Source organism: Gadus chalcogrammus, chromosome 22, assembly GCF_026213295.1.
Source record: "Gadus chalcogrammus isolate NIFS_2021 chromosome 22, NIFS_Gcha_1.0, whole genome shotgun sequence".
Lineage (NCBI taxonomy): Eukaryota > Metazoa > Chordata > Actinopteri > Gadiformes > Gadidae > Gadus > Gadus chalcogrammus.
In genome coordinates, this window is record NC_079433.1 from 15,131,054 (window position 1) to 15,273,640 (window position 142,587).

Here is a 142,587-nt window from a genome sequence, read left to right on the forward strand (position 1 = left end):
GGTTCCCTGTAAATCCTGGATGCACCACCTAGGGAGAGACAGAGAAGTGTGAATAAAAGGGTCTCTGATCGTCTCCACTCCTGGAACACTGAAATCATAATCTCTGGACGGTTCGTTCTGCTGACATTCTGGATGCAGCCTATTTCTTGACACTCTCTATACCATCAATTAATGAACATCGGCAATTGATCTGAGAACATTTTGTATTGAATGGAAGGTTAGAATTGAATTAGGTTGTAATTATACTGCATTGTAATGTCGCCATAAGTACATTAAAGATATCTATCTTGCATTCATGAGTTTGCACTGATGATTCTGAGCGTAGTCCACAGAGTGTGCCTAGTTCAGCGACACCCGGTGACTTTCCTGATGTGCAGATGATGGTGTAATACAAACGTATGAGTCACAATCATAAACATAGCGATAAACCATCAGGAAACACGCACATAGGGCAGGGTACACCTTAAGTTCAGTGTAAGGCCTACTGCTTACCCTGGTAGGCACACAACATTACATTCGGTTGTGATCATTTCCGACATGGATTCCAGCAGATAACCCAAAGTCTGCCTACCGGTAACATTGAGCACAGCCTCGTGGCTGAAGCGCGTGTTGGCGATGTTGGAGGCCACACAGCGATAGACACCTGCGTCCTCCGTGGTCACCCCGGTCACCTGCAGAATCCCCATCGGCAGCAGAGTGTACCTGGGAGCCAACGATAGGATTCATCGTCATTTCATCCTTTACTAACGGTGTTTGTGTTTGCTACAGTATTCATTGATACATTATTTGATAGGGTTAGAGTTAAAGGGTTAACCCCCACCCTAACCCACTACTCCTAACCATATCCCCAATGCTAATGCGTAATACTGCATTAATTAATGTTGATTAATGGTTGATTAATGGTTATGGCTAATTGCTGTTGAGGAACCAAGCGTAATATTTTTTCTCTTGTAAACATGCACAATTATATGTAACAAATGTAATTCTGATTCTGATTCTGATTCTGACTGGGAATGTATGTTCCGTCGCATTGCCTTTTGTGGAGCCGTAATGAACGCTCCCACTCCAATCAATGCTACACTGGGCCACTGACGCGTCCCTCTATGAATAAATTGTGTGTTTTCGAAGAAAATACACATGTGTGTGTGTCAATAATTGAGTTATACGAGCCTAGACTTTGTTCATACAAGGAACATTTAAAGATAGACGCCATTTGAAGGACAATCAGTGCTGTCATTGGAGCTTCAACTGAGTTTGGCTGGACGGACAAATGTTACCTTTTCTCTGAAGTGCTGAGCTGAACATGGTTCCTCTCCCAGGTGATGTTGGCCTCTGGGATACTCTGGATCTGACACTGGAACCGGGCGACCCCCCCCTCATCCACTGCCATGGACTCTGGGTGGGTGTGGAACTTGGGAAGGGCTGAGAAAGATGTTGGCAGTCGATATGTTAGCAATTATCAGAACAAGTTCATTTCAAAGAAATTCCAAAACCAATTCGGGCATCAGGCGGTCGAATCTTAATGAGTGTGAAGACAGTGCTGGAAAATCTGTGAGTTAATCTGAACCATCATTCAGTATATATACAGAACATGCTGTTTGAGAGAAAGATGAAACTACGTGCTTCTAGTTGTATAGTTGTATTCTTCATCTTTAGAAACATCGAATAGATCATAGCTCTATACCTATTTGAATTACCGAATAATATTGCTGTGTGTATCGTACGGTTCCGCAATATAAATGAAAAACAACAACTGATAAACATGTTCATGTTAAAGTAACCAGGAGCAGCAGCACATTATAAACTGCAGTAACCACCTCAGTGCATTGGGTCTGGTGCATAAAGCAGGTACACTTACAGGCCAGCTGGACCCGGGCCTTGCGGCTGACCAGCATGCCGTAGCGGTTCCGGGCCGCGCAGTCGTACTCGCCCACGTCCCCGTCGCTCCGCTCCCGTCTCTTCTGGAAGCTCTGGATGAGCAGCGTTCCGTTGGCCAGGACTTGAACCCGCTGGCTGGCTTCTACCGGGGCCCCGTTCCGCCGCCACGTGATCACGATGGGGCCCTCGCCCTGGACCTGGCAGTCCAGCAGGAGCATCTTGTCTCTGACCGCGTTGACGTCGCTGGGCTCCCGCAGGAAGGAGAGCTCCGTGGCGCTGCCTCCACCTGAGGGAGAGAGAGCAAAGGGACTGAGTACACTGGAGAGAGAGAGAGGGCAAAGGGACTGAGTACACTGGAGAGAGAGAGGGCAAAGGGACTGAGTACACTGGAGAGAGAGAGGGCAAAGGGACTGAGTACACTGGAGAGGGAGAGGGCAAAGGGACTGAGTGCACTGGAGAGAGAGAGGGCAAAGGGACTGAGTACACTGGAGAGAGAGAGGGCAAAGGGACTGAGTACACTGGAGAGAGAGAGGGCAAAGGGACTGAGTACACTGGAGAGAGAGAGGGCAAAGGGACTGAGTACACTGGAGAGAGAGAGGGCAAAGGGACTGAGTACACTGGAGAGAGAGAGGGCAAAGGGACTGAGTACACTGGAGAGAGAGAGAGGGCAAAGGGACTGAGTACACTGGAGAGAGAGAGGGCAAAGGGACTGAGTACACTGGAGAGAGAGGGCAAAGGGACTGAGTACACAGGAGAGAGAGAGGGCAAAGGGACTGAGTACACTGGAGAGAGAGAGGGCAAAGGGACTGAGTACACTGGAGAGAGAGAGGGCAAAGGGACTGATTGCACTGGAGAGAGAGAGGGCAAAGGGACTGAGTGCACTGGAGAGAGAGAGGGCAAAGGGACTGAGTGCACTGGAGAGAGAGAGGGCAAAGGGACTGAGTGCACTGGAGAGAGAGAGAGGGCAAAGGGACTGAGTACACTGGAGAGAGAGAGGGCAAATGGACTGAGTACACTGGAGAGAGAGAGGGCAAAGGGACTGAGTACACTGGAGAGAGAGAGGGCAAAGGGACTGAGTACACAGGAGAGAGAGAGGGCAAAGGGACTGAGTACACTGGAGAGAGAGAGGGCAAAGGGACTGAGTACACTGGAGAGAGAGAGGGCAAAGGGACTGAGTACACTGGAGAGAGAGAGGGCAAAGGGACTGAGTACACAGGAGAGAGAGAGGGCAAAGGGACTGAGTACACTGGAGAGAGAGAGGGCAAAGGGACTGAGTACACAGGAGAGAGAGAGGGCAAAGGGACTGAGTACACTGGAGAGAGAGGAGGTGTTACGGTTTGGTGGAAGCATCGTTAGATGCTAGCAAAAAGCTAAAACAGGATCATTTTGAATATTTGCTTTGAATACCATGCTATGCCCATGCTGTGTCATTTGTAATCTCTCAGCAAATTCAGCAGATGGTGGTAAAGTAGCTTAAAAAGTAAGTGAAAATAACCTACTTTTAATTATTGTACAGTGTACCTTAATTGATGCCATCATTTGAACAATATGGTCAATTATCAGGAATCACCATACAGCTGGTAAAACTCAATCAGGTTCATATGATTATAGCCAACCAGGAGACATTGAAATCAGGTACCCCTTGGAATGGCAGATAGAGTCCTTGCTTGGCAACTATCTCGTTGCACGTAACAAAATTCAGGAGGAAATAGAAAGATGGATTTGAATTCTTTGCTTTAGTCTAAGCCAACAATTGAATACATTAACATGATTATGTTGCCCAGACTAATATATCTATTTCTGTTTATATCTTTATTATAACTATGATTATTATTTCGCACCACAGATGACTTAAGACATGCAGGTTTAACCATTTGGATAATGCTCAAGGGAATAATAATTAATTAAAGAAGAAATACATCCCATTCCCCAACAGGTAATCATAGCTGATAATAACTTATAAAGTCGCACAAATTCTAAAACCCCTGGGTGAAATGTACTCTTAAATATGTTAAATTATTATAAAAGAATATCAACTAAAGGTAGATATTGTGCTCTAAAATGGTGCATTTGATTCCAGATTGTCCACCTAATAAAATGGATTCTAGAAGGACTGGACAGTTGAAGGAATAACACTGCTATGCAATTTAAGAAAGATGGAATACTGCTCAGCTTTGAGCAGTGTTTTAATTGGTATCTGCAGATGCAGCATTATGTTAAAATGATGACACAACTGCAAAAGGATAATTACATCTGAAGAGCTCAACTTTAAATACATGGTTGGTGAAGATAGCAGCATCATTTGAACAATTTGCGTTGCATTGGAGAAACTGGGTTTACTTTGTAACGATGAAGTGCCCTATAGACTTGATTTTCACAAATACTGTTATAATACATAGTTGACTAAAATTATATTTGTAATTTATTTTTTTTACTCTTCTGAAACGTACGATTTTGATGCTTGGGAAATTTTAAGAAATGATTTATATTCTAAAAGCGCTTATTATATTCCCCAACAATAGTAATATTGTTTTCTACAGTACTAGATGTAAATACCATACATTTAAAAAAGTGCACGAGTAAGCTAGTGAGGTCTTCCTGGAAGAGGAGAGTCAGAGGAATCCTCTCTTATTCGTGTGAATCTACTCATTTATACTTATGACTGTTGATTACCATCTGGTACGCTGACATTACTGACAACAAGGAAAAACTTTAAAGTTTCTTGGCACATCCAAGGGAAAATGAACAACAAATGTTAAAACACAACTAGATTTGACTTGACCACGGACCGAATTGACATCTGGCTGGATTTCAAATATTCAACAACCCAAAGGATCCTTGGTGCTTCATACACACGGGGTCATATCCTGACACCCTCTATGGAGCCTGCCGTGAAGGATGACAATAGTGTTGGTGCTCTGCTTCCCAGCACCCTGCCCCCAGCAGCGCTACAATGCCCCCCCCCCCTCTGAAGAGAGCCATATGCCCTCTCCTTTGCATACGCTTAGCTCCACTTCTTTCAGTCCTATCTCTGAGGTGACTTTCCCATGCCACTGGCGGGCTCGATGTTTAGTTAATCCCTGTTGACATTGACCTCAGTGACACACGCTGGACCTGCTATTATATTGAGGGGTGACGATCACGCGAATGGGGGTTCCCCCCTTCTGATCCGCTGAACCGGCGACTGTGTCTCTGTAACACTAGGGCGGGTAGATAGTGACCTTGATGGTGAAGTTCCCAAGGTTCAACATCAGCGTGTCCAGCTGCTCTCTTGTCTTCTGCTCTTTGGGCTGTTTCACATGTGGGCAAGTGTGTATGTGTGTGTGCAAACAGGGAATCCAATTTCACAAGAGATATAATTATTTCCTATGCGAGTTGGAAGAACTCCCCATGTGGCTGCAGTTTGGTGGGTTTTTCAGCACACAATCTAACAAACCTTCTTATTTCAATTTGTAGAAGAAAGATGGTAAAAATATGGTCACTTTGAGGCTGTATTATAATATTATGAATCTTCAGCTCTTCCCATTTAATTTTTTTTAATCTGCTCTATGTTATTAATATTTTATTTATATGTCTGCGTTGTAATGAATGAGATTCCCCCGCCCCTATACAGATACAGCAAGCAGGGATCGCTAGTCACTCTGTTCCAGTTATATAATCCCACACCTGCCCCCAGTGTTTTACCTTGGGGAGGTGTTAATCCAATTCAGTGGTAACATATTGGTAATATAAACCTGTAACTTTTAAGGAAAGGTGACTCATGAGGGGCGTGATGTTTGGAGCCATGAGCCCCATCCAGCCTTCTTTCCCTCAGACAATGGATAAGCAGGGCTGGTTCAACATGGTGTTGGCCTACAGAAGCACGCCCTATGGTCCCCACTGTCCAGAATAAGACATGTGTTATCTCATTGGTACCTCTGTCAGCACCTGTGATGCGGGCCCCTAAAACTAATTTTGCTTAGTTGGTCTAGGCCAGTCCATAACAGGGCAATATCATACCATGAACCCATACCCTCTTTCAGTGGTTTGGGCTTTAAGTAATGGTATCACTTAAATCCACATCAGTTGGGAACCTGATTGCGATATGGATATGATAGAGCTATCCATGCTGTGGAGAACATAGGTCCAGCTGAAGTGGACATAGGCCCACTATGGATTAAGCCATCCGGGGTTACTATTGGTGTGTGTGTGTGTGTGTGTGTGTGTGTGTGTGTGTGTGTGTGTGTGTGTGTGTGTGTGTGTGTGTGTGTGTGTGTGTGTGTGTGTGTTTGTGTATGTGTGTATATGTGTGTGTGAGTGTGTGTGTTTGTGCGTATGTGTGCGTGTTTGTGTGTGTGTTTCTGTATGTTTGTGTGTATGTATGGATGTGTGTTTCTGTGTGTGTGTGTGTGTGTGTGTGTGTGTGTGTGTGTGTGTGTGTGTGTGTTTCTGTGTGTATGTATACGTGTGTGAGAGACACTGAGAGGGGAAACCAACGAACATGGAAAAAGCCACGGCTTGAAAGAAGGGGGGCTGGGATGCTCCACATCCACCCACCCACCACACACACACACACACACACACACACACACACACACACACACACACACACACACACACACACACACACACACACACACACACACACACACCAGACACACACACACACACACACACACACACACACACACACACACACACACACACACACACACACACACACACACACACACACACACACACAGGGTGTGAGGGTCGGGTCACCGAAAAGACGGGTGCAGCAAACATTAACGTTCACCACCCGGGTCTCAATGTGTAGCCACATTGGGGGGGGGGGGGGGGTTGGCAATAAGGAATATGGAGATGAGGGTGTGAGGGTCAGGTCACAGACAGAGAGGGGGTACTGCGGACACTATTGACCTGATAGCTTGATCCCTATCCACTGCCAGCTGTGGCAAATACAATGGTGAGGCTGAGATTGTTCCCTCAAAAACACACATCACATCTCAGCCACAAGTTCCCCTTAAAAAGTTCATCCTACAAGCCCTTAACTATGAACTGATTGCTCTGTTTCCTTGACCATATGGAGAAGTCTATCATGTCTCCTTCTCTTCTTATATCCTTAAGCTATTCATCCTTTGACGCAAAGTAGTCCTGCTATATCCAGAAATCTCCTGAATTATAATAACTAATAGAGATAGCCCTCAGGACTAAAAAATCCCTTTTATTTCCATCAGACATTAAGCCTAGTCTATTTGTTGGGCCTATTCAACCATCTGAATAAAACCCCTCGTGAAACACGTAGTATACCTTAATACATCAAACTAATCATTCATGCTTATAGTTAATTCGTTAAATTATAATGAATTAAAATCTATTTTTCTCAGTCAAATCTGACAGTTCAATGAATGTGTAGACCTAGACCTTATTAAGTTAAGTAGTTATATAAATAGACAATACTATTATAATAAGGTTATTATGAGCCGGTTCACTTTTGCCAACAGGCCTATCCTCTGATAAATCAACTTCGCAAAGATGAATGTTCACAGTGTTATTTCTAGGCAACAGATTCGATTATTTCAAACTACTTTAAATCATACTTACACAAGCAGAATATGGCAAAGGAGAGAAGTGCAATTCTTAGTATCATTTTGGACGTCCAAAAATCCTTTTCGTCTTAGGTGTGAAACTTTGTCCCCCAGGTCCAGCAAGCTATTGAAAACAGGCTATATAAATAAGATATATTATTTATGGATTCCTCTTGTTTGAGTTGTTAACAATCCTCTGCTTCGGCAATGCTCGATGCTGGATCTTAATTTAAACGTTGTTATTCGTGATAGTGTCCAGCACGAGTCCGGTAACCTTCAATCTTGACGCCATTTAGTTGTACGATGTCTCACGAGGGATGATGACCGCCTGGGGAGCGCTTGTTAACTGTTCACACTCCTGTCGCCAAGACGATCCGCCCGGTCAGTGCGAGGGTGTGGTCACCGACGCTTCGCTCGGACATTGGCAGCAGGTCGCTTCCGATCAACCAACCACAACCAGGCGGGGAGGGGCGGTGTGGCTTCAATGCCAGATTGGTGTATTGAATTTGCAAATGAACTGTATTTAAATCTCTGATGGCTATCGTATTGGCAATTCTTCTCTCCAAATCTGCCTTGTCAGATAGGCCTATCAGTCACAATATTGCATAGCGGACACAAATATTTTAAACAGCACACTTGAGATAATTTGGATCTTCTGACCCATCTCAGTATATCGTGTCTTCTTGATGATGACAGGCTTTCATTATAGGCTATAGCCTATATGACTCAAACTCTCCAAACTCTATGAACTCTATAGTTCAAATCTGTTCGAATGTTCATATTTCATATTTGTTGGAGTCAAATATTATTGATTTAATATAATGGAATAATAGGATTTTAATTTTTTTATAAAGAAGCTCAAAATATTCATATTTCAATGTTACATTTATATTATCCGAATAAGACAAGTGTAGTTAAAATAAGTAGTGCATTAATTATTATCAAATGGGGGATTGAAACGTTTGCTTCATTTTCAGAGAGGTGACGTGATCGTGTGATCAGATGTTTACACCTGCACATTCCCTGATGAAAACACATTAACAGCATATGTCGTTTCTCCACACACTTGTTCACCTTGGTGCCATGCCCTCAGTAAACCTTCAAAACGTATTGAAAGCACTATATAATATATAATATACAACAAAGTGATAGCTTTAGAGATTTTATTTTTGACTGCTGTTGCCCATCAATGAAAGGACCAATGATTCAGTAAAGTATACCAGTGACTCAGTTTCCTTGTTGAAATGAGAAAGTAATTATATTTGACATCATACTTCCTAGTAATTTTAATGTGATATGATGAAGGAATGTTGTTTATGAAAACAAATCAAATTCCTTTTAAAGATATCACTCACCACCATGCATACTATTGCCATTCTTCCATGCCATTCTTCCATATGATATCAAATCACGCTATTTCATCTGCAAAGTATGGCTAGGATCACGCAATATAGATGGATCAAAAAAACTCACAAGAATACCCTATCCCATCTGCAATAACACCACTGATGCAATCCACTGATCTCATGGTTATTGAGAGGTACAAAAATCAAGAGGTAGACACATCCTAAGATGCTCTGCTCTTTAGGAAAGGACACGAGAAAAGAAGGAACATTTTTCAGTTTTTGAAGTAAGAATACATTCAATATAAATGTGCTCATTGGTGACATAATGCACACACAGACACACACACACACATACACACACACCCCCACGCACACTGGGAAGCATGCAGACATAGATAGATGTCTTTGCCAGCCTTGACAAATTCAATCCCAGCATGCCAGGTCTAGAATACTGGTTGCGTTTGCTAAGGTAGCTAGCCAGAGGCGCCTCTATGTTTTAACACTGGTCACAGCAGTGACTGCAAACTGGACCTTAATACTACACCTACAGATTAATGTGGTGGTGCTCCATACTGTCTCGAGGTGAAAGCCTGCAGGCGAAGGCAGTCGCAAATCTGCAAAAATCTCATTACTATTTCGTCAACTTCCTCTTCCTCAGAGTGGTGACCGACCTCCTTCTGATATTGAAAAATCGGAAAAGCTCAAAATAGGATTCATAAATATCATATCCATGGATACTAAAGCACACTTGGTCCAGGATCTAATCGATGAAAATAAGAAAGATACCCTGGGCCAATGTGAAACCTATTCTGTTGAGTTGTTGGGGATTTCAACATTTGGGTGAATAACTTGTCTAATTACAGATACGTTTGGCTTCAAATAGCTTGCCCAGCACCTCACAATGGTGGCAACATGTTGGATTTAGTCTTGAGCCGTGCAATTTGAATGTTTGACCTCATGTCTTAGCTTTATCTGACCGCTTTCTGCTCACTTCTCAGGTAGTGGTATCCCGCTCCCCCCTACGACAACCACAGCGGCCATCATATCCCCCCTGCCACTACCACAGCCATGGCAGGTGAGTTAGCCCTGTCTCTCGCTCCTCTTTGTCTTTCTCTCCACGGACATTCTCACTGATGACCTCAACACGGCCTCAGCTGCATGTGCCGTTGACGGCGCTGCTGCTCCTCTGATACTTGAAAAGCGAAGCAGGGAAGACCCGCGCCATGGTTCACTGAAGACACTTGCAGTGAAGACAAGTCTATCAATGCTTCAATCCTCAGCTGAAACACCTACTTCGCCAGTGTCATTAATTTAAACAAAAAAAAACCTTGAAATTTTCCTCTTCGATACTGTGAAAAGTCTGAGGATGAATGACATCAGAATGTGGGCTCCTCCCCCTCAGCCAGCAACTTCATGGAATTCTCTGAGAACAAAATGAAATTAATTTGAACGAAACGTGTGCTTCCTCTCTACTCTACATCTTGAACATCCTTTAGCAGAGGGAGCACGTGAACCCTCTGAAACAACCTTCCTGCAGTTCACTATAATCTTCCTTGATGAACTGTCAAAACTAACACAGGCATCGAATCACAAGACCAGTGTGCTGGATCCTCTCCATACCAAACTTGTAAATTAGAAGACTACAGAAATAACCCGGCCATAAACAAACTTTTACAAATTAAGATAAATATATAACTAATTTGAGTTCATTCATTTATGCATTTATTTATTCCTTTCCCTTGCAAGTTTGAGAAAGGTTGAGCGGTAGTAAACAATATCGGCGTAATGACCACATCTCCAAACCAGCAGCGGCGCTGTTTTGGCCTTGAAAAACCAATATCTTGATCCTTAGCCAACGACAGCTGTGGCAAACAGAATGGTGAACTGTAGATAGTCCACTCAAAACAACACACATCTAAGTACCGAGGCTAGTACTCCTTATCTATTCATTGTTTTCTCCAGGTTTCCTTGACCAAAATGGAGAAGCATTGCAATCCACTAATCGCATTGTGGATATGTATCCTTCTAAGCCAAATTGGCCTACTATATCCTGAATCCCCTTAAATAATAATAAATTATAATATGATAGAGATATCCCTCTGAACCAAAATGGAAGGGCCTTCATTGCCATATGCTTGGATATTACTGACTCTATGGTATTTGTTCATGCATGGTAGGCTATCGCCTATTTGTTGTTGTAGAAAATTAGTCAACCATCTGAATGAAAAAAGCTATGGGAACATATAGCAGACGTAAAAACATCAAACTAAACATTCATGCCTTTACAAAGTTTAATTCATTGAATAACAATACAATGAAAATGCCTTAATGTTGTAAAATCCGCTCCTTCACTGAATTGTGTAGGTACACTTATATTAACCACTATTAACTATAATATCTATTATATCGATATTATCAAAAAGTCTGCCGCTGGATGTCTGTGAGTCAAGGGTCTTCACATTGTGGCAATGACAAAGACTAATATATATTGTCATTGTGGCGTAAGGTAAGGGCCCATGGACATATTATAAGGGCCCCGTCTCCAGGGCACTGGGGGCGCTGTTTCGGCCTTGGAGACGTTCTGCGTTTTCCACGTCAGCCTAGACAGGGGATGTAGCGTTGTACGCATGCGTCGGTTTAGTTCTTCTCAGATTTGACTGAAAGGAAGAGCCTTCGTGAACGGTATGTATATCTAAGAGTGGGGTTGAATATAATGTATTTGTCTGTGGTTGAAATGTTAGCAATGTTCGGCATTGGGTGGAAACAACGAGCAGGAATATGCGTGGAAGGTTGTTGTGTATTATCTATTTTGGATTAGAATGAGAGCATTCAGCGTAGGCCAGTCTTGTACACGTAAGCGTAGTGACCAAGCTTGAGTGTGACATGGATCAGAAACAAAAACAATCCTCATAATAGTCGTGCTTTTCTTTAAGAAGTATTCAGTTTGGAAGTCACGCTGCATTTTATTAAAAGTAAAACTTCAGACCAACTGGTTGACTTTAGTCACTTGGTACGTACCGGTATGTATGTACACGTACTCCTCCGAGTTCACGGGTCTACTCAGATTGAAAAACCTTCCACATGATGGTTAATGTTAAGTGTGGTTTGAGTAAGACAAAGTGAAACAAGAATTTAGATACTTATTTTTTGTCGATTATAATGCGATTCGATTGAATCCCGTCTTTTATAAAACGTGTCATCCATATGTCCTACTACAGATGAAGACACTGTGCATCTTTGCCCTGCTGGCCGTGCTCGGCCTCGGGACCGGGGAGGAGGGAGCCCGGCTCCTGGCGTCCAAGTCGCTGCTGAACCGCTACGCTGTGGAGGGCAGAGACCTGACTCTGCAATACAACATCTTCAACGTTGGCACAAGGTAACAGCGTTGGCAAATGGGCCGTTGTCCAGCTCCTTAGTTTAGCAATAAACAAAATATATATTATCAATCTTGACTTGTAACCAATATTACATTCAGTTATTCATGAGTTGCCAATGATCATTGGCCAATATACGCCCAATACACTAGATCGGCTGATCAATTTGAAATGTAACCAGACGATTGCAGCCAAAGTATTTTAATGTCAACACAGTGAAGCAAAGGCTTTCTTGAAATCAAGACTTTATCAAAGTGTTTTCTGCTGTTTATAATCCCAGTAAACAATGAATGCAACCAATATGCTACGTTGATGAATGAACCCAAGATGCTAATATGTTGATTAACAGTTGCATGGGCTGGAGTCGTCTAACTGAAAGCCTTTGACCTAAAATCCTAACGCAAGACCTGCAGACTTTAAAGTGATACCCTATGAGCATTGCGTATGTCTGGTTTATATGCCTACGCCACATCACAGGAGGCAAGAAGTACAAATTTCAGCATCTCCCATGTACACATGTATATTGCCGATCGCACCGTTGTCATAAACAGCCCAGACACGCACTGTAAATTAGTTCAACCATTAAGTTCAGTTCAACCATTAACACATACGATAATGAACATGGGACGGTCCAACTCATTATTTGTTGTTCACAGCTTGGTCACCACAAACACTTCCTCCTGGTAGAGGACCGAGAAAGGCCTAAGGGTCCTTTCCTCCTTTTGTGCCGATTTTTTATCATAGGCAAAACTATTACATTTGATTATTTATTGGATTCAATCGGTGGTGGGAGTGGCTTATCTATACAGTCAATGATATCTGTTTGACCTCTTTCCCTAAGTAAACAGAAATGTATTTATTCAGGGTGCTTTTACGACTTAATTTACTGACACGGTCAGAAAACTGTGGCGCCACTATTTATTAGTCCAAACTAAACTCCTTAGTGCTCGGTGTGTTTACATGGTCTTTTATTTTAAAGGAACAACACAATTTCCTTTTGCTCAACAAATTAACCAAATGTACATAAATCGATGAAATTACGAACCCTTATATAATCGGCACACAATGATACTCCAAATTCCACATTAATAAAAATTTCACCATTAGAAGAAATCGGTGAAGGCTAAGGGCTTATAACAACCGGATGGTTGCAGCCCTACTTTAATCCTGGTGACTTGTGAATACAGGAGATACAGGTCATTGACGTGCAGCCGTGGGATATTTGGGGAACCGACCCAGAACCTTCTGCCCAGAATAATTATTCTATCCAATAGTCCAACCACGCCGCCCTTCTCTGCGGGTGTAAAGTGAGTGTATGTTTAAAGGTTCTCCCAAGGCGTTCGCCTTGGGAGAACCTTTAAACATACACTCACTTTACATCACTCACTCCCATGTCTAGCGATCCAATATGTGTGTCATTTGACTTGGTTTGAACCAATCAGACGTCGGCTGTGTTCTAACTCCGTCCTCCGGCTACATGTCTCACCTGTCCTGTGATTGTGTATCTCCAGTGCTGCCCTGGAGGTGGAGCTCTCCGACGACTCTTTCCCCCCTGAGGACTTCGGGATCGTCTCTGGGATGCTGAATGTCAAATGGGACCGGATTGCTCCGTATCCTTAAAATGACTCAAACGGACATCCCTACAATATTAACAGGATTTATTAGACCGTGGCGGCTAGCCAGCGTTGGCTTGTGCCTGGATTTATAGGACTCTTGTTTTAGTGGAATGTCATTCATGTTTCTAGTGTTTGCCACTGCTGCTTTGTAATGGTAACCTGATCAAAAAAATAGAATCCAGAGGTGTAATTAATTACGGTTTTATATTGACACTTGTCAGGTTATCCGTAATGCTTGAAAGTTATACATCTGGGCCTAAAAGTCAAAGTTCTAGTACATTTTATATGGTAATTAATGATTATTCCATTAAGGGTGTGTGATTAAAAATGCAGTATTTTGTTATGTGGCACATTTTACACATTGACAGTGTTGCGACCTTAACTCTTGGATCCCCAGAGCTAGCAATGTCTCTCACACGGTGGTGCTGCGCCCCTTGAAGGCTGGCTATTTCAACTTCACATCTGCAACCGTGAGCTACCTGGCCCAGGAGGGAGGACAAGTTGTGGTAAGCTCAATGTATTTGAGATGAGTTATTCTGTGGGACCGGACCTACCTCTTTGTGGGACTATTTAGATGGAGACCATCTAACCTCTACTCATCAGGGTATCGCACCGGGTCTGGGGAAACCCCCTGGTCGGTCAATAATGTGTTCAAACAGCGTTCCTGGGATTTTATCTGAACCTTGAATAGGATTGGCTCTCAGCCAATGAGGTTCCTCATGCTTGTTTTGGTGCAGGTTCAGGTGAACTTCAGTAACCTCCCTGCTGTAGCTGCTCCGACAGAAACAAATGGGGACATTCCAGTTCAATATGTTCACTGCTCACAGTTATAGAACGTTTTCTTATTAGGTATTCGAAATTCGCTATGCAGTTAAAGCAACGAGTAGGCTTTTCCCAAGCTCTGAATAACCAAAAGGCCAAATATGCAACACAAGCACGCCTCTCCTCCGCCTCCGGTTCGGGAGCGTTGAGGGCAACGGGTAAACAGAGAGCTCCTTTTGAGGAGAGGAGATCTTTTGGTCGATGGCAGTGGTGACGGTTAGGGGTTTGTGACTGTGGATCACCACCAGTCGGACAATAATTACAAAGCCGGCACAGCCCCACTGCCAAGTTCTGGTGAGCGTCAATTAGAAAATATCAGCGGCACATTAATGAGACTGTTTGATTTTACAGCCACGTTTTCTGTGTTTGCTTTGTCGTTTTGGAAGGCTGGAGAAGTTTGTGGGTAGTAGAATTGGCTTTTTGCCATGCGTGGCTGCAAAGAAAACAAGATTCACTTGTTTTCTATTTCTGTCGGCGGAAACATCTGGTATACCGATAGGAAAGATCATCAAAAGCTGATCATTGGTCAGCATGCTCTTTAGCTGTAGCCAGAACAATGCTTCTGCGATTCCTTTTTCATTTTGGATAGAGCGCTTGCAATGAGCTGTCGCAGTCACTGCGCTATTCACGTGCATTTTATACGGGCGCACAAAATCACGTTACAACATGCCGACGCAGAAAGGCAAACTGGAATTTGGGGATTTCCTATGAAGAAAAAGCTTCTCGTTTTTAAAACTAAGGGTTAAGTCTATATTTTTCACTGATTTGAGTACAGTCTAAAAATACAATATTAAAATCATGCATACATTAACAACGTTACGTCCACCTCTCCAAAACTGATGCCCAGAATCTGTGGGCATTTGAAACGCCTTATTGTGACGTGTTGTCTATTTTGTCTCTCAATAACCTGGCCTTGTTCAGTGACAGACACACTAACATGCAAACTTAATGGGCGATGTGAATAGAGTGTTTGAGCAGAGCCCCTGCTGTGCCTCATGTTTGGGGGTTGGTCTCTAACCCCGTGTCTCCTGGCCCCCCCCCCCTCTCAGGTGGGCTACACCAGCGCCCCGGGGCAGGGAGGCATCCTGGCTCAGAGGGAGTTCGACCGGCGCTTCTCCCCTCACTATGTAAGTGGTGCACTGTAAACGCGTGGTCGTCGGTGTCGCGGCTCCGTGACCCACCTGTTATCACCCAGCTCGGGGTCTGATTCCGGTGTTTGCTCTCCAGGTGGACTGGGCTGCGTTCGGCGTGATGACCCTTCCCTCCATCGGCATCCCGCTGCTCCTCTGGTACTCCAGCAAGAGGAAGTACGACTCCCCAAAGTCCAAGAAGAACTGAGCGCACTGCAGGGGTCGGAATGGGGGGTGGGGGGGTGGAGGGGGTTGGGATTGGGGATACAGATCTTAAGGCGTCAATTTTATTTTTTTTCATTTCTAATTTACCCATATTGGGGTTAAAACAAAAAAGTGATTCAACTTTCAGAGGGCATCAGGGTTTTGACTATGATAGGGAAGTTGTGTATGAGCTTACAAAAGCACACGGAACAAGCACGTTTTACATCTTCACAAGTAGGAAAATTGTTCACTTTTCCTAACTGTTATTGTGGCGACCTCCCCGGAAACCCATCAACATCCAGAAGCCGGGAACCAGAAGCTATCAGGATATTGGGCTGGCCTTCACCTTTGCAATTCACATTTCAACGCTACATTGACATTAGTATACTTTTTGAACTCTGGTTATTTCTTGTACAGGATTTTCTGTGTGAAATGAAACCTCAAAAGAGAATTAAAGTTGTTTTTTTGGAAGAAAAGGTATTCGACTTGTATGTTTCTTGAACCAAACGATTGGCAGTGAGTTGGTGATGGGTACAGAGAACCACTTTTGTTTCAAGGTCAAAGGGGGATTCGGTCAAGTGGGCTTACATTTGATATGGCATAAAATAAATGCATCGAACCGTAATATAATGGCTAAGTAGTAGTAGTATAAGTAGTAGTCCTTAGTTTATTTTCATGCAGACTTGTGAATGGCATTCTGAAACCTACTTTGGTGGCGTTGTGTCCACATTAACTATGAATCAATCGAAAACCGCATTCCATTAGTTACACCATCGTGATAATTCTGTGGTAGGCGTTGAGTGATGGGTTCACAAACAGGTTTGTTCGTGGAGAACCAGTCTACGTCACTGGAGAAGTTAGATGCTGCCTATGAAGGGGAGGTTCCTTTAGAGAAGCGATTGCAGCATGTTATAAACTGGAAGGCTGTTTTCTCGGACCAAATTCTATCCGCATTCCAACTCAGACTTAACATGTGTATATTTTAAGCAACGACGAATCGACCAGGACTAGATCCGAGGTGCGTGTACTGAAGCGTGACGACTTAGTGAGTGGAAGAGGATCTGACACTATCCAGTGAGGACCGCATCACCTGCAGTCATGCATTCCGGCGAGTCGTGTTGTTGGTGAGTACGATCTCTCCCCGTGGACGGTTCTCAGCTGGGGTCACTTCAGGGCAGACTGTTGCGTTCGCCTAATCGCATGGCATGGTGATTTTGCGGTTCTTCAGATAGCGTAAGATCTAAGAACTGGATCGTGCGCCTCCCTAATCTTGGGAAATGTTTCAACGGCGGCGACGCTTTGCAAGTCCAGACGAGTCTGGGGACTTCCTGTACCGCTCACACCTACACTTCTTTACCATGTCTACCTACTTTAGTTGTGTTCACATTACCCACTCTGGCACAACAAGGTTTAAGACTGAAGACACGTTGAGATTAGCCCTTTTTCATCAGCACTCCGTTATGTCACGTCGCAGCTGATCTCTTTCAAAACAGTCTGGCAATTCAGGATATTTGTGATATTCCCCCGATCTGCCTTGATGCCCTTAGTTTAACCTGTATGTTATCCGGGTAGGGCCCTGCCACCAAAATCCTCATGAACACGATTTTTGTACTACATTTTAAACATGTATTTGTACAGTATCTCTTCCTTACGCCACTGTTACTCATCTTAAGATAGTGTAATGACGCTGTGCGCCGCTGGGGGGCGCATAACACAGGCGCCCATGGCATTTTAGATATCCTTTACCTGAGTTTACTATCATTGTGCACGAGAATCCATTCTCTCCATTGCATCTCAAATATTTTTAATAGATCTTTGCATTTATTGACATATATTGCCACATTTTGTATGTGCTCTCTAAAGTCTTTGTCGGTATACGTGCTAAAGAGGATCGACGTACTGTCAGTGTCGTCACTTGTTGGTACATCAAGGGATGTGTTTTAAACGGTCGTGTATACACAAGACGAAAACAAGCTATATTGAGAGTTCCTATAATATATTCATTGTGTAGATTGGCCTTCTGTGTAATTTTTTCTAGCAAGGAGGAGTCACCTCCTGACTGGCTGGCCTTGCTCCTAAATATGCAAGGCAGTCATGCAAAACAGCTTTAGGGTGTTAACTCCAATAGTTATTGTTTGTGTTTATATACACCACAGCATAGTAGCAGGAGTGGGGCCACATCGAGGGACTCTTGGTAGGATCACAGATCATACATTAACTCCAGAGGCATACATACAGGGTATACATGAGAGACCCATCTCCATGTGGCATGGATAAGGTCATGTATGGACAGTTTAAATTAGTTGATTTTGGGCTACAGGACACACCCACTGAAAGGTGGATCAGTACACAAAACGCCCAACGTAGCTCACAACAGAGCCATTGACTTAAGGGCTTAATGGTTTCACAGTCAGCCATGCTCACAACTTTTCATCCTCTACTCTCGCTCTTTGCTTTCCCGGCCTTTCTTCTTTCTTCCTCCCCTCTTTTTTCTCTCCTTTCTAGCTCATCTGAAGGATTGTTTTCAGGAAAAGGATTATAGTTCTGCATACACCCACACACACACTTCAAACGTGTGTGATATGTTTAAGAACATTTGACCTATTTTAGAATGTACTTTACCTTTTGATTTAGGACCCCATAACTAAAGGATTGTTGTGCTGGCACACAACAACGAATGTGTCACACTGTGTAACATTTCAACTCATAGCTTAAAATAACCTGGACATATCGGGAGTCATTGCTTATCGGTAGGGATTTAAATATAAAATCACATTCTATAACTAATACATTGTGCTGGCCAGCCGATATCTTTTTTTTCCTTTTGTTTTCAATAATTTTGCCATTCCCGCTCCCTAAAGCCCTCTCTCACGCCCGCCAGCCAGCTGAGCTAAGGTCGTTTGCTTTACACATTTATTTTAACTATTTCTAGCTAGGAGGGGCTCCATCTTACTTGTTGTGATTTTGAGGTTTGTTTTAAACTTTCACTTTGGGGTTTAGGATGAGGGGGTTTCATAAGTATATTGCCAGTAAAGTGAAATGAATTAAAATAAATAACGTGACTTGCTCAACAAAAATGATGTGTGGTGTGTGCAGTTTCAGTTTCAGTCACGCAAAGCTACACCATACCGCAAACCATTGTTTAAAGGTGTTAGCCATGACAACCTGTGTGTGAAGCTCAAACCGAACAGCAACATGCAGTTCCTCTTAAAATGTTCACGAAGGGGCTTCGTTGAATTCTTGCAATCCAAAGCCATTCATGCTTTCCTTCATTAGGTGAGGATGAGGATCTCAGTCGCTGGTTAGTGGCTCTTCAGATTATGTATTTTCAGAGGTCCTGGTTGACATTATGTTTGCTAAAAAAGTTATCAAAAGTCCCTGCCATTGGTTATATTGCATACCTTATTGAAATAGGAGCATCTCCATAAGCATCAGGGCATAGTATAAACCCTCTAGTTTTAAAAACATCGACGTTTTCTCTCATCTGTAAATGTTAGGGAGGCATAAATCAAATGCTGGATGTGCGTAGACAGGGATGAGCTGAATTTATGCATGGATATTTTTTGTGTGAAATCTCCACACCTTTCACTGCCAAATGTTTACTGGTCAGATTCAATTTGAATCAGCAGCGCCGGCCACGGCTTGACACTGACGTAGTACTGACACACACAGTCCCAAAACAAAAATAAAATGGAAATACATTATAGATAGGAAGTGATTAAAAGGATGTGGCTTAGGGTCCACATGGGGTCAGACGCTGCCCTGGCTGAACACTCACTGTAGGAACCCCGTGGATATGCACTCGCCTTTAGTTCAATCAGTCTAATAAGAAAGGAGTGGTTATGTCAATAGTGGCCGACTAGGAAGATGTGGACATAGTTTCTGTTACTTCACACAACCATTTCAGTGTTTCCCCCAGAAAATGTCTTAGTCAAGGTGGTCAAGGAGCGGGGGGGGGGGGTCTCCGTTTCAATTCCATTCAAAAAGCCTTATGGCACGACCATTGTTGTAACAGTATTACTGATGCATTATTGATCTTTATTTTTTTACGCCTGATGGAAGTATGTTTTCTTTCCCTATGAGAGTTTTCAACTTTGTCAATGCATCATAATTAAAAAATATTTATAAATAAAAAAAAAAGTATGCATATATGTATTATTTTTTTTAATATAGATTGGTCGTCAAGGTGGGTCCCTATTCTTGTTAAGGCGGCCGCCTTAACAACACAGTACTGGGGGAAACACTGCATTTTAATGGTCTACTTTAGCCTTCAACAGAGCTACACCATTGATTGAGGTTTCAGCGCAGTCAAACGCAATTTTGCACATTGAGGATGGGACTTCTACTTCTACTGGGACGTCCATCGCTAGCTATTGCTAAAAAATGTCAGAGTCAATACGATGAGGTTAAATACACATCAATAGGATAGATACAGGTGTCAGGCAGGAATAAAGATCAATAAAAGAATGAGGCTGAATACACATAGATCCACTGAAAGTGGGGGACAGAGACGGGGACTGGCAGGGAGGGGCGGGAGGTCAGGGAAGAGCTGTCCTCAACTTACAGTGGGGCGGAGCCCAGGCCTGTGGCTCTCTGGGGGACATGTTGGGCTGTGAGGGAAGGGCGGCGGGCCATATGATGCTAATACCAAGCCCTCGGGGGTCTGTGAGTGGTTGGTATTGGCATCATATGGCCCTTGCCTTGCCCCACAGCTTTAATCCCAGTTGGAAGTTGGAAGAAGGCCTACTCTCATCCTTTGGAATCTGTGCTTGTTCGGAAACCTTTAGGATGCATGAAGCTCTGCCGTAACCAAGTCGATCTCGGAATGATGAGTGGATCCAAATGCCACTGATGTGTTGTTTAGCAATTTTTTTAATTTTTTTTATTTGTTTTACCAATTTAACCAATTTACAAAAGGATCAGTTGACGAAAACAAAATTTTGCAGCAGTGGTCGCCTGCCACGTTTAAAGGCAGTGAAAGATATCCACTATTGATTGAGCTATATACAGTATATACATACTGTATGTTATTTTTTTCCCAATTGGTGTAAAACATGGACCAAGGCATTGCTAAATCCAAGAATCCAAGCTTTATCCGACCATAATATGACCGGTTTTTTTACTTATTTTGTGAACCTTGACATCACAATGACAATCATTTTGGGGTTACTGTCGATGTCGAAATGAAACACTCTTTATATCAGAGAAACAATGTGTCTTCTCAGTCAACACCTTTTTATTTAATTCCAAATGATAGCTTTGAAATTGATGAGTAGTCCAAATCTGGACTACTTATTTTTCATGTGCTACCTGATCGAATCAAATATGGTAGATATGGTTCTGATATCGGGAGCAAATCTTTGAGCGATGATGATACATATGGCTGTTTGACAAAAACGTGTGCAACAATGTTTAATCATGGAGCATTACCATTTCTAAGCTACTGTTGAGTTTACTCATGCAGTATAAGCGGAACCAAACCAAATGTTCACAAAGATGCTACTACAATGACCTGGCATTCATAGAACACTAAGATTAAAACTTTTAAGGAAGCTACTAAATGTTAGTGCCTCGCCGCCGCCGGTGATAAGAAGTGTCTGCAAACCAACAGTCTGTATCTTTAGCATTATCTTGCACTATCTCTGTTATGTGTGAGAGTTCACTTGCACTATCTGTTCTTACTTGTATACGCCAAAAATTCACACACATGGAAAGTCTTTCTATTTTAAACAATCTATGTGTCTAACACCCATAGCAACGCAAACAGGGCCCAAATACCAAGCCTCAGACAAATTAGACTACAATTTCTGTCGAACAATCACTTATTTGCATTTTGGAAAAAAAAAAAAGCAGGATATAGGGACTTAAATTGGCAATCTGTACGATTTTCCTTTTCATTAATGTTTGTTAAAGGTGAACTAAGACATATCTGTAAATTGCCATTTGTCTGTCTTACCCAGAATCAGACGAGACTTTTTCTTTCCATTAGCCTCATCCATTGACTAGCAGGGAGAGTAGCCTAGCTCGTGTTCGTGTGAGGGGAATACACTGTTCATTTGATTTCCAATGTATTCCGAATACTTGCTTTTTCAAAATGAGTGCCAGTAACTACACAAGATTGTAGTTTCTCTACAAACAAAGATATTGCATCCCTATGTATATCTATAGGTTACAATCCGCAAGGACTACCCAGCAAGAAGCAGCGGATAATATAATTTCGCCTGTGATGCAAGTAATGAAAACTGTATCACCCTTACATGAACAGGAGCTAGCGGCTACTAGCCGTCACTCTGAAGTCAATGGAAGCGGCTAACGGAAGTAAATGCCAACCAAGCCAATTCCCCTTCTGGACTCCAAATGATGAATTGTTCCCCTTTTTATCGGTTATTATAGTGCAAAAAAGTTGTTTGACAGTGATTTGAGTCGATTTTATGGTACAACTGTAGTAGCTGTCTTGCTTCTGTTGATTTGCGTATTATTCTCTCTCTTGCAGAGGTTGGATGTTTGCTGGAATTCAAGAAACCGTAGAGTCTACTTCATCAACACTTATAGCAGAAAAGGTGTGAACTCAAGGTAAAACCAAGTCATCTGCATCTCCATTAGGTTGGCAAGTAAGGCAATAGACAGTATGATATTGTATTGATCTGGTTGGTTAATTAACACATTTGTCCTCCCTGTTAAAATAAAAGCTAAGATATGAGAATTATTATTATAACAAATTAACAAATATATAAGAAAATTAGTCAATTACGGAAAGGAATTGACTAATGGACCAGTTGCTTGTGGTACATTTATGAAGTTCAAGGCAAGGCCTCTATAATTACAATTAGGGCATTTGGCAGACGCTTTTATCCAAAGCGACTTACATCGGTTAATACATACATTGACAGACCGACGGCAGAGTCAACCACATCGACACTTAGCAAGGAGGAGCTGGGGATTGAACTAGCAACCTTTCGGTTACAAGACACCTACCTCCTGAGCTAAGCTGACCTATATGGGATAAAATGATGACCTTGTTATTCAATTAGTAGGAATTTATTTTTCATTACAAAAAAGGAGGAAGCAGAGCAGCATTCTCCTGTAGCGTGCATTTAGGATGCAGCGATTAACCGGTTTCATTATTAACCGGTTTCACTATTAACAGTGCTATGTAAACGTCATGGTTTGTAACCGTTGGAACAAGTTCTGCATTACATCCTGGGACACTCAATCTAATGCTTTAGGAAAAGCTAGATAGCCTACATTTAATCTCTGAACAGGAACATTTCCAAAATTACAGTAACAGTCTGATTTAATTTACCTCACTAGCAATATCCTTTAAAACAGCAACAGAAAATTATTAATCATTACATTTATTTAGCAGAAGCTTTTTGTACAAGGTGACAGTAAGTCTAGCTAACATTGAGGATGCCGATGCATCATAAAAAAAGTGGAAGCGCAACTTCAAGAAATTGGCAAAGCAATTGCCTTTAAGTGCTACGACATAAAAACGCAAGAAAACAAGAGATGGAGATAGAGAGAGATAAGATTTATTTTCATTCACTAAGATGCAGTCTAACCAGATGAGTTTTCAGCCTGCGTGGAAGATGGGGTAGGGTAGGTATTGAGCCGTCCAGGGGTCAGCGGCGAGCTCGTCCCATCATTGTGGCTCAAGGGCCGCATGCTATGGAGATCCAGTGGAGCGTCTGCTGGGGTTCTCGCGTATTGAGGGAGTAGCGAGCCGTTGGGCAGGCATGCAGTTCAAACATGCCAGAAGGGAGTTGCAGCAGCAGTCAAGGTGTGAGAGGACCAGAGCCTGCACCGTACCCTGAGCTGCCTTCTGGGCGAGCAACATCCTCCTGATGTTGAACAGCTTGTAACTTTCGGAACGGGGGGTCGCTGTGAGGTTGGCAGCAAAGGACAGCTGGTCCTCCAGAGTTATCAATACTGATTAAGCGCTTGTGGAAGGGAGATACCTTTCCTTGAGCAGCTCAGTGTGGTCCATATGGAGCTTTAGATGTCCATAGATGTCCGCCAGACACACACAGAGATATGTGCTTCTACCTGGGTTTAAGACCAGGTGAAAGACAGTTAGTTGTGGGGTAGGATGGAGTACTGGAGCCGGAAGGGCATCCATGGTCCAGCTCCTGGGGTGGCCTCCCAGCAAAAATCCAGGGGAACCACAAACTACAGGTGGTGCCATAGATATATATAGAATGTAATCAGTATATAATTAAATATTAATATTAACAATTACATACTCGCACACTCGCACACACACAGTCTTCATGGTCCATTTCCTGTTTTCCCGGGCTTTGGCATGCATTTCCAGATGCTCTGCATATGTCGAAAATGTTTTCTAGGACAATAAAACAATAAAACAATAGAGAACAATAGACACTCAACTGTGTCAGTTGAGTCCCTTAAGAACATACCTTATAAGGTAATAATAATCTTTGCAATACGAAAAAGCTAACCTGATATTCTTGTTAGTTGCCAAGCAATCTCCATGCTCAATGTTTTATTCTTATTTAGTATTTATCCACATTTGTGCTGACATTCAGTCCTCCCCCAGTTAGAAATAGCTCTGCAAACTACAGAATATAGTCCAATCCGTACAGGGCTGTAGCTGTCACACAAAGTCAGAGTCAAGGGATCCATTGCACATATACCTTGCAAAGAAGTGGCCCAAAGGATGTAGAGTCTTGCTGGCAGAATGGTGCCACATGTCTGTCTGGATATATGGCTGACTCTGTTCCTGAGAGCTCTCTAAAATGGAGAAAGAAGTTTAGGTGATAATTAGCTGTTGTTGCATTATCCTCATTGCTATAGAATATTTGAGTAACATCCCTGCATTTTTTTAAATCTTATCTGGTGTCGCACTAAAAAAGGTTCCCTCTATATTGCCCTTGTTTCTTGAAAATAAATAACATTCTGTGATTATTATTATGCTAAAGAAAAACATGTATTCAATTGTGTTATTATTTGCTACAATAACTCTCAACAAGTGTTCTGTGAGGTTTGTCAGATGAGAACATCATAATCCATAGGATCAAACACAAAGAGTCAGTTTAGACAAAGATGATCTTCACTGGGATTCAATATGCAGCACTTTGAAAATGCTTCATTTACTCAATCCCCTGAATGATACATTCCACACCGCTGGCATTAGGAAGTCCAACAGATAAAAAGGTGTTCTGATGCCCTGCTGAGCTTGCCAATCTCCAAGTAGATGCTAGAGGCATTTAAGACCCGCACGCACAAATGATTGTGTTACTTTGGCCAAACGGAAACACTTTAAAATGCACACCCACCTCACTCTCTCCCTCCCTAAAGAGCTTGTATGGCCCCGCCTTGCTCCATAGCACACCCTGTCCCCTCCCCGACCAGATGGCAGCCATTACTGAAATTAGGAAGCCACAGAAGTCCTTTGTTAGGGTCCATTGTAACTGAAGACAAATAGCAAATCTTTTATCATAATAATTCTAAAGATATTTTACTCATTTTTTCACCAGGTTTTTACAAGCTCTTTTCTCAAAATTTCATATTGATGGATATTTGGTCTTCTGAGATGACACAGGCTTGAAGAGGCCCATTGGGGTGGCCCATGGGCTGGGGGAGCGAAGGGAGGGGTTCGGTGGCAGCAGGACGACAGGAGGAGGGAGATGGACGTGGCCTTTCTTCAAGTGTTTGTGATATTTTTTTATGGTTATCACTTTGGCAAGTATTTCTTTGGCCACAATGACCAGGCCATGTAGCATGATCAACAAAGCTTTACAATAAACCGTATCCAACATCACCACCCTGTGTCCTTTGTCTGGAAGAGCCCAATAGAATTCACCTGGGCTGAGTGTGGGGATGTTGAATCCGGTTTGCTGATGATGTGATGGTGAATCCGGTCTTGATTGATTTGATTGGCCAGATGTTCTATGTTGCCATCTCGGAAAACTCTTCCTGAGTGTTTGTGGAGAGGGCCCACTGATTACTCAGTGTGCAACAGGTGTGGAGCCTTACCCAGCCCCAGAGTCCAATCAGGCTCTGAAATCGAACTTTGGTTGTGGAACGCCTTCCTCAACTGGGCGGTGATGATGTTGGATCGATCCTATCCAGCGCATGGCCTTATTGTTTATGTTCACTATCTGTGATGTAGAGGTTTTTAATGTGGATGTCAACAAAATAAATAAAAAATCTCTACAAGTTAAAGCATTGGAGCGAGGAGTGGGTGTTTCAGGCTGTGATGCAGAACTCGATCAAAGCGGGATGTTTTGACCATATGGCCATTATGTTGGACTTTCAGGGCCAAATTGGGTTGGCAAATACGAAGGTAACCAGTTGTTTTCAACCAGCCATAATCTAAATGTTCTCCGGATAGTGAAGAAATGGATTAGGTATTCACGGTTGTTACATTGTTAGTGTGCCACGGGTGGCGAGGGGTATGTGTATCAGAAATATGCGTGATCAAATCCAATTATTTTGATGAGTAAGGAGACGTGGATTTAAAAGATCATTGCTAGGGTTGTATGTTTCTTTATTGTGGTTCTCTGCAGGACATGCCTATTTACAACAGGAAAAACAATGACATGCTTTCATGAGAGCGGCATTAATGTTTGAGGGGGGCTATGCTACATCAGCTGAACAATGGTTGAGCTAAACAAACATCAAACAACTAAAATAGGAAGGATTTTCTCATGCCAGATGTAACATATGATCAATCAAATTAAAAATATATATGAAGAAATAGAAATGTTGTCTTGAACACAATTAAACCTATAATTAAAGAATGCTCATGTGATTTAATCCATCCGTAGCGTTGTGAAATAATTGAATGCATAATACTGGTCAAACCCATAAAGCGTGGTTATTTCTCAAACTGTTATCGTACCATCAGAATCTATAATCGTTGCATCCCTAGCATGGACCCTTGAGGTTCTTAATACACTGTGAGTGAGAGGACAGAGTGCAACCTGAGTAGGATGTTGACGTTGATGTTGGACATGAGCTATTATGGCAGGAAACCTGTGACTTCATTAGTGATTGCATTGGTATACTATGCATGAGATAGTGGGTTTACATGCTCTTTCCACTTTCACTTTGGTAGGGCGCGAAGAAAGCCTAGAGGGATCCATTGAAACACCTAAGATGTTTTGAAGGTATGGACTCACTTTACCTTTGCAAGCTAAAGCACGTAGCTCCTTGATAGTGTGGGATTTGAAATCACAGCCTTGATCGATATTGATGCGGTACAACTTTGAGATTTGGCCATTGGGCTGGCATTTTGATCCCTCATTTGCATGACAAATTTGGTTTGTAAAGCGGTCCGTGATAACCAGGATGTCTTTGTGCTGTGACTGTCTCACAGAAAGTTCTCAGGAATTGTGGTTCCATAGGTTGGATGGTTTAGATGATTCCCAAAGCAGGGTATATGTTACAAATCAGTTATTGTTGATACTTATGGATCAGTACAGGATCTGCTCTGTCATTGTTCTTGAGAATGGCAAGGGATTGCCTTGAAGGCTCAACCAAGCTAGCAGTGGATAGGCCTCCAGACACTGTGTGACAGGAATCAGGATGCTTCCTGAGAGTGGTATTGACAGTTTCTACAGAAAAGGAGGACTGTTGCCAGATGGGGAGATGAGGATGAATGGTTTCTAGAGCTCTCAGTTTGGAGTTAGTGTCTCCATCATCTCTCCAGTTGGCCCTCGTGATATACCATCTGCATCTTGATTCTGTTGGCCAGTTTGAAAGGTTCATAGCTGCTATCCTACATGTAATTATAAAATGTCATCTTATTGCCGTTTATAAAGGCTTTATTTAAATGGTGATGAGAAAGCAGCTCTGGTTTGTCATTTAAGGAAAAGACAAGGTATAAATAATAATAAGTAGCAATGTTGATTAGATGTCTTCACCCCTGACTCCTCAGAGACCATGCTTAAAACAGAACTAAAATGATGGTTGTGGCAATCTGCTCTCAGAGGATCTGACACTTCCTACCTCATCAACTGTCAAAATCCAAACGTTATAAACGGCAGCAGGAGTTATTAAATCCGGATAGGATAGAAGAAAGTTTGAGAAAAGGAACCAACCTTTCAAATTCATGTCCATTTAAAATTATGAAACCAGAATAAACACAAGCCATGCGATTCAAACATGAACAATGTCAGGTCTTCAATTTGTTGCTAGACTATCACGATAGGTCAAATGAGTAGTAATAGGTCAAATGAGTAGTCTTGGACAAATCATCTAGACTCGTATGAGCATCTAGATATTTAATTTTGGGTTTTGAATATAACAGTCTGATTGTGCTTTTTGAGCAATTGATTTCAAAATATGCATTGTTCATATGCAACCTGCCGTGCAAATTTCTGTTAATCTTTTTGTTTCATAAAGATGGTTACGGTTTTTCCTTCTATTGCTACGCTCTCTGTGCTAACTCTACATTCATATTATTGAAGTTGTTGTTGCATAACTTGTTTCATGTTGTTGTTGTTTTATTGTGTACGCACTGACATATTTCCCTTGAAGATAGGTATTTTGGGTGCATCTCTTGACTTATAAAAATGCCTTCGGTTTTTCTAGGTTCAAGATTGATGGGTGCTAAGTTTGGAGATCTTTAAAGTCCACCAAAGATCAACGGGAGTCGGAACAAGCGGCGTCAGCATGGCGTTCAAACATGAGAATGTTGCAGACCTTTATGATATCGGCGTTGTTCTTGGCAGGTAACCTGAATGTTGGCGTGCATGAAAATATGTTCCTCCAACAACATTCTTTAGAACAACGTTTCCTAATTGGGAATTATGGCTCATGGATGACCAACAAAGCCTTCTATAATATTATCAAATATAAAGAAGGGGTAAAAAATGCTTATTTTGTCTCGTTGAACAAAAAGATGCCCTTGCAACACATCAATATCAGCATCACTATTATGCAGATAGATTTTTCCCTTATAACTTCTGCATTAACTACTTAATCATTGTGTCACACATCACAAATATTGATCTTCTCTCACGTTCCCCAACAACGCTACAATCTGACAGTCATGGACAAACAGTCTTGTATCTATGGACACATGTGATGTGCGTACAGTAACCGTGCTGATCCACTCTGCCCCCGCCCCACACAGCGGACACTTTGGGCAGGTGCGACAGGTGACCGAGCGGTCCACAGGAGCCCAGTGGGCCGGGAAGTTCATCAAGACCCGCAAGAGCGCGGGCAGCCGGCTGGGCGTGGAGCGGAGCGCGGTGGAGCGCGAGGTGGAGCTGCTGCAGGCCCTGACGCACCCCAGCATCATGGCCCTCAAGGACGTGTTCGAGTGCCGCGCCGAGATGGTGCTCATCGTGGAGCTGTGAGTGGGGATATTTGACGAGCGCTGTTATTTTCATCCTTTTTCAACGTTATTATTACAATTTTGCTTATCAACTCTTTCATTCGATACGTAACCATACGATTGAGGCGTCACAATCGGCTACATTCTCACACACTGTTATTTGAATGGGAAAAAAAGGACATGGTCAGACAAAAGGTGACGTCACCACGTCTTCTGTTGCTGTGTCTACACATCTGTCACTGCTGTCATGCATCACAGCCTTTGAAAATATTAGATCTGTAATGAAAAACGCACGTTTGTTTTGGATCATCTGTTGTGTCCTTCAAGCAGCAGCTCCACTCTGAGGGTGCTGGAGAGAGAGCACACTGATTACAGATTACACTGATTACTTATTGCACTACACTGTATGAACTGTATTTGACATATGTATGTGGGTGGCTGAAAGAAAAAGGTATATTCTAATAAACTAATATTAACAATTGCATTTAACTTTTTTTTCTGTAGTCTGCTACTGTAGTTTGTCAATGTCATGTTTAATGCTATAACTTGTTAAGTATTATGCTTCTAATCTTCTTAATGATGCTTTTTGTTAGGACGCTTTGCAGTGTATCAATGAATAGCTATGAAATAATACACATGCTTTCAGAGCAAAGTGAAGAACTCAATCACAACAATTGTCTTTGGTGGTTTAAAACCAAAAGTTTTTGTCTATCGTTGCACATTCTTTCCTTTCCTGTAAGATTCCTGTATTCTGTCATATATGATTGAAACCTAACATGTATATTATTCCATCTCTTCTGTTGTGCCTTCAGTGACACAAAAGGACAACACGTTTTCAATGATGGATCAATTTCTTCTATTCCATCTCTTCAGCATCAGTGGCGGGGAGCTTTTCGACTTCATCGCCGCCAAGGACAACGTGACGGAGAGCGAGGCCATTGCCTTCCTGAAGCAGATCCTGGAGGGGGTGGGCTTCATGCACAGCAAACACATCGCTCACTTTGACCTCAAGGTGAGCCAATGGAAATGTCCAGCTGGTTTTGCACGCAATGAGCTCCGAACATCGTGGTGATTCACGTTTAATTTGTTGACGTTGGTATATTCACATCCAGGTGTCTCTATTCTGAGAGGTTAGTTATTAGTGACTCAGAGAAGGGACTACCTAATATCTATTCGATTTTTCCCCCTGAAGATTTATTGTTCTGTCCACACAGCCGGAGAACATTATGCTGTCAGACAAAGATGTTGCAAACCCAACTATCAAGCTCATTGATTTTGGATTGGCCCACCAGTTCAAGCAAGGAGAGGAGTACAAGAGTATGTGTGGAACCCCACAATACATTCGTAAGTGTCAATACTGTTTTGGTGGGACTGGTATGATTGACTTTACATGTTCACTAAAAACTGCAAATAACTAGTGAACAATTAACAATTAAATCAATCATTTTCAATTTCAATCTCGAGTCAGTTTGATTCCAAATGTGGACTATGCTTTTAAAACATTGGGCGTTGAGTTTTTAGGATCAGGATCAATCAATATCACTGCTTTGTAGCCAAATACTTAACTTTCCATCTAAAATAAGTTGTTTAGGGTCTTGGCTTTACTTGAACTTGAGGAAGGCTGGCACAGGCATTCAAGCCTAGTCAAGATTGTACTCTTGTAGAGAGAGGGCAGAAGAGATGGTTACGACCAGAAAGTATTCCACACATCCACACACACACCTTGCTGTGTGTGAAAAAGGCATTTTGATGTTGCAAAACAATGCCTCCAACGTTTGGAGCAGAGTGGAACGTTAGAAAACTGTCTGGCAGACAAGTTTGGCAAACTTTATCAGGTTGAATAACTGACTCGTTTGGAAATAAGTCAAGAAATTGCTTCAGAAGACATATAAATGTATCGGTCTCTTTCTAAAGCCCCTGTTGTATTCTCTTCACAGCGCCCGAGGTGATAAACTACAGTCCTCTGAGCACAGCGACGGACATGTGGTAAAATAATTATCCTACCATGTAATGCTTCGGCAGTTAAGTGCATGATATCACTTCCCTAACCCTTTCTATTTCAGCAGCAGTCCTTCCACTGCCTAACAATGTTATTTGTCATTCTCGGTACATTTCTAATCATTTCTGATATCATTTTATCAAGCTCACAAAAAAAAGTGTGGGTGTGCCCAAACATATATTCTTACTATTATTTTTCAGCAGTTTTGTTGCCAATAGAGCTATCTGTTCTTTCTTTATTTCACAGTGAAGGGGAAATTGCTCATGAACATTTGTCTCTTTTCTTGTAGGAGCATTGGCGTGATTACTTACATACTGTAAGTTGTTACTTCGCGCACTAACACATTCATTCTAGTACCATTGAAGCCATGAAGTCATGATACGTGGTGTTGCTCTTAAATTGGTATTGTTCAACTAGCAGATTTTGTTGAGCAATTGGGAAAATTGTTGAAAGTCAGCCTGCATTTCCTTTTGTAGTTGGTGTCGAGCCGCGGATATTTCTGTTCAACTCAAACTCAACCGAAATGTAGTGACTGAAGAAACTATTCTAAATTTTTCTAGGCAGTTTCACACGTTCATTCATTCTTGGTTTCTCTTCTTCTTGCTCACTAGATTAAGTGGTCTGTCACCATTTCAAGATAACACAGATGAGGAGACTCTGAAGAACATCATCGCCATGAAGTTTGAGTTTCCCGAGCACGTTTTCAGCATGACGAGTGAATCGGCCAAAGATTTCATCAAGAAACTTTTGGTAATGGATCCAATGTAAGTCACATTTACCATAGTAGAGTGGACACAACGTGAAGCTTGAAACAAACTTTTATGAGTCTGCTGTCAATGTTAAACTCACTTCAGATGTAACGGATTGTGGGCCGAGTTGCACTGATGCTGGCAAACTACAGAGGTCACCACCATGGGACTCAAACTCTGGTCCTGGTATTTTTTGGTGCTACTTGAGTTCCTTGCAACTATGTCCCACATTGATGTTGTATTTTCCCTAACCTTTGGCCATTCGTAGAACTTGACAATTAGTGCCTCAAAGTCACACATTCATACACCGTTTCATACCCCAGTGAGAGAACGCATAAGGGTAAGGTGTATTGCTCAGGGACAACCTGGCACTTAGCTAGGTGGAACAAGGGAACTACCCAGCAGGCTTCCAGTGGCAGAACAGCACTCCGGATTCAACAACCCCATTAATAGGGGTAACTGTTGATGGGTCTGGGCATTTTGTCATTAATTCCATTGTTCATGTCTCCGCCGGACACATTTGGGTGTTTGCGGTAACTACTGAAAACACTTTTGAAGATACCTGGTTATCAGTAAAACATCAGGATTTATTTCAAGCACCTTAGCTCATTTAATGTGATAAAACTGTAGTAGAATAAATGTATCTTTTCACTTGTTAAATAAAATAACTAGTACAATAATCATTATAAAAGCACATTCATTCATCATTATGAAACATCATCAAAGTTCATGTGCTATCTATCATACCTAAGCCTAACCCTATCTATTGTGTAACTATGACACATTGTTTTACTTTTTTTTTGTCTTTTTCTGATGGTTCATTGCAGTGAAAGAATGACAGCTGAAGAATGTCTAATTCATCAGTGGATTAAGGTAAAAATTGACCTCATTTATTCCTATGGGGTTAAATGAATTGCTACAAACAAACAAATTGTATTGAGTGCATACAGGGTTTTGGTATTGACTGCTTGATCTTTAATGTCATAACAATGTCATCTACATGTAAGCCGACATGAACCACAAACATAACTCTCTTTTCCAGCCTATGACACGAAAGCAGATGGCTAATAGAAATCGTTCCTCGATAAACATGAAGAATTTCAAGAAGTTCAACGCCAAGAGGAAATGGAAAGTGAGTGGTATGAAGTGTAGATGGACTTTCAGATATTGTTTTTCAAGAACTATTCTCGCCAGTGAATTCATAATTAATTTCTTAACTATTAAAACATGTTGAAATATTGACCTGACCTTTAAACATTGATACTATAATGGTCAGTGTTTCTCATTACAAGCAAGAACTCCTCATAGTGATTTGTGAAATGATTGCATTCAAACATTTGTTTGCTTCCTGATAAATGTCATATCTGGCTTCAATGCTGTTTAATATCTTTTTCGCTTCCCCAAGCGCCAGTTGGTACAACATGGTGGGAGACAAAGTACAACCCTCTTCTACTCTCAATAAACTCTTTGATTTTGTCTCTTTATATCACTCTCACTATTTCTCTAGATGTCGTTCAACATGGTGTGGATGTGCAACCGTTTTATGCGCTTGCAACTTCTAAGTTCAGCGGCAAATGCAGAACTGGTGAGCATTTTATGCTATTTGTAATTGATCAGATCAGATGATTAATGATCCCTTAATGGATTTTTTATCGAGGAATTATGAAGTTAATACTAATGGATTTGTATTACCATGAATACCAGAGATTGTGCGAGAACATATGTCGTTGTCTGATACTCTATTATACCATTGAATTTTATACATGTTATTGTCTACGCACAATAGGATCACAAGACGTTGGAAGAACTGGAGACATTTTTTTACTCAAGTTTTTTGTCGTAATGTTTGCAACATCAAAAAGTATTTCTGTACCTTTCGGGCCCATGCTTGTGTATCAAACTGGATAGTAGGTGTCTTATGTGGTAATGTTTTGTTGAACGCGCCATACTGAGAATGCCTTATCGCCTTTTCCACAGAGGGACTGTGAGAGTGACTCTGAAGACACAGAGAGCAAGCCAGCCTCTCTCATGCGTCGCAGGCTCAGTAGCAGTTCATAATGCTGATGAGAACCGCTTGGAGTTGCCCATGTATAGCGATGGTTACACTGCAGTGAGAAAATACAGCATTTCTTCCATGTGCTCACAATGCTTTGAAAGATGCTAAATTCAACAATGAGTCAAATATTGAGTTCTGGCAACTGCTGGAACTTGGATTTTTATGGACTTTTTTTATTTCTTGGATTATGCCATTAATTGTATTAACACAGACAAACCTTGATGATGGTTGGCATAATGCAATTGTGGGTTTATAGGAATGGACGTTGAGTGGGTATGCTGCAAATAAAGGCTAGGGTTTGGATTTTTTTTGGTAACATCGTTACTCAAATGTACTAGACTTGGAGTGTGGCCAGGGGACGATATCCACCCAGAGTTTACAAAAGCTCCCATCAGCAGAGCACAACTGAAGATAGTGAAACAGTTAACTGGGTCTGGGGTGGGCTCATCAGAAGGTTTAGTGACTAAAGAACAACAAATGTTTACAAGGTGCAAGCAGCATTATTTTACTTGAATGGGATGTGAACTGATCTGCATCAATGTTCAGATAACGGTTACCTTGCTACATTTTTATATAAAATTATAGAAAATGCATGATTTACTGTTACATCACCTTGCCATTTGGTCGAATAAGCAGGATAAAGTTGAGCTCCAGATGAGGAATTATATTTGTTTTATCCCAGTTTGTAATCAAAAATAAGAAAATGGTAACCAAAAAAACAATAAAAAATATATTCACCATGCACTCAACTCCGGTTTTAACTTCTAGCTTTCAGAACACAAACTTCAGTATACTGTCCGTCCCTGACCTTTTGGCATATCGTTCGGCAAAACCAAATGCCCAACAACAATTCATATTTAGTGTCCTTTTCTACACATCTACCAATGGTCCTGAGTCTATTGGTGTCCCACAGGTGAGTCAAACAAAATCACCTATGCACAGGCAAAATAAATAAATTATTAATTTCAGACAAATGCTTTAATAATTTAATAAACATAAGTCACAATCCCAATAACCATAGTAATAAAAAAAAAAAAAAGATTTAATTAGTTGCAAGAAACCAAACTCATTGTAGCGCACCCCTTCAATTTGAATCACTCGGTGACGTCTTCGCTCTATATGCGAAAATATCGGGCGCTGCTTCCTACAAAGTGCATTCATGAAACCGAGCAACCAGGTAATGTCTGCCAGTAAATTGCGATTATAAAAGGTTTGAACATTATATCTGTCAAGCTATCGTTTATAATTATTTGACCGGAAGTAAGTCATTGTTCTGCAGATGGTACCAATGTCAAGATGAAAAGTAGCAAAGAGTCTGTGTTTCCCTCTTGGTCACATCCCTCCCATCCCCATCCCCAACCCCCAAAGCACTCAACAGGGCAGTCTGGGGATAGTATCGGCTAGTCTTTACCTCACAAATCCCCAACATACTGATCATTTTGGGGAAGGCCCTTAATGACCTGCCCAGGCTACAGAATGGCTTAAATAAAGGACTGTGGCTTTCACGATGGGGACCTGGCAGTTAGATGGAACAATGGCTCCCTCTTCATTACAAACCTTTCCTGGCCTCTAACCTCTTCTATCTTTGCCGAGAGACACCTAAAGCCGACATGCTTAAGGGATCTATCCTGATTCTGAAGCCCTACAAAATTGCTTGGGACAATGAATAGCTTTGTTGCCTTTTGGTTCTGGTTTAAAAACAGAAACAGAAAACATAAAAACCTAGTTCCTCCTACCATGTCTTTCTTCCCCTACCTTATACCCTTCCTTATGTCTGACTCCGGCTTCAATAATGAGTCGGTGAACCCAAAACCTTTCGCTTTTGTTTTAAACATGGTCATTTCTCTTATATAATCGTGAACAGTTATCTATGCTATTTTATCACTGTTATTGAAATAAATACACAATTTAGGGAAATCAAGGGTTGAATCCTTATATTTTGCCCTTCTCCCCAAAACACTAGGTGATTGTTCCACTCTGCAGAACGCAGTTGGCGTTCTGTTCGTGACGTCAGACCTTGTCCGAGGTAGTCTGACGTCACGACCGAGCGGAGGCGCGGTTTGTGTCGAAGTGTGGAGCTCTGTCTGGCCGTGTGTGAAGACCTGTGGAGCTCTGTCTGGCCGTGTGTGTAGACCTGTGGAGCTCTGTCTGGGCGGTGTGTGTAGACCTGTGGAGCTCTGTCTGGGCGGTGTGTGTAGACCTGTGGAGATCCGTCTGGGCAGCGTTGGACTGCAGTGTCCTCGAGAAAGTTGGGCTTTTTTGACACCTACAGTATAACGCCATAAATGGTGTGTGTGTGTGTGTGTGGTGAAGCTCCGTCTGCGGTTTATGAACCAGTCCAGGTGAGGCTTAGGCTTGCTAACAGGGGTGTGGCGGATTTCCTGTGCAACATCGCTCATCATAAAACGACGGTACTAAAAAAGTATCATAAAGTTGGTGTGGGTCGTTACCATGGGGATAACACGCCCCGAGGAGGCCTGGGTACTCTCCTGATGTGGGCCGTGCTGTAACGACGCTGTCACTCCAGCTGGATGTTGTGGGGCTATCCTCCAAGACCCAGGTGCATAGCTCAGGGTTCAGGGTGCATTTCACCTTTGCACAGTTAATAGCTTCCTAGCACCATTTCCACGGTGATGAAGGCTAACCATGCTTTCCCAGTGAGGAGAGGGATGAGATAATGTCCCCATTCCCTCTGTGGCCAGTGACATGCCCATGCTATTCGCTCAAGTATTGTAAAATAGCGACCAATGTTTTCATGCTTCTGGAAAGGCTGCAACCCGCTCCATGGCTTGATAGCTGCTCTGAATGGGTCCTTGCTGGCCCAGGAGTATCTGCTTGATCCCTCCTGAAATCCTTCTTGGGTTGCTCTGCTGCGAGGGGTCAAGGGTCATTCACTTCACCTTCCAATGGCTGTGGGTAGACACGCCCATCCTGCCAAACTTCCTGCTGAAGCTGGTTGAAATGGTGCTGTACTCTTCTCCAGGATTCTTCCTAGCGTTTCATCCCCTTTCCCGGGTCTGGTTTCCTGTCAGACTGCCACGCAATACATCAGCAATAGATCATGGCTCCCTCAGCCTCTGGAGGTTGACCTACTGCTGCCCCCTGCTGGTCAGTACTGCCGCGGCGGTTTCTTTTTCTTCCTCTGGTAATTATTCATTGATTACTTTATGCAGGCCAACAGCTACCAATACTACCAATTGTGAGATCGTTTCGCCTTGTGTTGGGAATAAGAAGTATATAATGCCCCTTTGGTTAACATGTGTGCACCCGAGTCCAGCCAAACCAAATCCTATATGCTCAACCACAATGATGTTGTCAATCTACATCTCCACCAATGCTCCAAACAGCTGAGTCAAACTTCTTCACCAATGCACAAGTAAGTATAAATTAATTATTAAATTGAAGAAAATGCAATTATAGAAACAATATGATATAATTTATTGCAAGAAGCAAATTTGCAGAACTATCGGGAATCACTTTCCACACAGTTCTTTAAACCGAAAAAGCCCTTTCGATGTTGGTAAGTAATTGTGAATATATAATGTGTAACCAGGATTTCTGTAAAGCGAAAATAAAAATTTTGTATCGTTATTATGCAGCTGGAAGCATGGTCATGAAAGTCCTGCCCTTTCTCGCAAATAGTGCAGTTTATAAGCACTTGCACTTCACTCATGTCGTTCCGTCGTAGTACACATTATGGATATCCTACGTCAGATATAGACTTTTTTAATATTTATATAGATGCGAATAGTATCGATTTATTATCAAATAATAGTCAGACCCTTCTGTTCTGTTTCAGTATCTCGCCGGTTTGAATATGAAAGAGCAGAAGGGCCTTGATTGAGTGTAGGGCCTATGTCTTCATCCCCATCTTAGTAACTAGTTCCATCACCATCTTAGTAACTATATCACCTGTCATATATATAGGCCAGAATAACACTAATACAATGGGTGCCCGGTCATTCAGCTGTTCAGCACCCAGGCTCTGGAACTCCCTCCCCCCACACATAAAACAGTCAGACACCATTACAACCTTCAAGTCACAACTCAAAACTCACCTGTTCAAACTCGAACACAACGTCTAACTGATCACTGTTTTGATTGTTTGTTTGTTTTGTTTTGTCTTGTTTTTGTTTTATTTATTTATTATTTATTATGTTTATTTTTATATTTTATTTTTTTCCACAATGTCTTGTTTTTTTTAAACGATTTATGATGACTATATGCTCTGTAATGTGACCTTGGGTGTCTTGAAAGGCGCCTCTAAATTAAATGTATTATTATTATTATTATTATTATTATTATTAATACAGACCATGAGAATAAGGAACAAATATAAAGGTTTGTATTTGTTTAGATCTGATGATAGCATTTGTATGTATTTAAACCTGCCTACAAGATTCACACATGCATAAGCATAACCACACACACACACACACACACACACACACACACACACACACACACACACACACACACACACACACACACACACACACACACACACACACACACACACACACACACACACACACACACACATTCTTTCACTGGAGCAGTAACCAATGGCAACGCTGCAATGACTCTGCTTTTGCAGAATAACACCATCACATAACACAAGCAAACGACAGCCTGTGGCTCATTGGTGATTCCCCAAAAATATAAGCTCATGGTAGTCCTACGATTCATGCAGCTTTTATTGTTAAGGTTTAATAGTTTGAAGTATGATGCTTAACAAAACTCAACACATGTTCTCAGCTCTAAATAAATCCAAACCTTTATACTTTTTATTCTCATAGATTAATGTGTCTTTGTTGTGTCTTCTGTCTGTATTAGTGATATTCTGACCTAGATCTATGACTGGTTATATAGAGTAAATATATCCTATTTGCTTCTAGATAAATCTTTTAAAAAGTGTATATCTGACGTGGGATGTCTAGTGTACAAATACTACATTATGTTTCAAAACGTTTTCAGACATGATTTTTGACATGTGTGGCATTGTAAAATCAAATGTAATAATGCAGCACTTTTAGAAACAACTAGCCTTTACCAAAGTGCTGTTAAAGTTTGCAGTTAAGATAGCAACAAACAAACAAAACCAGAAAATATTTAACCTGAAGATGTTCATACGTACAACAGACATATACAAGCAGATCAAACAGTGTAAAATGCTATTGAAGAGAAATGCGTTTTGAGCGGAGTTTTCAAATATGAATGGTAGTGACGGATGTGATGGAGGAGGGGAGAGAGTCTAGGAGATGCTAATCCAGAATCCCTTCAGCTTCAATCTAGACTGCGCAACAGACGTCAGTGTTTGATCAGATAATCTGAGGTATCTACAGCTGGACAGAGGGCATATAGCTCAGCTATCGACAAGGCGGGCAGACCAGTCCAGGCCTCATGACACAAGAGTCCCATAACATCATTCAGGAGTTTATCACGAGACATTGAAGAGCGGTCAGCACAGGGGGAAATGTGGTCTCTCTTTTTTGTGCCAGTCAATAGTAGGGATGGGTCATAATTTTCAAATTTTCGTTGTTGAATTATGTTTATGCATAAATGTTTAATAAATGATGAGACTACCATCTTGTCTTGAAAAGTACATTCCCTTGTTTTTACAGGTGCTAGTCGGGGCGGGACCACTAAAGCATTTGCTACAGCGCAGTGGTGTGGGCTAGCTAAATGCTATTATAAAAACAGCAAAAACATGCCTTGACTTCTACATCCACCACAAGGTTCTGTTCTTATTACCAAGATCTTTTTATGTCGCTCTTTCTTTTAAACAGCACTGCCGGTTACAGTTTATTCTTCTCCACCTCCTCGATTATCCTCTTCAAGGCTAAAGATAGGGACTACAATGGTTTCTCTCTCCTGAAAGACATTTTGGTTCCATCTTAGATGGGGGTTAGTTGCCCGCTGTGGTTGCATCGTGTGGTTGTTCCTCTTTACCATCATACATTGCAGACTGATTCCGTGGTAGTTGTCCAGTTTCTCCATATTTGGTCATTAGGATATATTTTTAGATTATGTTTGGCTTGTTGCAACATCACAAAGATTTTGCAGATCTCCAGGGAGATCTAAAGATGGCTGTTCTTATACAAATCTGGTCTGGCCCTTTATGTGGCAATATTCTTGAAATGGATAAAAACTCCTCTATATTAAAGTTAGCCTTGGGCCACAAGGTCTGGGTTTTTCCTGCCTGGCCACGAGTAGATACCCAAGGAGTCTTGGGGGTATAGTCCTTTGTTTCAATGGCGGCTCCTCATCTGGCCACTTGGTGGTGCTAGGGAGCAGATTTATGCTAGCAATCATTGTGTTGGAGCATAACCGTTACCAATAAGAAGACCGTCATTTTGAGCCTTTTCCCTAAGCCCTTTGATGCGGGACATCGGTGGTGAGGTGTGTGTGAGAGGGACAAGCTTCTCGGACACTTACGGAGCTCCACACATCCACACACACCACACATAGTACAATGCTACGTTGTGTGGCACATTACCATCACTCATTATAGCGCCATTACACAACAATGGTCATAGCTTGGACAGAAGTGTAGTTGGTGTAAGTCCTACCTATGACACGCCCCATCCATCTAAGTTAGTCTCATGCTGGAGGTGATGCTGGGCCGGCTTGCCTCTTCTAGAATGCTGTTGTTGGTGCGTCTGTTCCATCCTCTGGATCCTCGGTAAGGCTCTATGGGGGTGTTGTTCCAGGTTCTCTCCGGGGATGGCTGTAGATGTTCTATGTTTCAGCTCCATACAGCAAGGTGGAGAAGACAATTCTATGCCTGTGCAGGTGGAGATGGCTGGTTCAACCTGGGCACATTGATTGCTCAATGTACAACAGGTGTGCAACTTCACCCAGCCCCAGAGGCCCCAGTGTTACCCGCCAACCCACCCTCCCCCTCGATCCTGGAGCCTCCTATCCTGGGCTGCTACCCTGACTGGCGGAAGTGGCAGCGGAGCTGGCAGTTTGAAGGCTGTCTATACGGGGCTGGTGGAGGCATGACGGCTGGGCTGGGTTGGTAGCTCCTCATGGAGCCGGGTGACACAGGGCCTCTCCCCGTCCCCTCCGTGGAGCCGGGGCTTTGGCTGACAAGGTGGCTGGCAGGGGTGTGGCTCGGCCTGGCCCTCTGCGGGCCGGCTCCATGGGCTGCTGGCCGCAGACGGTTGCCTGTGGCGGTTGCTGGGCTGCCTCCCCAGTCCTCCGCCGGGCTCCACTGCGCTGTAGAGGAGTAAGGGCTGGGGCTGGGGGCCGACTCTCCATCGTGTGTGTCCTCGGACAGCCCTTCTTTGTCCTTCACTCTTTGGAGAGGGCCCCCATTGGGCTCCACCGTCGCAATGATGACCATTCTACACGCCACCTAGGGTGCAGCCATACGGCCATACTTCACCTTGGAGGCTGCCATACTCCACTATGGGGCTGCTATACTCCCCCCTGGTCTGCCATACTATAGGACGGAGGGGGTTGATGTTGAAAGCCATTTTTGGAAGTGATGCATGAAGATGGTGATCCATGCTGCCAGTGTGGAGAACTGAGTGTGTGTGGTGAGGGCTACATTGATTGCATGATCGACATGATCGAACGTAAACGGATGGGCTTAGCACAGGAGGTACAATGGATTGCAACAATAGCATCAATATATTAGGTTAGAAAGGAAGGATTAAGGGTTTAAACTGTGGACATATTTTATCTTGGAGGTAGACTAATAATGTAGTAGTGTGTTAACATTACATATAAATTATACATTCTTAGTTCCTTTTATTCACGCCTGGTCTCGAGAATATATATGGTTATGTTAACTAACACGTTGGTTTAATTACCATGTTAACGGCAAAGTGCCTGATGAAATTATAGTGTTCGTTTTAATATTAGACATGGAACCTGGCTACATATTGTAGATGGGGAGACCTTTTGGAATGGAGCGAGCTCTACTCCCACTCGACTCACAGAGAGAGAGAGAGAGAGAGAGAGAGAGAGAGAGAGAGAGAGAGAGAGAGAGAGAGGAGAGAGAGAGAGATGAGAGAGAGAGAGAGAGAAGAGAGAGATAGAGAGAAGAGAGAGAGAGAGATCTGAGTAGGAGGGTCAATATTCTAAGCGAACGTCCTCCCGTGGGCGCGGTGATAAATTCAACAGCTTCTCATTCACGTTATACGAATCACTGCCACCTATGTAGACGTAGCTTACTTTTATGACAGGAAATCTTAAATTGTCGGGATCCGTTTGTTCTTTTCTTTAACAAATTTGAATTCAGTGGTTTAACTACCACGGAAAGGTGTTTGGTTTATTTATAACGGAATCTGACAGTTCACCGACATGTCTAGAGTTGCTGATGTTTCCAAAATCCGGCAGGAGAGAATGAGGGAGATCAGTTTGCGGGTGAGTTGCTCTCTGATAAACCAAACATTCGGGCTTAAATGCGTGATAGTTATTATCAAGGTAGCCTATTAATTGGCGAACTTCGGGGCTGGGGAGCAGGTAGGCCTGTGCGCATGTTAGGCTGCGTGCGGATGTGTCAGGGCTGCTGGAGCGCGTGTGTACAACACCCCCTTCGAGCTTATTCCTTTTTCAAACGTTTTCTTTCCATTTTGGGGCTCTGAGTCACACTGAAACTTTCCAGTGTGCGTTCGTGAGTGCGCGCGCGCGTGCGTGAGTGCGCGCGCGTGTGTGCGCGCCACACACTTATTTATTTAAAGTTGTGCTTGTGATTAGGATGTCCGTTTTATTGTGGAAGAAAGATGTATATGCATTCCTTGTCTATACTTCAGAAAAAGAACACAATACTAAAAAGTATTCAGATGGAAATGCAAAGCCAGCTGTATTTCGTGTTGCTGATAACTCTGGATTTGATCTACTGCTACGTAATATTCTGATGTGTGTGTGTGTGTGTGTGTGTGTGTGTGTGTGTGTGTGTGTGTGGTGTGTGTGTGTGTGGGTGGGTGTGTGTGTGTGTGTGGGTGGTTGTGTGGTTGTGGTGTTTGTGTGTGTGTGTTTGTGTGTGGGTGTTTATGTGTGTGCGTGTTTTTGTGGGGTGTGTCTGGTGGTGGTATTTTGTGTGTGTGTGTGTGGAATGTGGCGTGATGGTGAGGGTATGTTGTGTGTAATGTGTAGACACTCTTGCTATATGATCAAAATAGTCCCTGTATGGTGCATTACAACTTTATATGTATATATTATTAAAATATTATATATATATATATATATATATAGATAATATAGATATATATATATATAATATTGGCCAGCTGTCGAACTGCAGAATATTAAACTATCCAGCCCCCGTTGCCCATATAATGTCTGTGGCTGGTGTTACCTCGCAGTTGTTTTATATTGTCCCGAATAGAGTGGAAGATTTAGAATTCAACCTCAGAAAAGTCCTGCAGACCATCCATTCCATCTGTCCCTTTCTCCCTTCTCCCTCTGTCAGACCACAATGTATTGTCCTATATTACAGTCGTTTACAAATAGTAACAGCCAAAACGTTTGATTCCTTTTTATTTCATTCCCACAATTTTACGTTTCACATTAAATTACTACAGCTAGCAGTGATACCTTACGCATGCATCTAGCTGTGATGCTTTACACATACATCTAGCAGTGATGCTTTACACATACATCTAGCAGTGATGCTTTAACACATCATCTACTGTGATGCTTAACACATACTCTAGCTGTGTTCTTTACACATCATTCTAGCTGTGATGCTTTACACATACATCTAGCAGTGATGCTTTACACATACATCTAGCAGTGATGCTTTACACATACATCTAGCAGTGATGCTTTACACATGCATCTAGCAGTGATACTTTACGCATGCATCTAGCAGTGATACTTTACACATGCATCTAGAAGTAATACTTCATGCATGTATCTAGCATAGATACTTTACACATTCATCTTGCAGCGATCATGTACGCATATAGAAACTCAGTGATAATCTGGGCCAATAGCACAGGACCTGCATACAGCCCACGTGCGTAACACCCACACTGGAGCTTGGCTGGTCACAACGTTTTTCCCCTGTTTTTTTTACTGTTGTGGAGCAGAAAGGAACATTTGATAGAGCAGTTTTACTACCAACACCAAACTAACATTTCAAATGCTCCTATGCTTCATTTCGATGGGACCAGGCGATGTACGTTCTCTTGTTGAGGGTAGGCTAGTGTACTTATGTATTTTGACCAGGGTATAAATATTGACCAAAGATGGCTGTACATGAGTATGGCTGCTGCTGGAGCCTGTCTCCTGGTGCAGGCCCTACACTAAACCGAAAGCAGGTGCGGGGTGAATGGCTTTAATGTGTGCTTCGCCCAGTAAGCCACAATGTTAGGACCAGGAATAATTTGTGTTTAAAGAGCCAATGATTACTACGCGCCACATTTCTTAGCCAGCCTAACTTCTCCTTTTATAATAGTTCATGTGATGATCACAAGACTCACGGCCAGACGGCTGAATGGTAGCCTTCATTCCTGAAGAAAAACAGACAAACATCTATTGTGGAAGGAGAGTCAAAATTGTTATGCACATTATCTTCTGTTGACAGGGGCTGGGTTAAGTCATTTGGAGATGTATTTTTATGATTCGCAAACTTTTTGAGTCAGATACACTATTATCTAGTCATCTAGTCGAGGCATTTTAAACATGTTTGCTGTTGCTGATGAATTTATCAAGCCATTTCAGATTGTGCAACAGCCCATTGTGTGTACATTTGTCTGCTTGTGGTACACCCCTCCCTTTTTGTGTTGCCTTGGTAACAACTTCCTTTCCCTACTGCCGCTTTGAAAAGAGGAAGTCTTAGCGGGCTACTTCCTCTGCAGGATACAAACAAAGAGTCAGCTGTCAATGCTATATCATTTACTGAGTGTGTGTGGATGTGTGTGTGTATATATATATATATATATATATATATATATATATGAAATCATTTTAACTTTCAAAATGCCTCAATCGTTGCCATATAATTACGATTAGTCAGGAACAGGAGGCCCGATCCAGAAACATTAAGCCACAGTCAGGAACAGGAGGCCCGATCCAGAAACATTAAGTCAGGAGCAGGAGGCCCGATCCAGAAACATTAAGCCACAGTCAGGAACAGGAGGCCCGATCCAGAAAAAGGCCAGCGTCCACGGATTCAGCATCTCAATAGACAAGACAGGGACCCAAACAACACATTGAAACACAGATGAGAGAAGGGAAACAAATGAGTTTCTGAAATATATATATTTACATTTGTGTAGGTGCTACACCATGTATAGCTTAAAAGAATGATTGGGAGCCAATGATGTAAAGGAGAATGTACTTGCATTATCCAGGCTGGACAATGGACCATCAGAGTAATGTGTCCTACACTAAACAAATACATGTTTTAATAATGAGATGTTGATAGCAGTAGTTGAAAAGGCCACCCGATGCAAACGGATGACTCACTATTCCTTTGTATGTAATTAAGGGCTATACATTTTTTAATCATATGTGAATAGCTGTGTGTGTCACCTGCTATAACAATAGATCGATTCCATTATGAGACTAGAAGGATTTAAAGTGCATACTGGTTTCTAAAATGGCTTGGTTATTTGTCGTCTATATAACTCCTCATGCTTATCATTCCAGTGACAGAGAGCTGAAAACCTTTTGCATCCTTGTAGAATAAGGAGAAGGAGCGCATGAGGGAGCGAGAGATCGAGGCCCGCGAGCGAGAGTCCCGCTACAGCAACGGCCACCTGTTCACCTCGCTCATGGTCTCAGGCACCACCCTGTGCTCCGCCTGCAACAAAAGTATAACGGCCAAGGAGGCCCTGAGCTGCCCGAGTGAGTCACACCGGTTCCTCGTTACTGTGTGTCTTGTGCAACGCATGTTCATGTTTTACCCTGAACCATGGAATGGCATTGCGATGCACCAACTAAGCGTGTGTGTCTAAAGGGTGAGCTGATGTATCAGTCTGAGGTCAATCTGAAGGTGGTTTTGGATCTCCAACCTAAACCGTAGAAAAGGGATGTTGGTCAATGTGACCCAAAACGTCCCATATGAGCATTTTTCTTGTCCAGCACCCCTATCTGCTGGTCGAATAAACCAGCAATACTTCAAGTTTCTGGTTTCTGCAAAAGCAAAATGGATGACATTGACTTCTACCTCAGTTAAAAATGTTAATTTGAAGATAGCTTTTGGCATTAAAAACCTGGGGTCTGTTTTATATGACTGAAGGCTGCAATGACATTTAGGATTATCAAGTTGATCGCTATATTACTACAGGAAGTTATCATCATTTATGGTGGCCTAAATTGACTTGGGAATAAGCTAGCTCACTTTTGGCTGTACCTGACCATTAGGTTATCTGCTAATTAGATCACTTTCTGTAGGGCTACACCCCTGGTGTTGATCATTTAGGTAGTCTTTAATGCCCTCTTTCATACAAATGAGGTCTCTAGCTTTCGTCAAAAACCCTTCTGTCACTAATTGCATCTCTTTCTGTAGGGCTACGACCCCCATGCTGATAATTTTAGGAGTCTTTGAAAATCCCTTTGTCCACCTTTTACTATTGATTCCATTCATGATTAAAAAAGATGAATGTTCAAAAGAGTGCAGAGCAACAGTAAGAATAGTTTTTACTACGCTAAAACTTGTATGAAATATGTTTAGATTTTGAAATGGCTTTGTTAGCTTCTCTTTCTTGAGAAATGTTGGGAAAGATATTTCTCAAAGACGCAAAAACAAAGCAAAGAAAGCTTCACGCTTGTCGTTCCTGTGTTCCTTTTCTTTTCTTTCCAAGCATGCAACGTCACCATCCACAACCGTTGTCGAGACTCCCTGCTCAACTGTGTCAAAATGAAACAGCGGGTATGAGACAATGCAAATGATCAACCTTGAGCTCGACTGCTTCTCTTCCACCAGTAAACTCGTCTCACTTTTGACTTCATCATCTTGCTTATGTTCTATGAAAGTTAATAATCTCTGTCAACACGCAGTCTGTGTTGCATAACACTTCCTGTGATCTGTCTGTTAACACCTTGCAGCAGCAGAAGATGGTACAGACGCGAAATAACTCATCCATGCAGAACGTCAACCTACGCACTAAAAGTGAGTCCTTTGTGACACATAGCATTCACCTGTCTGACATTTAAAAGGGACGCCATACCGCCCAGTTCCTTTAAACTGTCACCATAGCCGATTCCACATCAGCGGCGACCAACTTTACGGTCATCGTATCACGCCCTGTCTCGTCGGCTCACTGTTAGTAGACCTACAGCCAGTTATATGCTGTAGGTCTACAGCCAGTTATATGTAATAAAATAGAATAATATTTTATTCTATATTAGACCAGGCGTCAGACCCCCTGACGGCCTGGTCTGGGGCCCCCGGGCAGTCAGGGGGCCCAAGATTGTCCAGGAAAGGGAAGTCTTGGGGCCCCTGCTGGAGCTATTGGCCCCGCGCCCCGACCCTTGGATAAGCGGTTTGAAGATGAGGATGATGAGGAGGAAAATACAGTAGAAGCAACACGGAAAGCAACTCCCCTCTGTGTTCCTCCGCAGCCACGGTGAGGCGGCAGCGGCCCAGCTCAGCCATCTACCACTCAGACAGCATCCGCCAGTCGCTGCTGGGCTCGCGGAGGGGCCGCTCCACCCTCTCTCTGGCTAAGAGCGTGTCCAGCAACAACATCGCTGGGTGAGTCCTGCTTTGGGATCGTCTTGTCTTCTAGCTTAAGGGGGGCAGCTCCAGTGGCCCAATCTACCCCTTACCCCTTACCCCTACCCCTTCCCCCTTCCCCTTCCCCTTCCCCTTCCCCTTCCCCTTCCCCTTCCCCTTCCCCTTACCCTTCCCCTTCCCCTTCCCCTTCCCCTCCCCCTTCCCCTCCCCCTTCCCCTTCCCCTTCCCCTCCCCTCCCCTTCCCCTTCCCTTCCCCTTCCCCTCCCCCTTCCCCTCCCCCTTCCCCTCCCCTCCCTTCCCCTTCCCTTCCCCTTCCCCTCCCCCTTCCCCTCCCCCTTCCCTTCCCCTTCCCCTCCCCTCCCCTCCCCTTCCCCTTCCCCTTCCCCTCCCCTTCCCCTTCCCCCTTCCCCTTCCCCTTCCCCTTCCCCTTCCCCTTCCCCTTCCTCCCCTCCCCTTCCCTCCCCCTTCCCCTTCCCCTTCCCCTCCCCTCCCCCTTCCCCTTCTTCCCTTCCCCTTCCCCTTCCCCTTCCCCTTCCCCTTCCCCTGCCCCTTCCCCCTCCCCTACCCCTTCCCCTTCCCCTTCCCCCTTACCCTTACCCCTTCCCCTTACCCTTACCCCTCCCCCTTGTTTTGAAGGGGTATGGGGTAGAAATGGGATTGGGCCTTAATGTTACTCCTCATACTGATGCTTTAAGGAAATAGAGCATAGCATAGAATCAAATAATTGTCTTGGGCACATGACGGTATCGATCTGAAGGTTGATTTCAGGCACCTCTGAATGTTGTGTGTGTATGTGTGCGCTTTGGCTGTAGGAACCTGAATGAGGACTCTCCGATGGGCTTCCGCAGGATACTGTCCCAGTCCACCGACTCGCTGAACTTCAGGAACAGGGCCGTCTCTATGGAGTCACTGAATGACGAGGGTAGGTGATAAGACTGCTGCCACCATTACCAATGACTGCACATGAGAAACCCCTCAAACGGCACAAAGAACAGACAGCGGACCCAGTGTATACTGTACCTGCGGGCCACAAACAGTGGTATGTAATTCAGGGTTAGAGGATGCCTATCCTTCATCGGTATCCCATCAACACACAGCCAGAGGGCAGAGTCACGGTCAGTTCCCAAACCGCCACCAAGCAACGGCCATTCTAGAGGGTGGGGAGAGTGGAGCAGATCTGATTGGTCGATGTTCAATCTACTGTGCATGGAGGCAATATTTCAAGTTTTTCCGATTTTAAATTATTTATTTCGATTTTTAATGTGATTTGTAATATATTAAAGAAACAATCAATAAATGCAGACTTCAAAGGGATCCCTGGGGAGCTTACATGCATAAAGTATATCGCTAGTATATCGAGGAAGGCGAGATTCAAGAAAGGACGTTCTCTCCAAGTCATTAACATGGGGGTACTCACACATAGCAAGGTGTGAATAGTGACTCATACAATTTTTTATTGCAATCCAATGCGCCAGAAGTTACATCACTCAGCATTGGACGAAACGTTTCGAAAGAAAAAACACTCGTTATCACGAGTTGGTTGATCTTTTGCTATTAGTCAACCTGGCAGAAGAGCAGCTATAATATACAATATACATAGTTAAATAAAAACATAAATATACAGCAGAATACATAAACAAATATTAACAACAGCAATGTGCAAAATGGCCAGACAGTCAGGGTGTCCTGAGCTTTTCTTTTTCATATTGTCCCTGTATGTTACACCGATCCAGTGTTCTGACATGGTAGGGGCCCGAACCCCTCCACGATGTCCAGGGGCCCGAACCCCTCTACGATGTCCAGGGGCCTGAACCCCTCCACGATGTCCAGGGGCCCTCGCAGTGGAAGACATGTGCTCTACTGGTCCTCAGGCCGTAGGAGTCCAGACCCACCATGATAGTTAACAGGGTTCCTGTATGATGGCGGATCCCCAGTGATGAAGTCAAGGACATGTTGGGCCCTTCAGGGAATGGCCGATGGTTGTGGGAGACCCTGAGGGCTGTGACAAGTGTCCGTACTTCGCAAAGTAGGATCCCCACGCGATGCAAGCTATAGTACATCCCAGCACAACTTAAATACACTTAGAGCGTTACGCCTTAACTTACTGTAAATAAGTCAAAATATTTTATTTAAAAAAAATGCCCTAAATATGGCTACAAAATAAGTGCTTACCTCTGTGAAACCTCCTGTTCCATTCTCAGTTGTGATGGTGTTTCTGGTTCATCGGAATCCAACACATGACTCAGTATCCGTCTCAGGCTCAAGTAGATACTGCTGACCCATGACATTTTTACAGACGATGTTTGCAGTGGCATGGGACTCATGGGCTTGAGATGTCCAACATTCATTGAGCAGTTGACCAGTCACAACAGAGTAGTCCTTCTGACCGATCAGAAGACTGCGCTTTTCGTAAGGCGGGCCTTAAAGAGACTTAGTGTCTCTGACAAAGTATGAAATAGTTTGCTGCAGCAATGTACAGTGGGAGAATAATAAGGTGTACTTTTAACATAACATTTTATTAAAAATCATATTGCAAAACATGACCCCTTCAATATACATCTCCGACCCGGCTGATCAACTTGGTCTTGAAAGACTGAGGGTAGGGGTTTGGTTTGATTCCCTACCCCCGTGTTGTGTTGGATACTGCATACTTCCTCAAAGTCTTGAGCAGTCACAGTTGCTATCACTTGTGTGGCCTGGCTGTCACGCGAGTGTACGGTTATCAGAGACCAGCTAGAAGCGAAAAGAGACAACCTATTGAATCTGCTCGAAGGAGTCGAAGATAATCGATTATGTGAGATTCAATTCATGGCACATAATTGTCTGATGCCTGATACACATTGATAACTCTTAATAACATAATTATGAGTAAATCAAGAATTTCTTGATTTAAAAACAAGCCCTGGTTTTGCAGTGTAACACATGGTTTCCAGCGACGTGTTTCCATGGCAGTACTCCTGTTCCTTCAGGAGAGGCCTACTACGTGTCCATGCTGGAGGAGCTGGACATCGAGGAGCGAGACTTCGAGGCCGACTCCTGGAGCATGGCGGTGGACACCAGCTACCTGCAGGCCCACCGCAAAGACGTGATCAAGAGGCAGGATGTGATCTACGGTGAGAGTGACGCTTCCCCCTCTGCTTCTCGTCGTTTCTTTGAATGCGTGTGACGCCTCCGGTGATGATTACAAATGGAGGGGAGCTCATGTCTTGGATCTCCTCAGAGCTCATCCAGACGGAGCTGCACCACATGCGCACTCTGCGCATCATGGACCACGTGTTCCGCCAGGGCATGCTGGAGGACGTGGGGCTGGACCCGGGCACCGTGCACGTCCTCTTCCCCTGCCTGGACCAGCTGCTGCTGCTGCACTCTCGCTTCCTGGCGCAGCTCATCCTGCGTCGCAACTACAGCCTTCAAGCCGGCTCCACCTACAACTTCACCATCCTGCAGCTGGGCGACGTGCTGCTGGAGCAGGTGAGGGACCAGGGGCCACGATAAGGACAAGGAGCTTGCTTCTTCAGCGGTTATGTATGGATGGATGGAAGATCTTTTGAGCTTTATTGGAGCGCTACTACGCTAAATCCAACCTCATGTGAAATGTGTGTGCGTGTTTGTGTACGTGTGTGTGTGTGTGTATTTGTGTGTGTGTGTGTGTGTGTGTGTTCGTTTGTATGTGTGTGTATACGTTTTTGTGTGGGTATATGTGTGTGTGTGTGTGTGTGTGTGTTTGTGTGTTTGTTTGTGTGTGTTTGTTTGTGTGTGTGGGTTTGTGTGTGTGCGTGCGTGTGTGTTTCTGTGTGTGTGTCTGTGTGTGTGTGTGCGTGTGTGTGTGCCTTTGTCCACCAGTTCTCAGGCCACTGTGCAGATGAGATGAGGAAGACGTATGCAGAGTTCTGCAGTCGCCACCTGAAGGCTGTCAAACTATACAAGGAGCTGCTCGCCAAAGACAAGAAGTTCCAGTACTTTATACGGGTAAGTATTGAGGCAACCATTTTGAATACATATAATTATGTTACATGTACACCAACACGTATGGGTTTCTGTCATCCTCAAGGTGTGATGTTTTAAACGATAGCTCCAGTTTGCTTTAGGGATACTCTCCCCCATCATGCTGTGTTTTTCCCTCTCTGGTTTCGGTGTAGCGGGTGGGTCGAGGGAACCTCTTACGTCGGCATGGTGTCCAAGAATGTATCCTACTGGTCACCCAGAGAATCACTAAGTATCCCGTCCTCCTCCAGCGCATCCTGGACAACACTAACGGTAAGGCTGCTCTCTGACGCCCGGCCAGAAAACACACACATGGTGTCCAAGAATGTATGGTGTCCATGTATGGTGTCCATCTATGGCAGGGGTGCCCAACCTTTTTTGACCCAAGATCTACTTTTCAAGTAGCCAACCTCCCGAGATCTACCAGCAAACCTACCTTCAAGCCGGGGGGGGGGGCGGTGAACCTACGGACTTCAATGGGGGTTTCATTCCGTCTGCGCACGGCACCTTCTCAACGATAATCAATAATCTTCCTCCCACTCAGGGTGAAAATGGTAGGTCTTAGCTTGTTTCCCCTCAGCCATGCCAACGTTTAGGAGTGTGTAACTACTGTTGACGGCTTTCAACTGCTGTTAACAGCACATGCGCTACCGCGCGTATATGCTACCGCGCAAATTTAATTTCTTCACCCCTTCGCGATCGACTTGGGATCTGTCGGCGATCTACTGGTAGACCGCGATCGACTGGTTGGGCACCCCTGATCTATGGTGTCCATGAGTGCACTCGGGTTCCCGTGTCCACCCTGTTTAGATTAACATTCATGCCAAGAATGGTATGGTGGGACTTATTTCGCATGATATAGGATGTTAAAGACAATGAAAACACGGTATGTTTTGCTTTGAAACAAACCTTTTTCCCTATTCTCTCTGATAAGTGCACAGCGATGAATTAATCAGGAGGACAAAATGAGCTTCATCATCACTTTGGATGGGGAAGCTTTGAGCAATGTTTAAAGTCCTGTCTGCCCGCTACCCTCCCCTGGCCTGCAGACAGTGAAGAAGCGTTGGTGCTGGCCCAGGCGCTCTCCTCCATCAAAGAGCTGCTCAGCTCCATTGACAACCAGGTACGCTGATTCACAAGGATTATTATCAAATGTATCAAGGTTTTTGTAAAAACATATGTTGACAAAAAGAAGAAACTAGAAAAGATATATACACCATATGTCAACATCATTGATCGTTGAGGTGGACGTGATTGAAGGTCTATTTAGAAAATCATGTCAGTGTCAGTCTGTATCCTCACTAATAACTCTTAAGGCATTGGAAAGGTGTGGAAAGGTGTACTCAATTAAAGGAAATCCCCAATCCAACCTCATCTGTCTGTGTGTGTGTGTTGTGTGCGTGCGTGCGTGCGTGTGCGTGCGTGCGTGCGTGCGTGCGTGCTTGCGTGCGTGCGTGCGAGTGTGTATGAGTGACCCCAGTCCGTTAACCCGGACTGAGGTCACTGCAGACCTCTTCATCCCCTTCAGAGTTATTAGTGTGAGTGCCGACATATCATCCACACCAGTGACCCCGTTCCTCCACCCCGTGCGCCCCCAGGTGGTGGAGCTGGAGCGGACCCACAGGCTGCAGGAGATCCAGGCAAAGCTGGACCCGCGGGCCGAGGCCAAGGTCCGGGACGGGGGCGTGTTCCGGGCCAGCGAGCTGCTCCGCCGCAGGCTGGTCCACGAGGGGGCGCTACTCTGGAAGAACCCGGGGTCCCGGCTCAAAGGTACGGACCCCCACACCCGGGGAATCAGCCAGGATGTGAAGCAGCGTCCTAAGATTTGTAAATGTCGATTAAATACGCCTAACGCTGTGTGTGTGTGTGTGTGTGTGTGTGTGTGTGTGTGTGTGTGTGTGTGTGTGTGTGTGTGTGTGTGTGTGTGTGTGTGTGTGTGTGTGTGTGTGTGTGTGTGTGTGTGTGTGTGTGTGTGTGTGTGTGTGGAAACACAGATGTGCAGGTTCTACTAATGGCAGATGTCCTGGTTTTCCTGCAGGAGAAAGACCAGCGGTACATATTCCCAATTCTGGTAAGAAGCACATCTTGATCTCTGTTGCCTTTGAACAAAACGATACCAGAAAGGATCCGCAAAACTGTCGCAAGCAAACTAGAAGTAAGACTAATTTATCCATCCCTAATTAATAAGTCTCAAATCAATGACTATTGAAGACTTTTGGGTGAAAGTAGCTCAGGAGGGAGAGTGGGTTATCTGCTAACAGAAAGGTTGCTAGTTCGATCCCCGGCTCCTCCTAGCTAGAGTGTCGAAGTGTCCCTGAGCAAAACGCCTCACCCTAACTGCTCCTGACGGGCTGGCTGTCTCCCAGCGTGGCTGACTCCGCCGTCGGTGTGTGAATGTGTGCATGAATGCTTGTAAGTCGCTTTGGATAAAAGCATCAGCAAAATCCCCTAAATGTTAAATGACAAGGGCTTGCTCACTTCTGCCTTCTTATTTTCTCTCTCGCCTCCTTTCCTTCTCCCTCTCCTTTGATTCCTGCCCCCCCCCCCCACTCTCTCTCTCGGGCTGTTCAGGATAAGGACAAGTCTACCGTGCTCTGCCTTCACGGGCTCATCATACGAGACATCGCCAACCAGGAGAGGGGCATGTTCCTGATCAGTGGCTCTTCCCCCGCGGAGATGTACGAGCTGCACTGCGCCTCCAGGGAAGATAAACACATCTGGAAGCGGGAGATCCACCACGCGGTCACCAAGTGGGTACATTCTCCCTCTGTGTTAGGCTTTAAGGGTTATAGGGGTCACGTTGGAGAGAGAGCAGATAAGAGTGGAAGAGCGCCACATTTTCAAAATAAAACCCAAAAACATCCCCTCGCTCTCCATTGATAACTGTTGGCTTCACACACCTTGGATTGACAGGTGGTTTCCATTCAGTGTTATTCTCACACACTATGGCGTTTCTAACCAATTGCACAAAATTCCAGTCTTGCTTACGGCTAATTCAAATGCATTGCATCACCATGAAAGCCCCGAAACTAAAAAAATTAAAATAAAATCAACTTCTTTAAAAAAAACAACATGGGGATTCCAGGGGCATCTCAAAGTAGCCTAGTCCTTCTAGATAGTCATTCTGGCAAGAGAATAAACTATTTAAAAACATAACCAGACTGTTTACCACCTCAAGTGAATTAACCTATCCTATCTCCAGTCATACATATGTATACATATGCATATATATATATACATATATATTAGGGCTGTAAAGCGATTAAAATATTTAATCACGATTAATCGCATTAATGCCATAGTTAACTCACGATTAATCGTTGTTTTTTTTTCTATGCTAAATATCGCTTGAATTCTTTGTCCCATTAATTTTTATAATTGTACTGCTCTTATCAACATGGAGAAGTGCATCGGCTTGCCTTGTGCAAATGTTTTTTTATTGATAACAACATTGGCTTATACTGATCAAAATATTTGTACCATCAGGATGGTACAAAAAAAAAAGCCTATAATGCAATTAAACGATGAACATCCAAAGATATGCCTTGAACATAGCAGTCAGGCTACTGCTTCTTTGTTTTGAGCCCAAAAAAAAAAAAAAAAAAAAACATTTTTTAAATAATAATTTGCGTTAATTGCGCGTTAAAAAAAAATTAACGCCGTTAAAATTGGTTTGCGTTAACGCCGTTAATAACGCGTTTAACTGACAGCTCTAATATATATATATATATATATGAAATAACTTGAATGGAACTTTAGATGTCTGGGGATAATAAACTGCGTATTTCTGTATATTAATGTGAAGCATTATGAAAAAATTTGCATGCGCAATAAAGCATATAAAAAAATGTGTCGCGGGTTATGCACGCATTTTCCCTTTCCCTCTGGCCTAAGCCTCGGATATTTCATAAACCTAGAAACGCCCCTGCTCACCACCTGGAACTTATACCCGTCTCATCTCGGATTGCTTTGCATTGTGTGCAGGCAGGCGGTGTTTCTGTCTGACTCTTGATTTCTGGTATCGATTTCTTTATCGTGTGTTTGTTGATCACTTTGAGGTGAAATGGCCTAGGCCTCATAACAACGAAGTAGACTGTCTATGAATAAGCACCCTTCCGTATGTGTTCCTTCACAGCTGCCCTTCGCGAGAGGAGTTTCCACTCATTGAGACTGAGGACAAGGCTCTTCTGAGAAGAATCAAAGGTCAGAAATCACAACCTAAAAATGTATCATACATACTGTATATGTAAAACATGTAATATATGCAATGTCTTTGATTTAACTCACAAAATACAGTTTAATTAATCTACATCCAAAGTCAAATCTTTTTAATCAAATTGGCTTTAAAGTTGCAATGGTGAAAGTTGATACATCACCCCTATAAATAGGTCACCAAGATTTCTAGAAACAAGTTTGTCGTTATGCGACACACTGCCAGTAGATGGCAGGATCTCCCTATATTAACAAATGAGTGTTTGCATAACCACATGTGTCATGAAAAGGCTTTGGTACATGTTAATACGAGTCGGTGTTCCCTGTCTCCTGTCCATGCCTCTGGTTGGAACCCTCTCAGCGGACATCCAGCAGAAGGATCGGGAGGTGGTGGAGCTGCTCCAGGAGCGGGTCACCCTGTTCTCCGACCTGGCCGAGGTGACGGGGGCGTGCGAGGTCCCGCTGCCCATCAACACGCGCAACCTGTTCAGGGCCAACACGGCGCAGGCACCGCGCGCTGAGAAGCTGCTGCTGGACTCCATCGCAGAGGGTACGCAGTACGCACACAGGGACGGGGACGTCACCGCTCCAGGGGTCTGGGCCAGGGGTCCACAACCCTTACTGGTCCAAGGACCGGCATGTTCGTGGAGAAATTGGATGACCGGTAGTCAATTGTATTCCCCTAATTCTAGAGCAAGTCTCAGGCTCCCTTCAAACACTGCAAAAATATTGAATCATACAATTAAGAGAGAAACACAAGAAAAGTCACATGAGACTTAAATAAACACTCAGAACAATTCACAAAATGTTTCCCTTTTTCCTAACTACAAAATAGTGCATGGAGTCTATGTGTTGGGGGAAATAACACGACTCATATAGCCTAAGTTATAAAATATGACATAATAATTTATTTACGGGTCCACGACCGGCTCCGGGGGGGGGGGGGGGTTGGGGATCGGGGATCGCTGGTCTAGGAGGGACACCGGCTACTCCTCTGTTATCTTCTGTTGTCTCACCTCTGGTGTCACATCGCCCCCTAGTGGACATGCTGAGCGAGCTGCTGCTGGGGGTGAGTCTGGACATCCCCCTCTCCTACGTGACCGACTGCCCTCACCATCACATCGGAGCCCACGTCATCAGTACGTTCATGTGATGTGCTCCCGTCTGATGACGTAAAGAATGAGATGTGGAGCAGCCTAATCCACGCCACACCTTAGTGGTTAGGAGAACAAAGGGCTCTAAGTGACTGAAGTCTTTCCCCATGCTCAGATGGTCAGGAGATGATGGCCAATGGGGAGAATGATTCCTCCGCCGTGAAGGTCGGTACAAGGCTGTTCAGCTTTCTGTCCTGCAATCCTTTGCTTTCCTTTTTATTTATTTATTTGTATTTATTATGTTTACTTTTGAACTTAAAGTAATGCATTAAAGGTTTATTACATGGTGTTTTACCCATGGCATTGAATCCTAAACTGTGCTTGAAATCCTCAATTTTAGTTGAAGCTACATTCATATTTTTCGTTTATTTTGAAGGATCCTAAGCAGAATCGAGACAAGCCACGGAGTGAGGTAAAGTGGTCAAGGCTTTAAAGAAGTGATTTAAAGACAGACGTTGTGCAGAGAGTTATCTGGAGGGTTGAGTGTGGTGCGTTCAAAGCCTCCCCTGTTCCTCTCTTCCAGGATATCTGCCATCGGCTCATGAACCTCAGTGCCTATCTTCACGCTCTTCAGGTGGGTTCTCTGGGATCTCGGGGGGGGGGGGGGGGTAACAAATCCAAGCGTGAATAGTTTTCTACAGTTTGTGGATTTTCTTTAAAAGAGAAAGAGAGAGAGATGACAGGTCTTAACTCCATCACTAAACCGTTCCCTTGCCCCTCTCCGTACCCCAGGGGGCCGTCATCAAACAAGACTCCATCCTGGAGCTGTGTCTGTGGCAGGAGGGCCCGGGGGCGGGCTCCCACGCCGGCCGGCTGTGGCGCTCCCTGTCGCGGGAGGCGGGTGCGGGGGACGGCGGGGCGGGCTCGGCCCTGGGGGAGCTGGCCCTGCTGCAGAGGCAGCACAGCCTGCTGCAGGAGGAGCTGGGCCGCCTGCGGGGGGCCGAGGGCCGGCTGAGGGACAGCGAGAAGGCCCGGGCCCAGCTGGAGAGGCAGGTCCGCGGCCTGGGGGGCCCCCAGGAGGGCCCCGGGTCCACCCAGCAGGTGGGGACGATGGAGGGTTCTCCAAAGGCTGGACGATGATAGTCCATTATTGGGTTACAAGTGTTTTATTCTGTTTTTGTGTGGTCACCACGCGTCTATTGATTTCACATAAGGGGGTGAAGTATCGCCCTATCAGTATGGAGTGTATACGTTTAAATAGGGTTGGGGTTGAAAAGCATTGGCTTTAGAAGTGTACAGTTTTAGCTCGTCAGCAGTATGAATGGAGACGAGGGTTTCCTGGATTTCCCCTAGACCCATCCCGGCTGTTCTGGTTTGAAGTATTGAAGGCTTCCCTTGAAATTTGACATAAAACAAACATTGCGTAGTAAATATGAAGTCAATTGACGCTGCTTAAAAATCACCTAATTTTTTATATAATCCTCACTCCAGCTAGTGCCCCCAGAACACTGGAGTGGGTCTGGATGTTCTGACTAGGATCAATCCTAAGACTGCTCCGGGAGCAGACAGTCACTGAGTCCTCAGCGGTCTGGAATGAGTGCTTGAAGACCAGTTGATCCTTTCCACCGCGCTGCAGACGTTTACTGCACTGCAAGGTCCTAGTCCCAATTCCCTTATGTCAAACCCCTACTTAATAATGATCTATTAGTTATTACGACCCAACAATGTCAGGAAGGTTCGTTATAGTTGACAAAGGATTAGAATCTTTCATAACCAAACAATAAAGGTCAATGTTTTACCTTAATTGTTGAGAATTTGTACATTCATTATTAATTTAGCATAGCACCTTTAACAGAACAAGATTTGCAGAGGGGTTCACTAAAGTAATTTTGCCTTTTAATTAGACCATAACACACTGCCTGGGACATGAGCCCAGTCAGAGGCCTTCAGCGTTGCAGTCAGGGCAGTGTGGTTGAAATGTGATGCTTCGGGGACTTCACAGGTTCTTCCCTTCCGTGTTCCTCCCTACTTGAGACGATGGTTGTCGGGTTAGTTCTGTTAGGACTCCCCTTCCCCCCCCTGAATCCCTGATCAGATGATGAGGCCTGGTGTGTGATGCTCTTCGCCCTCGCCTTCACCACCAGCCAGTGTGGCCGCCCCTTTGAGGATGTCAGTGCATCCTGAACCCCCCTTCACGCCCTCCTTTGTCCAAACAATGTATGATGAAGCCTTCCTGAAGGGTGCGTTTATACCGGAGCCTGTCCTCATGGTAGTCACAGACCAGCTCCCTTCCATCCTCTCCGTCCATCGGAGCATTGAGCTAAGTGATAGGACAGCCAGGGCTGCACGGTCTACGCCTTGACTTGAGGTGCGTTCAGGATGCTGTTCAGCTCCCTTTGGACAGGCATGGTTCACCCTATCTGGTCTGCAGGGCCTGGAGAGCAGCAGAAAACGGTATTGGAGAGTGCATGGAGGTAGCTAGTGGGTGCTGGGGAGTCGCACATGATCCATCAAGACCTGGTGCTTTTGTTTGATAGATAGTTGTGGATCCCCAGTAAGATGTCATTGCCCTCTCCCTCTTACATGTGGCAAAGTAAGGGAGCTTGGGTCAGGGCACTTCTTCAGCTGTGCCCACGGGAAGCTCCATACATTCACCCGCTTGTTGTTGGGTGAGGGTACTACCAGGAACGGTTGATAATGTGGGTAAAAGAACAACAACTTAGCATAAAGTATAAAATGACCGGCTGTCTTGCGCATGCAACGTTTTTGACTGCAGATATTTCCCAGACGAGACACGTTTCATTCTTTATTAAATTCTAGAATATTCTGGAAAATAGGTTTCCTAGTCAGGGGTTTGGTCACTAGAGAAATAAAACTGTGTATTTTATTATGCAGCATTGAATAGAGGTAGAATATCAACTATATTTTGTAACATATGGGACATTAAAATAATATTTGAGTGTAACTTCTTCCTTCTATGTTGACTGAATTAGTTCCACTCGAAGCAAACCTCAAGAACGGACGAGCTGGACTCCTGCCGGGACCCCCACGGCGCATTCGACGAGCTGCAGGACTGTAGTGATGCGGAGGAGGAGGTGCTCTCCGATGACGATGAGAGGAGATCGTCTGGCCGCTCGGAGAGCCCCAGGGGTCAGTGTTCACACACACTGTTCACACACACTGTTCCAGCTCACACATGGTCCATCTTATCGTTATTATTACTGAATTAATCAATTATCAATGAGGATATACTTACACTTTTCTCACGGTAATTGTAATACTACTCTATCAGCAGTGATCGCCTGCCCCACTTTGTTTGATTAAAATGTGCTGTGGTTGAGTCTCATGGTTCTCATCTATTTGTTTGACTGCTGGCCAATGCTATGGATCAGATGCATGAGAACTATCAGTCAAATCACAGTATGGTGTTTTACTGAATTATGCTATTTGACATACTTAATGCTCTACAAAGCACACCTGCACACTTCTTTTTCTTTGTTCTTCTTTTTCTTTGAGAACACATATACACGCACCACACACACACACACACACACACACACACACACACACACCACACACACACACACACACACACACACACACACACACACACACACACACACACACACACACACACACACACACACACACACACACACACAAGTACTTGCAGAACCATTCAATCAATGCCTTATGCAAGGCATTGATTTTTGTGGAGGAAGGCACTGGCTCTTAACAGTTGCACTGGAGACACGGCACTGTGTACCATGTCTCCTGAAGTCACATGCTACACATTGAATATTTACCCATTGTGCATTCGTGTTGCTTCGTATTCTTTCCTGGGATTCCACGCATCAAACGTCCTTCAGTCTTTCTTGATCTTTCTTTCCCTCTTTCTTTTTCTGTATCTCTCCAGAAACAATTGCGTCTTCAGGGTAGTATTATATAATCAGCTGTGTTATGCTAATAACAACAATCAGATTTGGCTGCTTTACATCCAAGCTATGAGCTACAGACACTAGAAGTGTGCTATGAATCAACAATAAATGAACACAGATTAACGTTACACCGATGAAATACCACCAATAATAAAATGAGTTGATGTGTTTTTCAGATCTTCAGGATATTCCAGAAGAGGCTGAAATTGGTGTAGAAATTCGCTTGCCCAAAATGTCTGCCTGTTAAAAAGCCCTTCCAGACGGCTGAAATCCCCTATTCTTAATCCTGTCCTCTGCACATTAGATGGGTTCCAAAGAGACGCAGCCCTGAAGGAGCTCCTCTTCTGACTGAAGTAAGAGGTTTCATGATCTGCACAGGTAGAGTTATTTGTGCAGTATTTTCTAGGTTGTGTAATGTGTATGTGTCTTCATTTTGGGTTGACTACTTCCAGGCGTCTCTGGTCTGATGAGTATGTGTGGTTACAAGGGAGGAATTGCTAGTAAAGGTTTTTATGCTGTTGCTAATGCTTTGTAATTTTTTGTGCATCTAATCAATGAAAGGATGAATAAGGGGAACACTTTTGGTTCATATCTGAAACATACTTAAAGGTCCAGTGTGTAAAAGAGAGGTGGCATCTAGTGGTGAGGTTGCAGATTGTAACCAACTGAATCCCCCCCCCCCCCCATCCTTCCCTTTCCAATAACTTTGGTGTCCTGTACTATCCTGTATTGTGGAAGGTGTCCTGTACTATCCTGTATTTTGGAAGGTGTCCTGTACTGGCCTGTATTGTGGAAGGTGCCCTGTACTGGCCTGTATTGTGTAAGATGTCCATTACTGGCCTGTATTGTGGAAGGTGTCCTATACTGGCCTGTATAAGGTGTCTTTTTCTGCCCTGTATTAGGTGTCCTGTACTGGCCTGTATTGTGTAATGCGCCAGTAGTTACTACTTAAATTACGTAATTAGCTACGACTGCATCGGGTAGGCAAATGTCAGTGAAGAGGATCTTTGGTAAATGTACAACTCTTAGCAAGACATTTCTTCGGAACATGTTCTCTCTAGAGCAGTTTGTCCTTATCGGGCTGCTGTAGGACCATGGCGGTCCAACATGGCGCTCGCTTTGGAAGAGGACCTGCTCCCCACGTAGATATAAAGGGCTGAACCTAAGGTAACGACAGCACAACGTTCCTCATTTTATTGGGATTATACACTAATAAAACCATACTTAGGAATGGTGTGTTTCCTATTCTGCCATGTCCTTTCAGCTAGATGCCACTAAATTCTACAGACTGGACCTTTAAGATAAACCAAATATTCTGTATGATTTTGCAACGAAAACTATAGTACCTTGCACAAACATAAACAGCTGAGTTCCGTCTTTAAGAAATAATTCGCCCAACAATGTAATATCCTAAAATCCCCTTACCTACTCTTGAACCGTTCAAAATATTCTACATTTAGGAAATATTATCAATTTTTTGGCACAAATGTGTGCGATTTGTAGATATCTGATTTCCACTGACCTGAAACCCCAAACGCCCTGCGTGAGAGAGCAGTGGCCCCAAGTCCAACCCCGCGTGGCCCGGAGGCGGGCTCTAGGTCTTCTGCATTGACCAACTGAAAAGGGAAAAGGGTTTCCATTTTGATTCCCATTCCGACATCTGGAAACGTAGCGCTGTGATGTCATGGTTGAAGCCATAATTTATACACATTTATATTAGGGTGAATTATTCCTATTTTATTGAGGTCATGACATTTTACTGTTATGTATGCATCCTCAAAACGTGAATGTAAACCAATAGCGTTACAGTTTAGAAATCATCAAATCTGAAACATTGATGCCAGTAAAACGCTTAGCTCCTGACTAACTTTATTAACTGGCTGGCCTTCAAGCTCTTCTAATCACAAAGAAAGGTGTTGGTGTCGGCTGAAACCTCTTTTCTTTGTAACTAAACAATATACGTGATGCTTGTCAGTGTGCAGAGTATCCTTATGTAACGATGAGGGCTCATAAGAAAACAAAATGAAAATATATTTTTTATATAAGTAGTCATGTAGAAGTTTTGCATGAATTTGCATGTTATTTAGTATATTTTAGCTCATATACATTCAAGTTGCTGAAGCTAATACTTGCGAGCTATATTTGAATTGAATAAGGATGCAGTGAGGGAACATTTTGGGGGAATCTCTTTACACATCTCCCATCGTACTTACTTTAGCTTTAATACAAATAATGGTAAAAACATTTAAAATACATTGATTGAAGAATGCTGTTTTGTTTTAGTTGAACATGTGGGAAATTAATTTAATGCCAAATGCCCAACATGTAGATTTGGAAGTATTTTTAATCAAGTATTTTAATCAAGAGGATAGGCGACTTTCCCAGACGACCAGCTCAATATTGATAGTGCAGGCTAATTCAATGTGAATATGGGTGCTGTCGATCAATAGGGATTAAATGACCACAACCGGACAAGCAATTTAAATGTGAAACATACTTTGCAATACAAATGAGCCATTAAACACACATACTAATGAAGTGGGAATTTCATTTATTTAAAGTTTCTGTAGATTTTCATGCAGATGTTTTAAAGACCTACGTAGTGCCTACTGCTATTGTTGCTGCTATATATGCCACATAGTTCATTCCGATAAGAAATATATTTATTGTGTTCTCTATCAAGTACAACTTTTTTGATTTATGGATGACATAATCATGCTTTCAAATGTGTGTTCTTATATAGGCTATGATATTGGACAGTTTTGTTTTGGCTAAACCTAGAAACTCTAGCACAAACACAAGTTATGCTTTATATGTATATTTATATGCTCCTTTTCATTCAGTGATAGCTTATGCTGTTGCATGCTGTTACACACTGTTAAAGGATGTTACAGGCTGCTACATGCTGTTACATGGGGTTACACGCTGTTGCATGGGGTTACACGCTGTACCCTGCTACACTGAGCCAACAGCGTAGCGTTGGCCGCGGCAGGGATGGTTTTCGTGTCATCGTGGCCATAAGGAATTGAAAAAAATGTATCCAAACATTCAAAAAAACCAAATGATTAGCCGAAGCTTGAAATGATGTATAATGGGCAGCCGTAGTAGATTAGCAACAAGCTAAATGTAGGCTACTACGCAAGCACATGCCTCCCCCTCTCGCTTTGGACTGGTGACTGCATCGTGTAAACACAGAGCTCTTAATCTGATTTAAGGAGTGAGGAGATGGACGCAGACATTTGGGTTGACTGGGATGACTTCAAGTTATTTTATTCTGTTTGCGGTGCCAGCCGATCACTGCCGCTGAGGCTAGTATTAAAATGGTGGCACCTCCCTTGCTAACCCTGCAAATGTGTTAATAAAAATCATACAATTGATATTGATGCATAGTTTAATTAAGGTTTTTTTCAGTGGCGTAAATATCGACAGTGCAACCGGTGCCCCCCCCCCCCCCCCCCCGCTCGGAAGTCCTGTCCAGGGGCACAAAAAAATGATTTGCACCGGGGCCTATCACCATGACGTTACGCCACTGACTTTGTTTGTTATATAACATAATCAAAAAGGTCTAATAATGACAGTGAACACACGTTTTGCTCCTTTTGCCCCAGACGCGCCACTAATGATCAAAAAACTCCGCCACGCTTAGCTTTTGTGCTCAGTGTAGCTCCGCTTCTGGACATTAAAAGGGTTTCCTTCGATTATTTTCTTTTGCAATAATATACATGTTAACTAAGTGAAAAAATGTGATCACTGATGCAAAATAAAGAGTCAAATTTTGTAAAATCCCATGTATCTATCTTTGTGTCTGTGTGAGATGTGGATGTTTGCTGATAAACTTCCTTTGTTTCTTGGGAATTACAAAAACCTTGTGAGGTCATCACTACCTGGCTTGTTATGGTGCTGCATCACCAGAATCTACTAATAGTCATAATTTGCCATAATGGTTACCGCACTGAACTTGTACATCAGCGATAACTTTTGTCAATTTTTTTTTGTCAATGCTGCCGGCTGGCCAATGAGATCAGAAAAGCGCTTTTATTATGACTGCCTGGCTATACTTTGGCCACCGCTTGGCATACTTTATCACCCTGCATTATATATTTACTGTATATCTTTAATACGATCAGAGGTCGGGTTACTATTTAGGGGCAGAACTCAAAAATGAAATTCACACACGGGCAAGCAAGAGACAACACAAATACACTAACACTTGGACTTACATGCTCTCTCTTATTCTAATCCTCAGGACAATGTCAGCCAAGTGATGTCTATTAATATCCCAGCGGGGGCTTAGTGGGGAGCCATAACTGCCATCGCCACCCCCCCGGCCCTCCAGGGATTGCCCTAGGTGATACTAAAGCCTCAGTCCATCACTAGGTTAGCTCAGTAATAGGCAGGGCCACTTCTGGCGGGCCAGGTGATGGAGGCTTGGTGGAGTGGTGAAAGGGGTAGGGTTACAGCGCCAGGCATTCCTCTCTCGTCATATTGTTATGTGAGCATGCCCAGTTGTCCTTCCCCTGTTGATTCAGAGGCAGGGGCCCGGCAGTCTGTTCAGAGCACACGCTACTGAACGAAACATAAGGACTTATTTGAACTCAAAATACAAGTGAAACATCAACAAAAATCAAAAAGCAATCATGAACTTGAAACAAAGAACCATCAAATCTGATGAACTCCCAGTACAATCGCTGTTCCTGACTAGAGGGATTATGGCCCCTTTCACACATTCATGTTGAAGATATTCCACCTTTGGTACGTTCCTGTGACCCTCACATTCTAAGATGGTACATTTAGAAAACCACTAAATATCCCACATCCACTTGCGTTTGGTTTTCACCTGTGACATTAAAACAGACAGTCAGACTATTAAAGCCCCAGGCAACACGCTCAATCCAAATTATAAGTACATACTTAACCATGTGATTAGGTTTGAACTCCCGGTCATCACCCACTTAAAACCCAACCCATGTCCCCGAGTTTTTCAACTATTTGACCAATCACACACTGCACACTCACTTCCTGTTTGAAATGAGGGACCCTTGAGCCTGACGGTATGCTTCTTGAGTAATGTGATATATACATGTGATATATATACTTGTATGTGTATATATGTATGAGATACACATACACATATTAAAAGCACAAAGTTCTTTCTTTTGGATTATGTGGAGCAAACTCAGGAAATAATGCTTGGCCTCTTAACAATAATGCGTTTCAAACAGCTCTCCCAGTAAACCTGTGGTCTATGTTGTTTATCTCTTAGTGCTGTGTGTCTCTCTGGCTCTCACCTGTTAATCGACCATTTAATAACAAGCAGTACCATTGCATTTTTTCCAAAATGCTTGATTTAGAAATTGCCAAACTTTTTTATTAATTGTTTAAGACTGCAGTCGATGTGTTGCCCTTTCCCTCATAGGGCACCTCTTTAATTTAGGCCTGATGTAATCGGAGCCCTTTATTCCTTGTGTTGGACAGAAATAGAAAGGCAGAGCATTGTTTTATAGAGCCTTTTGTCACTGTCTGCGTCTCTCTCCTCCTCTGTCATCTGTAGAACTATTTGTACCCTCACCCTATATTCGTTAATAGGTCAATTCAGAAGATAAGTGATCAATAGTCTAATCTCTGCTCAATGTAATAGGGGTAAAACACAACATGCTGAATGATATATTGTGCCGTGTTATCCGTCTCCTTGGTGCTAGCGGGGGTTGAGGTTGTGTTGGTGTCAGCCAGCAACAGGGTATGTGTGCTGGGGCGAGGGCGGGTTAGGTTAGAGTTACAGGATTAGGAGGCTGTCTTTGATTTGGGAGGAGAGTTTATTGTGGCCAACATTGCCATGGGCGGGGTATAAGATGCATGATGGGGTGGCTGGAGCCTGGCATATAAATGCTCTTCTCCATCTTCTCCGTTCCCCTCATTGCCTCTTCTGGTGCTCCCGTGTGCTAGTGATCTACCAGACCCAACCCCCTCCATCCCCTGGACTCACAAGCCCAGTGTTAGCTTCACGTTAGCCAGCCCCAAAAGCCCCTACACTCCCGATCACCATGGAGGCCATCAAGAAGAAAATGCTTATGCTGAAGCTGGACAAGGAGAATGCACTTGACCAGGCTGAGCAGGCGGAGACGGACAAGAAGGCAGCGGAGGACAGAAGCAAACAGGTAGGGCCGTAGTGCTCCAGTCCCATCCCTGAGGTTCTGACCTCCTCCCAACAGCGGCTGGTCACTGCATGCACTACATTGTGTTAGACCAATGTGTTGGCTGAGCAGCCATTCAACAATATTTGTACTTTGTTGAGTCTTTACTCAACATTTTGCTCTTTACTTAAGATTTTGCCGTTGGGGTTAGAAACATTCATTCCATTAGCATGTAAGTGAATTAATTTATTGAGTGGAAAAAGGATTGAATGTGTAAGAATACACATGTTTAAAATGAGGTTCTTAGGATTTAACGGTATGCATTAACCATAATTAAAGAGATTTGATTGTAACAAACTCATGGATGGAGCCTGTTCAAGAATAGGTTGATACTGTCATCCATCTGAAGCAACTGTGTCCAGCTGAGTGAGGGCTGGTGGGGTGTGCGACAAGAAAACATTCTGTCAATGCGACAGCCAGTGCTAGCTGCTAGAAACTCGATCTGGTATTTATGACACCAGAGCCGGAACCGGCTAATGGCTGAGGATAGAATGATGGAGAAGCAATCTGGGGGGTGAAGGGATATAAATGGAGAGAGATGATGGATCAAAAAGGGTATTCATATCAGTGCACATCAAGGGACAAAGACAAGTGTCTATTGGGGGTATTTATAGCCTCCCAGGCTACGAACAATTTACCAATGGAAATAATGACAGGGAATATCGTCCCAGAAAAATAACAGGATGAAAGATTGATCGATTCTGCTGTAAGAACATCAATATATGTGTACATATATGTTTGTATATAAACCATTAATCGTTAATAATTAATTAGTATTAATAATGAACCTCATAAATGTTGCAGTTCTCACAAGTTCTCCCTGACATGTGTCTAACTCTCTAATTCTAACTTTGACCCTAACTCTAACCGTCTCTTGAAGCATGAAGATGAGCTGATTCAGATGCAGAAGAAGCTGAAGGGCACTGAGGATGAGCTGGACAAGTACTCCGAGGCCCTGAAGGACGCCCAGGAGAAGCTGGAGGTGGCGGACAAGAAGGCCGCTGACGTGAGTACCCGATCTGGGGGCAGACGCTGAGCACAAGGCTGGGCCGGCCATGGGGCTCACATTCATCGTCTTTTTTCATTACTATTATTAAAACAACATCAAACCAAGTAGGCCTAGAGTGGGATCTCTACCCCGTCTCCTCTACATCATTCCCCTAGATTCTAGAGTAGACGGACAGCGCTATTGCGTGTGGGGAAAAAAAACAATGCTCTGCTCTCCGCTTTCCCCCTCCCCTCTCCTAGATACCTCCCATGTTCTCCATGTACCCGACGGCAGCTGCCGGGGGATTCAGGGCTTAATGTGGTAGTGATGTCAGCCATTCCGGCCTTGACAGTTATGTTAACCATGGACCCAGGCCATTTATGGGGACAAAGTCCACTTCAGATTGCTTATGTTATGCAGGGGGCTCTTTCTGCGCCTAGCCACACTTTTAATTTAATTTTAATTAGCTGCGCTGTCGGTTGAGGGTCTCGCAGTAGAAACACCTTGCATTGTTAACGTAGGCCTACTCATACGAAACTGTTTGTTGTCAAACTGGAGTGGCATTTTCAGAACCCAAATGTATTGAATTGTTGAAGGATAAACTGAGTGAATAACAAGTATGGATCCAAGTTACCCCTCTCACGCAGACACCCCTTTTGTTTCTGCTATTTATTACCTGAGACTAAACGCTCCATTTAACGATGGTTACACATCACTCATTATGTGGCCTATAATTAAGGTTTATTTTGAGGCATCTCCTTCTTGGAACATTTTCCTGTTCCTGCGTTTGATAGGTTAACTATAAATAGGGCTATGATGCCACCAAGTGGCAGACAGCTGAAAAGACATGCCAATGTCCCATTGTCCTCATTTAAATAAAGGCCTCATGTTTTCGCCATCAGAGACTTTCCGAAAGGCAATGACTCAAATTGGTCAAGGGAAATTCTCGATCTACTTTCATTATTTTAAATGGCAATGAAGTGGGTTTTAAAAGTCTAACCCAGGCCAGCCACTGCATTAGGCATATTTTAAATATTTGAAAATCCTTCATGAAACGGACGGAGTTAACTTCTTATTCGCTATAATAAACATAAACGCATCACAGCAAAGAACATCCTCGGCTGCATATTTTTTAATATTATCAGATTTAGAAGGTGGCATATTTATTTGACCTACTGTAGTAGGTAACTTGGCATGCTTAAAACATGCACCGTCATTCCAAAACACTCCCAAACCAGCTATTGCAGTAGGCCCTAAGTTTTAAAATGATTTTGTACAAGTTGTGGTAGGCTATACGTTTTTAGAAAATGTTTTAGTTCAGTTCAGTAGCCTACTTTTATGTCCCGAAAGGTAAACTTGGTTTAAAGCAGTGGAAACGACACAAATAGGCCTACAACATATAAAAAGACATGAGGCAAAACAACCTAACCAAATACAACCGATAAAATAAAACACCAGTGTTCGTTAATAAAAGTCTATTCCATTTTAATTATTTAAACATTTTTAGTCCACACTCTTCTTCGTGTCTTTTTATTTAGTTTTGAAGACTTATTCATTTTTGCAAAGGCATAGGCCTAGCCGTGCGATGGGGTCAGTCTGGTGTATCGCTGCACAGGGCGGAGTCTGGAGGCTGCTGGAGCGAGCAGGGACTTCACTCGTCCGCTCCTCCACAGGCTCATGTGGACGTCATCGTTCTTAGTGCAGAGAGAAGCTCTTTCTTTGGTAACACGCAGAGATGATGTCTGATAGTGTCGACGCTGTGAAGCGAAAGATCAGAGTGTTACAGCAGCAGGCTGACGAGGCGGGAGAGCGAGCAGAGTTTCTCCAGCGACAGGTGGAAGAAGATCAGACCTCCAGAGGTCAGGTAGGCCTCGTCCAGGGGGCCCGAGCGACCACCAACCCGCCAGGTTATGTTACTGTCCGAGTTGGCTACTGCTGTCCTAAGGGGTTGTTGGTCTATGTTTTTTCTGCGTTAACAAGGCTTATCGAAACTGTTCCGAGAGCCATCCTGGAGCAGGGCTATCAAATCTGACCCAACAGAAGAATGGTCCTGCTACAGTCACAGTATTCCGCTTTATTTGCATCACAGTGTGTTATAATGCGGCATTATTAGCGCAAGATACATGAGGGTCAGCGTAAGTTGACTGCCCAAATAAGGGTTCCTGGATCCACCGGCCTCAGCCTGGGGCCAAACGTCCCATTCATTCTGCCCTAGTTTGTGTTACCGTTACCAAGGCAACGGAATGCAAACAGTGTGTGAGTGGTGTGTGTGTGTGTGTGTGTGTGTGTGTGTGTGTGTGTGTGTGTGTGTGTGTGTGTGTGTGTGTGTGTGTGTGTGTGTGGGGGTCTCGTTTGACAACTTTGACCCACATAAAGATACTAGTAGATCGATTACTTCATTCATGCATTAATATTGATAGTAGTTTCTTATTCCAAAATAAACTCTGCGTGTGTGGCTGTGTGTCTGTGTGTGCATGCGTGTGTATGTGTGTGTGTGTGTCTGGATGGTATCGTGTTAACGGCCTCTTGGTTCTGCAGGCGGAGGCGGAGGTGGCCTCCCTGAACCGCCGCATCCAGCTGGTGGAGGAGGAGCTGGACCGCGCCCAGGAGAGGCTGGCCACCGCGCTGCAGAAGCTGGAGGAGGCCGAGAAGGCCGCGGACGAGAGTGAGAGGTCGGTACATAGTCCCATCGGCCTGAGGGGCATAATGAATATTCAAATTAAGCAAATAAAGGGTTAATCAAAATATATCTTTTGTTTAATATCCAAATTTAAAGAATCCAATCACCAATCGCACATGTGTTGAGACTTTGTGAGATTAGTTCCATTCATTGAATATAAATAGTCATTATAAAAATGAAAAGGGGGGTCCTTTAATCAGAAGACATCACAGTCACAGAGTTGGTAAATGGTCACCACCTGTCACAAACAAAAACGCCCGGGTACAATAGAATAGAAGCATTATTTGTCATTGGGTTAAATACAGTCTATTTGCACAACGAAATTAAGGTGCCGATCTTGTTCAGTGCTTTTTAAAATAAAAACATTAAATAGTATACAGTACGAAATATTAATAAATATATAACACCAATACACCTTCCCCCTGCCTTCCACTTAAGGCACATTTAAGTGTCTGACACCCTCCCCTCCCTCCCAGACAACAACCCTCCCGGCTCCCGCCCACATATGTCTAAATAGCACCAGGTCCAGGAAGGTAAGCCTTATGAAGAGTGTCCAGAGGTAGTGGTCAGAGTACCACAGCTTTAGATCTCAGAGTACCGCAGCTTGCTATGCAGTAGGTTAGACTTGAGTTTACTTTCAACCTCCAAACTGAATTTACTCCAATTTACTCGTTACACGTAAGGAACAGTCCTCCACATTCCCACTTTGAAGTCCCAGACTCTGGAACTGGTCCCAGTAGTACATGACGTGTTTGTTTTAGGGCGATGAAGGTGATTGAAAACAGGGCCCAGAAAGATGAGGAGAAGATGGAGCTGCAGGAGATCCAGCTGAAGGAAGCCAAGCACATCGCTGAGGAGGCAGATCGGAAATACGAAGAGGTGAGATAAGGCTGCGGTCGGTCTGTTAGCAGGAGGGCTCTCCACCTCTTCCTCCTCACCGTTCCACACTCCTGACATTTGGATTCTACTTGCCATTTACTCTAGTATATATATATGTATATATATATACATATATATATTTATATATATAATGCAGCATTTAAGCTGTGGATATTCTCAGGCTTATCTCAGAGGCTGAGGCTAGCTCTATTGGGTCCTGGCCCTCAAACTACAGGCTGCTGGCTCTGGTTCTTTTAGGTTAATAGCTCTAGCCGTTCAATGCTTGGAATCTAAGTTCTGATGGAAACCTCTCATGACCTCCATGCAGGTGGCTCGTAAGCTGGTCATCGTTGAGGGAGAGCTGGAGCGGACGGAAGAGAGGGCGGAGCTGGCTGAGGCGTGAGTACTCACCGTTGAAACACTTGATGAGTTTTGAATGGCAGTGGTGTATTTGCTGTGTGAGTTATCATGCTTGCTTGACACTTTTGGATAGTTTTACCAGTGACCTATCAGCAGCATTCCACTCATGTGTGTAGGTTAGTTAAGTCTTACTCTTCAACTTTTGTTTAGTTATTTAGTTTAATTCAAACTGCCAGGAAGATCCACCCAAACAGCAATAACTGCTCCCAGTTATCAGGTGGGAGAATTTCAGAAAAAAGGAAAGCTAAATAACAGTTTCCTGTAAATAACAGTTCCTGTAAATAACAGTGTTCTGTCGTGTGAGGGGGCAACCCGGTATCAAGCGATTTTGTGCTCATGCTCACAAATTAAATTAATCAGCTGACAGGTGGCGCATGGTCAGAGTCTACTGGCTACCTTTTAGGATGGGATTTTATTGATAACATTATTGACATCACTATCGATCAACATTGACTACAGTACAGACATGTCCTGGTGACTTTAGGCGACCAACTGGTAACACATATTCAGACTTTGAATACCAATTATCAAAGTAATGTATTTTCCCCAGAGCAAACAGGTTTAATTCTTGCTTTTGCCGTGTAAGCCTTTCACTGGTTGTTGCAACACATTTTGTACGTTAAATAGTTCTCACAGAGATTATTATAGATCATCATGACTGTTCATGATCCCATCCATGTTTATGGAATGTTACCGGGTAAATATTGAGAAAATCTGGTTCAAAATAATTCCTTTAAAACTATAATTTAGCATCATGTCAAAGCTTATCGGTAGTTGCCATTTTTACATTTACAGATACATTGGTACTATTATCCCGAGAGGAAATTTGTACATTCCCCTTTCCATATCAAGGGTTGCAGCCTAACCATAAGATGCATGTCTGGTTTCCTTTGATGTGTCAACGTATGGCTGTCGCTTCCCAACCACCCCTGCCTTCCAACTCCCACCAACCACGCGCTGCTCTCTCATTCCTGCACGTTGTGGTGGTCTGTGACCGCCCGCTATCAGCCAAGCTAGGGCGCTGGAGCATGAGCAAAGGGGCTTTGACCAATCATTGGAGACCCTCCATGCCTCTGAGGACCAGGTAGACTCATTTCAGATTTATAGCAGCCAGGTCAACCTTTCTCGCTCTATGCCCATGGTTGTTGCATGCGCTTTCCTGTGCCCTCCCTCATTGCGTGTTCCAGATCTTTGCAGGTTATAGGTCTAGAACAAGCACCCGACCACAGCTCGTTAGAAAGTATGATTCTTCCAATTTTGGCTGGTGAAGCAGTAGGGTAAATGGGAAATGATTGTTAGTCTCTCCATATTGCGGCTCAAGCTGTGGCTTGTCCAGGCTCATACTGTTGTATCGACAAAAAACACTAGAAACTAACAACCTGGGAAACTCTCCTGCACATCTTTTCTTTCTCTCTCCGACATTTCTTTTCTCATTCAAACTTTGATGTTTCGACTGATCAAATCCTTTTTGTCTGTTCCACCGGTTATCCAACTGTGTTTTCCTGCTCATGTCTCCCCTGACCGCCCTCTCTTCTGTTTCACCATCCTGTGGCCCTGCCCGGCTGGGTGCTGTCTCTTCCTCTGTCCCCCCTTGACACGTACCACCCCCTTCCTATACTCCAGTAAATGTGCTGAACTGGAGGAGGAACTGAAAAACGTCACAAATAACCTTAAGTCTCTAGAGGCGCAGGCGGAGAAGGTAGGGCGGCAGGCTAATCCCGTGTGTTGTCAGGGTTTCTGTGTGAGAAAGAGAGTAGACGAATGATCTAGTTCAAACTTTAACGTTGGACTTGCAGTAAATATTTTTTTTTTGCAAATGACAAATAATTTTTGTCATTTAGTGTATTTAAGTCTCTATACTTTTTTTTATAAATATACATTTATAAGAAAATAATCGATATTCGAGCTACAATAAAAGCAACACATCGATACATAAACACTATATGATGATAATGAAATGATGATGAAACAGATATATATATAATAATTTTATATTCATCAGTTTGTATTCATTAAAAGGGCAAATATGACAAATATAATAAATATAATAAATTATTCTTAACTTTTGTAGAGGTCACACCTCTGGATATTATGAGTTAGGTAGGCTTTTGTAGTTGGCTGTTTTTAATCACTCATTGAACAAGAATTTTGGGAACAATTCCTTCTGGCGACTGCCTTTTGGATAGACCTTGAAAGGTCAACCAGTGAATTCTTACCCTGGTGGCTCTGGATTTCTGACTGCCTGCAGTAGATGTAGGGAGGCTGAGCAAAGGATTATGTTAATCACCACATTGGTCATATTGAAATTACGTAAATCAATAATTATTTCTTTAGCTGTGCACAATTGCCAAACTAACTGTGCATTTTTGTCCCCAAAGTACTCTCAAAAAGAGGACAAATATGAGGAAGAGATCAAAATCCTGACGGACAAGCTGAAAGAGGCAAGTTTATTGGCTTCAAAAAGCCAATTGATCCTAATGCCCATTGATCACATTCTTTACATTGTGTCATGTTAGGATTGTTGTATTGTTTTACTCACAATGAAAGGATCCTAAAAACATTGGTCCCTATACAAATAAACCAACTCATTGAAATGCTGATATTGAACCTGTGCATTTTTAACTCTGCAGGCTGAAACCCGTGCAGAGTTTGCAGAAAGGTCCGTCGCAAAGCTGGAGAAGACAATCGACGATCTAGAAGGTAAACTGGTGGTGTTGTCTGTTTCTCTGAGACAACGTACTGTAGAATTTGTGATGAAATGTTACTCATGTAGCATCAAGCGAGATGATAGGGAAAATGAAACGCATTTTCCTTGTCATGCTTATGAAGACTTTGCGCCTTCAAAAAAATGCACATTGCATGAGAACTTCCTTCCTTTCAAATCCCTTTTTTTCCAAGTCCTTCTTTCTGCTCTCAACTTGTTTTTCTCCTCTGTCCGTCTGTGGATACGCCAACAGACGAGCTTTATGCACAGAAACTCAAGTACAAGGCTATCAGTGAGGAGCTGGATCACGCCCTGAATGACATGACCTCTATGTAAATATGCTCTGAGTGGTTTTCAACTAGCATGCGGTCGCTTGATTTTAAATAATTCACAATTTAACCAATTTCTAAATGAGAGCTAGCGCCATTGGCCAAATGTGGTCAGTACATAACTAAATTAAGTCCTGCTTATTTCGTAATTGCGATTTAGTTTCTACACACCCTTTTTGAATTACATGTACTAAGCTGTAAAACCTTTTGACCGACTTTCCTGTTTAGAAATGTCATTGAATCAAGGGATTGGCCAAATTAATCATGTATGAAGGTGCAACATCTACCATTTGCACGATGCAAATAAGGGACTTTTCATAAGCAATATGTGATAGTGACCTAAAAACGCTTTATGCTGGATAACATGTTTCCTTTAATGCTATGTCTTAATAAGAACATCCAACATAAATACAATGAATACACTGGTTATTCTTCATTGTGTCCTATTTTCAGATAAAATGTCTTGGATTCGGCTGTACTTTCAAGTTCTGGTTGCAAGACTCTTCTCCAAAGCCTTCTCTGCTGGGTCTCATCACCTTCTTCGGCTACTAACTTCCTCTGTTTCCTTTTCTCTTTTCATGGTCTTTCTTTTTCTTTTCAATTTGTATACTTTAATGTACAATCTCCAATATGCCTCCTACCTATGATGCTCTTTCTGAACCCTGATTGTTTCTTCCTCTGCTCTACTTAGTATCTGTGTTTTCATCTCATTGTTCAACATTCTGAACTTTTTTTTGAATTCTCTATAAATATTGAATCCAGCTGTCTGTTTATTTTCAAATCTAATTTCACTTTATTTAGGTGTTGCTTATCCCATTTCTAAACATTGATCTTAATTCAATGAGATTGTCAGTCCCACCATTTCCTTCCCAGTGAAGTCAGGTAATATCAGTAAATTACTAGCGAGAGTCTGTCAAGGAGTGCAATAGTCATGATGGGGGGACATAAGATGGGAAGTAAAATTAAATAACTCTTGTTTGAGTGATTTATGAAAGCTATTAAATGAGCAAAAAATATGAATCAGATAATAACAGTTCATTAATTTGTAGCAAATGTAGCTCTTGGCTAGATTGTAGCTTTTCACAACTTTAGATTTGGTAGACGTCAGTATTTCATCAGTGTATTGACGAAATTGGGGCACAATAAAAACGAGCATACCGACTTTGTTCCCTTTAAAAACGACTGGATTTAATATATTGATTAATACTTATATATATTTATTTTTGCGAATCTAATGATACTGTTGTCAAATACCTGTGAATATAACAGAACTTTATCATTAAGAAGAGGCTTTATCCAAAACTACAAGTGAGGTTGAGTACAATTCAAAGCACACAATGAAATTGTAAATGTTGCAAGAGCAAGACCCTAAAACCAATTAGCATAGTCATATTATGATGAATGGCCCTTGGTGCATCAGTACGCGTCATTTGATGAGATGCTTTTCTAAGATGGGAAGATTTACTACAGAGGCTAGGTAGCTTGTTCTACCATCAAGCTATCACACATAACAAGAGGTGGGACCTTTAAATGTAATGCAACAATGGCAATGCATTTCATTTCCCTGAGAGAAATCTTCTTGTAACAGCTTTGTAAAATGGATAGGATAAATCTCAATACTGAATCCTACAGAAAAGCATAGAGATTAAATTAGACATTTTCAGGATTAAAAATAAATTAATTTGAGGATAAAGTCAGAAATACGGTCTGGTGAAAACGTAATTTATAATTTGATGTGACAACGAAATACTCTCTGTGGCACATCGGGATCGTTTTCTTACCTTTATCTTACCGTTCAATTACTTTATTCACAGAATTCTGAGGCTTATCTTTGATACTGTATTATATTATTTTCCAGCAATACTGTACTGGGATGAGACTTCCATCCTCTTTTCCAATCATCACGATCCTCCATGCATGCCCATGAATATCAAAACAAAAAATAACATAAAATAAGTTAGGATAAGGGTTCTCCACAGGTGCTCAGATCAAGCCAATGATTTGAATCGTCAGGGAAGGTTAAAGGTGTATGTATCAACGAAGTGAGATAAAAAAAGATATTTGAGATTGAGGCCAGACTTGCTTTTCGACTTTCGAAAGCTCCTCAAAAAACATCATTCAGGTAATTGTCTCTTGCTACCCACCAAGGAGTCTGCCACACTCCACCCAGGTGGCCTTACTGGGCTCTTCTAACACCGTGAAACGGTGATGATGCTCTTTTGCAGAGTTTGGAGGATAAAAGGCTGACAGAGCAGGTGCCATGTCCCCGATCTCCCGAGTGTGTTTGGTGATGGCTGGTTTAACCTGGGCCCATGGATGGCGCAGGTGTTCAGCCTTAACCAGCCCTGGATTACCATCACTCTGATTTAGGCCGAGTCCAGCTGCTTAAACCAGCCGTCAACAACACACACTCTACAGTCATATTTCACCTGTGATGAATTAACAATTCGAAAATAATTGGGGGATGCAAACTACTCTACAAAACCATGAGCTTAATCCAACAAAGAAAGTTCAGCTATAAGAACTTCACCGAAGGGATAATTTTCTCAATGCTTTTGAACATGTTTGAAATGCATGTGGATGCATTCAAATTACTCAACTTTTTGTTTTTCCCTCTCCAGACATGCTGTTGTTGGCCAGGTCTGAGCACATGGAACTGCATTGTACCCTTGACCAGACCCTGGCTGAACTCAATAACCTCTGAACATCTAGAGCAGAATAAAACACATTTCTAACTTTTCCCTTGGATTAAATTGTATTCTGGTCATAAAAACTAGTAAGATGTACACACGGCAACAATACAAATGAGAATCAATTATCTAATTGATAAAGTTTTCACGTATATCGATTTTGAAAGTGGAGGACTTCCTTTGATTATACTTTCCGTGGCTGTTCTGTTTCCTTCTATAACCCGAAAGGGCGGTTTAAAGCTGTCCCAGTATGCCATGGGTTGGGGAATAATCTTTATTTGCTCAATTTTGTAGGTTCTAAAATGTGTTGTACAAACTACAGGAAATAATTTGTACTAATTTAAGCAAAACTCAGTCAATTAAATATCTGTGTTTCGTTCTATATGCTTTTGAATTTGAAAGTTTAATCCATCTTGAATCCATCTATGTAATTCAATTACTCTAATTTAATCAGTGAATATCATAGCTGGGCGCACAGTATAAACCAGACCAATAGCAATTTATTCTATGTATAGTTTGTGTTAATCTAGCATCGAAACATGCCTGCAATATTGATGAACAAATAACGTTTCTATTTATCTTCGCGTAGTTGCAAGTCGTTTTTTTATCTGCCCTTCAGACCTTTTTTTTTTTTTTACAAACAGGCCGAGGTGTTTACATTAACTAATTTGATTCAAAGTATATGAGACATTACCATTAGTTGAAGTATTTACCAACTGTAAAAAGTAAAATCTAGTATTTGGACATATGGGGCCCTATCTTGCATCCGGCGCAAGTGACTTAGTCACATGGCGCATGTGCGTTGCTAGTTTACAACTGGCGCAGAGCGTTCTTTTCCCACCAGCGCCACTCGCCGGTAAATTTAGGGATTGATCATGCGCCCCAAGGGGCGGTTCGGCGGAAGGAGGAGGCGTGTTCTGGCGCAAACGGTATTTTGCCGTCTCTGAATACCATTGCGCTACTGACCAGGAAATACCTGGTTTAAAGTCAGTGGCGCGTTGTTCAGATGCTATTTTAAGGGTGCATGCATATATGCGCATGCGATGCATACGGATTGCTTGTGCACCTCGCGCATACACTTTGCTTCTCTCATCTGCCTAGCCGCACATTCTTGGTAAATTATTTGGGAAAGAACAGCTGATGCAGCGGTAATAAGTTGTACTTTTAAATCAATGCATCTGCAACACCGTACAGCAAACACATATTTCTTGACACAGACATCGTGTAGGCCTACATGCCCATAACTTTTAGGATTGATGAGTAGGCCTATTTGATCGTGAAAAACATTGTTTTACCGCGAGTGAGTGTTAAAAAGAATGAATGAATGCGGGCGCGCGGGTGTGCTCTGTTTAAACACACGCAAACTAAACACTCTCATCATCATCTCATCTTCGTTCGCTTATCCGGGGTCGGGTCGCGGGGGGAGCAGCTCAAGCAGGGGGCCCCAGACTTCCCTTTCCCGGGCCACATTGACCAGCTCTGACGGGGGGATCCCGAGGCCGTTCCCAGGCCAGTGTTGAGATAAATCTCTCCACCTAGTCCTGGGTCTTCCCCGAGGTCTCCTCCCCACTGGACTTGCCTGAAACACCTCCCAAGGAGGCGCCCAGTGGGCATCGTTACCAGATGCCCGAACCACCTCAGCTGACTCCTTTCTAAGTAAAGGAGCAGCGGCTCTAATCCGAGTTCCTCACGGATGGCTGAGCTTCTCACCCTATCCCTAAGGGAGACGCCAGCACCCTCTGAGAAAACTCATCTCGGCCGCTTGTACCCGCGATCTCGTCCTTTTGGTCATCACCCAACCCTCATGACCATAGGTGAGGATAGGAACGAAGATCGACCGGTAGATCGAGAGCTTTGCCTTGCGGCTCAGCTCTCTTTTTCTCTTTTTACAACGGTGCGGTAAAGCGAACGCAATACCGCCCCCGCTGCTCCGATTCTCCGGCCAATCTCACGCTCCATAGTTCCCTCACTCGCGAACAAGACCCCGAGGTACTGAACTCCTTCACTTGGGCAAACTAAACACGTAACGCATAATACAATCAATGCCAATGTCTATTACCGCGGGGACACATGCATATTAGGACAGCATACAATACTGATAAGAAACAATGTTTATAATGTATTGTGTATATCATTAAATAACCACAGTTACCGCATATCATATGTTATAGCCTATCATACGTTTTCTTTGCCGAAATTTATTTGAGGACTCAGTATTCTGAAGTTGTGGAAGAAACCCCCTTATTCAATGGTGTAATTTAGATAAGCCATTATCTTGGCAAATAAACAAGGCCATTTGCAGTTTGTACATTCATGTGCATCTGTCTCATCGGAGGACTGCAGACGCGCTGTTCAAAATATCAACTTGTCGATCAAATGCGCTTCATGCTCTCTAAAGGGATGGTAGATGGCACTCTTGGTTTGTTGCACGTCCACGCACAAAAACCTAGGGTAAATTAGGTGCACGTCAGACAACCTGTGACATTGCGCCGCGCGCAAGCGTTCATTATCCGCTGTTTTAACATAGCGATTTAGCGCCGAGAAACGCCCACAAAGCTAATGCGCTTTGCGCTTCCCACTTGCGTTTCAGACCGTTAAAATAGGGCCCATGGTGTTCATGTTACTGTTCAAATTAATTTCCTGAATTTGAATAATGTAGAAATTAATTCCTAAGTCAACAGTAAATTATAGGACAATAAGTTAACTCTTCAAACAACTTTTATAGTAAAGTGCTACAGAGCTCTGATTATACTGCTTTAAAGTTTCATTGCGCGAAAAAAATTTTTTTTGCTAGAAATTAGATTGATTTCTCAACGCAAAGAGAAAGTATGTAGATTTACTTCATGGCTTGCAGATTTGTCCCAAGACAATGCTGAAGGGCAAATTGCATGAGGAGAAGACTTATCTACTAACATTTCTAATGGCTCTGCGGGCTGCGGCATTTTGTATTGTTGTCCCGTCGTCCAGTTCAGCAGTGGATTGGACACCAAGAGGAAGGTAGGCAATGGGTCTACAGTGCTACAAGTTAACGGATGGGCTATGATAGGGGAAAGAGGCACCGTTTGGTCCGAAATGAGCCAGGAGTGGTCTAAAATTGCAATCTTTCTATACAGAGGCATGCCCAGTCAGGTATAGATATGCGTAGTGCAATTTAAACCTAATGACTAGAAGTCAGTCATTATCAAATGAAATGCAAATCAGTCTTACCATCACAGCACCTCAATAGACAAAAAAAAAAAAAAAAAGCGTAGTACACCCTGTCAATTTCACTTATTTGAGTAACAAGGATCCCCAACTGAAAAACTACACATGGCACAATAGTATATTGGTTTTATTCAAACATACAAAAAAATCTAGACACTCAAAGTAAATGTTGAGGCAGTCATCTGGGCCGTGGACCCAGCCGTCGAAGCAGAGGATCCAGTCGTCGAGGGAGTCAACAACAGGGTCCCAGTCATAGAACCAGTCGTCGAGGAAGTCGAGGCAGGGGACCCAGTCGTCGAGGCAGGGGACCCAGTCGTCGAGGCAGGGGACCCAGTCGTCGAGGCAGGGGACCCAGTCGTCGAGGCAGGGGACCCAGTCGTCGAGGGAGAGGGCTCGGGAGTCGAGGCAGTGGTCCCAGTCGTCGAGGAAGATGATCCAGGGTCCCAGTCGTCGAGGGCATCGAGGCAGTGGTCTTAGTCGTCGAGGGCATCGAGGCAGTGGTCCCAGTCGTCGAGGGCATCGAGGCAGTGGTCCCAGTCGTCGAGGGCATCGAGGCAGTGGTCCCAGTCGTCGAGGGCATCGAGACAGTGGTCCCAGTCGTCGAGGGCATCGAGACAGTGGTCCCAGTCGTCGAGGGCATCGAGGCAGTGGTCCCAGTCGTCGAGGGCATCGAGGCAGTGGTCCCAGTCGTCGAGGGCATCGAGGCAGTGGTCCCAGTCGTCGAGGGCATCGAGGCAGTGGTCCCAGTCGTCGAGGGCATCGAGGCAGTGGTCACAGTCGTCGAGGGCATCGAGGCAGTGGGCCCAGTCGTCGAGGGCATCGAGGCAGTGGGCCCAGTCGTCGAGGGCATCGAGGCAGTGGTCCCAGTCGTCGAGGGCATCGAGGCAGTGGTCCCAGTCGTCGAGGGCATCGAGGCAGTGGTCCCAGTCGTCGAGGGAATAGAGACGCTCGTCGTGGCAGAGGACCCGGGGATCGAGGTAGTGGAGTCAGTGGTCCCAGCTATCGTCGAGGGAGACGTCAGTGCCATCGAGGCCGTAGACCCAGTCAGCGAGGCCGTGGACCCAGTCGTCGAGGACGTCCAGACAGTGAAGTCAGTCGTCAAGTCAGTAGAGTCAGTGGATGCAGTCATCGAGGGAGTGGAGTCAGTGGACCCAGTCGTCGAGGGATTGGACCCAGTCGTCGAGGGAGGGGACCCAGTCGTCGAGGGAGTGGACCCAGTCGTCGAGGGAGTGGACCCAGTCGTCGAGGCAGGGGACCCAGTCGTCGAGGCAGGGGACCCAGTCGTCGAGGGAGGGGACCCAGTCAGCGAGGGAGTGGACCCAGTCAGCGAGGGAGGGGACCCAGTCAGCGAGGGAGTGGACCCAGTCGTCGATGGAGTGGACCCAGTCGTCGAGGGAGGGGACCCAGTCGAGGGAGGGGATCTAGTCGTCGAGGGAGTCGTCGAGGACGTCCAGTCAGTGGAGTCAGTCGTCAGGTCAGTGGACGCAGTTGTCGAGGGAGTGGAAGCAGTGGACCCAGTCAGCGAGGCCGTGGACCCAATCGTCGAGGGAGTCGCCGAGGCCGTGGACCTCATTGTCGGGGGAGTCGAGTCCGTGGACCCAGTTGTCAAGGGAGATATCAGGGCCATCGAGGGAGTGGACCCAGTCGTCGAGGCAGGGGACCCAGTCGAGGGAGGGGACCCAGTCGTCGAGGCAGGGGACCCAGTCGTCGAGGGAGTGGACCCAGTCGTCGAGGGTGTGGACCCAGTCGTCGAGGGTGTAGGGGACCCAGTCGTCGAGGCAGGGGACCCAGTCGTCGAGGGAGTGGACCCAGTCGTCGAGAGAGTGGACCCAGTCGTCGAGAGAGTGGACCCAGTCGAGGGAGGGGACCCAGGCGAGGAAGGGGACCCAGGCGAGGAAGGGGACCCAGTCATCGAGGACGTCCAGTCAGTGGAATCAGTCGTCAGGTCAGTGGACGCAGTTGTCGAGGGAGTGGAAGCAGTGGACCCAGTTAGCGAGGCCGTGGACCCAGTCGTCGAGGGAGTCGCCGAGGCCGTGGACCTCATTGTCGGGGGAGTTGAGTCCGTGGACCCAGTTGTCAAGGGAGATATCAGGGCCATCGAGGCAGTGGACCCAGTCGTCGAGGCAGGGGACCCAGTCGTCGAGAGAGTGGACCCGGTCGTCGAGGGAGGGGACCCAGTCGTCGAGGCAGGGGACTCGGGAGTCGAGACAGGGGACCCGGGAGTCAAGGTGGTCCCACTCATCGAGGGAGTCGAGGCAGAGGACCCAGTCGTGGAAGTGGACCTAACCGTTGAGGGAGTCGAGGCAGAGGACCCAGTGGTCGAGGCAGAGGACCCAGTGGTCGAGGCAGAGGACCCAGTCATGTCGGGATTGGACCCAGTCGTCGCGGGAGTCGTCGAGGACGTCCAGTCAGTGGAGTCAGTCGTAGAGTCAGTATAGTCAGTATCGTCAGTGGTGTCAGTGGTGTCAGTGGACGCAGTCGTCGAGTCAGTGTATGGTGTTGACGAGGCGTCAGGATTATATGGTTTGTCTGGTATATCCCAAAACTCCCATGCATCATCAGAATACGGGGTAACATCTGAAGTATACAGGGGAGCTCGGGGAGCATTCAAAATCAGGTCCTCTGGGATGACTAGTGAATCATTGGATATTGTGGGGGCTCTGATAGACCGTCTTCGATTGAGTTCCAACATAATGTGGACATTATGTACTGCTGATTCACTGTGCGCCTTCATGCAGCAGGATACTTTTACAGCCGAGAGCTCTCCAAATGAGTCAGAATAAAACAGGTAGGCAGTAAATCCGTCGCCCTGTTAACAAAGAACTCAGTTAAACGTAAAATCATTTGCATTGTAATCTTAAATTAAAAAACTGATGAATTACCTTAATCTTCGAGCCAAGAATTTGTATCAACAATGCTTCTGCTGTTTTGAGCTGTTTGACAATGCATTTGTTTCCATCAAAAAATCTCTTGTGGCCTAGAAGTACCAAGAACACAATTACTACACTACCACCCACACGAGAATGTTTCATGCAGAATGTAAATCTTTTGCTTATGATTTGGAACTACTAGCAATCATTGAAAAAGTAGCTGTATATGCCGTCGTTGGCATACTTTCCTTATAAAAAGTATAAAGTCCAATGGACTCAGACCTACCGACCACTGTTACCTCCCGGCTATCAGTTGATAGCTTAACAGTAGCATTTCCTCCTGTACAAGTGATCTGCGGCCACACTGACATTGCCCAGGAGGAAGAGGAAATTGCCTCACATGTGGCAGTGCCCTTAACAATCTTCCGCAGAGGACGGTCAAAGTACTGCAGGGTCACTGAATGAAATTGTTTTCCAGCAAAGGTCTAAAACAAATGGGACACATGTGAAATTATCTGCAGAGCTATTTTAGAAAACTAGACTAAAACGAAAAAGGGAAGGTATATTTACCCAGAGCCAAATGTTTGTGAGCAGGAGTTATTCGTATTAACAAGGGGAATTTCGTGGTGGATGTGTAGACACTGGATTATAGGGAAATCTTACCCAGTGTACAAGGTGGCAGCCATTGAAGGACATCCTCAAATACAACCATGGGCCTTTGGTCACCCATTCATGCAGGCAGTATTTAGGTAGAAGCATTATGTTCTCAGGTTTCAGTCGATCTAAACATAAAACATACATTTTCATTTTGCCTAATCATTTTGCAATACATATTTTTGACGCGACTTGCAATAGATGGTTGTGTAGACTTTGTATACCTCACACCTACTGGCGAACGATCACCAATAGATAAAGGACTTTTTAAAGCAAACAAAATATTCTACCGAGCCTTACCATACCGATAATACATAACAATCTAAAACGTTAGATAATCAATACCTCTACTTCCCTCAATCTTCTTCCACCCCCCCCCCCCAAAGAAAAAGAAAAATCATCACCATGTCAAAAAGCATCATATCCAAGTGGCATTAATCAAGTCTTACCACTGATTACCCAGGGGGGCCCATGCCGTACACTTGAAAAGCGAATGTTGACAGCATCGTTCTCACAACGATAGTGTGGCTCGTAGAAAAGAGACTCCATGCCTATCTCGTAGTGAGGACCTAATAAAAAAAAAAAAAAACTTGAAACAAATGCCAAGAATTACAGGATTTTCGTGACTTCATTTTTGAAAAGTTCTGATAATTTGCTCCTATGATGCCCCTAGTTTGCTATAATTTACAAAAGTAAGTTGGGCAGAGAACAAAGTGCTTCATAAAACATACACCGGAGAGCTGGGAGCACAGTGAAGAACATCGACCTCCAAGTTCTGTCCTCTGGTGCTCTGCCAATGTCTGCTCCCATGTCAGAGCCTATGAATCATGCTCATCAAAAAAACGCTTACGTGTTTGGTAGCTAATTTGATCTGTAGACCAATTGCATCTATCAAACGATGCTCATTGCTCCCACTACAGAATCACGTTCATTTACACCATGACTCACCCCATGTACAAGAATATGTTGAGCATATTTTGATACTCTATTATAACGTCTTAATTGGAGATTTCAGGGGTACATTATCTGTCTTTTACACTTACACTACGCCGTGGATCAATTGTGTCGTCACCCGCCTCCGCAGAGCCATAGGAAGAAAAATCTGATAAGCAACATAAATTGGCAGAACAACTGCTTGAAAAGGTTTAAACCCCCATGGCAGATGCAATGTTTATCAAAGGGAATGTGTCCCAAATGCTCCGTATAATGAGACCTGATGAAAAGGTCAGGATCTTTTACAAACAGCTGCCTCAATCAAACAGCTTGGAATCTAGTTAGGCTTTTGTAGAGGGCGTTTCAGTGTACGAGCTTGCACAAAGTGGTTGCTAGTCTTCCTGGGGTCCAAACAGAAAGCGACAACAATTAAAACCAACAATAATACAAAATCACACTATATCAATAAAACAAGAACAAAACAAAAAACAATAAACAAAGAACTCATTCAAATAAAATTAACAGTGAATAAATGAAACCACGTCTAATAAATAAGGACCGATAGTAATCAAGCACACTTACTGATGATGTAAATGGGATTCAATGTTTTATTTAAGCAAATATTTAAAATAACGTCTACTTTTGGTGAGTCTGATGCCAAAGGCGATCTTATTCCAAGCAGAAGTAGCCCTATAGAGAACAGTTCTCATAATTAAATTCATTCGTGGACTTGGCACAACCAGATGACCAGTGCTCACTTGATGTGTGATATGACCGTGACATAAACCTGTATAAACAAGGTTTTCACAAGGAAGTGCGGTGTATTGCCTAACATTATGAATGAATAGCAGAAGACAACATTTTAATTTATCCTCCACAGATAGCCATGATAACCATCACACACATTAGCCCGGAAAGACGCAGAATTAATCCTGCTGCTCTGTTCGGTGCAATTTGAAGTTTTTTCAGATGTTTCTCAGCAGCACTTGACCAAATGACTATACAAATTATGTATCGAGCTTAATAACACAAGTTAGCAACTCATCAAAGCGTCATCGGCCACAAAGGGGATACAATTTTGTTTATATCTACACTCGTTTGGTCATCTTAAGTTAAGAAATAAAAAGACTAAATCAAAGCAAATAGGTCAACTTAAAAGCACGTGGAGTTTAATTAGGCTATAGGATGACGAATGTCCCCGTCTACCCGGTCATGTCTCCCCAATGTTGTGACCTACCTTTGAGGAACTTTAAAACCGGAACCACGGAGGTGGTGGGGATGATGGTTGAAACAAGTTCAGAGTCACAGCTGAAATTAAAAGCCAGGTCCTCGAAGGGGAAAGGGGTATTCTTCTCATTGTCCTCATTGAGCGGCCGGGCTAGCGCTAAACTAACGCAAACCCAAGCCCCCATGAGACAGTTCAATACCACGGACATTGGCGCACACAGGCGATAACCGGCCTGAGAGAATAGGTGGAGCACACGTCTCGCCAAACATCTCACCTCCCCACGGACTGCTGATAAAAGAGGGGTGATGAGTGATGGGAAACACCCGCACCTGTGTGGGCGTTCACGCACTCACTCACCTTCTATCACTCACTCACTCACCTTCAACCACTTATCCGGGGTCGGGTGGCGGCCGCGGGGGCAGCAGCGCTAGCTATAGGGGGCCCCAGACTTGCCTTTCCCGGGCGACATTGACCAGCTCTGACGAGGGTGATTCCGAGGTGTTCCCAGGTAGTGAAGTGCACTATTAAGGTGATACATCCTAATCGGTTTGTGTCAATTACTTAAACGGAATTTGTTTGCAACAACCACGTATGCAGCCTATTTCGAAGTTTGCCTTCTCATTGGTTGTTTAAATTCACATGTTAGTTTGTCGATTATTTAAGAAGTGAGCAATGTTCTTGCATCATATGTAATATGCCTCATATTGGAAACTTTGGTTGGCTTTTATTTTGAAACTCTGATGTTCTGAAACCTTTTGCGTGACCCCATGGGGTCGTGAACTATAACCCTGAAGTGAAATGAGCCTTAAATAACAGGGCATTTTCTTTTAAATTGTTCTTGCATCATATGTAATATGTCTCATATTGGAAACTTTGGTTGGCTTTTATTTTGAAACTCCACATCAGAATATTCTGAAACTTCTTGTGTGATCCCATGGGGTCTTGAACTATAACCCTGAAGTGAGATGACCCTGAAATAACAGGGCATTTTCTTTTAAATTGAATCCAAAATCATATGTAATATGTCTCATAATGGAAACTTTGGTTGGCTTTTATTTTTTATTTTTTTTATTTTTAAAAGAAAGCTGGCCTTCAACCGAACATAGGCCTACCTGAACCACTGCTGCGTGGTCTGTGTCCTCATGCAGAGGGCTTGTGCATATACACAAGCTGTCTGCAAAACAGTCAAGGTCACCCAGGGGGATGGAAGAGTGAGGTTAACATTGACCATGTCTGTCCTGATGAAATTCCTCCAACAAAACAACCTCCAGGAGCTGCTTTCCAATGTGGAGTTGGTGGAGGAGCACCTTTTGTACTGGGGTGTGTTCACGTTAGAGTACAGTAGTGGGTGTGTGGTGGTTTTATAGTTATGTTTTCAATTTTTTTTAAGTGTTTGTGTGCCTAATTGTTTTAATTCCATGTTTATAGATGAGTGAACAAAGATATTATGTTGCCCCGTTTCTCGTCTGCGTACAATTCAATTGTGTTCAAGCTGGGTTTGAAGACACTATGGTGAAAGGCATGTGATGGAATTTGAGAACTTGCAAAAAACTTGTTGAATGTCATGCAATAGATTTCTCACTGATGTCATACTAATAAGCAAACCACTGGCACTTCTTGGCTGAATTATAGTGTATTGAAAATAACATGCTGACATCAGCACTTTCTACAACTTCATTTGCCAACATACAATTTTGTTAATAAGTTAAATAATCAATGATGCTGACGTAAGTGAGTGACGGTATAATTACTTCGACATCAGTGGCCTTCTTGGTGGAGGTAAGACTTCTTGACTACTTCGGGTTGATTGTGTATTTAAGTTTAATGTGAGCAAAAAGTGTTGTTTTGAATAATTTGCCTGGGAATAAAAAGCTATGGTGTAATTGTTTGGAGGATAGTAGTTGGCAGTACAGGTGTTACACTGTGACCCCAGGGTGCGCTGTTGCACATTTTCTGCAAAATGCACGAGTTAGATGGCATGAAGTCGTTCATGTGCGGAAAGATGCACGAGCTTAAAACGTGATATTTGCATTGATCACGCCTTTGGGTGCATTCGTTTTGTGACACCGGTTAATAGCACGTTTAGTGGCTGCGGCAAAATTGTCGATTTGTCTTTACCTAGGCTGTGTGTGTGTGTGTGTGTGTGTGTGTGTGTGTGTGTGTGGTGTGTGTGTGTGTGTGTGTGTGTGTGTGTGTGTGTGTGTGTGTGTGTGTGTGTGTGTGTGAGAGACAATACATAGGGAATAACAGAAAAGGGTTAAAGAATTGCAAATACAAAAATATTTTCTTGTTCGATAATTTTACCAGTAAGTACACTCCCAATGGCTTGTGTAAGTTAAAGAGTATTTTTCCACTGTTAGAAAAGAGGAGGGGGGCCGCAGTGCAGGGCCCTCTAAAGGCATGAGGTCATCAAGGAGAAGGGGAAAGGATATCAAATGGTTCTGGAGCACTCTGTTGTGTCATGTAATACCTAATGTGTCTAAGGCACTACCCGATGTTGTTCAGGGATTGTGTGTGTTGCGATGAGGTAAACCAAGTATCCCCCAAATATGTGTTGGTTTTGCCAAACTGCTCTGCTTTGCAAGCAATTATTCACTTGACACATTGAGAAGGACATCCCAAAGGACGACTGTAAAAGGACAAATTTGTCTTTATTTACACATTTTGAAGTCCTCATCAGTTTTACACGAACGGTTCATAAATCTGTGACATGCCTAGGCTTTTCTGGCCAATTATTTTCTATTGGCCTGCATCCACGTGGCAGGACGTTTCTGTCTGCGAAATCAAAAGAAGATGGCTGACATTATTTTCATTCTCATTAGAAAATTCTGTATTCAATAGTTTAAACTCAGTTGTTGGAAGTGTTTCACAGATGCTGGGTCTCCTGGTGTAAAAATGCTAAGAAATGTGGAGGCCATGTCTGTGAATGAAGTTTGACTCCCCAGCCGTGCTGCTCTCGCATGGGGAGACATACGGCCACAGTCCAACACAGGGGCGTAGCCAGGACAGTATTACTGTGGTAGCCAGCTCGGGCCATATATTTCAGCTTTCTTTAGACCGTTTCCGTTCAGATTTTTTAATTTTATCTTTTCAGTCTGTAATCAATCACACCCAACCTGTCTGGCTGGCATTTCCAAGATGCACCAAAATCACAATCAAAGACATAAGCCACAAAGGAGGAAGTGGGTTCATTTGCGGTTAAAGATTCCAAAGCTGAACGTTTTTGGAATGGCAAAGTAATATTTTTCATGAAGAATATGTTTCATCAGGATGATAAGGTCTGCAGTGGCCTAACTTGAGAATTTGATTGTATGTGAGTTGAGCATATTGCCTTGAAGGAATTTGCCTTATATCTGCCTTATATTCATGACATTTTTTTCAAGTTGATTGAATGCATTTCAATCAATATTATGAAATGATCAACATGGGGTTTGTAGCAGTACAGGTGTGGTAGGTCACCTGCAATGAGCAGGTGACCCTAGGGGTCCCGCACACTTGGGAGTGAGCTAAAGAACTGGGGTCTCTTTTATATGAAACAGGGCCTCAGGACAGGTTCATCACTTTGGGGGTTCTGGCCCTAAATCATCAAATTCTCGCAACGTCTCACCCTGCACCCCCTACTTCTAACAGCACATATATCCGAGAATGGAATGATAACAATGAAGAAATAATATGAGCAACATGCTCATTCCCTCATTTTCATTTCTTAATGGCTTTGGCAAAGGATTCTTAAACCTTTTGACTCCAAACTTTGTAAAAGTGTCCTCATGCCATTTGTTTTTCCAGGCCCTAAGGCACACGTTTCTACCTCGATAGCACCTGAAATGGGGCACTGGAAACCAGCTGCTGTTCAATGGCCATTTACTCTGATGGTGGATGTCTCGTTAGAAAAGTAATAAAGGAGCCCAAAGAAGCTTTAAGCCTTTCAAATGTGTTGCCCTTGAATCCTAGTCCATCCGAATGTCATTGCAAGGCCTTTTTGAAGATTCACGGTACTACCGCAGTAGGACTTTGGGACTGAAAGTTTTTATATGAATTTGTGTGTCTGTGTTTGTGTGTGTGTGTGTGTGTGTGTGTGTGTGTGTGTGTGTGTGTGTGTGTGTGTGTGTGTGTGTGTGTGTGTGTGTGTGTGTGTGTGTGTGTGTGTGTGTGTGTGTGTGTTTATCCATCAATGTAGGCAATTTATATTATCAGCTTTTTAAATTATTGTTTACATTTAGTTTTATGCTAAAACTAAAAGCTTTTTAATGGACTTTTTTTGCGAAGCAACGGCAAACATATAATCGGTTTTCCCAACAACACTACGTCAGCTTAGAGGGTGGCGCATTAGCCTAGTCTGTCAGAAATGTTAGCTTCCTTAGCCCTCGCAATAGCAACGAAAGAAAAAAGACCTTATACACATAAAAAAATAAATTACATTAATGAAGGAATCACATTAAAAAGGATTCAATAACGTAGCTTGATAATTATCCCCCTCTCCCTCTTAATACAATTATTAACTTTATACACGGCCTGAAGGAATATTCATAATTTCTAACAAACACTGAGAGAATGTAAGACTTCCGTCTTTTTAGAACAATTAATATTTATAAATTAACTTAGAGTGGGATTATTAGGAATTTCTAGCTTTTCTGCTTGATTAGAATTTAAGGGGGAGCGTCATGCTTGCTATTATCTCAAACACTTTCTTATATTATAAAATAGCATTAATGTTATTTTTGGATAACCGAGGTAAGCCATTGATAACCATGGCTGTTTTCCGTTAACCATTGGCATATTCTTTTTCATAAGGCTATGTTTGGTCAACTTCCATCTTACCTACGGATCCACATCCCTTCAATAAATACAAAGCATCATAAGATCATGTGTGTGAGCAGGACCAAATCTGCCTGGCTTTGATCCATTCACTGTTGGCAACAACAATACCATAGCTTAAAGGCCTGCCAGGTCCTTTCAGGGAAAAATGTGCTTTAACAATTACTTCACGAGTCACCAGTAGGTCTAAATGTTTCATGACAGAGAGCGGTTAACCGACTCCAGATAATGCGCACCTCTATAGTGTCATCCTTATCCTCATCATCATGTAAAGAGCCAAATGGGCCAAAAACACCCTTTATCAAGCGTTGCTTCATTACACTGTCTCTGTTCCTTTCTCCCTTTGTCCAAAGAGTGGCTGCATTGTCCATGCATGGGTCCTTGAATTCATATCATTTGTGGACTTCCAGACACTCATGTGTACCTTCTAAAACCACACACTCTTTTTCTTTGAGATTTCAGCTTTTGTCTCATTCCTGACTTCCTTCTCTGTATTTCCTGTGGGAAATGTGTTGCTTTGATGTGGCAGAGCTACCCCCAATTGGAGTTGCTATCTCATATATAGCACAATAACCTGAATAGGTGGATTAACACCAAAGGGTCTTTCAAAACTTTTCTTTGTCATGAATCTGTTTCCGACAGTGTAATAAATTGTGATTAATTGCCCCTTTTATTTAAGGGATTGTTGCCATAATGGTTGTACCTGGTAAGTACTCTGCTGGTTAGCGTAGCCTGCTGTAACCCTCCAGCTCACTGACCCACTGACCCTTTAAATGATCTCTTCTGGATGCCCTTGATGCTGTCCTAATCCCTTACAGTGATAGAGAAGCAGCCTATTCCACCCTGATCATTCTGTGTTCAATTAGAATCACAACGGAAACACATCACTGTTCCCTCAGAGCAATATTCTTTTGACGCACATTAACCCTCTTATTGTGTAAGGGTCCAATTTGACTTGTTTCAAGGGGAAATATTTCATAAATATTATACATTTGGTTTATTTTGGAACAAGGCTTTAACTTAGACTTTTCAGATCTAAATGTGGCCATTCTATTGTAGTTAGATTACTGCATTGGTTTTCAAAGTTTCAGCAGGCTCAGTCAAGGCTAAAAATAAACAAAGGTGTTCAAAATCAACTATAGATGAATGCAGGAAAATATTACTTAGAGGCAAAAACTAACTTCACATATTTTTTGACATGTGAAGTGTGAGAATAACATTGAACAAGATGGATACCTTAGGATGCATGCATTTTAGTAGGGTGGACCTCCATTCTTCATGAGGCGGATGGGGATGCAAATAAACAACATAATTGCTTAACTTCAAACAGCTAGTTATACATAACGTTATAAAACATATTTTTGTGGGTGTGGGGCTTTCTAGCAATAGTCACAACAAATTAGCCATCAATGAGCCACAAATATATCACAAAATATATGATAAAAAGTCAGTGGACGATGGGTCTGGCTGGATGAATCTGATTAAACTGTGCAACATCTTAGTCAATGCCCCCCCTTACATTTGACCAATAATTGATAGAAATGTACTTTAGAGTGAATTATTCCTTTAAGTTGATACCTTTCTAGCCTTCACTGTCTGCCATTCACTGTGAAGCTCAGTGTGGTTTGACAACAGGGCCGACAGAAGATGAAAGATGAACAGGACTTAAAGCTCCACTAAAGAAAACCTATTTTTAGCAGTCCCATTCTGCAGGTCATCTCAAAGATAGTCGACTTTGGAACTACAATCGAGACCAACCCTGTTCCAACAGTAAATTAAGGATTTTAAATAGCTCCCTTTATTCCCAACTGGAAATCACTTGTCATTTACAGTATTTATGCTTGTTTGGCTCTCCAACTACCGGAAATTATGTACAAAGAAGGCTCACCGCATACCTAATCCCACAGTACCATTCTCCGCAGGCAGAGATCGGTCAAACATCCTGCTTCCATTAAAAGGGCAGGTGACTCCATTCAGTGGACGCCATAGTTAAGGGCTTTCACTGTGCTCCAATGAAAGGATATATGATACAAAAAGCTGTCTTAACATGTTACCGCCGCTGCTGGAACAAGCCCACTAGCCCTGAGGCCAAGGGTATCCCGTCTCAATATAAACAGAGTAGGGTGTCCCATGAAAAGAACATTTCATCACTGGCTAATGCCTCTGTTGTTAGCCAGTTCCTGTTTGCCAGAAGAACAGTCTGCTCTCGTGTGTGTGTGTGTGTGTGTGTGTGTGTGTGTGTGTGTGTGTGTGTGTGTGTGTGTGGGTGTGGGTGTGGGTGTGGGTGTGGGTGTGTGTGTGTGTGGAGAAGAGATTCTTATACAGTAAACAGATGGACCCAAAGTGTATTTGATTCTTTATTGTTTCAGCAACTTTATAGCAATCAGGTCGAGACAGCTAATAGAAATATCACAAATAAAAAAACTTCAGATTTACCATATACATATAAAAAATAAATTACATTGATGAAGGAATCACATTAAAAAAGATTCACGAAAGTAGCATGATAATTATCCCCCTCTCCCTCTTAATACAATTATTTACTTTATACGTGTACTACGCATGTAACTAATGTGACAAACATTTGAAAACTTTACAAACATAAACTGGGTAAATTTCTGGTTAATGGTTACATATTGAATAAGATGTATCATATAGGCCTATTTCGCTCCTAAATCCCACCCCTCGCATTCTGCGTAGGGGGGCAGTGTCCAACCCAGGCACTGAGGAACCGGTCAGGGTTGTCCTGTAAGTCCACTGAAGTCGTTTTCAGTGAAGTAACATCGAGAGACTTATTACAGCACAGTACAGTACTTTTCCATCGGTCGATGTGTGCGTAACAATGGGAGCGTCCAGGTGGGGGGGGGAAGTGGTGGCTGTAGGAGCCTCAGTCACTCTGCCTCCGAGCCCGGTTTTCCAGGGGTCCTATCGTGGTTTCCTGCTCCCTCCTCCGTTTGGCGTTGTGGGCCGCGGGGTCCAGAGCCTCCGAGTGGGCCGCCTGCTCCAGGGGCCGGTGGCGCTCCGACAGGTTCTGCAGCCGGGTGTAGCGCTTGCACTTGCAGGACGTCACCACCGTGATCCGGTAAGTCCTGGAGCTGCCGTCCTGGCACTGCAGGCGGATCCGCTGGGTCCGGGTGCGGTCGATGACGCAGCGCCACTCCTGGACCTCTCTGCGGCTCGAGGAGCGGCCGTTGTGGCTGCTGCCGATCCAGTTGGGCAACAGGTGGGTAGGGAGGCATTCCCCCGCGCAGACCAGCTCCTTCACGGGGTTGAGGCTGGTGCACTGGCCGTCCGAGATGTACTTGGTGGAGCGCAGCTCCCGACAGCCCACCTGGTTCTGCTCCAGACCTGAAGCACATGACTCAACGTTACACACCACATCTCCTACATGCGTCACTGTCTTCGAATGACGAACTTTTACTTTTGCCAATGCATTGACCGATCAAGGTTTCTGTTTGCATTATTTATCAAAAATAGTAACATAAATTGTTATTGAATGGATATCTTCCACATTGTTATCGTATTGTAGCCTACTACACTTTATGATGATGTGAAACTATTGTATATGTAAACAAATATAATTGTTTAAGTATTATAGCCCAGGGCCCAGGCTATATCTTGTTGTATTGTATCCTCTTGTAGCATACATTATTTTGCACTACAATACTTACAAGACATCTTCAATATAATCGACATCACTGTAATATCATTGTGGTAGCCTTGGCAACAAAGCTTTATTTCAATGTATTGAATAATTTCGGAATATATATTCTGTTGATCTAGAGGACCTCCATGCATTTCCTTCAGAACACGTCATTGTTTTAAAGCGATCCTATAGTGAATCGTATGAATTAAACGATATGAATTAATTTATTTATTCACGAACTCACCTTCGTGCGGAGACTCCATCTGTCTCCCGCCGTTCTGCGCGCGGTTTAACGACTCGTTGCTCGGGACGTCCGGGACGACATCCAGCGCCGCACCGTCCTGCAGCTCGGTGGCATCGTTCTTCACACTTTGCCCTTTCCCAAAAAGTACGATGAAAAAGAACAGATGGTGCCATTCGCACCTGGGATGTTGCATCGCTGCTCCTTGTTCAGTCTACCTGGAGCGTGTTTGTGTAAGAGATAACAGGTGGGCCTTTATACACAACTGAGGTGGTGCAGAGTCGTCCTTACTACATATGTGTCTCAGCTGCTTATATACCGCCTTCTAGGGTTCACAACAAAGCACCTAGTTTTATGAATGAAAAAGGCGGGTTTTTTTCGACTTGAATGCGTCGTCTCTTCCCAGTCCCTGCCCATCTCTTCCCAGTCCCTTCCCATCTCTTCCGAATCCCTTCCCATCTCTCCCCAGTCACTTACCATCTCTTCCTAGTCCCTTCCCAGCTCTTCCCATTCCCTTCCATCTCTTCCCAGTCCCTTCCGAGCTCCCAGTCCCTTCCCAACTCTTCCCAGCTCTTCCCAGTCCCTTCCTAGCTCTTCCCAGTCCCTTTCCATCTCTTCCAAGTCCCCTCTCATCTCTCCCCGGTCCATTCCAATCTCTTCCCAGTCCCTTCCTCTCCACTGAACCTCTTGTCCCAGGGCTGGAAATCCTGGCCTGCAACACAATCACTCAACATATAGGACCCAATGTTGAGGGGGAGAGAAGTGGACTATAGTGTAGAGATCTGAATCTGTACAGTATGTCACATTTCAGACAGAGAAATTGCCTTTTTCTACACTGTTTTTCTACACAGAGCAAAATCGTGTAGTTCTAATGTTAGATTTAAGTAATGACCAAATAAATGCTTTTTATTTGGAACAAACGTCCTACTGCAACGTTTATGTCCCAGATGGACATCTTTTGGGGCGCAATTATACAAGTCAAACAATGCAAAAATACATTAAAGGGTCATCAGTGTCAGCCTATCGATATATTATTTGTTGGGTTTCCTATTTAATTGTAAGCCTATTGTATGCAACAACAGTTGACTTTACAATGGATCTCCACCCGATGGTAATTAAATCAACATCGTAGTTCCTCAACAACCACGTTACAGTCTTGGCTCCATTCATGAGATCACCATCCTTAACCACAGCCTTACACTGGCGAAACAAAGACCACTAACCACTTCATCCTACCGAAACTATGCCCCCAGAGCAGGTGTCCGCTTACAGGCCGTTCCCATGCGGTGCTCTGACAAAGAGCGTGATCCACCTGCCTCCTCTTTGATACCAGAGGAATGAACCCCAACCCTAGACCGTCTGGCACACGCCATTACTACTATTAAAGACAAGGCGGCTTCTTCCTTCACTTTCTTTGTTATTCTTCCAGAACAAACCGTCTTCTCTAAAGGACCTTGTGTCCTGTCCCGGGGAGGCTCTAGGGTCATATAATATGAGGTGGGGTCTCACCTACAGTAGATCAGATCCGTCTTTTACAAGCTGCCCTTACACCTCATATGATACCATCAAAGCCACTGGATCCGACGTGCTATTTGCTCATTTCTACATCTCCAGAATTGGGAACTTGAACCTCAGCCTTTTGTCCAGGTCTATAGTGAGTGTTGGGTGGCGGAGGTGCGTGGTGGTGGGGGGTTGATACACTCCACCACAGGATGTGGCGGTGAGTTATGGCTCTATTGACATGTAACGTGACAGCGTCCTTGCTTATGCCTCCCAGCGGTATCCTTGGGACGGGACGGTGTCTCCCGTGGGACGGCACGGAACGTGCATGCGGGACAATGCGCCCCCTCAGAAAGGCTCTCATGTGGACCCCTGCACCGCCGCGGGATGTCAGCAAGTGTGCGTGAGAAATTGCGCTCAAAGATGATGTTCAGAACGATGCATCCATAGCTCCCTGAGAGGGTGGGCTGTGCGCTCCGGAGTCAGTGTGTGTGTGTGTGTGTGTGTGTGTGCGTGTGTGCGTGTGTGTGTGTGGCGATCTGGGTGGGTTTCTGTTATAGCCTACTGCTACTATAGCTGCCCTGCCAGTCCTTCTTATGGAGTCGAACTGTACATCCTTACTCTGACCAGAAGAATCAAATGACCTTCTACCTTTTACATAATATCTAAGCACAACCAATTCTCTCTTCAAACCTAAAAGTAACCACCTAGAACGAAATTTCTCAATCTAAACAATCTTTAAATTATAACTAAATATGTTTCCTTTTTGCATTTAACCTTCTTTTATGCTTTTTTAGGTATCCAAACATATGCGCCAACAATGCCAAAAAAAAACAACGATTATATTACACAATATGTGAAGCCATCCGCTATCGGGTAAAACAAAAGGACTTGTCCCGCTTTCCCATGAGAGGCATCAAGTATTTCTGTTTTAGTAAGGGTTCGGTGGGGGTCTGCAGTGTATCCATTCAAAGCAAAAACATCAGATACCATTCGTCTGAAGAGTCCTGGCCAATAATAATGAAGCTGTTCAATCTGCAAGACCAGGAATATTGTTTTGGCATCTTCATTTACTGTCAGCAATCAGCTGCCACATTTTCGATAGGTGATTGACAAAAAACATAAAGATGTTGTTACACTTCTTTTCAGTATACATCACATCGCACCTCGCACCGAGTCCTCTCTCTCTCTTCTCCCCCTCTCCCCTTTCTATATTCTACTATATACTTTACCGTATCTACATCTATGTCTACAATACACACACAGTCCAAGCCCAGAGTGCAATGCTTGTACATGTTGCTGCTTCCTTATTCCAAGAATGCTTAAATCAATTAATCTAATTATAGACATTTAATAATACAACTTTATCAACAGCTGAAGCAAAGGAGCCCTGACGGTTAAATAGGAAAAACAGAGGTCCAATTATTATCTGCTTTAATACAAAAGCACTTAAAACTACAAACAATTCTTTCATTTGAATATGTATGATTATATGTTACATTTCATGTCATTTCCCACAACAAATGATCCGTAGAGCGACAATCTGAACCAACGACGTTCGGGACTGCTGCACCGAAATCACAAAGAAAGGAGAGAAACCATGATCAGAGAAACCAACGAAATCAGTTGTTCTTTCCACCCTGCAGTTGTTCTTTCAACCCTCCTGGCTATCCTGCATCCGGCGACCGATGGGATGAGACCACAGCCAGCCCGCTGCCCGGGTGGTGGGGGTGGTCTACGGCTGCTGGTCCTCCCTCTCACACGCGGGTCCCTGGGCCGAAGTCGAGGGGCAGCCCAGGAGCTCCGCGGTGCAGCCCCCCGCGGCGGCCACCTTCTCCTCTGCCCGCATGCACAACGCCTGCAGGAAGTTAGCAGTCTCTCGGACCAGGTCGCTCTCGTCGTCTGCAGGAGCACAGAGATGAGTTAAAGAGGCGCAGCGTTGAGCCTTCGTTGTTTCCATGACAAAATGGTAACAACAACAACCGCTAGTGCACAGCTGGAAGGTTCACATGCGGCTGTGGAAGATGCACACACTGCTATAGAGGCGCATGACGTCCAATGGCTGTTTACATCGGCTCCAGGCTTCGTTCACATCAAACTAGTTCAATCACAATCCATTTCACACTAGCATCAGAAAACAATCGACTTAAGAAGACTGATGTCTGATTTATGGGTGAAAGTGGCGAGTTGACCACTGAACACGGGCAGCTGAGCACCATGGATAGATTATTATGACGTTTCCCATTCCCAGTCAAATGCAAAAGCGTATGGAGCGGTGAGTTCCATTGATCTTTGAGCGGAGAGCAGCCTGTCAGGTGACCCTACCATCCCCGGCAGAACAGTCCATCCCCGTTGCTTCTTTCCCCATAAAAAGCTGCAGGCAGTGATGAATTAGTTGATACACCTTTAAGCATTTCCTATTATAGGCTACTGTGTAAAACGCTGTTTAGAATTAACGTTTGTATCATATATGCAGATATATCTAAACAGAACAGAAAGGACCCATCTGAAACCTGAACCTTTGAGTTCTCTGATCCTGGGAGTGTCGTGGTTGGCCACCGGCGCCTGTAAGGCCGAGCACATCTTCTTATGGGAGAACCAGTGGAGCCTCTGGCACGCCACGCTGCAGTAGGTCACCTGGGAGACACACCGCAGACCTTAAACACTCCTCTGAGACAGGGAGAATCTGCACTACTGGAATCAAGTGTCGATGTTTCATTGAAGCCTTTAGCAGACGCTTTGCTCCAAAGTAGCTTTACAAGTGAGCGGGATAACAATCAAAGCACACAATGTTACAAAGTGAGTAAGAGTGCTGCATGACCTAGTTGTATCCTGATCTCTTACAAAATAAATCATGCCAATATGAGGTAAAAGGTGTCCAAGGAGTTCAAACGTGGGCTTACTGATTTGCAATAGGAACATCTCTTCTTTGCTCCCCTCTCTCCACAGGTGAAGCAGAAGTCTGCGTCCACCAGGGCCATCTGCCCCATCAGAGCTTGGGTCAGCACAGAGAAGGCTGTTGGGTCATCTCCCTGGAAACAGAACCGTAGACATGGTTTAGAGAGAGATCAAGGTCTGGCTAGTGATGGAGACCACCTACACCCATCTGAACTGGATCCAGTTTAAAGTTGAGCACAAAAATTATAATCAATGCAAATGTTTTATGTATTATTCTTCTGTTGTAATTTGTTACAGATCAAAAACAAAACCATTCACACCAATTAATATTATCAGTGTGCGTCCAGAAGGGGAGAACACTGATGAATTTGGAATTAAAAAACTCTTCCTGATCTGGGTAAGATGGGCAGATTTACATACCCATAAAAGGGTGATGATAAGATCATAAGCATGTCTAAGAAGGAATCCCTATGCCACACATCTTGAAACCCACTTCAGGCTAATGAGTCTGTCTGTTCTAAAATACAACTGCATGGTGTTGGAGGACGGGGTTAACTCACGATCTCTACCGGAGCGATGCTCTTCACCAGCTGCTGGAGGAGAGCGGCCTCACAGTGGGGGAACTTCGTGATGCATTCGCGGATAAACTTCTCCTGGTTCTGCAGGAAGCCGTCGCTGTCTCTGCCCTCCAGCAGACTGAGCAGCAGCAGGTGTGATGGTAAATACCACACGTGCACGCGCACACGCACGCACACAAAAAATGTCTACGTTAGAAGAGCCAAGCTTGGGTGTGTGTGTTTTGTGTGTGTCTAGGAGCGGTCCTTTATTTTATTTTTATTATTATTAATATTTCTTTTTTGTTCTTCTGGTTGTTCATTATTTCCATTTATTCCTGCTTTCGTGATTCATTCCTAAAATGTAAAAATCCTTTACTCTAATCACTGGGCCATTTTGTTCCTGTGATTTGTTCAACAAAAAGACACATTTTATTCAGAGTCCAGAGGAAGTCCCAGGAGGAGGAGAGCCCACCTCATGACCAGCGCGTCCAGGTGGTCGTCGCGACCGCGGAGGTGCGTCAGGCAGCGCTGCAGCACGCAGCTGATGTAGTGCATCTTCATTGCCAGCACCTCGTTCATGTCCTGCTGCCGCAGGCACTGCTCACACAGCAGGTCCATCACGCCGTAGCACTGCTCCAGAGCCTCCGCCGCCAACAGTAGGGGGCTCTCCTGGACCAGCAGCACCATCTGGTGGCCAGAAACAATACTTTATCCATTAGAGCTCCTATTATACTACTTTTCTGTTCTTAATTTTATTATTAGTGACTCATATAGAGGAACCTGACACGAATCACAGCACAAAAAACGATGTAGATTTTCGGGAAACTCATCTGGGCGCTTTCAGCATTCTGTCAACACACTCGGCTTGCCCCCCCTCCTGCCAACCCCACTCCGTTGTGATTGGTTACCTTCCGAAAAAGCATGTTGCAGCATTACCATACATGGAAAATCCGGAGTGTTCTACGTAGATAAATCCCGGAAATTTGAACAAGTGAATCGAGACCGGCGTCCCTATAGTGTTTAGCGCTCTGCACAGCCACCCCGGACGGTCAGCATGGAATACGTCTAAATGCATGTGCGTCATTATTTGACGCTTGAGTATGGTGGAACATGACTATAAATCATTATAACAACGTTTATAGGTCATAGAAGTCGAAGAAGCAAAATAGGTGCTCTTTTAAGGTGACATATATTATACCACCGGTTGTGAGTGTTAAGCCGTTAGAAGCCGTTTTGAAAACATGCATCCTTCTGACATCAAAAGATGGCTTGTTCACCTAGATAACACTTCATCTTTTCAAGCAACAGGTTTTTAAACTAAGATGGCTTTATGTTAATCTCATAACCTTTTAACCTTTATGTAATGGTCTTACTGGAACTATGACGTAAACGTAAACAGTTGCGTTTTTTTACTTTCAACAAATAGATACTCTAACAAGCAACAACATAATTTACTTTAACAACATTTGCACATCACTTTCTCTTTTTATTTTATTTTTTTCTTACGAACAGTCATAGTCTTTTGGGTACACTGGAGGTACTCTCACTCTGGAAAGGGACATGTCCTACTTTTACAGGTGTCTGCTGCCCCGAGTCACAGGGATTTGCAGGTGTGACAAGTGTGTTCACCGCAGGGGATGCACCATCCTCAGGTAAGTCGGTGCGTGTTGCTGGTGCAATAGGGGTGGGCGAGAGATGGTACCTGTTTCTTCGCAGAGTGCCCCTAGGCGTCTCCACACATGTGACCCACACATGGTCACCTTGTCGGAGGAGTGGCATGTTTCGAGCTCTGTGACGACGGTCGTAGTTCAGTTTCTGCTTTTGTCTGTATGCCTGTTCAGTTCTAGACTGTTCATGTCTGTCCAGCCCGGGTAAAGCTGAGATGGGATGACAGGGACAGGTGTTCTAATGTTCCTGCCCATGAGGAGCTCTGCTGGACTCTGTCCGTTCACCAGAGGAGCGGCGCGGTAGGCCATGAGGCCGTGGTCAGGCTCGCTGGATTTCTTCAGGATACCCTTGATTGTCCTAACGGCCCGCTCTGCTTCACCGTTGCTTTGTGGGTAGTGGGGGCTGGATGTGACATGGCTGAAACCCCACTCTCGTGCAAACTTTCTGAAGTACTTGGATGCAAGTTGTGGCCCATTGTCTGAGCGCACCACATCTGGTATGCCATGACGTGCAAGTATGGATTTGAAGTGCTCCACAACCGCCTCAGATGTTGTATAAGCGAGTTTGGCTACTTCAAAGAATCTGGAAAAGTAGTCAACAATGACCAGATAGTGCTTATTATTTTCTGTCTGAAATAGATCTGCCCCCAAAGTTGGCAGATCTATTGCTGGGAACTCAGTGGGTTGCAGTCTTTCTCTAAAATTGGTTCTCTCCCGACTGCATACATCACAGTTCTCTATCAGTTGTGTCAGGTCTTTGCTAAGGCCTGGCCACCACACAGATTGCTTGGCCCTCTATCTGCATTTAGTGAGTCCCAGGTGGCCTTCATGCAGTTTGTTCAACATTTCTGCTCTAAGTGACACTGGAATTACTATTCTACAGCCGTAAAGTAGCAAACCCTCATTAACTGTTAGCTCACCTGAGAATGGCAGGTAGGGACAGAATGCTCTTTGTATGGAGAATTTATCGGGCTGGCCCTCCTTGCAGTATCTCTTCATGTGTTTCTATTTCTACTTTTGTCTGTAGCTGGCAGGTTTGCCGACACAGTGTCCAAGTACAGGCTCACCTCTTCTTCCTGTAAGCCCCCCGCTGTGTTCTCGATTGGTGCTCTGGAGAGCACGTCAGCAGTGGCGATGTCGTTGCCTGGCACATGTGAGATGGTGTAAGAGAACCTCATCAGCCGCATACGTAGCCGCTGTATGCGAGGTGGCAGTTCATCCAGACTCTTTGCGCCTAGCAGGGGAACCAAAGGCTTGTGATCTGTCTCTACGTGGAAGTCCTTTCCTATAAGGAACTCTGCAAATCTCTCACAGGCCCTTGTTGTGGCCAAAGCTTATTTTTTGATTTGAGCATACCGCTGTTCGGCGTTGCTCAGGGCTCTCGAAGCATATGCCACCGGCTTCCAGTCTTTTTCATTTCGTCGCTGGAGGAGAACAGCACCCATGCCGTATGAAGATGAATCTGCTGAGACGAGTGTGTCTGCATTTGGGTCATACAAGGCAAGACCCGGCGGTGTTGTAAGCTCAGCCTTAATCTGTTCAAAGGCTTGCTGCTGTTGGACCCCAGGCCCCCATGTTTGACTTCCTCAATAGATCTCTGAGGGGGGGGGTGTTTTCTCAGCCAGGTGAGGCAGGAATTTTCCCAGAGATTGGTCATTCCCAAGAAGCGCCTCCACCTCACTACTTACTTGGCTCTGCCATGGCTTTTCACAGCGCCAACCTTGTTCAGGGTCTGCCTGACTCCATTGGCGTCGATAAGTTGTCCCAGGAACTTAAATCTGCTCTTTGAGAGTCACTTTACATTGAGTGTCACCCCTGCCTCCTGCAGACTTGTCAATGTCTTCCTGAGCCTTCTCATCAGCTCACCCTGCGTGCCCCCTAAGAGCACATCGTCATCCGAAATACAACACCTTCCAGGCCCTCCAGGATACGAGACATGCGTTTCTGGAAGTGCTACGGAGTAGCAGTACCGCGCTGTTGTAACAGTACCGCCCAAATGGGCGTTATGAAGGTGGTGAGGAGAGAGGATTCTTCGGATAGCGGAATCTGCCAGAATCCAGCATTGGCGTCGAGGTTAGAAAAGTCTCTTTAGTATCCAGGCTTATGTTATTCACGCGAGCAACCAGTTGAGGTGTCATGGCGGCTAGTACTACACTACTACTACTACACACACACACACATAAACAAATACAAACACACACACACACACACACACACACACCACACACACACACACACACACACACACACACACACACACACACACACCCCCACACACCCACACACACACAGATACACACATACACACACACATATATACCCACACAAACATCCCTATACACATACACATGTACACACACACGCACATACACAACCACACAGAAACACACACACACACACACACAGAAACAGACACCCACATACACACAGACACACACACTCACATGCTCACTTACTTCCCTGTTCTTACTATGTCTTTCCATGTTGTGGGCTTCTACCCGTTTCCTATGCTACTGCGGTGAATAGTGCGCTGTGTGCTGCAGCCCTGGAGGACGAGGGGAGGAAGAGCCAATCACCTTCACAGGGTTGAGGTTGGTTGTCATGACGATCTTGTGGAGGGGTCCCGCCAGCTTGGGGGGCAGCTTGGGTTCCTTGTCCTGGCCCTGCGCTGTGGTGAAATAGTCCAGCCTCGCCCGGGGAAAGAAGTTATTGATCACACTCACACAGTCGTGCTGGCCTGCAAAGAGAATGGCAATGGATTAACTCAGGGGGTTTACATCAACCTCACAAGGATTTGTATAATTTGATTTGCTATTATTCACAACAAATGTAGATGACTTTATTAATGATGGTTGGAAATGGCCAACACTTCATACTCAGGCTGTATAACAACGCATCAAATTGCATTGAAATGATTCCTGCTCGAATACAGCCTGGATGCAACAGAGTTAAAACAGGGGGAGCCCCATACATTGGGGTCCAACCACGCCTGTGGCTCACCGACGAAGGCGGCCATCTGAGCAGCTGTCCGGCCCACAGAGTTAACCACGTCAACCTCCGCGCCCGCGTCCAGCATCATAGTGGTGATGTCACTTTTTCCTGGGAACCACGCACAATGTAGGAGTCGATCAGTGATCCGTCATCAGTAGTTTGTTTATTTCCTTTTCATGAACATCATTTTATTTAAACACATTCATGTTTTACAGAAGTGTACAAGATCTGGGAAGTATATCGGAATAAGATATGGATTAACAGAGGGGTTGCACACATCCTGAAAAAAGAGGTGCCAAGACCTACCAGACAGACCGGCGAACATGAGGGCGGTGTAGCCGTATTCATGCTGGTTGCAGTTGACGTCGGCCCCGTGTCGAAGCAGCAACTGACACATATGGGCCTTCCCCTTGTACGCAGCATGCATTAACGGGGTCATGCCAAACTGGATGAATGAAGAGAGAAACAGGACTTTGTTGTATTGGTTCCGCCGTAAAATGAATTATCAGAATCTATAACCACTGCTGTGCCTTTTGTTTTCAGGCTAATGAGAGAATTGTCTGAGCTGACGAACGTTCTGTAGTGTACCATCTACACTAGTCAATTACATCTCACTTCTCCTTCTGTGAAGGGCGGTATCCGGTATGACAGGCCTCTAGGCCTCAACGGCTTTGTAAGTAGTAGTAAAACAAATCAAATATAATCGACTGGATATTTGACCTTAAATCAAATTTAAACTTGTGTAATATCAGCTAAAGTTGTGTCATTGTATTGAAGCTGAGGCGATGTAAGGCAGCGATGGCTGTTGGTCCTGTTTGGCACATCAGTTCTTGAAGGACAGGAAGCCCTTGAGAGACAAAGGCCTCCAAAGGGGCTGTGAGTTACATTGAGTGGCGTGGCACCATTATCTAATACTGCTCCCGGCCCTCCAGTCTCCTCCATATGTCTCTCCACAACAATAAGAAGCATATGTTGTCTCCCACAATGGTTACAGCACACATCACTCATGATGTCGATACGTGAGGTCTAGAGTTTTTTTAGCGGGTCCCTTTTTCTAAGCAGTGTTGTCAATCTCAGACAATTATTAAACGAAATTAGTTTAACAGAGTAAATCTTCCTAATTATACTCCTGCTGTTGTTCCTCCGCTAATCAGGGGAGAGGAGAGTATCATGTTTTTCCAGTAAGGAAATTAATTTGTATATGAATGCAGAATGAATAAATAAATACTACAATAAATACACATAAAATAGGATACCTCATCCAAGCAGTTGACTCGCATATCTTGGTTGGCTAGTAGCTTTTCAGCCTCCGAGACGTCACCTGAAGAAAGGATTGAGATTTAAGGTGCAAGACGAATAGCTAATTATATATATATATATATATATATATATATATATATGTATATAAAGGGAGGGGGCAGAAGTGCTTCGGGTTTGGAATGTAATGTATTAATATTCATAGTATGAAAGAAGGCTTTAAGGGCAAATAAGATTACTCATTTGATGGCTCTGACCCCGTGAGATAGTTATGAAATTCCACACTGAGAAAATATCAGAAGATAAAAATACCACCATTCATGGGTTTACATAATGACTTTAAGGACAACTAGAATTATACTTTTCAAGTCATTGCCATCAAGCTATGGCAATGACTTATTGGGGCCAGAGGCTTTGCCCGAGGGTCCATATATATATATATATATATATATATATATATATATTGAAGCAACTTTTCAATGCAGGTATTATATATATATAATTTTTATAATAGAACTAATGATACCCAACAGACGTGTTGGGTTTTTTATAGTGTTTCGTTATTATCACGTTAAAAAACAATAACTAATGCAGTAACAGCTGAAAACATTGTTATCCAAAAGCTCAAAAATTGTATACAAGATAGATAGTACTCACCAGCAGAGATAAGTTCTAATATCGCCCTCTCGGACGCTGAAAGATCCCCCTTTTGAGGTGCAGCCATGGTTTGCTTGAGGTAGGTGTTGAGGTAGGCTGAATTGCAAAACCTTTGCCTAGGCCTATTTGCCTTGTCTTTGAGCTTCTCTCACATGGCAAAGGTGTTTTTATACAGGAGGCAGGAGAGGTCTTTCCCTTGCAGAGATGCGCCCACATTGGAATATACCATCATACAAAGGGGGGAGGTGAGGTAAATTGTATTTATGCATGAGGCTTGACCACCAGGGACAGAGTGCTAGACAGTGTAGAACGCATGGGTGTGAATTGATCTAAATTTTATGAAATGAGAATATCTATTTCAGCTGTGCATGGCAGCTGAAATAGATAAACTTGGTTAGAACAAAGCAATGGAGATAGCCCTTCCCAAATTTGACTTTATGGGTGTTTGTAGGTCTGGAAAAAGAGGTGGAAAGAGGTGTTGTCCTTGTTTTATTTGAGAATCTATTTCAGGGCAAACCGATGTGATTTTATAATAAAGGTATTGATAGCACTTTTATCTCTTATATTATATATTATATATATATATTTGGAATGGCAAGTCCCCTAGGGTACGTATAGAGCTTCTTCAGAGGCCTAAATTACAAGGAGGCCTAGCTCTTCCTAATCTTCTCTTCTACTACTGGGCTGCAAATGTTAAAAAAATAATGTTTTGGCTTCATATTCCAGACACAGACTGGTGCCACTATGAAGCTACATCATGCATCTCAACATCTCTCATGGCTCTGGTCACTTCCAGTCTTCCTGTTTCTATTACCCAGTTCACAAACAACCCAATTGTCATCAATACTTTGAAGATCTGGTTTCAAATGAGACGGTACTTTGGTTTCAAACAAATTCTTAGCTTAAGCCCTATATGCAATAACCACCTCTTCCCTCCAGCTAAATTAGATGCTACATTCTCTTTTTGGCAAAGGCATTTTTAAATGTACAGATATTTACATAAATTGTGTATTTGCCAGCTTTAATGACTTATCACAAAAATGTGGCCTTCCTCGATCCAGCCTGTTCAATATTTTGAAGTACGCCACTTCCTTATGAGCCATGACCCCAATTTTCCAAATTTCTCTTCAGTGTCAGGCTTAGATGATCTGCTAGAATCTCAATTTAATTAAAAAAGGCTCATTTCTAGAATACATGATTGTATAGCTTCTCTTAAAACCATAACCATCGCGAAGATAAAGGTGGACTGGGAAGATGAATTGGGGGAAGACATGGAAGATGACATGTGGAACTGTGCTTTACAAAGAGTTAATGACAGTACTTCTTGAGCAAAATTAAGTATAATACAATTTAAAGTTTTACACTGGACTCACTTTTCCAAAGCGTGATTAGCTAAAATATATGCTGATTCCGATGCTAGTTGTAACAGATGTCATCACACCCCTGCCAATGACCCTGCTCTGATCACTTACTGGTCTATGATCTTTAAAACAATATCTGAGGCGCTTGATACTGATTTCCAACCAAATGCAGCAGTAGCCATATTTGGTATCACAGATCGAAGACATCCTATAGTAAGGAAAAGTTATTAAAACATATTGGCCTTTGTGACTCTACTTGCACGCAGAAGAATATTATTACACTGGTAATCAAAAAACCCTCCCAAAGCGTTTTTGTGGATGTGTGACCTGATGCACTACACACAATTAGAGAAAATTAAATACTCGCTTGGGGGGTCAAGGGACAAATTCTACTCCACCTGGGATCCGGTTTTGAAATACATAGGGAAACTCAAAACTATACCTGATACCTCATAGCAATTTTTCTTGCACTAGGACCCTACATCATTTAGCGTACAGTAGATAGTTTTTTATTTTTTCCTTTTTATTTTCTTTTCTTTTCTTTTTTCTTTTTTTTTTTTTGACTTAATTACTGATTTGATCACTTCTAGGCCAATCCAACTGTAAAACTGTTTTTCGGGTACAGTTTGTGAGTATATGTGAACGAATACATGGTGACATTTGGCACGGCTAAGTATGGTGACCTTGCTTACTATATATATTTTTTATTGTATTTATTTATCCATTTCCTTCTTTTTGATATTTTAGGTGTGTGAACTACATGTTCAAGTGGGTGGGGTGGGTTTGATATTGTTATTTGTATGTGTATATAAACAAAAAACAACAAAAACCATGGATATGTCTGCTAAAATGTATGCTCAGTATATTCTCTGTTCATAAACATTTCCAAATAAAAAAACTATACAAAAAAAAAAAAGTAAATGTATCGTGTTAACTCTGGGGATGATTAACAGATTGGTTACAGAATATCTTAGTGGTCTAGATAGAACCTTTATGTAGTGTAGTGCAAGCCTATCAATTACATACTTTGGCCCTCAACCATAGAGGGATTTATAGGTGAGCAGCATGATTTTTCAATCAGTTCTGTTACATACAGGGAGCCAATTTAACGGTTTAAGAAATTAAAATAAATTTAAATCTCTAGCAGCAGCATATTGAACAAGCTTGGGTTGAACTCTAGCAGCAGCATTCTGAAAAAAGACCTGTAATGAGACAATTGCAGTAATCAAGCTTGCTAGTGATAAAGGCATGTACAAGTTTTTGTAAGTCTTGAGTGAACATAAGCCCTCCAAGTCTTGCTACGTTTTTAAGGTGATAATAGGCAGATTTTGTAACTGATTTGATGTGACTGTCGAAATGTAAATCTGAAGCCTTCCAGTTTTAGCACCAAATAAAACTCTCGGTTTTGTCCTCATTTAGTTAAAGGAAATGTTGGCACATCCAGTCTTTATCTTGCTCAATACACAACAGCTCTATGGGCCGATAGTCATCTGGTTATAGCGCTACATAGATTTGCGTGTCATCGGCATAGCAATGATGGTCAATGTTATTATTTTGAAGGATTCTTTTATTCTTTTTATAACCTTTATTTTTCCAGATAATATCAGAACAGTTTCTTATTTACAATATTGATCTGGTCCAAGGGGCCCCACCAGGAATAAAGGTACAAATAACAAATACACAGGCATGACTCATTTATGCAAATATAAAACTGATATACAAATACACAGCCTATGTACAGAAAGATAATGGAAAACACAAATGCACTAAAACTGGTCAGGGGACGGGCGTAAAGGTCTGGACAGGGTATAATAAATAAGAGACAACAAAAATGAAAGGGTTGTAAGGGTGTGTGTGTGTGTGTGCGTGTGTGTGCATGTGCGTGCTGTAACGGGCGGCGTTTAGCAGGACCCAGGTGCACAGACTGACGACGAGCGTGGAACAGTGTCAATAGTTTATTCAGATACAGGATCGGCAGGCGGGATAGTCCGACTGGCAGGGATCAGGAACCGGCAGAATATTCAGACAGGCGGGGATCAGGAACCGGCAGAATAGTCAGACAGGCGGGGATCAGGAACCGGCAGAATATTCAGACAGGCGGGGATCAGGAACCGGCAGAAGAGTCAGACAGGCAGGGATCAGGAACCGGGAGAATAGTCAGACAGGCGGGGATCAGGAACCGGCAGAAGAGTCAGACAGGCAGGGATCAGAGAACAGGCAGGATCGGTGGTAGGTCAGGATCTGAATCGCGGGAAAGCACTGTGAAACACAAGAGACAATCTGGCAGGGAATGTTTGGGAGGAAAGGACTGATATAGGGGAAACCACAGGTGAAGGTGGTTGGGTTAATTGGGAGTGATCAGGAAGGCAGGCAGGTGAATGAGAAAACCAGAGGCAGATCATGACACGTGCGTGCGTGCGTGTGTTTTTGTATGCGAGCAGATGCGTGCGTCTGGGTGAAAAAATATATATAATAATTAAGATGTGTCAAGGTTATATTGTGTGTGAAGGATGTATTCAAGTGAGAAACAGTGGAATCAACAGGAGCAGGGGAGATCTACTAAGACATACTTAAGTTTCTGCTTGAGGATGTCTTGAATGTAATCCAGTCAAAAGCTGCTGCAAAATGAAAGGACTTTCATGTCGGAGTCTGCGGGTTTGGAGGGAGGGCCAGTCAACCGGTGCCAGGGAGCATTGGTGGCAAAGCGGATAGCTGAATGATGAAGAACTTCAAGTTTGTGTAGCGCTGTTTTTGAAGCCATTTTACGGAATTTATCACCATAGTAAAAGATGGGCAGGATGGTCCTTTTTACAAGTGTAAGTTTAGCAGAGCGTGTGAAGGATGCTTTATTACGGAAGAGAAAGGCCAATCTGGCTTTCACTTTAATCTGAATATTAATAATATCGGTGGAGAATGAAAGGGAAGAGTCCAGCCAAAGCCCTCGATAATTATAGGACTTGACAAACTCCAGTTCGGAGCATAAAGGATCTGGGGGGGGCTGGAGGTGTTGGTTTTGCGATCGAAAAGTGTGCATTTTGTCTTTTTAGAGTTGAGCCATAGGTGGAGGTTGTGGAAAGAGTGCTCAATATAAGTGAGGCTGTTTTGAAGAGTGGAGGCTGCGGTGCAGAGAGAAGGGCCAGAGGCGTACAGGATAGTGTCATCCGCATAAAGGTGAATCCGGGAGCTGCCTGCAGCCTTGGCCACATCATTAATATAAATGGAAAAGAGGGTAGGACCCAAGATTGAGCCCTGAAGCACCCCTTTAGTAATGGCTAGTGGCTCCGACATTTTTCGGTGTATTGACGTCTCTTGTATTTCCACAACGAGACTGTAGTTGGGGTTATCTCAGCCATGGTTGAGAAGGAATTAGGGGAAAATAACTTTGGCTTTGACTCCCTGCGGTACATGAACTGCGACATGCTGCCTGCCGCCGGTTGCCGCGAGGCAGCACCCCCGCGAAGCACCACCACCCGGCAGCGTGCAGCCGGCAGCAGGCAGATGTCGTTTACAAGTTTAATAAGGGCGATCTCGGTGCTGCAAAGAGCCAGGAAGTGAAGTTGCTGGAGGACAACTTTCTCAATGCTTTTACTTATGAAAGGTAGATTTGATATTGGTCTGTAGTTGTTAATAATAAAGGCATCTAGGCTCTGCTTTTTTATATAATATGTATAAACTATAACATCAATAGTATGGTTCCTTCCTCACCATCCCTCCCTCTCTCCCTAACAATAAAAACCCCGTACTTACTTGACATCATCATTTCCTTTTTGATTTTAAGTTTGATTACATTTAATGATGTGACGTGCTAGCAATGCTAACCATTTTTCTAACGTACACACACACACAAACACACACATGCATACACACACACAAACACACACGCTGCCTGTGCATGGAGACAGCCACAGAAAATGTATGTTAAGTACATGAGCTAAAATAAAACAACCCTCAAAATATTCATAGAAAAAAAATTATCTTACATTTATGTAGAACTTCAACTTGAAATATACTTACATGAATTTGAAGAAATAAACTAGACAACTATGTACAGTCAACGCAGCTCGACTAATACATCATGAACCAAATATCCTTACAACTGACGCAAGTTTGAGTGACAGGTCTGATGTCCCTCCCTCGCCCCTAATTACTATTGGACACGTGCCCATCTCCCGCCCCTTAATACTAATGTTATTGGGTCAAATCGAAACGTAAATGAAATTTGGTGGTGGTTGAGAGCACTTGTCAAATTACCAATCTAGCTAGGACCAACATTGAATGGCCAAACCTGCTGTTCCCACGTCCCAACATCATTACATTTCTAATTGCTTCAGCTTTTATTTTGTAGCGAGAAACAAAGATGCAAAGGGAAAAATGTATGCAAGTAAAAGTATACATTTTATTGAGGAAATGTAGCTGAGTAAAAGGGGAAGTTGCTAGAAATATAAATACTCAAGTGAAGTACAAATCCCGAAAAAACCTACAGTAACAAAGTATTTCTACTACGTTACTGTACACTACTGTATACATGTGCAATCATGACATTTGATACATCGATATGATTAAGGTGTAAAAGTATAGTGCAGTGTAACAGTGATATAGAAAAAAATATCTTCTGTGAACAAGAATTTTATTTATAATACAATTAATTATCTGTTAACTGTTCAGCACCCAGGCTCTGGAACTCCCTCCCCCCACACATAAAACAGTCAGACACCATTACAACCTTCAAGTCACAACTCAAAACTCACCTGTTCAAACTCGAACACAACGTCTAACTGATCACTGTTTTGATTGTTTTTCTGTTTTGTTTTGTCTTGTTTTTGTTTTATTTATTTCTTATTGCTTATGTTTATTTATTTATTTATTTATTTATTTTTTCCACAATGTCTTGTTTTTTAAAAAATTTATGATGACTATATGCTCTGTAAGGTGACCTTGGGTGTTTTGAAAGGCGCCTCTAAATTAAATGTATTATTATTATTATTATTAATATTGAAGAAAACAGCAGTTTCAGAATCATCTTTTAAATTTGATTAATATTGAACATGCAAAAAAATTCACACTGCAAATGATCTTTTAGTTATTAATTATCCATCATAAAACTTGATTCTTATAGCAAGCATTTGATTATTATAAACTTTTATCAATGGTGCTATGTACATGGCAGCCCTCTAGGCAGGACCGGTGCTGACCATTTTGGTTCCCTAGGCGACTCGACATTAAATCGCGCCCTGGACAGGGCATCCGAGCGGGGGTGGGGGACGACAATGTGTACGCAGTACACATTGTCCTGCGTACTACGCAGAGGGTTTCAGTGCGCCTTGGTCGCCTATGCCGAGCGCCGGCCCTGCCTCTAGGGGTCACTACACAGCAATGTGCATGGGCAAAGTCAGGCTTAGAAATTCTAATAACATTGTTTGGTACACAGACACAAGTGTCACAGACATTTTTTGCACACCTGATCTGGAACATATCTTGAAATGCAGGCCTTTCCATATACTTAGGGAACTTCACTCTTGTTATAGGTCTACATACCTTTGCATGCTATGATTGGTTAGCATTTGAGCTAATAAACTCAGCTATTGGCAAAGGACAGAACTCCCACCCTGAAGGAGTCTTCATTGTCGAAGACAAACCTCAGGTCAGTTGTCCCCAGATTTCAGCAGAAGTAGAAACGCCCAACCGCACAAATTGGAAAACATTAGACAATGTTTACACCGATGTCGCAATGAATAAAAATACAAATCCACACCAAATGTACCCATTAACTAGATTAAGAAGGGGTTTTACAATACACAAAAACAAAAAAAGCTGTCAAGTGGAACAGTTTCACTTTCCCCCCATAGAGACAGACCTCGGGTGTCTGTAGTATAATCCCTCACCCCGCCCCAAGCATTTCTTAGCCTTTTACTGGTCTGGTCTCTCTCCAGGGGGTCCGTCCTCCACGGTGAGCAGTATATGCTCCCCCATTGGGTGATCCTGGGACTCCAGGGCCTGCCGGAGCTTCTCCCAGAACAGGTTTGGGTGTGCGTCTGCGCGGGACCAGCTCAGGTAGGTTTGTCTCTTCAGGAGCCTCCTCATGCGGTAGTACGGAGAAAGCTGCTGCATGGGAATGTCCTCCAGGAACACCAGGATCAGCACGTCCTTCTGCTCGTCAAACAGACGGAAGCTGGGGAAATGGAACAGGGAGAGTTGTTTTTCTTTTAATATATGTGAGCTCTTTAACCTTTAGGGGAAGGTTGGCCTGGGCTCATGCCCATATGAAGACATCATTGTACCCTGGGGCACCCACCCCCACCCAGCAGCACACAAACCATACCTATCTACAGGGTTGAATTGGTCCTATAGTAGAAATACTTTCTGACTGTACTCAAGTACTTAACTTGATTATGTTTTTTGACACATTTCCAACTTGCTACATTTTCTATTTCCAGTTTCCCATTGTCGGTTATAAGAAAATAACCAGGTGGCAATGTGGTGTTTTAATCGTTCAGCCCCCTAAAGTGTGGTTCTTTTTCATTACAGACGTGTTGTGGACGATTGGGTGACCTGCTCAAACAGGGTAAATGCAGGATTCTTTCCACAGACGCCTCATGCACCATGTGCAGTCACTGAGACACATTGCAAGAAAATAAGTTACAGAATTATTGTTTTGGTTACTTGTCCCATCCTTATGCACTGTATTATTGCCGTGCCATATTTTCCCTTTAAAATCTTTGTGCACGCCCAAAATCTAAATTGGGTCATGCAGAGGCTGGTGCGAAACAAGATTGGATTTCACTCACTAATAGCTGCGCATTCCTAACAAATGACACCCCAATAAAAGCTCTTAATTCTTACCTATAGCAGCTATTATTAAAGAAGTTTATATACACCAACTGGGTTTGCCGGTTGCAAACTTTTGGCTCAGTGGTAATAGCGTTATACCACGTCTGCAAGATGTACCGACACAAATGTGTAAATTAGGCTTTGGTCCGTTGCACTTTACAGTTTGAGGGAATATGTATGAGGGTCGTACAATATGACCACAAGTACACATGTGAACATGATTTAAAGAACAACCATATTCTGGTGATGCATGTAAACTCTGGGATCTTACCTGGCAACCTGGATCTCTCTGGAGCACCATTCACTCTCCAGGTAATCGCGACTGACCACACAGATGGTCTTCCGGCTGCCATAGATGGCGTCTGTAATGTTTTCCATGATCGGTTTACCTGAAAAGCATCGGTCAGTGAAAATAAATTCGAATAATATTTTAAGTACACTTCTCTGTGCTTTCTCTGTGTCAACTCTCTCACTAGACAAACTGATCCTAGTTGTTTATAATAAAACCAGATTGCATTCATGTTATGAGGGAGTTTTAATTGATTTTGCATCTGAGAGTTTTCTTGTCTGTTTAATTTGTGTGGCCCTTCCTCTGTGTTTTAGCTTGTCAGTTGTGCCTCTCATGCGGTCGCCTCTGTATGACGCCATTCCATGGTGTGTCTCAAACACAACATCAACTGTTGTGTAAAACAGCCATTTCCATTTATTCGATATTATAAGTATTTCTTTGACATGATTGGTAGTCTTAATGCTAAACTCTTTGAAATGTTCTTGCATTAACATTGAGCTAAAGATATACCTATATTATTGTTTTTCATGTAAATAAGGCAAAATGTGCTATTTATAATATTTATCTGTACAATTCATAATATTCTGTATATCAAAGATTTATTTTTGATTTGCTGAATATTATCTTATTTTGCAACTTACCATTGCTTATAGCTTTCTAGTTTTATATTGCAGGGATGTATGTTCTTGCCTAATTACCTGTGACAAGTTTAAGAGACAGACAAAAACCATTGATTCACAAAATATAAAACCCACTAAGAAACTAAGCTAATGCAGAAACTGGTGCTGTTAATGCAAACAAAAAAAATAAGGATTCTCTGTATTGTGACTCTAGTCACTATGTGACTGTATATGATTATTAGGGGTCAGAGCAGTAAAGCTGCTTGGTCCCCTATTGTTTCTGTAAGGTTTTTTTTTTTTCTCAAATTCTGTAAAAGTCATGATGCAGTCTATCACCTAAGTCAAAAACTCTTGTAATTTTCAGGTATGGTTACCAATAACCTCCAATACCCATACACCCAAATGTGTGGGTACTGCACCCAAAGATGGCGCTATTGTAAAAAATGATGAATTAGGTTTATTTCTCCTCACAAGATTGACCTGGACTCAAAATTCTTTCAGAATATTAATCTCTAGAATCAGATGCATTTATAGAACCCCGGTTGCTATGCCCTAAAACGGTTTACTTTTCCCACAATTGCATATTAAAGCTAAACATGATAAATAGATTTACAGGATACCAAAAAAAATCGAAAATCGCCACATCTTAAGACCAAGCCTCACAAAAATCATCGAACCGAATTGTTTTATTTAGTTCCATTTGAGAAATATTGGCCAATAAAGTTGGAGCAGTTAGCCCATTTTTCTTATGTGACCATTTTGTTATTGTATAAAAAACATACGGCTGTTATTAGGTGGATACCAATACCCCCCACTACCCATTAACCCAAATTGTGGTACTGCACCCAAAGGTAAGGCTATTTAAAAAAATTATGAACTATTCTTATTTCTCCTTACCAGATTGACCTGGACTCAAAATGTCATCATATTAATCTCTCAAATCAGAAGCATCTTTTCACCCTGGTATTCTGCTAAAAAAAAAAATTATTCTCCCACAATTTCATAGAAAATTCAAACATCCACAGTCAACCCATTTTGCCTATATGACCGTTTTGTTATTGTCTAACTACCATACGGCTATTATTAGCAGGATACCATTAACAGTGCAAATTTTCGGATCTGTGCTCTTTTAAGAAAGCCCTTAATTATCTTGTGAAATGTGTACTTGGAGTTTTCTTGATGTGTGCTTATCAATAGACATTTTCAGCATGTGAATGAGGCTTCATGCAGTTCAGGATTGTCAGTGGCTCAACAGGATAATGCCTTGTACTGGTGATGAGAGTTTGAATCCTGATTAGAGCATTCTGAACTAGCTGAACATGACATTCTCTCATTGCCACTCAAACACAACATCGAACAGCACCTGAAATCCGTCAGGCAATCAACATTCTGACTCATTCGTTTCCAAGAATCGGTCTGCCAAGACACAGTATGGCATTAGGGGAACTTCTTCGTTAAAGGGGACCTATTATGCTTTTTCGACTTTTATGACCTATAAACGTTGTTGATTGATAGTCATGTTTAACCATACACAAAAAACGATGTCGATTTTCGGGAAACTCTTCCTCTCATCTGGGCGCTTTCAGCATTCTCTGTCAACGCTCGGTTTCGTCCTTCTCGGCCCCCTCGCCTCCCTCCTGCCAACCCAACTCCGTTGTGATTGGTTACCTTCCTTGAAGCGTGCGCGCGGGCAGATTTGACCAGGCATATGGGGGCGCGGCAGGAGTGCCTCTACGTAGATGATTTCCCGGAAATGTGAACAAATTATTCGCAAACGTTGTTCCGAGTGTTTAGCGCTCTGCACAGCCACCCCAGACTGTCAGCAGGGAATACGTCGAAATGCATGTACGTCATTATTTGACACTCTAGTATGGTTAAACATGACTATTAATCATTATAACAACGTTTATAGGTCATAAAAGTCTAAAAGCATAATAGGTCCCCTTTAACCATTTTTCCTTCATAATTAACTATGTCATAATTATATTTCTGCCGTTAATTTCAAAGATTTTTCAGGTATTCTTTTTCAGGCTTTTAAGAAAGCCCTTAATTTACTTGAGAAATGTGTGCTTGGAGGTTTCTGGATGTTGTATGCTTATTAATATACACTTTGAATATGTGAATGAGGCTGCAGTTCAGGTTTATCAGTGGTTCAATAGGATAATGCCTTGCACGGCCGGTGATCCTTAGGTTGAGTGTTCGAATCCCGATTATAGCATAATGAACAAGCTGAACATGACATTTGGGCATTGCTTTGCAGCTCACCTGAAAGCCGAGGCACAGTATTGCATTCAGTGGAACATCTTCATCAACATCTTTCCTCCATAATTATTTGTCATATTTATATACCTTCTATTAGTGTGTTCTTGACTTTTAATTTTGCTTGGATCCCGTAAAACACCGCTTGCGGCTATATTTTCTTTTGAAACTGCTCCTGCAAGGAGCTTTACCAATTATACAAATAGTTAAAACCAAGGGGGTAGGAACCGGGGGGGACAGAGGGGAAGTGTCCCCTCCAATATGGGAGACAGGTGCATTTGTCCCATCTAAAAATTATACCGGGGGGAGAAAAATATTTTATTTTGAAAGCGCAACACAGCGTCTTGTCACCGCTTCTCATTCTAAAAAACTGGATGATTGAGCCTGCAATTAAAGAATTGATTTGATATTTATCAGTTCATTACTGACATTCAAAATGTGTTCTCCTTTACATTTGCAAATGTATCTTTCAAACCGTTAAAGGATCTGTCAGGTTTCCGATATGTGTCCCCCCCAATGTTAAACTCATTCCTACGCCCCTGGTTCAAATACACCATGTCGGAAACGCTCAAACTTATTTCAATAATCTGTGCGTTGTGCACATTCAAACTAAATCTGTTGGAATGTAACGCTCTGTTGAGCGCCACATTAGATCATTTATATACATGCAGAACAGGAAGGATATAATCAGTGGGCAATAGACAAGAGTCAAAGCCAAGATTTATTGATTCAAAGCCAAGATATATATTTTTAAATGTATGCATGAGATGCAGAAAGGCAAGCATTTAAGGATGAAGAACTGGAGGAAAAGAGAGTGGAAGTAGGGATGGGTAGGGTTTGGTTAGGGTTAATTTGTGTTTAGAGTTATCTTTTTATTTGAAGGACCAGTCAATTTCCTAGTCAACCACCAATGCAATTCCCTGGTCCTTCCTATGTTGTAATTTCATTGTTTAATTTGATCAGTTTTGTTGATGTGGTTTCATTTACTCAAGCATAATACACATTTTTCATGTCAAATGGTCATAAACAAAGTGAATTTTTTTGTTTTCTGTTACATAACGTATCACAGACTCTGATTGCCTTTACTGTACACGGACCATTCCGTGTACAGTAAAGGCACCAACCGAAGGCTCATTTTGAGTCAGGAAAAAATCTCCTACCATGTTTATGATCATCTAATAACATATCCACTGGCAAGTACGATATATGAAAAAGTGTAGGCGAGCATGTATGCTAATGGAGGTGCAGAGGATGTTCAGGGTAGGGCTCCTCACCTGGCTGGAAGTCTCGGTGGTGCAGACACAGTCTCCAGCCCTGCTCGTCCTCCAGCTTGGGCAGCAGCTCCCCCAGCACCCAGCCTTCATCGTTTGTGTTGTAGGAGACGAAGGCGTCGTACTGATGAGCACGCTTGTCCTTGTTCTTTGAGTTGTAAAGGAAGGCCAGCATGAGGTAGTACGCGTAGACCAGATGCCATCGTAGAAAATGGTGGGTGAAGGAGACTGCTAAGGTCATGATGACCGCGCATGCCGTTGAAATATAACAGATGAAGTCTGTCTCTACTGTACAAGAACTGACGTCAATCTGCAACATTTCTCTACCTTTAAGGTTTGGAGGGTAGCTGCATTCAAAGTTGTATGCATCAAACACTTGTGTTTGCTTGTTGGTGATTACCCATTGGAGGAACCACGCGTTGTCACAGTTACAGGTGAAGCTATTACCCTGCATATTCAGGTAAGTAAGTGCTGACAGAGACAGCATCACTGGCTCTCTAATCACAGAAAAGGTATTATACGCCACATGCAACACCTCCAGCTCTGTGAGGTTAGCATGGAGCAGAAAATCTAGAGACCTCAGCCTTGTCTTTGAAATTTCAAGACTTTTTAGTTTTTGAATTGAGCAAAACAAATTGTCGGGAATGTCTGTTAAAAAATTGTCAGACAAATGAAGCACATTCAAATTAGGAGTATAGTTGAAGGTGTGTGGGTGCACACATTTAATATTGTTAGTTTGCATATAGAGTATTGACAGATTTGTCAGGCCTTGCAGAAAGTTTTGAGGGAAATTGGTCCGCTTATGAGATCTGATCTGATCTGAAATGTACAATGTATCCAGTTTTGAAAGCTCAGCAAATGGTGGATTCAGAATAGGCTCTACCGATGCATATTGAATGCAATTTCTACGCAAATTCAATGTCTTTAAAGCTTTCAGTTCAACAAAAGTACAGTTTGAAATTTCATTTATTTTATTTGATTCGAGATCAAGATGTGTAAGACTGGACAGTCCAACAAAGGTCCCATCTTTAAGTTGTTGTAATTGATTCCCTTTTAATGACAAATACTGGAGGGAATTCAGAGCTCTAAATTCTCCATGAACTAGATCAGTGAGTTCATTGTTTATCAAAGAAAGAGTTTTAAGATTTGGCGTGTTTTTTTTGAAGGCGCCGTTTAATTCAATGCTGCTGTTTTGGAAAATTAATTCATTTAAATTGACCAAATCTCTGAAAACACAATCCTGGAGGGCTACAAGAGGATTATTGTCTAGATGGAGAACTCTGAGACGGGTCATATTGGAAAAATCATCACAGCCAAGAACATTGATGTTATTGTGGCTGAGATCCAGTTTTGTGATTTGAGTTTTCCTTACAGCATTGGGGACCGATTTGAGACAGTTATTCTTTATGTTTAAAGTGTCAAGCTGCCTAAGAGATTGAAAAGAATTTTCAGAGATGTTAGTTATCTCATTCATCCCCAAGTCCAATATTTTCAGATAACTACACAAGTGCAGCATGTCTGATCTAATAACTTTGATGCCGTTATTTCGGATTTCAAAAGTGCTCAGCTTTAGGATTTTGCAGGAAACATCGATTAGGGCCTGCAGGCTGTTACTTATATTGTTTAACTGCAGATAAATCAGTGAGGAGGAGGAGTTAAATGTCTCTATTACTTCCTGCAGTCCATGTAATGAGGAGCGAACCCCACTGATATCTAGTTTATGCACGCTTCTAAGGTATGATGTGTCATTCACCTCCCAGACGATACCATTCTTTATACCATCCCTAAGGTTCAACGTTTTGAGTTTGGGAAAGATACCTGCAGTGAGCCTAAAGAACCTAAGCTCATTCTGAGACAAATCAAGTATAACAAGTTCTGTAGACTTATTTGACAGCTCCCAAGAATGAAAAGTGGAAATGTTGTTTGCTGGAATGTACAGGTTTTGTAAATGTGGTGTATGTTGTAAGATGTTTGTTAAGTGGCGCAGTTTGTTATAGCCTAGGTCCAAAATCCTAAGCTTGCTCAGAGTCTTGAAAGAGGCTGGTGCTACAGTTTGGATCTGATTGGAAGTCAGATACAATTCTTTGAGATTGACTAAGCCATCAAACATACCCTCCTGTAGATTACAAAGGCTATTGTTCTTTAAAATTAACACCTCAAGAGAGAGTTGAACGACAAAAGTGCCAGATTCAATCTTGGAGATCCTGTTGCTTGTCAGGTCTAAGCGCAACAGATTTGGCATATTTTCCAGATCTGTTTTATTGAGTGTAGAAATGGTGTTTCCAGACAGTTCTATACTTGTGACTCTTGCTGGAATGTCCTTTGGAAATACTTTAAAACTGTTCTTCCGACAGATGACCTGTGTGTTCTGTTTGACCATGCAGTCCTTCAGCGCGTAACTAGCAGTTGGAACAACAAAACTGTTCAAAAAGAGATATAATATTCCAAATGAACAAAAACGAATTCCCCTTAACGGCATCTCAATTTTCGTTTTCATTCGAACACACAAAGAAGATTGTAGATGTTAGTAATTTCCAAGACAATGGATCTCCACTCCTAGCAAGTGGATCTTTGGTTTTGTTCCTTCATTTATTTCAGTCCGACTGTCCGAGGAATCCCTCAGGTTAAAACCGCCAATCCTAAAAGACTGTCAAACAGAGACACAAAGATACACAGACAGCGGTCATTAAAATCTGCTATCAAAATACTGGAATTGAAGCATAGCATCCTCAGGCCTACATGATGTAAACATCCTCAGTTAAACATAATCACATGGTATAAATCTTTTGTAGGAATATAATGAATTTGAATCATAGCCATATTCCTCCATAATAAAACCATAACAAAAAATATATATAAAAAATCAAAGGAGAAATCCTTTTTATTTCAGGCTAAGCAGTGCTGGCCTTAAACCAATTTGAACATGAGCAGGTGATGTACCTGTTGCTCCTGTAGGGTTGCTTACATTAAGTCCTAGTTATTGTTATATATTTAGCGCCGACAGGGCAAATCGGACACCGACGCGCAGCGGAGGTGTCTTGCTTCGCCCTGAAGGGGCTTATTTTCGATAATGACCGGTGACATTCTATACATTGTCCCTTACTTATTACACGGCTACTTGCCAAAACGAAAAAATAACTTCACACGCTGTGTCTTTTTACAATTTATTACCAGAATCTGTAGTGTTGATCAGCAGAGAAATACTGTGCCATAGACGTTAACGTCGCTTAGCAACCGAGTACGCTGGGGTTGACAAGTTACCGGACTACTTGCGGAGTGATACGAAAGACGTCATTAGAGGCAAAAAGTCCCTTATTCTCCTTGGCAGCGGTCAAATACACTCAGCAACGGTGAATTATCAAATATAATTCACCGCCGGAAGTTGTGAAGGGCCCATGCAAGTGAACGGAGCGTTCCACGGTATTGAGAAGACCCGTGTAATATCTTTCAGAGTGGAACATTCTCTACTTCTGTAACCAACATTCCAGCTAGTTTCGTATCGGCTGTAAATGACCGCCAGCCAATCGGAATGAAGATGTCTCTCGCCGTCGTTGTTCCCAGGAAACACACATGAGAAAGTTCCTATTTCCTACCAAACAATTTTGTTCCTTCAACATGGTGCGCAAAAGAATAATTGCTGGTGTTGCAGGCCATCGTATATTGAACGACGCAAGCATGTTCATTTACAGGGACATGAATAAAAAGGCAAAGGCGTGCAATGTTATGGCCAAAGAAGTTGAGTTGTTAAAATGTCCCGGTTTCCACCAACCACTATGAAATGTCCCCTTTTGTCCGCGATTACATAGCCAACATGACTCTTATTATATAGAATATATATATTTTTAGAAATTAATTTGAGTGCCAGAATGCTCATTTCACAGCGGGAACGCACGCTTATTTATAGCGGCAATTCAATTAATTTTCTCTCCATACTACTGATCTAAGCAATTGCAGGTAGGCTACATAGGGTGAACAGATGTCTCGATTTTCAACCCGGTATCACGCCAAGGCGTGAAATAGATACGTTGGTCCACATCGCAAGGCGTGTTCAGGGTCACGCTTTGCCTGACCAAAGCGTGAGGAGTACACGCTTTCTTCTCCATTCTAAATTAATGGAGGAATAGCACCAACAGGGGGCGAGACTTTCTCATAGCATTTGGTGAAATTGTTACGTAGCCTATATTAATCTTTATTATCTGAATGGGAAATGCAATATTTTAGGACAGATACACCATGATTAAACGTGTTTCTAATAACATTTCTAGCGAGAAATATACCTTTTCCTTGCATAATCTCCAGTAGCCTAAGTGAATGTGTATGATCTTTATTAATCGTTATTATCTGAATGGGAAATGCAATATTTTAGGACCGATTCACCGTTAAACGTGTTTCTAATAACATTTCTAGTGAGAAATATACTTATTACTTGCATAATCTTCAGTCAGTGATTGTGTCTGATCTTTAGTTTTATAGTTAATAGGAAGATCTTGTCGGCTCTCTCGCATGTTTCAACGACGTCAGGTTGCTAGGGAGGCTGCTTTCGCTAAACTAGCAGCACACGTGTTTCCTGCGTTTGTGTTATTAAACCGTTACTTTATGTAACTTTTAATGATATCATCTTGTTAGAAACACGTATATCTGAGAGCCAACCCAGTCGCCAAAAGCATATGTTGACAGTGTACGTTTTCGTGAACACTGGATTACGTTGCATTTCAACATAAAATAGCGTTTTATACACCCCCACACACACACACACACACACACACACACACACACACACACACACACACACACACACACACACACACACACACACACACACACACACACATACACACACAAACAATGCATTTCACTGCTAAAACAACAAAAAAAATATTCACTCAAATATTATTACTTTGAAAACATTGGCCAAAAATGGAATATCTTTTTTATTTGGGCTGCCTCTAGGACATTTTGGGTGGATTTTGTAGGACCATTTTTTGCAGGACCCGGCAACCCTGCGCTGTTGCCCGAGGTGCTGAAATGCTCCGGAACAGATCTGGATCCACCATGGCCAAAAGACTTGTATGAATTCATGCATTATCATTCCACTTGAACATGTGTTTTTACAGTATAGAGTGGTGGAGGGATGACGTATGTTTGCCAACCCGGAAGTGAGCGTCGCCCTGGGTTAGAGCTTAGATCGGGCCCAGAAAATCAAGCCCGACCCGGCCCGAGCCGACACATTAACTGTAATTATGAGCCCGAGCCCAATTTCAACCCGACAATACATATGTAACTTTGTACACATTTGTTACTAGGCCAACTCTGCTAAATATATATGCAAGGGATAATGTATAGAACGCCGGTCTTTGTCGGGAAAATAAGCCCCGACAGGGTGAACAGTACACCGACGCGCAGCGAAGGTGTCGCCATGAAGGGGCTTATTTTCGATAATGACCGGCAACGTTCTATACATTATCCCGCTTATTACACGGCTACTTGCCAAAACTTCACATGGTGTGTCTTTTTACAATTTATTCGTTATCAGCATTCGTAGTGTTGATCAGCAGTGAAATAATTTGTCCGCAAAGACGGTGACGTCGCTTAGCAACGGAAGACGCTGGGGTTGACAAGTTACCGGACTACTACCCATGCAAGTGAACGGAGCGTTCCACGGCATTAAGAAGACCCGTGTAATAAAGGCCTTTAATATTTCTGTTTATGGCATAGATTTCTCCTCAGATTAGGCCAATAAACCAATGATAAAAAAATAAATTAAAAAAAACGTCGATCAAAGGCCCAGCCCGAGGATAGTGGTGGGAAATATCGGCCCGACCTGGCCCACGGGTCGGGTCGGGTCTGGTTCGGGCTCGGGCAGAGAATCTAAACTCTACCCTGGGTTCCCTTGATAAAAAGCCAACGGGTTTTTCCATTGGATTTTGGATTATTGCAGAAAAAATAGCATCTTTGAAGCACCTCCTCAAAAACTGAAAATAAATAAATAAATAAAAATAACCGTGCTCCAAAGAACGAAATGTAAACCAATGCATTTTGAATGGGAGTGTTTCTCAGTTTTTTCCATGCTTAACAGAACGAAATTTAAACCCATGCAAATAAAGACTTGCATTCCTATCTATCTCGAAAAGACCGGAAAAGGGGCGTGACCTCCAACAGTACAGTCAATGTACATAAGACAGAGGTTAGTTTCTAGTCCCCATTTTTTGTGGGATGGAGGTGTATTTGTGGCTTAAGGCGTGAAGACACAGCTGGCCTGTAGCCACGTTTTTGAAGCCTGGGGTCAAAAGGTCAAAAGGAGCCGGCACCACGCCGCTTATGAGATGACAAAAAGTTAATGTGTATTACTCACATCACTTTCTGTCATTATTAAAGAGAGGCCTGATTCTCAGATATGCATGTTGGATGGCTAGGGTGTAGGTCTGGGAAGAACTTCAGGCCAAAATCGTACATGCGAGCCGCTGGGAGTTGAAAACGAGTTGAAAACCCCATGCGTCGAAAAAAGAAGCACAAGGGTACCCTTTTGCGTCAGAAACTGAAGCCAAAGTCACTGACCGTCAAAAATCGACAAGTTTAACGGTGAATCGGTCACATAATAAAGATCATACACATTCACTTACTGGAGATTATGCAAGGAAAAAGTATATTTCTCGCTAGAAATGTTATTAGAAACACGTTTAATGGTGTATCTGTTCTAAAATATTGCATTTCCCATTCAGATAATAAAGATTAATATAGGCTTCGTAACAATTTCACCAAATGCTAGGAGAACGTTTTGCCCCCTGTTGGTGGTATTCCTCCATTCATTTAGAATGGAGAAGAAATATGGAGTCAGAACAGTCTCATTATTAATGAATGCACAGAGAAGGATTCACAAATGTATTTTGTGATTTATACATAAATTACTCTCTTCTCACAAATACATTTCAATGCACACACAAATGGATATCGGCATGTATAAATGTAAAATAAATCCATAAACAAAAATAAGTTTCACAAACATATTTCTGATCCACACACAAATATGTCTTGTTTTAAATAAAGGTAATATAAATCCATAAATATATTAATTTAAAAAAGATTTGCAATTTTCATCAAAAATGTATTTGGATGTTGTTACATTTATGTACAAACTGTTAAACTTGAATTTACAAGACGCTTTTCATTTGTGAGCTTGTTTGCATTTGTGTGTGAAACTGTCTGCATTTATGTGTGGATTTTTGAGACTCTCCTGACGTCGCTAGATTCACAAATGCATTTTTTTCAACAAGGAACTCTCTGTAGCCAATCAGATGCCTCCCTCGTTTTCAGCCAATCACATGGCTGCAGTTCCGATCTCTGAGTCCAGCCTCCGAGCCTCCCGGTTCTCTGTCAAATGTCTACTCTATCGGAAAGAACATGGTTTTTTGAATGATCGTACATAACAATCTCTAGGTGGTGAAGAAGTAAATGCTGCGTCACGAAACTTTTTCCATCTAATTTCGACTGGGTTTTGGGATTATCGGTGCCGTTAAAGTAGTAAACGGCACCGACGTAAAAAACCAGTCACAGCAGTCATGTGGTTGACTGAAAACGAGGGAGGCATCTGATTGGCTACAGAGACTTCCTTGTTGAAAAAAATGCATTTGTGAATCTAGCGACGTCAGGAGAGTCTCAAAAATCCACACATAAATACAGACCAGTTCCCACACAAATGCAAGTAAGTTCACAAATGAAAAACGTCTTGTAAATACAAGTTTAACAGTTTGCATATAAATGTTACAACATCCAAATACATTGTGATGAAAATTGCAAATATTTTTTTAATTAATATATTTATGGATTTATATTACATTTATTTAAAACAAGGTACATTTGTGTGTGGATTAGAAATGTGTTTGTGAAAATTATTTTTGTTTATGGATTTATTTTACATTTATACATACCGATATCCATTTATGTGTGCATTGAAATGTATTTGTGGGAAGAGAGTAATTTATATATAAATCACAAAATACATTTGTGAATTCTTCTCTGTGCATTCATTATTAATGAGACTGTTCTGACCCCATAAAGAAAGCGTGTACTCCTCCCGCTTTGGTCAGGCAAAGCTTGACACTGAACACGCCTCGCGATGTGGACCAACGTATCTATTTCAGTCCCGATTTTTGATTTGCGTGTCCCGAGCTCAAATGTCCCGGTTTCCACCAACCACTATGAAACTTCCCCTTTTTGTCTGCGATTACATAGCCAACCTGGTCTTATAATAGCCAGATAACTCAAAAACACATAGAAAGAATAAAGCATCCAGCATAAGATTTCAACAATGTATGAAACAGGGATGGTCGCACAGAGGAATGCTGATGGAAACCAGCGGACGAGCGCTGGGCGGAGACGTTCACGCATTTCAGAAGCAGGGAGATACCGCACAAAAATCTATTTCTAATTTGTCAGTTTGTCGTGTGTCTGCCTGGCACAAATGCTCCCGTTGAGCAGATATTTTCCATAATAAACAATACTACACACACACACACATACACACACATACATACACACACATAAGCACACACACACACACACACACACACACACACACACACACACACACACACATACACCCCCCCCCCCCCCCCCCCCCCACACACACACACACACACACACACACACACACACAATTAGACATATGATAGCAATCAAATAATCTAGCATGTAAGCAATCATTCCTTATTCAGTGTTTCATGTATTTATGCTTATTACTCATTTTCTATTGACCAAAGATGTGACTATCTTGTGTTTTTGTGGCTCGGAATCAGCAGCAGCACTTGCCTCAACTACGAGTATGTAGCAGGAAAAAAGAGAGAGCAATATGAACGATATGAGCTGTAAATATTTTTGACAGCGATGCGTTTTGAGCTAATCAGCGATTTTGCATCTGTTACAGCTTTTGGAGTGAGCGTACGGTTAGAGAACAACAAAATTCTACTTTCTATGATTTTGATTTAATTTCAGAAAATATAGCTCCTACATAATCGTTAACTGGTTTGCTCTCTCTTCTCCAACGGTTTCTTATAAAGATGATTATAATGATGAAAATAAAATGCATTTTCCTCACAAACTAACCTAAAAGGCAAAAATGAACACATGCTTGAAATAGTAATATGTTACTTTCCTTCTTGCAGAAAGATAATGTAGGCCTACTTTAGTTTAGCTGTATTGTAGTGAAAGAAGTGGGTTCAATTGAGTTCAATACTTACTGTACATAATTCTATTACTAAAAAATAATAATATCCAAATTCCACACAAACAAATGTTCCTCAATCTGGACTCTTACCTGATGCGTCTGGCGAATCAAAATAATGTGTTATTGATAAAAGCTGGTTGGAAATGGTCTTTTGTGTGTGGTCTATTAGGTTGTCAATGATGAAGGAAAGGGAAGTAGTCAAATTATGTAAGAAATGGTAAATTGTCTGAGAGGAACTGACACAAACTTTTTTTTCTAAATAAAATACCCTTTATGATAAAGACTTTTTGCAACTAGGATTCAACACAATCACATCATCATCCTTGAAATTTAAAAACATTAATTTAAAAAATTATAATTTGTTGTTTTGTTATGGACATTTTATTTATTAATGTTAAACATAACATAAAAACAGGCCTTGAATGGGAACATCCACGGGTTCGATAATGGCCTTATGTCAATGGCCCACATTGGTTTCATGCAGGATTGAACTGGGTGTCAGGTTGGTTCTAAGTATGCAACATAAATAAATGTCTGGTGTGTGAAATCTGAACCCAAAAGCACAGTAAAGTTCCTAAGATGTATTTGAAGTAGGGCAAGACTTCAGCTCAAACGATAACACAAAACGATCACTGTTGCTAAGGAGGAAGGAAGAAATTTTGCAAGAACACAAAATGTTGCTGTTGACAAAAACAGGAACAAAAACCGCACAAAGTAAGTATTGCCGGGTAAGCATTAGAGTTGTATTCCAGAGGACGGCAAGAGGTCAAAACTGTGGTTAAATCCCAAAACAGGCAGACAAGTAGGGAGGCAGGCAGACACAGGAAGAAGAGAACTGAATGGGCGGGCTAAGAAACAGCATAAAACAATCTGACAAGGGGGCACCAACAATACAGGGTATAAATAGGCTGAGGTGAGCAGGTGAACAGATGAGCAGGAAAAAAGGCGGGAAACAGACAAAGGCAGGATGTACAGGTGGGAGGTGTTTGAGGCACGACAAACAGACACATGGTGCACAAAAACACAGAATAACCAGCAGCCTAAGTCCTATTTTACCCTTTTGTGTAGTATTTGACTTTGCTTCAGATAAACTTGGGTTTGTTTGTAACTAAACTTACAATGGGATTTATTAGGAGAATATGTCTTCAAATCGATGTAGCATCAACCCTAAGTATCATATGATATTGACCAACTTTACTGCACACCCAACAAACAAACATGACACGCTCAATGACGGTGGCGACAACGATGAACACAACATGATAACAGAACAACACACAACTACACACCAACAACAAGGACCCAGAAGGGCCTTTATACAACAGGCAACCAACGAGTTCCCAGGATCCCCTGAGCGAACCCGGAAGAGGCATCCACGCCAGTGGTCGCCACACAGCTCCCACCTGAGGGGTCAGTTGTCCCCGACGACCCCATCAACCGACACATAGTCCTTAAAGTGTTCAATGGCCCGGTGCCGCCAGTAAGGCTGTGTGGTAGAAAATAACCGAGTTCTATCACTTCAACTAACTAATGCCGCTTTTCCACTGCATGGTACCAGCTCGACACGACTCGACTCGACTCGACTCAGCTCGCATTTTTTGCGTTTCCACCGCGAAAACATGATATCTGGTACCTGAAGTGGCTGCTTTTTTTAGTACCACCTCGCTCTAGGTTCCAAGCGAGCTGAGCCGATGATAAAAGGTGACGTCGGCAGACGGCCGGCCACTGATTAGCCAGAGAGTGTGACAAAGTCACGAGAGCGACATGGCAACCATGCTGGTAACAGCCATAGCAGCGCCGCAGCCAACATATTCCACTTCCTCAACTTCTTCAACATGCCAGCTAATAATAGTAATGTTATCGATGTCCTCCATTGTTGTTATGTGGGTTCTGTCCATGTGTGGGTTGCGTAGGTGTTGTTTGCGTCGCGTACAAAAATACGTCACGGCCCTTACGCGCAGCCGATCCCGCCAACGTCCAGGAGGTACTATTTGCGGTGGAAAACGACCCGTGCTGCTACCGTGTCGAGTCGAGTCGAGTCGAGTCGAGTCGAGTCGAGTCGAGTCGAGTCGAGTCGAGTCGAGTCGAGCTACATGTGCGGTGGAAAAGCGGCATAAGAGAGCATGAGGAATCGGGAAGTCCGGATCAAGCATTGACAGAGACTTTATTGTTACCCGCAAACAAGCAACAACAAAGCCGAGTGAGGTTTGCAAAGACACTTCCGGGTCGTCCGATCCCGGTCTTTTTTATTCTTTCAAACTGAGCTGTTTTGCATATGGTATGACCGCCCTTCGGTACAAGCTCAGAATTGCCTTATATGGCAAGGACGGTCAGCCATACATTCCTTTAAGTATGTGGTCATCTTCTGCAGTTAATCTAAACAATGGGAGGATGTCAGTACGCCTTGGCCCCAGACTCTCTGGCGCCGTATGAGGCCCTCCTCTGAATCCAGAGGTGGTTTTCACCATTAATGTATATACCTAATATATAGGCCTGATAATACTCATAGTTAAAATAAAAGTAATGGTTAATTTCTCCCATAGCCGCTGGATCCCCCCAGGATCCGTCAGGGGAGGCGGCAGGGGCAGGGGAGCTGCCCAGGGAACCACAGGGAGTTCCGCTTTCCTCCCCAGCAACGACTGGGGGCGAGGGGGGCGATACGACGAGAGTCTGTCCCGGTACAGCCCCACCACACGCCCCGGGTGCCTGGCCCCGGCATCCGCAGGCGGTACACCACCTCGGACACTCTGTCGAGGATCTCCCCAGGCCCCTGCCAGTGGCTCCGCAGTTTTTCCCAAAGTATTTTATGGTTGAAATCCTTAATGGAAGATTTCATAGGAGCCAGTTGAAGCCAGGAAGTGAAGTTGCTGGAGGACAACTCTCTCAACGCTTTTACTTATGAAAGGTAGATTTGATATTTGACTGTAGTTGTTAATAATAGAGGCATCTAGGCTCCGCTTATATATATTATATATAAACTATAGATAAGCATGGACACAGTCACAGAAAATGTATGTTTAGTACATGAGCTAAAATAAAACAACTTTTAAAATATTCATGCATAAAATGATCTTACATTTATGTAGAACTTCAACTTCAAATATTCTTACAAGAATTTAAAGAACATAAACCAGGGAACTACGTAGAGTCAACGCCAGCTCGACTAACACATCATGAACTAAATCTCCTAACAACTGGCGCAAGTTTGAGTGACAGGTCTGATGGCCCTTCCTCACCCCTTTATACTATTGGACAGGTGTCCATCTCCCGCCCCCTAATACTAATGCTATTAGGTCAAATCGAAACGTAAAGAAAATTTGGTGGCGGTTGAGAGCCCTTGTCAATCAAATTACCAATCTAGCTAGGACCAACATTGATTGGCCAAACTTGCTGTTCCCACGTCCCAACGTCATGACATTTCCAATTGCCTCAGCTATTATTTTGTAGTGAGAAACAAAGATGCAAAGTGCAAGTGTATCAAAGTAAAAGTATACATTTTATTGAGGAAAAGTAACTGAGTAAAAGTGAAAGTTGCTAGAAATGTAAATACTAAATATAGTGAAGTACAAATCCCCAAAAAACAGTAACAAAGTATTTCTACTTTGTTACTATACACCACTGTATACATGTGTATGTAATCATGACATGTGGCATAGTGATAGTATTAAGGTGTAAAAGTCTAGTGCAGCGTAACAGTGATACAGAAAAAAAATTATTCTGTGAACGAGAATTTTACTTTTAATTCAATTCATAGTGAAGAAAAACAGCAGTTTCAGATTCATCTTCTAAATTAGGTTAATATTGAACCTGCATTGATCCTTGATCCTACTTATCCATCATAAAACTTGATTCTTATACAAACTATTCGATTAATATAAACTTTTATCAATGGTGCTATATACATGGCAGCCCTCTAGGGCTCACTACACAACAATGTGCATGGGCAAAGTCAGGCTTAGAAATACTCAACCTTTTACAGAGGGTAAAGTTGCAGTCTTTGATATGGGTTTTAGAATAGAAAATAAGTTTGATTTCAAATTAACAATGACCATAGTTTCCCCTTTTAAGTTAGGCCTTAATACAATAATATAGAGCTATGAGCTACGCAAAGAAACAATATAGAGCAATAGAGCTACGGAAAGAAACAAGTGATAACGTTGTTTGGTACACAGACACAAGTGTCACAGACATTTTTTGCCCACCCGATCTGGAACATATCTTGAAATCCAGGCCTTTTAATACACTTAGGAAACTTCAGCCTTTTTATAGTGATGGCGGTCTACGTACCTTTGCATGCTAATGATTGGTTAGCACTTGAGCTAATAAACTCAGCTATTGGCAAACAACAGAACTCCCACCCTGAAGGAGTCTTCATTGTCGAAGTCAAACCTCGGGTCAGTCCTGCCCAGATTTCATCAGAAGTTGAAATGCCCAACCGCACAAGTTGGAAATCATTAGACAATGTTTTCATCAATGTCGCAATGAACAAAAAAACGAATCCACACCAAATGTACCCATTAACTAGATTAAGAAAGTGTTTTACAATACACAAAGAAAAAAAAAAGCTGTTAGGGGAACTGTTTCACTTTCCCTCCAAACACAGACCTCGGGTGTCTCTAGTATAATCCCCCTCCCCCTCCCCCCAGCATTTCTAAGCCTTTTACTGGTCTGGTCTCTCTCCAGGGGGTCCGTCCTCCACGGTGAGCAGTATATGCTCACCCATTGGGTGATCCTGGGACTCCAGGGCCTGCCGGAGCTTCTCCCAGAACAGGTTTGGGTGTGCGTCTGCGCGGGACCAGCTCAGGTAGGTTCGTCTCTTCAGGAGCCTCCTCATGCGGTAGTACGGAGAAAGCTGCTGCATGGGAATGTCCTCCAGGAACACCAGGATCAGCACGTCCTTCTGCTCGTCAAACAGACGGAAGCTGGGGAAATGGAACAGGGAGACTTGTTTTTTAATATATGTGAACTCTTTAAACTTTAGGGGAAGGATGGCCTGGGCTCATGCCCATATGAAGATATCATTGTACCCCGGGGCACCTAACCCCACCCAGCAGCACACAAACTATACCTATCTACAGGGTTGAATTGGTCCTCGAGTAGAAATACTTTCTGACTTTCCTCAAGTACTTTACTTGATTATATTTCTTGACACATTTTCAACTTGCTCCATTGTCCATCAGCAAGTCAGTTATTAGAAAATAACCAGGTAGCAATGTGGTGTTTTAATTGTTCAGCCCCCTAAAGTGTGGTTATTTTTCATTACAGACGTGTGGTGGATAATTGGGTGACCTGCTCAAACAGGGTAAATGCAGGATTCTTTCCAATGACACCTCATGCACCATGGGCAGTCACTGAGACACATTGCAAGAAAATAAGTAACAGCATTATTGTTTTTGTCACTTGTCCGATCCTTATGCACTGTATTATTGCCATACCATATTTTCCCTTTAAAATGTTTGAGCAGGCCCAGTTGCCCATATGATTATGGTCAACATAACACCCTTAACATCCTCAATGTCTTAGTAATACATGTTCCCTGGACCCTGACTGGCCTCATGTCTTTGATTTAATTGAGGTGAGTGATGTAGCAGGGGGCATGTTTCCATTGTTGAACCGGACTGCTTGTCTTATAGAGTGACAGATTCCCTATGGGTTAACCTCATTACTGAGGCCTTAAAGTTGGTGCAAACATGATTTGAGAGTTGCTAAGAGAGGGGAAAAAAGATATTGAAGCAAGATTCTACTCCCTTTCACCCTACGTATTAGGGCAGTCAGGGCAAAGATACCCTGATTGGTCAGAAATAAGTGACGGGAGTGGCATAAAATCTAGATTGGGCCAAGCAGAGGCTGGTGTGGTGGACCCGAAACAACATTGCATTTCACTCACTGATAGCTGCGCATTCCTAACTAATTACACCCAAATAAAAGCTCTTGATTCTTACCTATAGCAGCTTTTAATTAAGAAGGTTATGTAAACCAACTGGGTTTGCCGGTTGCAAACTTCTGGCTCAGTGGTTAGGGCTTTCTAGCACGTCTGCAAGATGTACCGACACAAATGTGTCATTTAGGCTTTCGTCCATTGCACTTTACAGTTTGAGGGAAGATGTATGAGGGTCGTACATTATGACCAAAAGTACACATGTGAACCTGATTTAATGAACAACCATATTCTGGTCATGCATGTAAACTCTGGGTTCTTACCTGGCAACCTGGATCTCTCTGGAGCACCATTCACTCTCCAGGTAATCGCGACTGACCACACAGATGGTCTTCCGGCTGGCATAGATGGCGTCTGTAATGTTTTCCATGATGGGTTTGCCTGAAAGGCATTGGTCAGGGAGAATACATTTGAATAATCTTTGAAGTACCCTTCTCTGTACTTTCTCTTGGTCCACTCTCTCACTAGCCAAACTGATCTTAGTTGCCTAAGACCATTTGGCTAGTCAGTCATCTCAGGTCCAGCCACCTGACTTTTATAGCAGAGCTTCTTGATTGAGATGGCACAGAGCCTGGGCCAGAAACCATCAACTGTGATGGGTGAGTTACGCCATGCTTCCGCTTACGTTATGGTTAAGATATTCTACCGTGTTTGTGTTGGTCAGATACTAGCCTACAGATCCCCACCTCAAGAAACATGATTGGATGAAACAAATTAATCAAAAGAAAAGGAAACGCATCGTTCTGAGGTTGTTATTCATCAGGCTTACAATATAAATAAAAAGACTGACTAGTGAGATTAGTGAGTCAGTCAACGCTAGCCAGCTTTGAGCTATTCATTAGCTTATATGCTAACGCAGACGTACAACTGCTCTGTTTCACACTTTACTTCTTAGGCCAACAATACTGATTTAAATGATAAAATATTAGTTTATGTAAGCAGATATAATAAACCAGATTGCATTCATGTTATGAGGGAGTTTTAACTGACTTTGCATCTCTGAGAGTTTTCCTGTCTGTTTAATTTGTGTGGCCCTTCCTCTGTGTTTTAGCTTGTCAGTTGTGCTCCTCATGCAGTCGCCTCTGTATGACGCCTTTCCATGAGGAGTCTCAAACACAACATCAACTGTTGTGTAAAACAGCTGTTTCCATTTATTTGATATTAAGTACAAACTCTATGACATGTTCTTGCATTGACAATGAGTTAAAGATATACCTACATGATTGTTGTTCATGTTAATAAGGCAAAATGTGCTATTTATATTATTTATCTATACAATTCATAATATTCTGTGTATCAAAGATTTATTTTTGATTTACAGAACATTATCTAGGTTTATTTTGAAACTTACCATTGCTTATAGCTTTCTAGTTTTATATTGCATGTTTGTATGTTCTTGCGTAATTATCTGTGTATGGGTCACAATTTTAAGAGACAGACAAAAAAAGATTGATTCACAAAATATTAAACCTACTAACAAAGTAAGCTAAAGCAGAAACTGTTTCTGTTAATACAAACAAAACATACAAAGATTCTCTGTATTGTGACTCTAGTCACAATGTGACTCTACATGATAATCTTAATTTTGAAACTGCTCCTGTAAGGAACTATACCAATGTTAAAATATAAGGCAATAGCAGCCTTGCAATGAATAAAAATAGTTCAAAGCAAGGGCGTAGGAACCGGGGCGGAAGGAGGGGACGTGTGCCTTCCAATATTGGAGGGAGGCGCATTTGTCCCACCCAAAAGTTATACCGCGAGCAGAAAAATATTTTATTTTATTTTGAAAGCGCAACAAGGCGTCTTGTCACAGCTTCTTATTCTACAAAACTGGATGATTGGACATGCAATTAAAGAATTGATTTGATATTAATCAGTTCATTACTGCCATTCAATATGTGTTTTCATTTACACTTACAAATGTTTAATTTTAGTAAAATAAAATATATTTGTGAATATTTTGCAGTGTAGTTAATTTATGACCTATTTCTGTTCAAACCATTGACAGATCTGCCTGGTTTCCGATATGTGTCCCCCTCAATGTTAAACTCATTCCTCAACTTTGGTAAACAGCTCAAACTTTGCCATCTCAAAATTGCAATTGAACGCCCTGATTAGCGCCACATTAGCTACATTATTTATATTGACATGTAGAACAGGACGGATTTCATAAATAGGCATTAGACAAGGTTCACAGCCAAGATTTATTGATTCAATCCAAGATTGAAAAAATATAATTTTTTAAATGGATACATGAGATGCAGAGAGGCAAGAATTTAAGGATGATGACCTAGAGGAAGAGAGGGTGGAAGGAGGGATGGGTAGGTTTAGGGTTCATTTGTTCTTAGAGTTTTCTTTTTTTTGTTTCTTTGAAATTAAGGACCAGTCGATTGACCAGTTAACCACCAATGTAATTCCATGGTCTTTCCAATGTTGTAATGCCATTTTTTATTTGATCAGTTTTGTTGAGGTGCTTCATTTACTCAAGCATAATATAATTATTTGCTTATGAAACGGTAATAAACAACATGAAAATGTATTGTTTTCTGTTACATAACGTAACACAGACTCCGATTGCCTTTCATGTACACAGAACATTTATGCTTATTAGACCAACCGAAGGCTGATTCTAAGTTAGGAAAAAATCTACCTATTTATAAGCATCTAATAACATATCCACTGGCAAGTACGATGTTTGAAAAAGTCAACGCTAGCATGTATGCTAATGGAGGTGTAGAGGATGTTTAGGGTAGGGCTCCTCACCTGGCTGGAAGTCTCGGTGGTGCAGACACAGTCTCCAGCCCTGCTCGTCCTCCAGCTTGGGCAGCAGCTCCCCCAGCACCCAGCCCTCGTCGTTTGCGTTGTAGGAGACGAAGGCGTCGTACTGATGAGCACGCTTGTCCTTGTTCTTTGAGTTGTAGAGGAACGCCAGCATGAGGTAGTACGCGTAGACCAGTTGCCATTGTAGGAAATGGTGGGTGAAGGAGACTGCTAAGGTCATGATGACCGCGCATGCCGTGGAAATATAACAGATGAAGTCCATGTCTACTGTACAAGAACGGACGTCAATCTGCAACAGTTTTCTACCTTTAAGGTTTGGAGGGTAGCTGCATTCAAAGTTATACGCATCAAACACTTGTGTTTTTTCGCTTGCATTTACCCATTGGAGGAACCACGCGTTGTCACAGTTACAGGTGAAGCCATTACCCTGCATATCCAGGTAAGTAAGTGCTGACAGAGACAGCATCACTGGCTCTCTAATCACAGAAAAGGTATTATACCCCACCTGCAAAAACTCCAGCTCTGTGAGGTTAGCATGGAGCAAAAAATCTAGAGACCTCAGGATTGTCATTGAAATGTAAAGACTTTTAATTTTTTGAATTGGGGAAAACAAATTGTCGGGAATGTCTCTTAAAAAATTGTTAGAAATAACAAGTACATTCAAATTAGGAGTATAGTTGAAGGTTTTTGGATGCACGGATGTAAGATGGTTACCACCCATATAGAGTATTGACAGATTTGTCAGACCTTGCAGAAAGTTTTGAGGGAATAACGACCGCTTATGAGTTCTGCTTTGACTTGAAATATCCAATGTAACTAGTTGTGAAAGCTCAGCAAATGGTGGATACAGAATAGGCTCTACCGATATATATTTAATGCAATTGCTTCCCAAATTCAATATCTTTAAAGCTTTCAGGTCACCGAGAGCACCGTTTGTAATTTCAATGATTTCATTTGATTCGAGATCAAGATGTGTAAGACTGGACAGTCCAAAAAAAGTCCCATCTTTAAATTTTTCTAATTTATTCCCTTTCAAAGACAAAGTCTGGAGGGAATTCAGAGCTTTAAATTCTCCATGATCTAGAACAGTGAGTGTATTGTTTATCAAAGAAAGAGTTTTAAGATTTGGCGTGTATTCTTTGAAGGCTCCGTTTAATTGATCAATGCTGCTGTTTTGCAACATTAATATATGTAAATTGACCAAATCTTTGAAAACACAATCCTTGAGGGCCGAGAGAGGATTATTGTATAGATAGAGACCTTGGAGACGGGTCATGTTGGCAAAATCATCACAGCGAAGAACATTAATGTTATTGCAGCTGAGATCAAGTTTTATGATTGGAGTTTTCCTTACAGCATTGGGGACCGATGTGAGACAGTTAGACTTCATGATTAAAGTGTTAAGCTTCCTAAGAGATTGAAACGAATTGTCAGAAATGTCAGTTATCTCATTCGTCCCCAAGTCCAATATTCTAAGATTAGTACACAAGGGCAGCAGGTCTGATCTAATAACTTTGATGCCGTTATTTCGGATTTCAAAAGTGCTCAGCTTTGGGTTTTTGCAGGAAACATTGATGAGAACCTGCAGGCTGTTATTTATATGGTTTAACTGCAGATACCTCAGTGAGGAGGAGGAGTTAAATGTCTCTAGCACTTTCTGCAGTCCATGTAATGAGGAGCGAACCCCACTGATATCTAGTCTAACCACACGTCTAAGGTACAATTTGTCATTCACCTCCCAGACGATGCCATCCTCTATACCATCCTCAAGGTGCAACGTTTTGAGTTTGGGAAAGATACCTGCAGTGAGCCTAAAGTACATGAGCTCATTCTGAGACAAATCAAGGACATCAAGTTCTGTAGACTTATTTGACAGCTCCCATGAATGAAAAGTGGAAATTTTGTTTGCTGGAATGTACAGGTTTTGTAACTGTGGTGTATGTTGTAAATAGACATTTGTTAAGTGGCACAGATTGTTATGGCCTAGGTCCAAAATCTTAAGCTTGCTCAGAGACTTGAAAGAGGCTGGAGCTACAGTTTGGATCTGATTAGAAGTCAGACGCAGTTCTATGAGATTGACTAAGCCATCAAACATACCCTCCTGCAGCTTACAAAGCCTATTGTTGTTTAGAATTAACACCTTCAGAGAGATTTGAACCACAAAAGTGGAAGATTCAATCTTGGAGATCCTGTTGCGTGTCAGGTCTAAGCGCAACAGATTTGGTACATTATTCAAATCTGTTTTATTTAGTGTAGAAATGTTGTTTCCAGACAGTTCTATACTTGTGACTCTTGCTGGAATGTCCTTTGGAAATTCTTTAAAACTGTTCTTTTGACAGATGGCCTGTGTGTTCTGTGTGACCCTGCAGTTATTCAGCGTGTAACTAGCAGTTGGAAAAATAAAACTGTTCAGAAAGAAATATAATATTCCAAATGAACAAAAACAACTTCCCCTTAACGGCATCGCAATTTTCGTTTTCAGTCCTGGGCACAAAGCAGTTTGTTGATGTTGGTAATTTCCAATAGAATGGATCTCCTGTCCTACCAAGTGGATCTTTGGTTTCCTTCATTCATTTCTTTCAGTCCGAGGAATCCCTTAGGTTAAAACTGCCAATCCTAAAAGACTGTCAAACAGACACACAAAGATACACAGACAGCGCTCATTACAATCTGCTGTCAAAATGCTGTAATTGAAGCATAGCATCCTCATTCTATTGGTTTGAGATTTATTTCAAACCCATAGGCCTACATGATGTAAACATCTACACATAATCACATGGTAATAAATCTTTTGTAGGAATATAAAGAATTTGATTAATAGCCATGGTCCTCCATAATAAATGTTTTAAACCATAACAAAAAAAAGACAAAAAAGCAAAGGAGAAACTGTTCTTCAGGCTAAGCAGTGCTGGCCTTAAACCAATTTTAACATGAGGAGCTGATGTTCATGTTGATCTGGTTCGGTTACTGACATTTATTTTTAGTCAGTTAGCAGACCTGCTTTACATTTATATTAGTCAACTAGTACTCCTTGTTATTATTTATATTGAGTTTTCTTTCCGAGTAGAGCATTCTCTACTTCTGTAACCGACATTCTGCATGTATGTCACTCAGATATCTTGTTATTACGAAATATGTCGTTCCCTGTTGGAAATGTGTTTTTTTAGGTCATCTACGTATCTTTCTCAATATTAACAATCTGTGCTACTTTTCTGAGTACACTCTTATCTGTTAGCCCTGAAGATAACAGATAAGATGCATGACTTTTCACGCCCGGGATGTGGTCTCCCCTTGAACAAACTGTATATGCTGAAGGCATCTGAATAAACGTATGATTTCTCTGAGTAATAATGCCTTGTGTCCCATTGGATCAGCTTGCTGCTTTGCAAACAGAGATTATCCTGAACCAGAGCACTCAACCACATCAGAGGACAGATCGGGAAAGCATCAGAACAGGCCTTCTTTAACTTCTACACATTAGTCGGCTAGCATGCCTAATTGATATATTTATTCAGGCAGTTAGATGGCCTTATTTATCCCAAGGGACTTTCAGGTGAGGCTGAGAACCATCCAAGCATGAAATTAATATTGGTACAATTCCAAAACACGACGTGTTGCAAACTAATTTCTACATTCTATGATTTTCATTTAATTTCAGAAAAAATAGCTCCTATATGATCATTAACTGGTTTGCTTTCTCCTCTCCAACGGTTTCTTATAATGATGAAAAAAAAAGAAGCATTTTCATCACAAACTAGCATTAAAGGCAAAAATAAACATGCTTGAAATAATGGTAATATGTAACTTTCCTTTTTGCAGAAAGATACTTGAGTTGTAGCTGTATTGAAGTGAAAGAAGTGGGTTCAATTAAGTTAAATACTTACCGTTCATATTTCTATTATTAAAAAATTATAAGATCCAAATTCCACAAAAACAAATGTTCCTCCATCTGTCTCTTTCCTGATGCGCCTGGCGAATCAAAATAATATGTTAATGATAAAAGCTGGTTGGAAATGGTCCTTTGTATTTGGTCTATTGGGTTTTAAATGATGATGCAAGATGAAGTAGTCAAGTGAAGTAAGAAAAGGGGAATTTTCTAAAGGGAACTGAGAGTATCTTTTTTTTTTTTTAAATACCATAAATGACAATGTCTATACCAGGATTCCACGCAGTAACGTCATCATCCTTGAAGTTTAAACACATTTATTTATATTATTGAAGATTAATCTGTTTATTCTAATTTGATGTTTTGTTATGGACATTTTATATATTAATGTTAAACATAACATCAAAACGGGCATTGAACCCTGTTTCTCAGGAGGAAATGCAAGAACACAAATGTTGCTGTTAACAAAAACAGGAACAAAAAACCAAAACAGTTGGAAATCCTACTGTTTAAACTACTACTAATTAAATCCTTTCTGATTCTGATTCTGAAAAGAAGACTAATATCCAAATTCCACAAAAACAAATGTTCATCAGGAAACAAATGTGACAAACAAAAATATGTAGGGCCTACTCCGATGGCTCCCAAGCGGTCAGCGGATCAAGTAAAAATGAGGTATAAAAAAATCATAGAAACTGTTAAGCGTTTCCCACCATCGTATTGGTATATTTTGTCACTCCTGCATTTAAATATGGCCTTTTTATTTAAGCCAATCGTAAAAAGGCAGACAGTGGGCAGACTGGATCTGGCCCTAAAATTATCTTGACCCCGGTGGAGAATCTGTTAATAGACATAAATTCAGGACGCCCTGGCATGGAGGGGGTACCTACCTCCTCAGAGAGTCAGGGGCCATGTGAGGGTAACCCCACTGGTTGAATGCAGGTTTTTGTGTTTTTCTTGTATTTTAGATTTTGTTTGCCTTCGAAGTAACGCATGCAAAACGTGTGCGTGCCACAGTGCATATGTTCAAAATGTTATTTTTTGATAACTGGGTGGAAAACCTAAAAGTGACAATTCATTAACTTCACAGATCAAGATGGATTAGTGCTTGTAATGAAGCCGCCGGCTACGATCCAACATTCTCCAGTGGATGTAAGTCCGTCAGGACTATTTTATACTTTCTGTTGTAAGCGCCTCTCTGCATAGTACTCAGCC

The 142,587-nt window shown here is 42.8% G+C and overlaps 9 protein-coding genes across 14 annotated transcripts in view; 4 read left to right on the plus strand and 5 right to left on the minus strand.

Annotated features, from left to right (window-relative positions):
- si:ch211-57n23.4 (immunoglobulin superfamily DCC subclass member 3) overlaps positions 1-2,174 on the minus strand; it is a gene marked incomplete at its 5' end in the record, with an annotated part of 11,320 nt that extends 9,146 nt beyond the window's left edge. Inside the window, 4 exons of the mRNA XM_056583499.1 lie at positions 1-28; positions 572-702; positions 1,278-1,422; positions 1,859-2,174. The exon at positions 1-28 is cut by the window's left edge and continues 110 nt beyond it. Coding sequence (XP_056439474.1) covers positions 1-28; positions 572-702; positions 1,278-1,422; positions 1,859-2,174 — 620 coding nt within the window. The remainder of the gene's footprint in view (positions 29-571; positions 703-1,277; positions 1,423-1,858) is intronic.
- A 9,216-nt stretch (positions 2,175-11,390) lies between these two features.
- ssr2 (signal sequence receptor, beta) lies at positions 11,391-16,410 on the plus strand. Its single transcript, XM_056582504.1, has 6 exons — positions 11,391-11,473; positions 12,010-12,167; positions 13,677-13,775; positions 14,179-14,287; positions 15,653-15,730; positions 15,831-16,410. The coding sequence occupies exons 2-6, from the start codon at positions 12,010-12,012 to the stop codon at positions 15,939-15,941; spliced, it is 555 nt and encodes a 184-aa protein (XP_056438479.1). The 5' UTR covers positions 11,391-11,473; the 3' UTR covers positions 15,942-16,410.
- Positions 16,411-16,516: 106 nt separating this feature from the next.
- On the plus strand, positions 16,517-35,685 carry si:dkey-240h12.4 (death-associated protein kinase 2). 3 transcript variants are annotated; one of them, XM_056582503.1, is made up of 14 exons: positions 16,517-17,061; positions 22,431-22,510; positions 27,018-27,069; positions 28,496-28,635; positions 29,040-29,261; positions 30,117-30,255; positions 30,458-30,587; positions 31,181-31,229; positions 31,532-31,558; positions 31,854-32,006; positions 32,819-32,864; positions 33,034-33,123; positions 33,499-33,576; positions 33,969-35,685. In XM_056582503.1, exons 4-14 carry the CDS (start codon positions 28,577-28,579, stop codon positions 34,047-34,049), a joined length of 1,074 nt encoding a protein of 357 aa, XP_056438478.1. In that variant the 5' UTR covers positions 16,517-17,061; positions 22,431-22,510; positions 27,018-27,069; positions 28,496-28,576; the 3' UTR covers positions 34,050-35,685. The 3 variants fall into 3 exon arrangements, with proteins under 3 accessions (XP_056438478.1, XP_056438475.1, XP_056438476.1); XM_056582500.1 differs by lacking the exon at positions 27,018-27,069 and having other exon boundaries at positions 33,969-35,684; XM_056582501.1 differs by lacking the exons at positions 22,431-22,510; positions 27,018-27,069.
- A 6,476-nt stretch (positions 35,686-42,161) lies between these two features.
- On the plus strand, positions 42,162-65,919 carry arhgef1a (Rho guanine nucleotide exchange factor (GEF) 1a). The gene is made up of 23 exons (XM_056582825.1): positions 42,162-42,426; positions 45,696-45,858; positions 46,818-46,885; positions 47,062-47,125; positions 47,578-47,710; positions 48,505-48,614; positions 50,662-50,805; positions 50,913-51,163; positions 51,536-51,661; positions 51,832-51,949; positions 52,726-52,799; positions 53,275-53,446; positions 53,671-53,747; positions 54,248-54,426; positions 55,812-55,879; positions 56,250-56,438; positions 56,929-57,027; positions 57,158-57,207; positions 57,419-57,454; positions 57,566-57,616; positions 57,775-58,083; positions 59,976-60,132; positions 61,097-65,919. Exons 1-23 carry the CDS (start codon positions 42,364-42,366, stop codon positions 61,165-61,167), a joined length of 2,772 nt encoding a protein of 923 aa, XP_056438800.1. The 5' UTR covers positions 42,162-42,363; the 3' UTR covers positions 61,168-65,919.
- An 884-nt stretch (positions 65,920-66,803) lies between these two features.
- Positions 66,804-78,098, plus strand: tpm3 (tropomyosin 3). 2 transcript variants are annotated; one of them, XM_056582964.1, is made up of 10 exons: positions 66,807-67,075; positions 67,992-68,117; positions 70,638-70,771; positions 71,541-71,658; positions 71,987-72,057; positions 73,702-73,777; positions 74,457-74,519; positions 74,709-74,778; positions 75,036-75,114; positions 75,565-76,310. In XM_056582964.1, the coding sequence occupies exons 1-10, from the start codon at positions 66,962-66,964 to the stop codon at positions 75,566-75,568; spliced, it is 855 nt and encodes a 284-aa protein (XP_056438939.1). In that variant the 5' UTR covers positions 66,807-66,961; the 3' UTR covers positions 75,569-76,310. The 2 variants fall into 2 exon arrangements, with proteins under 2 accessions (XP_056438940.1, XP_056438939.1); XM_056582965.1 differs by lacking the exons at positions 75,036-75,114; positions 75,565-76,310 and adding an exon at positions 77,733-78,098 and having other exon boundaries at positions 66,804-67,075.
- A 15,962-nt stretch (positions 78,099-94,060) lies between these two features.
- Positions 94,061-95,588, minus strand: sostdc1b (sclerostin domain containing 1b). Its single transcript, XM_056583500.1, has 2 exons — positions 95,388-95,588; positions 94,061-94,842 (listed from the first exon to the last, which is right to left on the minus strand). The coding sequence occupies exons 1-2, from the start codon at positions 95,586-95,588 to the stop codon at positions 94,393-94,395; spliced, it is 651 nt and encodes a 216-aa protein (XP_056439475.1). The 3' UTR covers positions 94,061-94,392.
- A 2,726-nt stretch (positions 95,589-98,314) lies between these two features.
- Positions 98,315-106,986, minus strand: LOC130376040 (ankyrin repeat and MYND domain-containing protein 2-like). Its single transcript, XM_056583238.1, has 10 exons — positions 106,920-106,986; positions 106,262-106,326; positions 105,312-105,450; positions 105,015-105,113; positions 104,591-104,751; positions 100,820-101,034; positions 100,351-100,486; positions 99,796-99,924; positions 99,412-99,529; positions 98,315-98,794 (listed from the first exon to the last, which is right to left on the minus strand). The coding sequence occupies exons 1-10, from the start codon at positions 106,984-106,986 to the stop codon at positions 98,628-98,630; spliced, it is 1,296 nt and encodes a 431-aa protein (XP_056439213.1). The 3' UTR covers positions 98,315-98,627.
- Positions 106,987-112,662: 5,676 nt separating this feature from the next.
- On the minus strand, positions 112,663-128,943 carry LOC130375799 (toll-like receptor 13). 2 transcript variants are annotated; one of them, XM_056582892.1, is made up of 4 exons: positions 128,858-128,943; positions 119,551-122,194; positions 115,380-115,497; positions 112,663-114,449 (listed from the first exon to the last, which is right to left on the minus strand). In XM_056582892.1, the coding sequence occupies exons 2-4, from the start codon at positions 122,042-122,044 to the stop codon at positions 114,188-114,190; spliced, it is 2,874 nt and encodes a 957-aa protein (XP_056438867.1). In that variant the 5' UTR covers positions 122,045-122,194; positions 128,858-128,943; the 3' UTR covers positions 112,663-114,187. The 2 variants fall into 2 exon arrangements, with proteins under 2 accessions (XP_056438867.1, XP_056438868.1); XM_056582893.1 differs by lacking the exons at positions 119,551-122,194; positions 128,858-128,943 and having other exon boundaries at positions 115,380-119,501.
- A 3,308-nt stretch (positions 128,944-132,251) lies between these two features.
- Positions 132,252-141,546, minus strand: LOC130375539 (toll-like receptor 13). Of its 2 annotated transcripts, XM_056582521.1 has the most exons (4): positions 141,371-141,546; positions 137,469-140,110; positions 134,969-135,086; positions 132,252-133,689 (listed from the first exon to the last, which is right to left on the minus strand). In XM_056582521.1, exons 2-4 carry the CDS (start codon positions 139,948-139,950, stop codon positions 133,428-133,430), a joined length of 2,862 nt encoding a protein of 953 aa, XP_056438496.1. In that variant the 5' UTR covers positions 139,951-140,110; positions 141,371-141,546; the 3' UTR covers positions 132,252-133,427. The 2 variants fall into 2 exon arrangements, with proteins under 2 accessions (XP_056438496.1, XP_056438497.1); XM_056582522.1 differs by lacking the exons at positions 137,469-140,110; positions 141,371-141,546 and having other exon boundaries at positions 134,969-137,404.
- Positions 141,547-142,587: the final 1,041 nt, after the last annotated feature.

What these genes read in the sequence shown, in the direction of transcription:
- ssr2 (XM_056582504.1), top strand. Translation starts at nt 12,010, where the DNA reads ATGAAGACACTGTGCATCTTTGCCCTGCTGGCCGTGCTCGGCCTCGGG. An exon ending in AGGAGGGAGGACAAGTTGTG is followed by an intron (nt 14,288 to 15,652) that starts GTAAGCTCAATG and finishes CCCCCCTCTCAG; the next exon opens with GTGGGCTACACCAGCGCCCC. An exon ending in GGCGCTTCTCCCCTCACTAT is followed by an intron (nt 15,731 to 15,830) that starts GTAAGTGGTGCA and finishes TTTGCTCTCCAG; the next exon opens with GTGGACTGGGCTGCGTTCGG.
- si:dkey-240h12.4 (XM_056582503.1), top strand. Translation starts at nt 28,577, where the DNA reads ATGGCGTTCAAACATGAGAATGTTGCAGACCTTTATGATATCGGCGTT. An exon ending in ATGGTGCTCATCGTGGAGCT is followed by an intron (nt 29,262 to 30,116) that starts GTGAGTGGGGAT and finishes CCATCTCTTCAG; the next exon opens with CATCAGTGGCGGGGAGCTTT. An exon ending in CTTTTGGTAATGGATCCAAT is followed by an intron (nt 32,007 to 32,818) that starts GTAAGTCACATT and finishes GGTTCATTGCAG; the next exon opens with TGAAAGAATGACAGCTGAAG.
- arhgef1a (XM_056582825.1), top strand. Translation starts at nt 42,364, where the DNA reads ATGTCTAGAGTTGCTGATGTTTCCAAAATCCGGCAGGAGAGAATGAGG. An exon ending in ATCCACCACGCGGTCACCAA is followed by an intron (nt 54,427 to 55,811) that starts GTGGGTACATTC and finishes GTTCCTTCACAG; the next exon opens with CTGCCCTTCGCGAGAGGAGT. An exon ending in GAGACAAGCCACGGAGTGAG is followed by an intron (nt 57,455 to 57,565) that starts GTAAAGTGGTCA and finishes CCTCTCTTCCAG; the next exon opens with GATATCTGCCATCGGCTCAT.
- tpm3 (XM_056582965.1), top strand. Translation starts at nt 66,962, where the DNA reads ATGGAGGCCATCAAGAAGAAAATGCTTATGCTGAAGCTGGACAAGGAG. An exon ending in CAGATCGGAAATACGAAGAG is followed by an intron (nt 71,659 to 71,986) that starts GTGAGATAAGGC and finishes ACCTCCATGCAG; the next exon opens with GTGGCTCGTAAGCTGGTCAT. An exon ending in GACAATCGACGATCTAGAAG is followed by an intron (nt 74,779 to 77,732) that starts GTAAACTGGTGG and finishes TTCCCTCTCCAG; the next exon opens with ACATGCTGTTGTTGGCCAGG.
- sostdc1b (XM_056583500.1), bottom strand. Translation starts at nt 95,588, where the DNA reads ATGCAACATCCCAGGTGCGAATGGCACCATCTGTTCTTTTTCATCGTA. An exon ending in CTCCGCACGAAGGTGAGTTC is followed by an intron (nt 94,843 to 95,387) that starts GTGAATAAATAA and finishes GGTCTGGAGCAG; the next exon opens with AACCAGGTGGGCTGTCGGGA.
- LOC130376040 (XM_056583238.1), bottom strand. Translation starts at nt 106,986, where the DNA reads ATGGCTGCACCTCAAAAGGGGGATCTTTCAGCGTCCGAGAGGGCGATA. An exon ending in CCAACCTCAACCCTGTGAAG is followed by an intron (nt 101,035 to 104,590) that starts GTGATTGGCTCT and finishes TCTGGCCACCAG; the next exon opens with ATGGTGCTGCTGGTCCAGGA. An exon ending in GATGTTCCTATTGCAAATCA is followed by an intron (nt 99,530 to 99,795) that starts GTAAGCCCACGT and finishes TGTGTCTCCCAG; the next exon opens with GTGACCTACTGCAGCGTGGC.
- LOC130375799 (XM_056582892.1), bottom strand. Translation starts at nt 122,044, where the DNA reads ATGAAAACGAAAATTGAGATGCCGTTAAGGGGAATTCGTTTTTGTTCA. An exon ending in CCACCGAGACTTCCAGCCAG is followed by an intron (nt 115,498 to 119,550) that starts GTGAGGAGCCCT and finishes GATGCTTTTCAG; the next exon opens with GTAAACCGATCATGGAAAAC. An exon ending in AGAGAGATCCAGGTTGCCAG is followed by an intron (nt 114,450 to 115,379) that starts GTAAGATCCCAG and finishes CCATTTCCCCAG; the next exon opens with CTTCCGTCTGTTTGACGAGC.
- LOC130375539 (XM_056582521.1), bottom strand. Translation starts at nt 139,950, where the DNA reads ATGCCGTTAAGGGGAAGTTGTTTTTGTTCATTTGGAATATTATATTTC. An exon ending in CCACCGAGACTTCCAGCCAG is followed by an intron (nt 135,087 to 137,468) that starts GTGAGGAGCCCT and finishes AATGCCTTTCAG; the next exon opens with GCAAACCCATCATGGAAAAC. An exon ending in AGAGAGATCCAGGTTGCCAG is followed by an intron (nt 133,690 to 134,968) that starts GTAAGAACCCAG and finishes CCATTTCCCCAG; the next exon opens with CTTCCGTCTGTTTGACGAGC.